At 39.0% G+C, this 144,179-nt stretch overlaps 1 protein-coding gene across 1 annotated transcript; it reads left to right on the forward strand.

Annotated features, from left to right (window-relative positions):
* Positions 1-35,445: 35,445 nt before the first annotated feature.
* On the forward strand, positions 35,446-76,420 carry GRXCR1 (glutaredoxin and cysteine rich domain containing 1). The gene is made up of 5 exons (XM_074155138.1): positions 35,446-35,841; positions 39,033-39,035; positions 65,027-65,266; positions 73,232-73,297; positions 76,241-76,420. Exons 1-5 carry the CDS (start codon positions 35,446-35,448, stop codon positions 76,418-76,420), a joined length of 885 nt encoding a protein of 294 aa, XP_074011239.1.
* The last annotated feature ends 67,759 nt before the right edge of the window (positions 76,421-144,179 follow it).

Below are 144,179 nucleotides of genomic sequence, written 5' to 3' on the forward strand. Positions count from 1 at the left end.
AGCTTAAAATGGAGCTTTAAAACAAAGAGGAATGGTAAATTTTATATACGCATGCATTTAACAGTAAGCTCAGCAACCGTTTGGTTTTAAATCATAGAAGAAAAATCAATTTCCCCCTTACTTTTGAGAGAGTGAGAGCCAGAGGGACTGAGGGTGCCTCACATTAGAAAGAATGCCCAGGCTGTTCCCCTCAGCCCTTCTGCTTGTTCTAGACCATCGGTCAGTGTTTCTCTCTGCTCGAAGCACGTAAGCAGAATTTGGCAGCTAAATGCTACAAGAAATGAAATGGAGCAGTCCCACATGAGATGTGGTCGGAAACAGAGTCAGTTTTTCATCTAGTTTTCTATAACTTTGATGTCACTGACTTTGCAACTTATCTGTATGTTTTTTTCCTGCATATTTCCTAGATTTAGCCACCCCAAGAACTGAGGAAACCAATGCTGCTGTGGAAGAATCATATTGACTACAACATGGCAGGGCCAATGAACAGTATTGAACATTTTAGATCCAGTACACAAATCTCTTGACTCTGTCGCTGGGTGAGATAACAGCTTGTCACTCTGTTCACAGAGGGGCCATATGATGAGAACAAGATGAGCTTCTGCTAAAAGCTGAAGGATGGGGAATCTGGTGATCTCTGGCTCCAACAGGGTCTGAAACGGAGAGGGCTGCCTGATGCAAGCCCAAGGGTGCTTCTCTCTTCCCCTTTGCCCTCTCCCTTCCTCAAAGGCAGATTCTTTCTGTCTCATCCCAGTACTCTCTCCTCCTTCTCTGCCTTGAGACACCAATTTCTCTCAAAATGGTTAGAACCAGCCTCTTTTTCTAGCTGGGAATAGTCTCCCTGAAGCCAAAACAGAGATCTGAACCCTGCTTTACTCAAGCACCGCTACTCCGCTGCAACTTTCAGCATCCAGGTGTTTTTTTTCCATAGTCACACAGATTCAGCCATTTGATCGGCTGCAGCACCCCGCAAGGACCGGGAAAAACAATGGCAAGCAGATTCCTGCTTAGCTAATTGAGCTGTTTCAGTAATGTGGAAAAAGCAGTGCATTCCCTTCCTCCATCAGCTCTGCTCTCTCACACAGCAGAGTATTTTTTTTCCCTGCAATGCTTCCAGTAAAACAGCCCGAGGCGGCGAACCTGGCGTTGAACATTTTAGTCTGAAATATAAACAACCAAAATAGGATCTTTCAGTGGAAGCTGTCAGGCGACTGACAATAGGCAGTATTACCAGCTCTGTCTACCCCTGCATGTATCCAGCCTTCCCGGGCACACTGCGGCACGCTCAGGGGAAAGGAAGAGTTGAACAAGGGGGCTCTAGTATTTCTCCTTAAGTTGCCTACAGCTGTTCAGGTGTTTTCCATTTTATCAGCATCCGTGGCAGAATGTGGCGTAATGGATGCATGAATACTATTAAACAATTAGCCAAGTGTCATTTTTGGGTTTTATATTACCCTCTAGTAAATGTGTAACACTCCTACATTAGTAAGTGATTAGGTATTCTTCTGGATCTCAGACCATAAGTAATTATGTGCTATTTTAAAGGAGCAATGTGACATGCTTAAATAGAGAAGAGAGAAAGTGGAGAAAGACAGACAATTCTCAAGAAGACAAAAAACCCCTCATACCCATGATCTGCACTAGCTTGTACTTAGAAGATACTGAGGTAGCATAATGCACTTAAAATTACAGATGCATCAATACTCGATAGGAAAAAATAATTATCCTTTTAGTTCAAACCAAGAAGAAAACTCTAATGATTTTACTGAAATAAGAATTATTCTGAATGTCTTATACAAGTCTTTCAGAGCTTAATCACAAAAATAGCTCCTTGTCATGGCCAAGCCTTAAGTAAAAGTGGTCTTCTCTACAGACCAAGTAGCAAATAGCCTCTCCCACCTTCTAGCCAAACAAGTACAATTTGTAATCCCTTGCTAGGGGGGAGAAGGTACTCACAGTTAGGAAATGATACTTGTTTGCTGACTCAAGACTGAAGCAGAACTGCCATCTTGACCCCCATCAGCCATTTGAATCCTTGCCATGTTAGAATAATTAGACTAAGTGTACTACTGCCAGTGGCAATAGTAGATGACTAAGTAGTGCATTGCTCTGAGAATGAGTGCTTTTTAACCTTCCCTGTTTGACAGTGGTGGAGAGAGATGGAAGCCAGTTTCATGACAAAATCCACGTGTAATTGAAAAGAATAACACCACCAATAACAACAATAAGAAATACAGCGGGGCTTGTTTTCTGCCACCTCCTCCACCAACTCATCTCTGTTCATCCAGTGGGTTACATGTTCATAAGAACATCCTGCAAAGCTATTGGGACTATCTAGAGGTGATCTGGGAGTCCAGCATCCTTTTCCATTTTTGTAAGGCTGGCTGTCCCCAAAACATCTCTCAGAGAGACCAGGTGGCAACAGAAGCCTCAGGAACTTACCAATTTCATGCAACAGCTGGACTGATGCTGGAATCCTAATGGGAGAATAAGAGCAAGGCTTCCCTCCTGGTGCAGACTATGGGAGATGCTCCTTTGCAGCTGTATCTCTTCACCTTTTCTGGGATGCCTGACCTCTGATAGCTCTACCTTACACACCTGCACAAAGGTAGGGAAAGGTCCCAAACCACTTTCAGCTTACACAGACCAGGTTTAGCTGAAAGAGTCTCAGATAAACTTCAAGGTGGCTGTTTCTTTTAACCTTGACTGGAGGAGGATTATAATTGATCTGTACAATAGAATGAGTCCTAAGATGATTTCAATACGGAGACAATATTTAGCTGGAAATCTAATGTTATTGTTTCAGTACAGCTGGTTGGAAGAAGACTGGCATTTGCCTTGCTGTTCTTGCTGTGTCCCTTCACACCTATGCACTGCTTAAAGTAATTTTTCAAGCAAAACCAATCGAGACTCCTGGAAACTAACCCTTGATGGATGATGTAATTTGAATGATGGATTCCTGTATCTCCTTCTAGAGTAGAGGCACTTAGCTGTTCCACCATCAGATATTTTACAACCAGCAGTAACAATAAAAGAAAGAAAGCAAAGACCTTGAAAACTATTCACATTTTTCCTATTGCTATGGAAACGAAATGTTGGGTGGTTTTTTTTTTTCCACACACATCAGTACGTGCTGTTATGCTTTATTATGGAACTCTGGTAATGCTTGTCTTCTTATAATAGAGAACTTTATGTAACTTATGTAACCTCCCTTGAATTGTTGCAGAAGTGGTAAGTCTAGACTATGACGTTATGCTACACAGTACAATTTTAGCTTGAGATGTTTTGCATACCAGCCTCTGTGGTCACAATGACAGGGGCTTCTCTGCCTGCCTGAGAGAAACTTGGGTGGGCTATTTGAAGACATCAGAAGAACAGCTACAAGTGATGTCTCCAGGCAGACGCTGGCAGTACAAGAAAGAGATCTGAAAGACATCTCACTATATTCAGTGAAAGCCAATGCTACAGGTATCTCCTTAGACTCAGATATCCATTTGGAGATCCCATTGCATGCTGTTAATCTCACTTCTGCGATCTACCATGTAGACGACTTCTATGCTGTGCTGGGGGAGTCTTTTAATTTGTTTCCTAAGTCTCTGCCTCTGCTCTTCTCAGTATCCATACCTAGACCAGCTGTGGAAGCAAAACACCTTTTTCCTTGGAGTATTAAGTAGGCATTATGTCCTGTCACATAGTCTGTGAACAGTCAGATATTTCAGAAAAGCTGAAAATTAATTAACCCGTGCCTTTTCCATGCTGTAAGTGTTGCTTTTGTTGAAGCCCTACAGAGACCATTGTTTTGACAAATACTTGCTACGTGAGGCAGCTCTGACTGTGTCTAGTACCATCCTATAGGCTGGTCAAGCCCAGGTGTATTGGGTATTGGGAAAGGTGCTGGTAGTGTGTGGGCTGCGGGGTGGCCTCTGAGGAGAGTCTGGGGGCTGCCCCATACTGGCCACCCCCCATGACACAGCTGAGCCCGCCGTCCAAGCTGGTGGTGCCTTGATGAAAACATATTTAAGAAATGGGTTATTTTCTGTCAGGGCAGAAAAATACAAACTGAATGATGGGGCCTCCTTTTCTCCTATAAAATAATCAGGAGAAGAGACACATGCGACAACCTCTATTAACCCCAGCCCCTCTTAGGAGAGTTTAGGAATATGCCCTGAGGACCTTCCTTGGGTGCCCAAGCCCAACTACTGGCTGGTGCATTGGATTTGTGAGGCAAAGTTTGGGTAGCAGGGGCGCTACAGAGGTGGCTTCTGTGAGAAGCTGCTAGAAGCTCCCCCCATGTCCAACAGAGCCAATGCCAGCTGGCTCCAAGACAGACCCGCTGCTGTCCAAGGCTGAGCCCATCAGCAATGGTGGCAGCACCTCTGGGATAACATATTTAAGAAGGGGAAAAAAAGCCCTGCACAACTGCAGGCAAAGAGAGGAGTGAGAATATGTGAGGGAAACAACTCTGCAGACACCAAGGTCAGTGAAGAAGGAGAGAGAAGAAGCTCCAGGCACCGGAGCAGAGATTCTCGTGCACCCCATGGTGAAGACCATGGTGAGGCAGGCTGTCCCCCTCCAGCCCATAGAGGTCCATGGTGGAGCACATATCCACCTGCAGCCCGTGGAGGACCCCCTGCAGGAGCAGGTGGATGCCAGAAGGAAGCTGTGACCCTGTGGGAAGCCCATGCTGGAGCAGGATCCTGGCAGGACTTACAGCCCTGTGGAGAGAGAAGCCCATGCTGGAAGAAGTTTGCTGGCCACTTGGGGTACCCACACTGAAGCAGTCTCTTCATGATGAACTGCAGCCCGTGGGAAGAGTTCATATTGGAGTTCATGGAGAACTGTCTCCCATGGGAGGGTCCCCATGCTGGAACAGAGGAAGAGTGTGAAGAGTCCTCCCCCTGTGGAGGAAGGATTGGCAGAAACAGCAAGAGGTTTTGGTGGGCACCTGGCATCCAGCTAGGGTCAACCCACCACAGCTGGTTGGTCAGCTAAATCCTGCTCCCTCACCTGACCAGGAGGAGTTTCCAACCTCATGCTCAGTACTTCCCAGGAGCCTGAAAGCTGCTGGACCAGCTGGAGAGGCCACTGCAACCCCACCTCCCCCTGAGCTAGGTTCTCCCAGGACTTCTGTCATTTGGCTTTCTCTGTAAATGGAAAAGAGTAAGGGAATGTTCAAGATCAGGCTGAATGGATTTGTTCTTGCAGCTGATGTCAATCCAGCTCTCTCCTGGGGCTCATAAACTAGAAACTACTGTTGCAGGCTGGCTGCCTAGAAACAACTATTTTCCACCTCTGTCTCTAGATTCATCTAATCTCTCTGCTGCTCGTGCCAGTCCTGCTGAGTCAGCTCCCTTCTCTGCTGGACCAGCGTCTATATCTCCTGACTTCGCAATTCCTGCATTATCAGTTTATCAAATTTCCAGCACCTTTGAGCATGCAGTAGAGAACCAGGTCAAACCCAGAGACAATACCTTTGTATTGCATATCTGGAAGTGTTTTGCAATGCTGTATAGAGGAAAAACAACCCTAGCACACCACTGCTTTCTGGACTTCATGCAGAAACTGCCATCCCATCCATCTACTGTCAACTGATGCAGGTGCAAGCTAATGCCTGGGTTTTTTTGCTTAAACAGTGAATATACTTGCTGAACTGGTATTTACTGATCATATCAGCTATCACTGAGTCACTGTCGCCTCTTGGGATCTCGCATGCAGCGAGAAGGTTGCATTCCTTTTTCTGCCATGGAAAATGAGGTCTCCAAAACCTTGTCTTCCACAGGGCTCACCCTGCTCACAGCAGAGATGCTTTGCTGACCTGTCTATATCATCCCCACTTCTGTTTACCGTGGGAGTAAGTAATCTTGGAAACTAGCTACCTGCAATCCTACTTGGGAGTGGACTGTCTGCAGGTTTTTAGATACTGGGAAGAAGCCATGACTATTTGTGTCTATCATCTGGGCTAATATGGGTGCTGGGACCATGATTCTGGCTTGGAGACAGCATTAGAAGACATAAACGATAGGGTAGATTTGCCTATATCCAGACAATCATAGAAATAAACACCTAAGATAGTTCATATTTGGGGTGGAATTGCCAAATGCTGGCCAGTTCTGAGGCAGAGTGGGAAAGAGGAATATAGTGCTATGGAGGCATAAGTGTGGCCAGGAGATCTACTGGGGAGGGCTCAATTCAGGCCAGTATTCATCAGCTGAAATTTTAGAGGAGAAGTTGAATGGAAAATAAACACACAGTAAGGCTTTTAAAGAGTTGCCTATATGATGTAAATTTCTGTTTAAATTCCTCTCTTTCTATTTAATGGGGACAAGACTAGGCCATTAAAACCACTGAATAATTTCTAATAATACTTGGTGGCTAATTTTAAAATATTAAAAATCTTTGGTGCTACTGAAGTAGAAAACTTTGAACACTAACCATTTTGCTTTGTCAAAATATTGTAATTTCACTGTCTTTGATTTAAATGTAGTTCCTTAAATCTCAGCTACACATAAGAAGTGAGTCATGAATTTAAATGGCACAGATTAAAGTCTAGCCAAAAATATTCATCATTTTCACAGGAGATATTGATCTCTGTCCTTTATATTGTAGCTATATGTAATACAACTTGCTGTTACTGTCAGTAGGGCACGTTCACATGAAAGGGAAGAGATTCCAGTAAAAATACATCTCTTATTCAATGTCCATGTACCTGCAGAGCATGTATTCTTTTAAAAATATCTGTGACTGCAGCTCCCATATTTTCTGTTATCATTTCTACAAGGGAGACACTTTGTAGTCTTTGCCCAGTACACGTAGCCTGGATGCTTCTGAAAGATGCATTTAAGTAAAACATATCAGGTGTGTGTTAGGTAGGAGCAAGGAAGCAAAAGCTAGTGTTTTTTTTAATCTAAGTGGGAAAATGATAAAGTTACAAACTCTAGCTCTAAACCTAAATACCTGAAATGACATACTTATCTGGACACATATTTTCTACAAATCTTCCTCTTTCATCTCTGTACTGTACAGGCCTTCCACTGACTTCACAGTCATCAGGGTCTCTGCTACCTGGGTAACTGTGTGCTCCATGGCTTTGTTCAGTAATTGCAATAGTTTGCAATATACGTAAATATATGTATGTTCCTGGTATATATATATAAATGTATATGTATGTTCCAGAATCCTGCCATATTTCAGGAGTACAGTGCCAGGATACTGGCTACAGGGAAGGGAGACTGGAGAAGGTTGTAGGGATCCTTCCCAGAAGTCTAATACTTGCATTTGTTTCTTATACGGTGCAGCATGTCTCCTTCTAAGAGCTAGTCTTCAGGCCCTGCATGTGTCCTGGGGACACTGAGGTGCAATAGCTAGGGTTTCAGTTGCACCAGGCTATTAAGCAGACCTTGCAACACAGAAAGAAGTTACTTGCATATTCATTCTTGTACTTCTTTTTTTTTTAAATCTTGTAATGTTGCAGAAATGCTTTTGTATAATTCATTCTCTGTCTTCTTTCCTCTGGTCTGCTTTTGCGTTTGTTGGCATAGTGCTTCTAGACATAAGATTTAATGTCAAGCTCTGACCCATCACTTCCACATTTCATATAGTGAATCACAAGCTTTGTTTCTCTAAATAAATAGGGATTATCCCACTTGGTTTTCTGGGACTTGTCACCCTGTGTGCAAATTATTATGGTTTTGCCACTGACCTGCTGCCATCTTAAGATCTTTAAAGTGTTAAATATTTTTCTCATACAACTGTGATGTTCCCAGAAGAGTCATGTTAGCATATGTGTGTGAGATTTTTGGGATTTAAATTGACTCTCATAATCTTTAATTTCAGTGTTGGGGTTGGATTTGTTTGTTTGTTTGTTTGTTTGTTTTCTCCTTCATCTGGGCCTTTTTCTCCTTAATTTGCCTTATTTCTACTCATAATTTTTTTAGTCTTAATTCAGCCTTCACACACTGATACTCTTCTCTTTCCTGGACCTATTTCACCCTTGATCAGTCTTTTCTATTAGGCAGTTCCTGTCTCCTTGGCCTGAGATGTTATCTGCTAACATGGGAGTCTAAGACAATAACGATTATCATAAAATGGCATAGTTAAAGCTTCTTGGAAAAAGCCACAGCGGTCAGGAAAGGGAAGATAAGGATCTGTATATGTGGAAAGACAGGGAAGACTCACTGCTTCTGAAACAACTGAAACAATGTTGTAACAGGAGGTGAAATCATCTGGAAAACGGCTATAATTCTCACTCTAAAGCAATCTCCTACTAGGTAAAGATATCAAGATGAGCAGCTAAGAAACATATGAGAGAAACCTGCTGCTTTTTTCACTTCAAGACACAAAACACATTCTTGTAGAATATCCAACTGTTTGTTTTCTGTTTACTGTTTTTTTAAAAGTATATTTTCTTTCCTATTGCTCTTTTATGGCTTGTATCTCCCATGCAATAGATACATTTGTACAGTTCTCTCCCACCACTTTTGTAGACAGTGAAGGACAAGTGACAATATCAAAACCAGCCTTGAGATCCAATAGAAGGTGACATTGGATGACCCTCATGGTGACCTGTAAGGAGACTGTCAGGAAGCCACTGAAGCAAGGTAGTTAGCAAAGTGCTCTACGAAGGTGGAAATACTGAAAGTAGGACTAGAGACATGCATAACGCTTATTTGGCCTGAAGCAAAATTGGTGTTTTATGGTGGTGACATTTTATTTTTTTAATAAAAGGAGAGGGAGAGCAGTAGCTTTCAATGAGACTGATAATTCAGGGAAGGAAAAGTAGCTGACTGTAATGCTGAGAGATGCCCTGTGGAATGAATGTAAGGTGAAAAGTGGAACTGGAAAGAGATCTAGTGGAGTGGGTCATTTAGTTAAAACATCAGCTTAACATTTGTTTAACATTTTCAGGTTTCATAGGAGAGAGATTAAAGCACCTTTACTAGCATTGCAAGTGTTGGATGATGTGACCTTACAAAGCCTATCTTGTCCTATGTTATGTCCCCACCCATCTCTATGTTGCTCATGCTGCGTGCTTTAAAAGTACTTTCTTGTGTATGTGCATTCTTATGAAAAATAGGGTGCCTTTACGGAAGACATGTCCTGGCACACCTATGAGCAGAACAGCCATGGTTTAAAAGCAAAGCTATAAGCAGTATCACTGGTATTATTCACTGCTCCAGGACACTTACTTTAGTGAGCAAAAGTTATCTGAGATGCTTTCAAGGTTAGCCATCATGACCACGTGGGCTCATTTTCATGTGTTGCATGAGACCAGTGCCTTTTATAGCCTGAAAGCCAGGATCTTGAGAGCCAGGAGGTGACTGAAGACCCAAGGATAGGTTTTCCTCTTCTTCAGGTAGGATCTAAGCCCTGTTTTTGCAGGTGTCTATCATGGCAGAAAGACGTGAAAGGCAAGGTGAAAAAGTGTATGCAAACCTTGTGTGCCTCTTTGCCAAAGTGTGATATGGACACAACTGAAGCCTCTCCAGTGAAGATGCAACTAGAGGAAGAGCAGCAACAAAGTTGGCAAGTCAGATGAGGAGACTGTTTTCTTGGAAGAAAATCTTGTATATACCTCTTCAGAGTGCTCACTGAGGGGGACAGTGGTTACAGAACTGGTGGGTTATTGTTACGAGTGTCATCTTTTATCTAAATTTGGAACTTTGAATCATCCCTGCCTTCTTTGATTATTGTCATAAAAGACTGTCATTAATTTGGTGGCAGGCAGAAGCTTTGTACATCCAGCTTTACATCACAGGCTTGAAAGAAAGATCATTTCCACAATTATTTTTGAACTCAGTATTCATCTCCAGAACACCCTCCAAACAGTAACAGAAGAAGAAGATCAAATAATTTTGCTCTCAATCATAAAAGTAGTCCAGATGGAGAACTGTCTATCACTTTGAGGTTCCACGTGGAACATCCGCTTTTACTGTGAAGAGCTGCTTTCAAATTTCATGTAGCTGAACGTGCACACATCACTCACCTCTTCACCTTATTTATAACGCTGTTTTCCCCTGAGTAGGGGGGGGACATATGCAGTGGTTTCTGTCTCCCACATCTCACTACAAGAATGAAAGCGAATGAGACACTCCAGAGATCACAACTTTGAAATCAAATCAGAGTTCAGATTCTGTTCAAGGTCACAGTGCAAGTATTTTTCATAACTACATTTCTATTTACATACTTTGCAAACCTAGAAATATATACCAAGAAATGGTATAGCAATCACTGGTTCCATGTGGACATCACCAAGTGACCTCGGTACAAAACTTCAGTTAGTTCAAACCACTGTTGTGCTTTTATTTTTATAGTGGCTAATTCAACAACCTTAGGAAAAAACACTCAGCTGGGAGATGTACAGAACGTCTTAAAGCTATCGTTGCCACATGCTTCAGGCTGCTATTGTTTCTTATGTCCCTCCTCTTATTCTCAGTACATGCCAAATGTATCACTTTTGAACAACTCAAAGGACTTTACCTAGAACTCTACTTTGATTTTGAAAAATAAAACTCGACTTTGGCTTTTACCACTTTTCTGAAAGCAGACTAAGATTGCCTGCTGCCCTGTTAGGCAACTTAGGGTATTACCTTATTAAGAAATGTCAGTCTTGTAATGAAATTATAGCTGGAGGTATGAAAGAAATAGATTTAAGTTAGACATATACGGAAATCCTATTATGTGTATGAGAAGCACGAATCTGCGTTGTGTTAAAAGTGTCATAAATAGACATCTGCAATTTCTGTGAACTGTTCCATTGGACATTAAATGTCACAGGGCACTTTGTACTATAAGGCAGAAGCATTCTATATACAATCCAAATATTTGGTGTTTTTTAATGTCTTGGTATTTTTTTTTCATAAATGAGAAAAAAAGTAATGTAGTAAGAGAATAAATCAGATTGCTTTACACTAATTGTATTCCAAAACATTTTGCATTTTTAGATAACAATTGATGGGGAGTAATTAGCATAATTTCTTCATATTATATAAAACTTCCATGTTTTATGTTTTAAGTCTTCAGAAAGAAGATCTGAAATCTGCATCAAAGATACAAGAAGATGTGACCATATTTGTACTGGAGTTTCAGGTTTCATGTGCAATTTCACACTTGGGCGTAATTTCATGCTCAGGTGATTGATTACCTGCCTGTTTAGGTAGACCCTTTTATTTGCAATTATACAACTTGCACAGAATCTCAGTAAAGGAATGGATGATATGCACTGTTGTATAACTATAGTTTAAAACTCTACATTTATATCTGCCTAAGGCACTGATGTAGTTAGTCATAGCAGTAAGGAAATTCAATGACATAAATTTTTAATCCCTAAATATTTTTTTCCTGTTTCTTTTGAGATTTTATGGGAATTGCAAAAGTAAGGAAAAATATCCCTAGGCCTCCATTATCGGTTATTGCTTGAGCCTGAATATGAGGTTAGAAGGACTTTTGTTCCTCTGACTTGAAGCAGCCCTTTATATGTTTTTAAAAAAGCAGTTTCCAAAAAATGCATTTTTTTCTCTTTAATAAAATACTAAATCAATTTCACTTTGCAAGGTAATAGCCACTCTTTCAATACAGAAATACTTGGGAGGTATAATAGTGCCCCAGTATAAAGAAGAGTGAGTTATAAACTTCTGTTGTAAAGTACCTGGATTCATTTTATAGAGTGTCTTTTTGCTCTTGTACAATAAAGATAATGGAGCCTATTCTCAGTGCATCTGAAATACATTCATTTTCAAACTTATGTGTTTAAGAGGTACTGTATTATTGCCCAGTAAATTTGATTGCAAAAGGAATGAATCATTTTCTCATGTCTGTTACTGACTTTTTTTCTTCTGATTGCAACAATCCTGAATCATTCTTCTAATCTCTGGAGGAGTTAAAAGATTAGAGTAAAGCAATCATGCATCATGTGCTTGAAAACTTGGTTAAGTAAAAACAGCATTGATTTATTTATTTTTGACAGTGTTGTTGATGTGTTTGCCATACTGGGATTTACAACAAATAGACTACTTCTGCAGTTTTAATTAAATGTGACTGGCTTAAAATGTGGAAGTGGTAAACAGGAATTACAAACTGTTGTTTGCTTGAGGATGGGATTTAGTATTTGAATCTTAGAAACACATTTTTGACTTGAAAGTAACATTAAGATTGGCTGTTTTAATACGTAGAATACAAATTAAACACAAAAAGAGACTAATTTATGAACTCACGGAGCAGAACAAATATTGAAGGACATAGTAAAAAATTCTGGTAAACATTATAAACCTGCAGGCTATAAAGGAGTTGCTCATAAAACCAGAGGTGGCCTCTGTACACCAGTTTCCATTCTGCAGTCTGCCAGTGGAACATCAACTATCATACTAACATTCTCAAACAGGAAGATCTACATTAGAAATGATTACATACTTCATAACCTCCACGGTAATGGGCTTTGCTTGCAAGAAGCAGGCATTCATATTTTTGTTAAAACGATAGGGAGACTTTGTGCCGTGGTTGGCTTGCTGCTGAGCATTATGGCACATTCCGTCTTCATTAGCTTACTCGTTAAACACCTTATTTTTGTAGCTGCAGATATATGAAAGTTTTAATTAATTTGTATGCTAGACCTTCCTCCGTGCCTTCTTCACCAATAAGAATCGTACTCTTGTGTGGGTCTACTCAGTGTATCCTCAGGAAGCTCAAGCGTACTTTGGGATATGCATGGGATTTTTGTATTCCTTTTATGCCATTTATGAAACACCTGCTGATGAGAGAAAGGCTTTTTACAGACCGCCAGGTAGACTGCAGCTCACTTGGCTGTCATCAGTAGGGGACTCTTCATGGCCAGGTGACAAGAGTGTGATCTGACTGAAACGCCATGGGGCACGCACAGCTTCTTCGGCTCTGTCACAGTGACTTTATTCTGCCTTCGCTTAATGGAGACATTTAAAAAAAAAACCCTATGGTGTAACCTCTCAAGGGAAAAATGATACATTTTAGCCAGTAAACTGATGTCAAGGGAACTAAACTAGGATTAATCTGGTTTGCATTGAAGACGATGTAATTCAATATTCATTGAACATTGAATGTAATATTCAATACACTAATATTCATTGAATCAGTGGGATGTTTTCCATTGACTGCCATGGATTTGGCTCAGAGCTTTGTTATCTCTTTTTGCTGTATCATTCCACTTGGCTTCAAAACAAGTACAACTCGTTTAATCAAGTAAAACAGAGAAAAGAATTAAAACATTGCTTTATCCATTTTCCCTGGACTTATTTCCTGCCTCTTGGGAAACAGATTGTTTTTCAGTTTAAGGCATTGCTATTGAGGAATACATGGAGTTTGATATTTTCATTCATATTACTAAAACCATGTCACAATTGCTATTTTTTTTGGTGTCAAGATGAAGGAAAATAAGAGAGTTCCACCTTGAGCTATGCCCAGGTATTGCAGATAACCGATAGCCTCCTTAATGCTGTGTGACCACATCTGAAAATTAAAAAAACTGTCTCCAAGTTTATGACGGTGTATAACTAGAGATGGCAAAGTATACACTCAGTGAAAGGGAAGGAAAGAAAGGTACAATGGTTATTGCAATTTTATGCCGGAGAAGTGTGCTGTACAATTTATCATTTCTTCTAGCTGCCATATACATCTTTTTTTTCTTCCACATCAATGGCAACTTTCAGCCTTGATTGTACAAAGACAGATGCAAATGTCATTTGCTTTCTTGCAGTCCATGGGACTCCCCATAATGACCAACTTTATGCTTGTGCTTACAGGTCTGAGCAAGTAGGCACTTGCATTCTACCGAGGTTTTTATTTTCTGCTCTAGATAAAAAGATATTTTTCTGAAAATACATGCAATTCACAGGAGTGAAAAACCATAGCTTTGGGGTGTTCAGTGTCTCCTATGGCAGTGCCTAGTGCGGTGCTGTGGAAGTACAAAAGAGGCAAATATCCTGTTAGAGGAACATTGTCATTAAATCTGAGACTTTTGTTTACAGGTTTACTTTTATTTTATTTTATTTGTATTCCTGTTTTATAGGTTCTGGTTTCTTCATAGGCTCTGTTCAAATTCCTGTATTTTTAATTATTGCTATAATAAAAAATTGAAAACTCATAAAGGAAAGGAAATTGTTGAGGAAATACTTCTATAGTTGTATTACCACATTCACATATTTTTTTTCTTTATGCTCATTGATTTTACATGCTTTATTATTCACAGATTTGGCAATTTAAGTTCTTTTGAATCACTCTAAATGTTCTTGATGCATTTTTTTAAAATTACTTCTTACATTTGCTGCTATTGCCTTTTGTAATGATGAATTTTCTCTAAGAAGTATATTATATAGTCTGACTTACACTTCCTCCATTTTATTCACCCTGGATGTAACCATGAAAGCCTGCTTTTATTATCTCGTATCCCAAGCACATTAAGACCTGGTTACTTAGTTGAATTCTAAACACCCAAGCTACTGCAAAAGTTGCTGTCTCTCATGGCTTTATATGGAGTGTTAGGATACTTGGAGACTCTCAATAAAGCTTTCCTTCTCAAGTTAGATTATGATGTTTTGTCTAGAAAAAAAAGTAAAATTATGACTATAAAACCACCAGAATTCACAAGTCAAAACCAAAATCTTCCCGAGCATTTTAAGTCATAAATTTTAAGTCAGCTTGTCTAAAGGCTCAGCGTTTATCAAAGAGATGGTGGTGCTGCCACTACTTCTCCATGTGTTATCTCCTTGCCTGTAACGTTGCCAGAATTGTTTGTGTGCTCTGGTTCCCCCTGTGGTGCAAGATGTGAGTACTTGGGTCTAAGGAGAACTTTGTCTGCTTGACATAGATAGTGGGGAGAGATACGTACATTCAGTCTTTGAATTAACAGGAATTCTATGTTAACATTTATAGTTTCTTGATTCTATATGTAATCACAACCATATTTATTATGCTGATGTTGCCATTTTCAAATATGCATAGTTTTTTGCAGTATTTACCAATAGAACCTGAACAACTCAGGGATATCTGTTCCCAGAATTAAGTACAATATGCTACCTTATAAATCCTAAAGTTTGAATTATATGCAGCAGGTGTGATGACAGTCCACAAAACATAACACTCTCCAAAAATAAGCTTTCTGTGTCCATTATCTTCGGCTCAGCACTTTCTAGAAAAATCTTCCTCATCACTTTTCTTAATGGAGAGAGCCAACGACATTCTGTCTATTGCCCATCTTCTTTTCCTTATTCTTTCTACTGTTGTACTTACTGCTTCACTTCTATTTTTCAAATAATGCTGCAGTAAGAATGAGTCATTGGCCAAGGACAACTACCACCTAATATTGCAAGAGCAAATAAGGAAAACAAAGGCAGAGAAGAAATTTTCCAATTTGTTTCCTAGCAGTGACACAAATCTTTAATAATGTTTTCATTGATTACACTCTCTTGCTCAGCATTTACGCTAACAGAAAAATTATTACAGTCTGTAATGTGCAGGACTCAAGCACTGATGAATGATTTACTGTGTCTGTCAGCTACTTAATTAGAATTAATTATTCATAGACTTCCCTGATGAAAGACCTCATTATTACAATAATCATATAATGTAGGTTGTCAGTGTTTTCTGAAATACCTTGCCTAATGGGGTTATGGAAATTGCTTGTGATTTTAGTCTAGCAAAAACAAAGATTAGAAAGAAGCTCTGAAATGTGGTCTGCCAGAATTCTATCATCGCTCTACATCAAGGCAATCCAGCAGATTGCACAGCCCAGTGCCTGGCCCAGACCAACCCCTCCAGAGGAGCATGGGGTGAGGACATGCCGTGGTCTGAGTAGGCTGTGAGAGATGCGGTGTATTCCTAGGGAGGCTGTGGCAGGACCTCAGCAAGCATGATGCAGGACTGAAATCTGGGGAGGACATGAGCAGGTGAGTGGCCGTTCTGTCTGCAGGCAGACCTCTGCAGACTGCTGAGGTGCTGGGCTGAAGCCTTTCCAGAAGCTAGTGCTTCTCTAGAGAATGTCAGCTATTGCTAACTGGCATTAACTAGTGCTAACAGATGTTAACTTGTGGGAGGCAGGAGGAGGAGAGCAAGGGTAGCAGGTTCTCTGAGGGAGCTGGAGAGCCAAGGCTGTCCCGTGGAGTGTGAGAACGCCATGAAAGTTCCCGGCGCTGCACACTTTGCTTGCAGATCCACATGAGATGTTGACTTTGTTAGAACACCTCTGCTTTCCAGTCAACTTTAAAGAGCAGACACTTTTAGGGTGGAGTTCCTTCTATTTCATATGAGAAGAAATGGCAGAAACGTGGTAGGACAAAGTTAAGTTTGCTTGAAAGGAGTATTTTCTCTGCCATGTGCTGCCTTTGTCTTCCTCACCTATACAGTAGCATGGTGGCAGCCCCCGATGAGAGGTCAGTGATTAGCAAACGAAATGCACGGCACAGAGAAAACCGAGCTGTAACAGCTACATGGCTGCATATATTGTAGGAATTCCCAGGCCATTAGCTTTAATTAGGCAATTTATTAAAAAGGTATTCTTAACACAACATAGTCAAGGCTTTACTCTCTGATTACAGGGAGGACACTGAATTAGCAAAGGCTGTATAAATGAGGCTTGAGGGCTGTCACTTTGGCAGTGTGCTTAAACCCAAACTGGAGAGAAAATCACCTGTTTACAACTAGAAATGAAACTATTGATATGTCATTGCTTTCTTGCTCATGGTGTAAGTTCTAGTTCCTTATATTTACTTTGTGACCAACAAAAAGCTTTCAGAATTCCTCTTTTGCATTTTTTAGATAGCATTTCCCAATGGCTCTAGCTATGGTACCTGATGTGTCAGAGGAGAAAGAAGCAAACAAGATTAGTTTGTTAGTCAGTGTTTTATCTACACGAGGAAGAGAGAGTGAGAATGAAAGCAGCCTGGGAATGTGGCATCTTCTTACAAAACTGAATTTCTTCCATGAAACTTAAGGTCTAACTCCTTATTTTATGTTGAAGGTCTTTGGGCAACAGTGTGTTTGGTGGGAGATTTCTTCCCAAAATTGGATCTGAACTCTTAGATATTCTAGATCTATTTTTATGCTGCCTGGAAAGACGTCTGAGCCAGGGCAACCAGTGTCTATCCATCTATTCTTGGAAATGAGGCTAAGTTCACCTAACTTAGATCTCGAAAGGAAGATCTCAACCTGTCTAAGCAGTAAATGATCTGAACTACTTTCTGTACTGTGGTTGATGCTGGCTATCAAGTCGAGCTGCTGAAGTATCACACTTAGGCTTATTAGTAGGGGTTCATCTGGGACAAACTTTTAGCGTTCGGCACATACCAATAAATGTCTAGTGAGGAAAAAGCCCCAGCTGACTGCTCTGGTGATCATCAGATGGCTGGCTGTTAGCTTAGTGCTGTTGAGGTTGTAGAGGTAAGAGTTACCTCTCACATGAAAATGCAAGTTGCAGAAATGTGGGGAAGGAGGAAGGAAAGGAGAGGGTTGGGAAAGAAGGGGAAAGGAAGGGAAATGGAGCAATCCCCTTCCCTCCTTCTGCAAAGTACATGAGAGACTTTGTGCAGTTAGTATTGCTCATCTGACAAAAAAGCATTTAAACAATTTTGAACTTTCTGTGAAGTTAGTATAAAACAGCAATGCTTAGAATAGCACACCATTATTATTCTGAAATTGTTTCAAAGCCCCCCTTTTCCTCCCACTCCACACATCACATAGACACAGTTACTGTTATTTTTATGCTTAAGTCCCAGTATATCTGAAAACGAGCAATGAAGTATGCTCATATCATGGAATCAGGAAAAAATACACACATCATTGAATTCTGCTTCAGTTACACAGGTCTGTAACAGATATGAGGAAGCCTGTTCCTCAGCTCTGGGCTGAAACTGGTTCAACTGACGGTAGTAGTAGCCCTTTAGCTTTTTCAGTATTTGAGAATATAGAAATCAATTTAGCAATTTTCTATTGACTTGCTTGCATGAAATTATTGCACTATCATCTTCTTTTCACAGAAGTAAACATAAAGCTATAGATTTTTGTCTGAGCCTGTCAAATAATCATGGTCCTCTTGTAAATGACTAGAAGTGGTTTTTACCCAGGAGTTCTGGCTGTGATGTTGCTGTGTGCCCTGCTGACACAGAGCTGGTGGGAGCCAGATTTTGCTGCCCTCAGGAAATACCCCAAGCTTGTAGTGCCATCCAGTGCATTCTGGTCAGGGGAAGGTGTGAATGACGGAGTAGCCACTTCAGTGTGTTTACTTACTGGGATGCATCCCCTCGTGTGGCAGATTGTGTGTATTGCATCGACACGGGAGAAGAGAGGCTTGGAAAGCTTCAAGACCTTTGCCACTGCTGTGGCAAAATTCAGCAAAAGTAGATGTTATTGGCATATATCTAAAGGAAGGGTCGGCTGCCAGAGGAAGGGAAGAAACTGCTCGATCACTTTCCTGTTTTTTCCGTGAGTTTGAATGGGGATGAGTTCAGCAGAATTAGGCATTGTGGGTTTTTGGTTTTCCCCAGACATTTGAGAATATTCATCTGGGACGGTGCTAATTACAAGTCAAAACAACTCTTAGCTTCCTACAGGAAAAAGTATTCACACTTATGCCAGTGACTCAAATTAATTTCACTTACCATATGAGTCAAATATGAATCATGATGGATAGAAACATAATTCCTGATCGTCTTGTGATTATTTGCTCTTTCTGAAAGCCCTATGTATATGTTTGGCTACTTTTTTTTGGTGTATCAATACATTTTAGCCTGTCATTACATTTTTGAACCACAAACATTTTTCTTTACTGTATATGGTATTATCTTCAATATCTTTGTTCTACAACTGTTCATAACTCACCGATTATACTGCCATAAAAGCATGCTGGGTCTATTGCGAGGGATTGAGGCACAGGTTAGGCCTATGCTAGCTTGGGACTGGGCATTCTAATAATATGGTTATGAAATATTTCAGCCACCACTTTGAATACAAGTGTGTTTACTTGCACTGGATTTCATAATGTGCATTCCTTCTTAGGGAGCTGGGAAAACAATGCAGTCATACCTGTGTTAGGAAAAAAAGGTGGGTCAAAGCTAACATGACTGAAAGGCCTGGGAGGAGGATAAGAGAAGTATAAACATGATGTTTTGTACCGGTGTTTTACAAAATGAATATGGTTGTCACTAAGGGGAGATTTGTCTTGGCATTCTTAATGCCAATGGCACTCTTATTTAACTCTCACTAAATAATGTTCTGTTGGATAAAGTTCACTTTTTCCCCATACAAATTTCAGAATTCAGTTTGCCATTATTAAGGAATCCAGGTTTTACTGGAGCTATTTTACTGACAAATATCTGATTTTAAAATATGCCTGACTAATTAAATTCAGTCTTAATGAAAACACAATATTTACAAATTTTGTACTGTTCCAGGACTGGATGATCACACTGCTGTTTTTCCACAGTGTGACAGTATAATGGTGGCAATCACAGACAGGGAATGGGGTGACTGTATATTTTTATAAAATCATAGATCCATCTTCACCGATTGGGGTGATGTGATCATTTCTTTTAACATCCTCTGTGTATCACAGGCCATTGTATTTCTTCCATCTACTCCTGGACTGAGCCCAGACCCTTGTGTGTTCCTGAAAAGTATCCAACTTGACTTTAGAACATTAATGTGCATTTGGCTTCAGTTTCTCATATTCCATGGTGTCTGAATAGAGTTGGACAGAAACTCAGCAGAGTATTGTCATGTCTAATGACATGATGCTGTGCCTGGTCAGAGATCCCTGGGCTAGTTTTGGGCAAGGTGGCAGGTGTTCGTGATGTAGGGCAGCCCTATGCAGAGGCACTAGCACAAATTCTGGAAACAATTGAGGAGGAGATGACACAGGGAGCAAATAGCCCTTGTCTCTCAGCTGGGCTTGTTTGCACTGCACGGCTGCATCTGCACAACTTTCCACCACTAGCGTGACAAATGCTGGCCAGTATCTTGGCTAGTATCATGTCGCCAGTTTTCTGCTCTAGAGTGTTTTCTCCAGTCTTGAATAATTTCTTTCACTCTTGCCCGCACTGCATGCAAGCACGCACCCAAACATTATTACCATACCCTAACACTGGGTTTATCAATACCAAATCTGCTATCATATATTCATTTTCCAACAATCTAGACGAATTTCTGAATCTACTATTACTCAGAGACGTTTTCCATGTTCACTATTTTTCTGATTCATTTGTTTTGGCTGTTTTGGTTGTATTCATTGTTTCTAGATGTAAAAACCTTCATTTCACTGAGTTGAACTGTGATTTTGAGGTTTGGCTTTTTTCTTCCCCCCTCTGATTTGTTAGCCACTTCTTAATCTTTTTAGAGTGCACTTTATACTGAGTTGTAGTCATATTTTTTCTTGTTGCAGTACATCAGATACTTTACAGAGCTGTCTGGATTGCATCTGTTTAGTTATTTTAAATCAACAAAACTTATGCTCTTAAAAATGCAATTAGATTTGTTTGACAAAACGAATCTATTTCCTATAAAACCATGTTGACTGACATTAGTTAGATTCCCGCAATTTTTAATCTATTAAGTCATGTACCAGCTTCTCCTTGATTTCATCCAGGATTGATGTAATGGAAAATTATACTCTTTTTGAATTCTTTTCTTTTTCTGTTTTGCAAACACTTCTTACCAAGAAACCCATAATAGACAGTGCATTTGTATACAGCAGCTGGGCAGTTAAGAATGCATTAATTAGTATATTAAAGCAGTGGCACTTATTATTTATTATGCCATCAATAGAGAACACAATTAAGTTATTGTAGAGTTGCTATGGTTTCCAAAGGACATACAGTGCAGACTAATTACCTCAAGATGCCAGATGGTGCTGAATAATTCCTGAGCAAATGCCCCATCACCTCTGCCTCTCCTACGTTTGTATAGTAAACAAAACATTGATAAAATGGAGGCTGAGAATGTAGTGATTTCCCTTTATAGGTCTCGGCAGGTTTCTGTTTGCCCTGAGCATATTTACATTCTTGAGACTTTGTTGTTTAATTTTCTCCCATCTGTGCAAATATCCTAATGAATGAACTGCAAACAAGTGTGTAAGTAAACTCTGCTGCTGGACATCTTGACTGCAAAGGCTTCATCTGCACTATACCAGCAATTTTTGTATTGTCTGTCATGGCTATCCTGAGGATATGTTGGATAGAAAGATGCCCGATCCAGTCCACAGGGCAAGTAAGCTCCAAAGGACACTTTAAGCACCATCTATACCCAAGATTTCTCTTTAGCCTAAAACCTCACCACTTTGCGGATCATGGGGACATCCTACAGTGCAGCAATACAAATGAACATCTATCTGGACTTTAAGCCTGACTGATAGGCTGCTCCACATAGCAGCTCACATGCAATCATTAGAATTTAAAAAAGTTGCAAAGCTTAAAGAGAGTGAAGTTTGAGGCCACTCAGTCTTAGAGACAAGGCTTTCTTGTAGATCTGTGCCTGATCATGTGGCTGCTTTCTCTTTCTTCTCTTTTGGTGGCCAATAGGTTAGTTGGGTGTCTGCAAAATCTTCCATTATACAGCCTGAGAGGCAAATAAATAGAGGAACTCCAGGTCTGCACATGTAGCAAGTACCAAACTATCACTTTACATCAGGGAATACAACAAAATGTAAGGCCACAAAGAAAAGTCTTTGGGATAGTGAGTCATAGACACGCGTGCCATAGTCCAAAAATTCTGGCTGTCCCGAGTGTCAATCCACAACCTGCCATGTTGTTAGCATTGATTTCCTCCTAGGTAAAGTCCCCAAATAAATATTGCCCATCGAAAAAAACAGGTTGGATATAAACGTGCCTGAAAAACATTTTTATAATCTAAGAATAAGATTTTAAAAACATAAGCCTACTCACAGTATTTATAAATCCCTCTAATTTCTTTAGAAGATCCTCAGAGTAATTCTAGTAAAACTATATAATTAAATCTTTCTTGTCTCCAAGAGCATTTAAGAGATGTGTTTGATTAAGGTCACTCACTAATGAAATGTTGACAGCTCAGCAGTAGGACTCAGCAGCTGTTTAACAGAACACAGCAACGTGAGGGAAAGACCACCACACCCCAAATTTAACACTGCAGAATTCAATGATGTAGTTGGAATTTGCTCAAAATATTGAAAGGAACATGTAGGCCTAACATACCTACCTTATAAAAAGGGCTATAAGGATTTTTGTGTCTGGTGTGCATATGAATATATGTATTTTTGAGCAGCTTCTAGCCAGCACGATCAACTCCCCTTAACCCAGAGTGACTGAAGCCTTTGCTGCAGCTGCCACCAGTTAGGGAGCATCAAGCACCGTTTTAGCTGGTGCTTGGGACAGGCCTATATAAGAGCTAGGTTCTTTGTGGTGGTGGCATGTGATAGAGCAGTTTCCCTGTGAGCTGTTTGTGTAGCTGGCCCTGTGAGGGCAGAGGCTTTGGCACAGACTGAGCTTCAGGTGGAAGATGCAGTCCTACAACTCCCAGTCTGCAGGAGTGTCTGGGGCCTTTCTCTGATGCCAGGAGAGGTGGCCTGTCCTCTAGGAGCTGTGCCACCAAGTGGAAGAGTTACAGAAGGAAGAGAGCCTTGGAGAAGATGGGATCTTCTCTGAGATGCAGGAGCTTGAATAGCCATGGACCCTAACTGCAGCAGAGAAGCTGGCAGTGTCCACACCTAGTGATGAGAAGAAGGATGGAAACTGGTGACTTCTAGCACCGAGAGGAAGGATTCTGCCCTAAGGGCTTACAAGTACAAAATATGTCCACTACACTCAAAGGTGAAGAGGAGCCAGATGTGCCTTCAAGCAAAGGATCTGGTCCACCTCTGGTCTGTAAGGATGAGTTTGGTCAGAGGAAAGGAGGTGCAAGAATGGTAAAAAGGTGGCTTTGGAAATAGAGTATATTGGGAATAAGATATAAAATCAGGAAAGAAAGACAGAAGGAGGTGAATATTCTGATGGTAGGAGCATCAAAGTCTACAAACACTAGTGAAGCTGACCTGTGGACTGGGATGCTGGCCTGTCTTCTGGGGTGCTGTAAGGAACTCCCTTAGACAACCCATTGAACTTTCTGTATGTCTGAGAGACTTGGTGTGGGGTATGGTAAGGACAGATGGACTTGCAGCCACGTACTAAGTGGTGAGAGGAAGGAAAGGGTGATAGAGCTGTAATTCAACTGGGGTTGTGTGTGCCTCATAACACTTGAGAGATAATAGCTTCATAACTGTATGCAATAATTATGCAAAATGATATAACTAAATCAGTGGTAGTGATAGGCTTACTATTTGATTATATTATTAGGCAATTACTTTCTTAGTAGTGTATTGCTTAATCAGTAAATGCTTAATCATTGTAGTCTCCTACATCAGTAATATTTCAAGCCTGCAGGTATGAGGGTGTTAGACCCATGAAGCAATAATGTCCAAAGGAGAACATAGCTAAACCAGCAAAGATGTAAATATCAACTCTTATTTTGCAATGTTGGACCTTAGGTACAAAAATGTTTGTCTGCCTCATCAGATTGTTTAAGTATTTAAACAAGAAATTAGTTCAATCAATGAGAATTGCAGTCATTCCTTCAGTTCAAGTTCCATTTGAAAAGATCTTTTAATTTCTTATTCCTACATAAATTTTAGTTCTTTCTTGATTCCAGCAATGGAAATAATAATTGAAATACCCAAATCAAATGAAGTACTACACTTTCCTTAAAATACTACCTTCTTAGAAATGCTGCAGACAGATTGCTTTTCTAGGTCAACAAGTTGGAAAAGAAAGCACTGTTAAAGCATCAGCCAGTTCACTTTAGGAATATGTATGTTTCCCAAGATAACACATTCAGCTGTACAGTTAGTTTGAGGATAATACATATAATTCTGGTAAATAAAATGATTTCATTACAGGAGCCAGAGAGGTATGAAATCACTTCTTGCATTACACCATCTATTGATCATGAAACAGCAGATTGCGTAGTTTGATAATTTGTTGGGAAATGACTTGGCTGTAATCTATATTGTTCCAGTCAGAGGAACTATGTATTTCTTATATATAGCTAATAAACCAGGACTTTACTGAACACAAATATTTATATTGCTGAAAGTTTACAAGCTAGACATTCTAAATAACAATTCTATATTACTGTAAAAAGTTGTGTAGAGATTTGACTCCTCCAAGGAAGGATCCAAGAAGGAGGTCAGACATAGAAGGCAGGCAAAGCAGCGAGGCTGAGAGCTGGGACCAAAGCAGACCAAGCAGGGGATCAGAGCAATGGAGAAAATCAAAACCATGACTGCGGAAGCTTTGCTAGATATACAAACATTTCTGCTATGATTACTTAATTTACCATGAATTTTGAATTTGATTAAAAGGCTTTCAGAAAATTATTCATAACAAAATATTTGCTCCTAATGAAATCATTACATATGAAACTAAAGGAAATTATTATGCAAATTAATATCTTTCTCACTCTACTTTGTTTTCTAGTTAGTGCTCTCTGAAAGCTAGAGGAAAATGTTTCAAGTAGGAGAAGTTTGGACAGAGAAAAGAAGGTGCAAGGACAGCAAATTTGAAACTGTACAGGAGCACTAACATACACACAAATAGTTTGTCAAATCAAACAACAAATGCCAAAGAAATTGTGATATACACATGAAATAAATCAATACTTTTTTATTTTTTTAAAGAAAGATCATCAGCATTTTTCATTTACTCTGAGGTAATGTGAGACTCTCCTGACTCCAGCTAACGACAACAAATTCAATTACCGCACACAAAGGAAACCTGCCAGCTCTTAAATCAGTCATCTTGCGTCTGCTGGCCAGTGCAGCCTGATGAAACAAGGGTTACAACTGTGCACCGACATGGAGAAAACAATTTCCTTTTTCTTCCAGAAAGGAACATAACAAGACACATTCAGGCATTTCATTCCAGTGAGCGCGCATGTGTGTACGTCTACTCCAGCTGTAGTCATGGACAACCACAGCTTGGATGGACTTAAACTTTATGTTTGCTCCAGTCAAGTATTTATCAGCATAAGGCAGTAATTTTACATTACATATCTATTTTCAGTAATACAATCATGGTATTCTTGTAAGCTATATCATCACACTATATGCCTACTTTTATATGAACATTTTTTCAGACCTATGAACCATATTACATGATAAGTAATGACCTAAGTAACAGAAATATATGTAATCAAAGGTGTATACATTTCTAATTTTTTTTCGCTACAGTGTTTGCTTAAACTATTCTCTGTATAATTGTGGGCATTATTTACATGAAAATTGACATCCTTGGGTCTCATAAAAATAATCAATCTGCATTACATGGACAAATTATTGTAATACAGAACTCGTAAAAACATGGAAAGGCATTCTATGATAATTTCAACACTTTTTTTGCTACAAATTCAACAAATTAATATTTTTTTAAAAGCAATATTTTAATGTTAACTCTAAGCAAATACAGCGTTAAAGCTGTAGCTAAGTTTCCAAAGCCAAAACCCCCTGCCCTTAGTGTTCCTGACATGAACTTTTTCCTGTTCGCTCATGTGAATGATAACTCAGTTCCCTGCTGGACTCTGTGTTGCCCTCCACTGTCAAGCTGCTTGCAGCAGAGAGCAGAAAAAGCCCCCGCTTGACCCTCTCTCATCTCAGCGTAGCTTTAACCTTGTGGCTTATTGTGTGCTTCTGATATTTTTAAAGGAAAGAAGGACTGAAACAACAAAAATAAAACTTGACATGTGGTGTGGAGTTCATTTTTTTTCATCAAGAAAGACTGGGACAATCATTTAAGCACTAACAGTGGGCCAGTTAGGTCAATGCCATAGGTTACCACACTTGCCGTGTGGTCTGCCTCTGAGCTGCTCAGAAACTCCAGCTCCTATTATGAGATTTAGGTCTGTCCACTAGCAGTGAAGTGCTAAATATTATTGAGGGTCTGGGTAATCGCATAACATATACAGTTACTTTGAAGATGAGAGTACTTGTGCCATTAGCTGCTGGCACCAACCTTCAGAAGTCCTTGTAGCGGGCAACATGGGCTTCCCTCTGAGAAAGGTCTATATTGACCTGGTTTGTAATGAAATATCAAAATGCTATCACTGAAATGCAAGGTAGGACAATTAAGAGCATGTGAACTATAAATGGTGCTGTATCCAGCACCTGTAAAGAAGTTCACCCCTGAGGTTGCTCCATATGTCCATTGCTCCATAGACCTCCATGAGGTCTTCCATAGCGAGGGGTGACGACTTGTGTCCCAGCTGTTCCCACATTAAGCAGATGACTGATGAATACTTTTGCACCTCATTGTGAAGATATTCCACAAAAAGATGGTGCTTGCAGTAATAGGGACCCTTTAAGAACTGCCAGTAGAAATCCAGGTAAGCGGGTGGTTAATGGATTAGCAGACACCAGGTTTGGGGGTCTGTTCTCACTGAAGAGAATAACTTCTGATGTGTGACTTAGTGAGTGCATGTTCTATTAGCCTATAGCTTACACAATATACTGTACTGAGGATGTTCAAGAGAGATGTAATGTGCTCTGTGCACCTTGTTGCATCTCACCCTAAGAGATTAGATTTAGCAATCCTTGCAATTTTGCTGTGAGTGTCACAATAACTGGTGGTTGATCTTTAGCAAAAGAGTGAAAAATGTGGAGGTATCCAAAACCTGACTGGACATGGTCCTGGGCAAATGCACAACTGCTGAAATAAAATGATTGCATGAAAATCTCAGCTTCCGTGAAAAATGAGATTACTTTCCATGCTGTTGCAGGGAAAGGTTTGAAAATATCAAAGGGTGCAATAACGGGATCAAGACCAAAGAGAAAAGAAATATATACATCTTAAAATCATACAATATTAACCCAGCCTGAAGATTTTAGGGGGCCTGACATGAATTTTGAACATTTCAGAAATGTCATTGGTGACTTATATTTCACTGAATTTCACTGAATTTTTAGAGTTGGAAGGGACCATAGAGATCATCTAGTGCAACTCCCCTGCTGAAGCAGGATTGCCCAGAGCATGTTAGAGCATGTTACTAAGGAACTTATATTCATTTGGGTCACTCACTGGGACATCCTTAAATAATCTGATACCGGTGCTAGAGCTAAAACACCAAAATGCTTCACTTATTTAAAAGGAATCTTCACCTGCCCAGCTGATTTAGCGTTCATCTGGGTTTTTGTTGCAGAAAAACAGTAAACAAAGCCTGCTGCAGTAAAGATGAGAATCTGTGCCAAAAAATGTAAGATGCACAAAAAAAATTGTGAGGGAAGTCTCACAAATCATTTGGCCTGGAACAGAAGTGCCAATAGAATGGCAGAAGAGAGATTTTGAGTCCAATAAATGTAAGCCTTTGGAGACCACAATAAAACGTGATTCTAGTGACAGTGCATGTCTATGAAAATTCACTGCAGTATCAGACATCCCAGGTGCCTATTTTATCAGGAATCGTTATGCTGCTCAGTGTTCCAGGAACAGTTCTGGACAATGAAATAGCTTTTGCGTTCAAAGAGGTGACATTTAGTCACCAGGCATTTAGCTGCCGGGCATAAAGGCCACTGCTCGTGAAAGGGGTTTGTTTGAAGGAAGAGAGTACATGTGTGTGTTATTAACTGGAGAATAAGGGTAAACTTTTAAATTAAATATGCTGCAGCTCAGTCAATATCTTGGGCTCAGCATCACTGACAAGGGGTGATGGGAAGGTCTGAGTTTCTGCTGAGCTCCCTTAGCGTTGGGACGGCACTGAGCCTCGCCAAAGATTTGGTTTGGAATCTTGCCTTTGTGAATACATATTTCAGATGTAAGAGTCTAATAAAATGAGAGTGTGCATTTGAATTTGCCTCTGATGAACACGCACCACAGAGGAAATAGTCATTTATATATGAGTGTTCAGCTGAAGGCTGCATCCTTGGGGAGCTGGTGTAATTCAGCAGTCTCCTCAGCTCCGGGGAGAGAAGAAATAAGAAGTAGTAATCGAACAGTTACAGTAAAACTAATCAAACCAAAACAAATCAATACAAGACAAAAAGCTCCTCCAAAAGGTATACTGACGTGCCTCCAAAAGGTATTCTGACCAGAAAAAGATTTTATAAATTAAGCGATTTTGCATTCATGGGAGGAAAACTAAAAAGTGGAACTACCAGGTGGTTGGTAATAACGTTATGGGGCTGGATGCACTGAAAAGCTCTGGTAGGCAGGCTCAGAACGCAGCCCTCGGACATGCCTGCTGGAAGCACAGTGTTGAATACTGTCACTGTTGCTCAGCTGTGACAAATAGAGGTAGAGCTAGAAAGAGAGAGGTACAGAGAGAGAAAGAAATACTTCTCCTGTTTTAAAACAGCTTTAAGATGAATCAGAAAAAAACGTGATTTAGGATGAAAGTCTGTTGGCAAGCCAGTCATTATTTGTAAAGGTTTGACCAGGAAGCCTAGAGAGAAGTTCACATGCAATTTAATATCTACTGGAGGAAAAAAACATTACAATTTTCCTTTCAATTTCTTTGCCACTTTCTTTATGGGGCTCTGAGCAACCTGATCTAGTTGAAGATGTCCCTGCTCATTGCAAGGGAGTTGGACTAGGTGACCTTTAAAGGTCCCTTCCAACCCAAACTAGTCTATGATTCTATGATCCTATGATCCTATTTTGGATCTCAGGTATGAGGAAGCAGACTGATGCTGCACCAAGAGCTCCTGAGGTTTTAAAACCCAGGGACTGTTCTGACATTGAGGATTCCTGTGGAGACACACTGTCTTCCCCTTTCATTTGCAGTCTGGTTAATGAGCCTGTAAATTGAATTAGCTCAGTCTAAGTGCTCAAAACCCAAGCTGAAATGAAGAGAAAACAAGATTAGAATGCTGTATGGAGGCTATACTTGTTTTGCTGCCTTTGATTTCCTGAGGAATGCAATAAGGCTGAAATAATAATAACAAAAGAATATGTGACTGGTGACATATGATTCATTATAATGTACAAAACAATCTATTAAACAGTGTTCAAATATCAGAGTGCTGGGTACTCAGCTGGCAAGTCAGTGTTTCCCGGCCTAAAGAGATTAAGGGTAGCTAAAGAAGGTGGCATCTTATTTTTCATTTTTTTCCCCAGTGCTATGGTATGTGCATATCCTTTTGGACAATGTTTGGCATCTCTTTTTTTAAATAGCAAATGAGTGGCCCAGGGAAGTGACTGCAAATTAGTTGTGAATACCTTGATTTATGATAACAACAGTGCACTGAAGTGTGGGCAAAAAGCTGGACAGTACTGCATTATTTCTTCCAAATGATTTTGAAGCAATCAGAAAGCATTATCTCTCCTCCAAAGCTTTTCTTCCCTCTGTAGATCAAGAAATACTCATTTTTCTGTTAGCAAACAGAAGAGGAAGGGCTCTCTCCTCTGTTGGTGGTGCCCCACTAGACCCTTCTGTGCCTGCCCAGAGCTGCTGTGTGCCGGTCTCACCCAGGGACCAGCTCTGATGGTGTCTGACATCCCTGTTCCAACAGGTGAATCACCAGCTCAGGCTCTGCCATTTGCACTGGCTAAACTCTGAATTTCTGTCAGTGAAAAGCCAGTCATTTCATCCAGCTTGAACAGGGATTCATCAGTCCATCCAGATAAGCATTTGCTGACATTACTTCCCTGCCCATCCTAAGGGTTAGCCTAAATCCAACTGGGTGACGTGATTCCCAATTCGGTGGCTGAGAGGCACAGAGCCTAAATGACTCAATGATTCATCCCTCTTGCAATTATCTCAACCATTAAGCAGACCAATAACTTAATCCCCTGCCCTCTACCTGGTCTTTCTTTGTTCGCTGCTAGCCTCAGTTATGGGTTAATGTCACGTGAAAAAGTCCAACTGGTCTCATCTCTTCTGTGTCTGTGGATGGCTCTTCTGCCTCCAGGTCTCGTAAAGATTTACCTTTGGGAAATCATGGCTATTAAACTCTCCTCAGGAGCAGACAAGACAAAGCTGATATGCTTCTGTAATCCTGAAGGCTGTATGAAATGCTATCCTTTCCATCCAGGATTTAATACATTCGTATATACATAAAAATTTCCTTCACCAAAACTGACATCCTCCCATCTTAAATGAAAAATAGCACAGCAGTCCAGGCATTGGATGACTTTTCTTATCAACTAGTGGCCGTATGGGACATCACTGTGTATGCAGATCATCTTCCTTGTGCAGGAGTCTGTCTACTGTTACATACATGAACAGCAGCTGGAAAAAACCGAACCTCACAAGATTTGAGTCTTTCTTTTCTCAGCAATGATCTGAAGACATGATGAACAAAACATATAAAGATTTATCAAGTTTTGAATAAAAGAAACCCACAGAAAGAATACTAGCAATAACGTTAGCTAGTAATAATGGAACGAAATGAAAGCCCTTTATCTTATTTTCATCACTCTTATTCCCGCGTGTGAAGTGAGAGCTAAGCTGCATTATTATATGTTATTATCTCTAGAGTATCTACTGTCTACAATCACAATAATGATGTGGTTTTCTAAGGAGAAAAAAAATGATAGAAAGAAAACACTGAATATGATTTTCTCCTATGAAAGCCAGAGATGCAAAAAAATATTCTAAATCACTAGTAGTCATATTTTTAGCTCAAAAATATATGTCAAAACTACTACATAGTGGAAAGTTTGAGAGAGGCAGACAAGATCCGTGCATCAAGTCAGATATAGAGTTTTGGTAGACATTTGCATGTTCAGCGACGGAATTTCCATATAGTCTGCAAGCAGTAATTTGTACAAACTCCCACAGAAGAATAAATTTGATCAAAAAAGGACCACTCCCATGTTGTTAGCATTGATTTCCTCCTAGGTAAAGTCCCCAAATAAATATTGCCCATCGAAAAAAACAGGTTGGATATAAACGTGCCTGAAAAACATTTTCATAATCTAAGAATAAGATTTTAAAAACATAAGCCTACTCACAGTATTTATAAATCCCTCTAATTTCTTTAGAAGATCCTCAGAGTAATTCTATCAAAACTATATAGTTAAATCTTTCTTGTCTCCGAGAGCATTTGAGAGATGTGTTTGATTAAGGTCACTCACTAATGAAATGTTGACAGCTCAGCAGTAGGACTCAGCAGCTGTTTAACAGAACACAGCAACGTGAGGGAAAGACCACCACACCCCAAATTTAACACTGCAGAATTCAATGATGTAGTTGGAATTTGCTCAAAATATTGAAAGGAACATGTAGGCCTAACATACCTACCTTATAAAAAGGGCTATAAGGATTTTTGTGTCTGGTGTGCGTATGAATATATGTGTTTATGAGTCAAAAGATGACAGAATTTTGAAAGAATTTGTTTTAAATTTTATTTAGCTGATATGACCCATTTTTCAAGAAAATGGCTGTAAATGTCAAGTTAGTTGACTACCTTTCCAAATACAATGTAGGGCATTTCTCCCTAAAGTGTTTGGAGATGGAGGCTTTCTGCTACCCCTGGCAAAAGGGTAGCAGCAGAAAGATCCCATATGTCCTCTTACCTCCTTGTGCACTTGTGTGCATGGCCTAGATACATGTGTTGATTTCCTCATTCGTTTAACTCATTCTTTATATAAACTGAAGAAACAACACACCCAACTCACTAATGTAAACAGAAATATAGGCACAGAAACCCTGCCATTCTGCCTAACAATTGTTTAACAGAAGTTAAATGAAATCTAAAAATACAATGAGATGGCAGTGTAAAGCACTTGTCATATGAATAATTAGACCTTGTAATAGCAACAGGATGCTTGGTCTGTTCTCATCTGTAGTATTTCTGTTTAGCAGCTGCTGTGCCCGGCAAAAAACTGCCAGATGCAGGAGTTCCCCTGATGGGTACCTGAACATGCTCTGTGTGTCTTCCTGAACTTTACTACAGCTAAAATGTTGTTCTGGACCTGCAGGAAAGTAGACAGATGTTTTGTCAGCTTAGCAAATGGGAATATTCCTTCTCTGAGCAAGTGGGAAATGCACTAAATCTGTCTCAGCTAGAAATGTGTTTAGCATTCACTGTTCAAATAATCTGGTTTTGTAATCTCTAAAGCATAGAGCATGTTGTTCACAAACTTTATTTACTTGTAACAGAATAAACAGACTTTTAGCTTTCCACATGTGCTTTTACAAACCAAAATACCTACTTCCATGCAACAGATGGGAAATCTAGGGCTCTTGAATATCTGGGTCCTGATGAATACTCTCCTAATTGTGCATTAACAATTAGAGATTATAGAATATGATGTTTCTGATTACTACCAGTGTAATAAAGTTAGAGGCGGTTGAAAACAGACTTTGTAGAGTGAAGAAAAAATTAGTATCACAAGACATGTCACTGTGAATTCATGCCATCTGTCTAATGATGAATGACACCAGTGTGAATGGTATCAAGTCAGCCTACAGATTTGCTATATATACTTAGTAACCTGCAAATACATAAGGCAAAATGGCCCCACTTACACTGTGCATCAAAACAGAGAGTATAACGCTTTGTCAGAGAGTAAACTGCTCGATTAAAATTACCACACGTTCAGAAATGAAGGCTGCGTTTGTTGTTTTCAACCTAGTTTATTTCTTTTTTGGACATCTGTTTTCTTCCAAAAGTATCTTTTTCATGATTGAGGTTTCATTTCACTGCTATTTTAATACTACAAATTCTAACAGTTTTTATACCTTGGCCTTTTATTCTCTGATCAATGAGAATGTGATGGGGTCCATTTTTACAGTAGTTCCAAATAGTACACTCTACATTTCTTCAGCAAAATGTAGACAATCTCTGCTACTTTATAGACGTGGCTAGATACTCTTTCAAGCATTTTTCTACTAATGAATGTTACTAATTTGCGATCCTTTCTTGAGGTGAAGCTGGTAAACTCACGGAAATTGAGTGCCTAGGACAGATGCTCTACTTGTATAAGCTGCTGAAATTGAAGTATATTTATGTATATACATATGACAAACTCTGATAGCTAGATGTCACCTACATATTGAAGAAATTATGTCGGGGTTATAAATGAGGCCAGAGTTTTCTTCTATTCTCTTCTGCTCTTTTTTTCCTTCCTGATACAGTTATAGGGGGTCTCACTTGGCATAATGTGATTTCTCCTTTAGCTTAGTTCAAACCTTTCATCTTAAATGTATTAAAGAGTTTGGCTCACCTGACCTAATTCAATCATGTAAAAGGTAAGTATTCAGACTAAGCTCACTAGTTAGATTTTCTCTACTTTCTCTGTCATGGAAGAAAGACGTGATGTGATGAATCTCCCTCTGCAGGCACCTTCCCGCATGTAGTGTGGAAGATTCTCAGATGTCTATCTCAGATCAGATGTTTGTCTTTCAGGCTGCATTGTACAGCATCTGTCCCTCGGGCATCATCCAGTACTAGTATCTTGATTCTGTGTCAAGAAGAAGCATCAGAAGACAACAACTAGCAGAACTATCATCATCTTTGTTCCTTTCAACTTATTAATAAATTTGAAAATGATAAAATGGGAGGAATTTATTGGAAATCGTATTATTTAGCAGCAACATCAAGGTAATGGGTTGGTCCAGTTCCTTGTGAGATGGGACAGAGTCAAAGAAGAGGCAATAGAGATAATATCTTCTTTCCAGGTGTTTCACAGGATGCTTCTCCATTCAGGAGAAATCTCCATAGTGACAACTTTTTTCTCTGTGCGTTTCAATTTTATGCTTGCTGGACCCCCTGGCCTTGAATTAATCAATGGCAGAACATTAGGGCCAAACAGGTGTCCCTGACCATGGCAGGGGGGTTGGAACTAGATGATCTTTAAGGTCCCTTCCAACCCAAACCATTCTATGATTCTATGATTCTATAATACAGTGAATCACCTCATTTTAGAAAGAAGTGTGGCAACCATGAATGCTATGAAATGCCACTAATTGTTTGTGTTTCTGTTTTGTAGATGGAAAATAAGTAATTTTATAGTCACCAAAAATGTGATTTCACTTGGGCTGAAGACCAGTTTTTTTTGCCTTTTGTTCAAAAGAAATTCACACTAACCCCCACCTAATTGCTGAAAGATTTGAGCCTGCATTTCCAAAATCTTGGCCAGAAAGCCTCCTCAGATGCCTGAAGCTCTGCAGCTGCTCATGACCACAGGCATTACAATTCTGGGTTGGCTGAGCATCGAGGGACTCATTTCATGCCTACACCTGTCGGGGGGGTCACAGGCTTCAGGAAGCAATTCAATATTCATGAACCTAGAGAGAAAATGGTGCCATGGAGACTGTGTAGGGAATGTTTGCCAGGATAGGGATGGAGTTCTTTAAGGAATGCCTTGCCCTTTACTTTATATGTAGAAAATGCAGAAATAGCACTGTAAGTAAGGATCATCATGCAAACTCAGAACCAGACTGGGGGTCTAAGGCACTACTACTACATGGTATTGAGTAGATGTAGCCAGAAATCTCAAGTGTGGGTTTTTTTAGATTTTTACATCTAGATCTACAAATTTTTGTAGATTTTTACATCTAGAGCCGGGTGCCTAACACTGCACCAACTGTTTGTGATTTGTTGGGATAGGGGAATTTGCTTCCCCTGTAGTTAAATCCACATTACCCTACTTTTCTTTGTTTGATCCTTGTTGCCCCAATTAATTAGCTTTCTCCTATTCCTTTGTTCAGATTCCCTTGGCCCAGTCCCTTGAAGAATTGACAAAACCAAACAGAGGCAGTGGTTACTGTGCGGTACAAGCTGCAGCTCAGTCTTATTTAATAACACTGTGTTACTCTGTGCAACAAATTGTGACTAATTGCTTCTCCACTGCTCTGCCAGTCAGTGAAAAGGCCAGCATCACAAAACACCAAGTCAGAGCTCCCCGCTGAATCTCTGTAAGCTTATATAAAAAGTAAACTTTGGTGAATGGGGTCTGACTGGTAGGGGAATTAAGGGTTTTGGTGGAATAAACGTGCCCATCATTGACTCCAGTGCTGAATTTTGCCATTTTCCGCTCAGGCATAATGTATATAAACAGTTTTGACTCTGCAGATCTTGTGAAAAATTCTTCCTCTTTGCCTTTCTCAGCAAACAAAAACTGCATTCATATAAAGTCATGTAATTTCCATTATTTGGTTTATCATGCGTGGGCTTCGATTTTTATTTTAATCAAGGAATATAATTTCTCCCTTTCTTGCTTTCTTCCTCGGTGCTAAAAAGTACACACTGGCTTTTTAATATTTAATTGACGAGATCGTTTTACAGGTTTTAGTTTAAAGGTACCCATAGCACAAACGCATCCATTATTAACTGCAGAACGGCAGTGTAGCTTCTTGGGAACCCTCTTTAGTTTAATATGAGAACCCCTGTCAACAGAAAACAGCGCTGATATTGTTGTTAAGTGTGACAAACTGGCAAATGCCATGGCCACCACGTTGGAACAATGCAAACTGCTTATGTCAATGGAAGAGGCGATGTTTAAAAGTGAGATGAAGGCAGAGAGCGAGAGGCTGTCGAGGAAGGTCCGATTCCGCGTCGCGTCCTCGCACAGCGGGAGGGTGCTGAAGGAGGTCTACGCCGACGGGGAGGCTGCTGACTCTCTGGACTCTGAGTACACCAGTAGCTCGGAGACCGACCAGACCAGCCGGCTGAGTGAAGTGGATGGGCAGCAGAATGGGCACGTAGGGTCCGAGTGCGACGAAAACGAGAACGAGCAGGATGACTTGCTCATTTTAGTCAGAGCCACTAAAGAGAAGGGGTTTGGTACAAAGCGAGTCAACATCCTCAGCAAAAACGGCACAGTCAGGGGAGTCAAGCATAAAGTCAGCGCTGGTCAAGCCCTCTTTGACAATTTGGCAAAAGTATTTCAGGTAGGTGATGTGCTCCTGCTGGCTCTAAGCCCCGTGCCGGTCCCTTTTAACTCCCCACATTCTTCTTTCCCATTGTCTAAACATATCTCATTTATGATTTCTCAATATTCTGCCTCATTCCCTTTGCTGTCTGCTTACCGCTGTTGCACAGGAGGGGCTCATTGCTGTTTCTGGTATACTCCAGCTCCCCACTTCAAATTAAATTTGGAATTTTTTCTTTCAAAACTGACCTAAAATTTGCTGACCAGGGATGAGTATGTTGTGCTATCCATGTATGGACCAGGAAAGAAATGTAACAGAGGAATTAACTGGGGCTTTGTTGGAGATCTGTACAGATCCACTGTACAGGGATGTGTCATGTTTCCACTTATATTAGTTCTAATGAGCTTACGATGTTATCTACTGTCCTCTGCATGTAAATATGTATACTTGCAAATTCCACTGTGTTTAATCTGCAAAGTAGATCAAATTAGATGTAGGATGGCAGCAATGGTGGTTTTCCCACATGAAAATTTCAGGGGAATGAAATCTTAGTCAGAGGTCTCTTTTATTAATGTCTGTTTTCCATTTATATTGTAGAAGGAGCAGAACATCTGTATTTGAAACAGTATATGCCACACTGACATCTTAAGCAGAGAAATATGGGCCTCAGAAAAAACAAGACAAAATTTCTAAAATATTTAGTTCATGTATATATGATTTATCCATATAAGCTATTCAAGTCTTTGAATCATTAATATTCAAACAAAAGAGCAACATGTATGCAACAAACTCTTTCTAAAGGTTGTTATAATCCAGAATCATAATGGTCACTTAAATTAACTTATAATTGGCTTCAGAGCATTGTTTTAAAGCATTCGTGGAGTTTTAGTGTGGGGAATTTGATATTAGTAGCACCTGTTGAAATAAAATCTAGCAGTTCTTTCTTACTTTGAAGCTAAGTCATTTCATAATATGTTTAGAAATGGCTATAGATTAACATTCTCTTGCTTCTGAATATGAATTTTTCCTCTATGTTGTACCTAAATTATAACAGTCTTTTTGTCAGTATCAATGTTCCTCTGGAGGATGGATATTTCAAAGATTAATTGTCTGTTCATTTTGGTTCTTTACATCACATAGCACTCAAGTAGCTTTCTTGCTTTCAAGCCACTCACTGAAGAGTTTGTCCTTGAATTCCCTACTCTGATAAAATTTGTAACAGACTCAATTTTTCTGAGTAGATATGAGTTACGAAGTGTTAACTGGGGCATGTCTGAATTCTTCTCCAACCTTTATTCCAAATACTGCTTCATGTTGTTTCGCTACATGGAGAACACCATTTCACCTCTCTAGCCTCATTCCCTCCTAAAACATTCCTTCCGCTGCATCAGTGACACCAAGCTAAAAAATTTGAATCACCTAAATAAATGGACCCTTAGTTAGTGGCCCTGTCACCTTGCTGTTTCTATCTCCAGTTTTAGGCTGGAAGTTCTTCAGGAAAGGTTCATGGACTGAAATCAATGTATGTTGATTGAAATGAAGTTTCTTTTATTCCTAGAAGAGTTACAGCTAGGACAAACACTATTTCCATGAAGTGTTTTGCCAGAAGAAAAGAAGGCTTGAAAGGAGGCATATCCATCTGATAACTTCAGAAAATGATATGTAGTCAAGTCTACCACAGAAATACATAATTAAAACCTGTAAAATAATTAAGATAAGGAACATGTATTTTACAGCAGAAGAAAGTAGAAAAATTAAATTATCAGATGAAAACAAACTTAAAAGTTTTTATACAGCACATAATTTAATTTAAGTACTCTGCTACAGGCATTGTAAAGGCCAAAATAATAGGCAGGTTTTGAAAACGGATGAAGAAAATATATGGGAAACTGAGAAGTTTCTGCTTAGGCAGGTCTAGATGACTGATTTCCACAAATAACTGTATATTCTTACTTTAAGCATCTACTGGATCATAAACTATATTCAATAATACAGAGAACATCATAATTTGATGTTTCTACACAAACGAGTTCCTGTTTCCCCAGAGATAAAGTTTGAAGTCTAGTGAAGAAGAATGACAGTTTGCATATCCTTTATGTTATACTGTGAGGCAATTTTCTGTGCCACGTGATGAACACAGAGGAGAGTAAAGCACAAAGGTTGGCTTTGAGAATGAGTGGTAACTGCTTGATCCCCATGTGAAATATGATCAAAATATGTCCAATTACAAATGAAGTAATGACCTTTAGGGTAAGATTAGAGGACGATTTCTAGTTTTCTGTAAGTATGTTCCAGACAATTAATTGCACAGTAATACCACTTAGAGAAAAAACAGGAGTTCTGCATTTAAAGGTGTGATAAGATAGAAATACGTTTCTGTTAGAAGATATAACTCAAAATCCTTATCTGGGCATTTTTGTAATTTCCTCCTTGATTAGTGGTTGAGTCACCATCCCTGGAGGTATTTAAAAGATGTTTAGATGTGACACTTAGTGATGTGATTTAGTGGTGGACTTGGCAGTGTTGGGCTAATGGTTGGATTCGATGATCTTAATTTTCTTTTCCAACCTAAATGATTTTATGATTCCATATGAGGTCATCTGCAGTTACATGTTTCGCTTCTTTTAGCTAAGCAACAGCAGATGTGTAACAACAGTTGAGATGTATACGAAGTCCCTTATCCCCGAGGAGAGCCCCTTTGATGATTCAGCAGTAGATGACCTCATGATACATTTCTCAGAGTCAGTGTCAAAGCAGGCATTTGTAATCTCAGAATATGAGCATGAACTCTCGACAATCCTAAATCCTGAGCAGTGTCAGTATTCTGATTCTTCAGACGATATCTGCAAACTCCTCTGCTGTCCTATGACCCCAAATCCCCAGATGGTCCCTGTGGTAGAGGACAGATCCTTTAAAACAAATCACTTTCCTCAGGTACTCTAGGGATAAGCAGGGATTCATTAACTGGGCTTTATTAAGTTGTGCAGTCAAGACCTTTGATGTTTTCTTTGAGATACCTGTGCTAAAAGCAATTCTATGTATTTTAATGTTCCATGGAATATTTTGGATTTTGAATATTTTTTCCACGTTTTCTAACTACAGCCTTTCTAGCGAATTGGTTCAGACAGTTCCTTCCCGTAACGGACTCATCGGAAAAATCTCACACCTTCAGGAGTTTTTGGGAATATGAATAGAGTAATTTAATACAGCAAGTATTTCCAGAGGAAAAGGTGGTTTTGGTTGTGGTTGTTGTATGATAGAAGTCTGGCCTGAGAATGTATATTTACTGCTGAGTAGATATGTATCCCATGCTACATCTTCCCACAATCATGCACAAGCAATTCCATCACCAGCACAACCAGCGACTTCCCATTTCCACCCTTCCTTGAGAAGAGAAACCAGGTCCCTCGCATTAGTCTGTCTGATGACTGTCTGTGTCCCCAGATGCGAGCTGCAGCGCTGTGACAGTAAAAAGGTCTCCTATCAGGTCGGCCCTGCGTGGCTGGTGAGGCTTCTGCGAGCCTGATGAGAGCTGGGGCTGGCACAGCTGTGTGGATGGGGTGGGACAGAGCTTCATGGCAGGACATTTTGGGGGCAGGATGATGGAGAAGAGACCAGCTCTATCGATGCTTCAGGGGAGCATGGTTTCCATGACAACCCCTCCATCCTTTCCCTCCCAGGGGCGGATGCCACAGGGAAAGCGTTGACATAGCAACCACATCCCGCCAGGGAAGGCGGGAGGCCAGTCGGTGGCCATCGGTGGGGGGGCAGGGATGGTCACACATGTCTACCCGGCCTCCACGTGGTACCAGAGGGCTGACCTCCTGTAGGGCGGGCAGTACAGTGGTCAAACAGTCCTGATAAATGTGCACTACTCAAAAGCCTGAATGACAGAAAGGATCCGGAGCTCCCAGTCTCCCTGTTTGCGGACCTCCTCAGAATAAATGAAATTATCTCCTGCTGAAACAATAAAACTGATGGTACTGGCACCTCTGGAGCTGGGGATGTGACCTGCTAATTGCATCAGGAACATAAACCCCTTCTCTGCATATCCAAATAATTGTGGTCTTATTTCAGTACATTACTAAAATTTTTGATTTCTAATCCTTAGAATAATGTTAAAATGTGAACGGGTATGAATATTTCCTGTATTTTCCCATAGACAGTAGTAGAGAAATGATTCATGTTTCCTTAAAATAAATGTAATTCCCTTCATGACCAATTTTTATGACTAGGCCATCCCTATGATGGCTTCCAGGTGACACGGAGCAAAAAATCCTTGGGTTGTCATTACTAAGTGTCATTACTACATTACTAAGTAGCGCAATGATCATTTCATGCCAGACTGGGTTTCCATCCCAACATGCGACATAATGGAGCTCAGCCAAAGGTTCTCCCCCTATTTCCACTGTTTTAACGTGAGTCCTTTCCTCCATTTCCACTCTTACATGCTCCACTAGGCTTCAGGCCTGCTCTGAAAGGTCACCTTCCGCTAAATTAGCTACAGAGCTCGTTCTCAGGCAGGGCCCGCTGACGTCTGTTACGAAAGGGCAGGCCTGGCTAGCAAACCTGATTAATGCCTTTGTGAACATTCCGTCAGAAGGGATATGGGTGAAGAGTCAGACACAATGCTCTTGGTCTTTAAGATATTTTCCAGTACGGTGTCTCAGGCAGAGCTAACTTTTAAGGTTGCAAAGTGCAAGTCAATATTCAGCCCGATAAAGAATTACTTATTAATGGTTAGAGAGATGGGAAAGAGTTAAGAATCAGGCAGAAGTTTGTTAAGAGAAGGAGTGCTTCTGGGGTGGTTAGGTTCACTTTCATCTTTCTTTACTTTTAGGTGACCTGGAAAAGTGAATACACAGCAGGACAAGCAGAGCTTACAAACCAGAAGGGCTAGCTAATACAATAGCAAAAATAAAATGGAAGACAACAGCAAAAACAACTGTCTTCCAAAGGAGGCAGATGCTGAAAAGTGCTGTTAAGGAAAGTTTCTGGTGCAATAGTACAAGCAAAGGTTTTAGGGTGAGTGGCACGTTGTATACCACTTCAGACCCTGAGGCATATATCATTATCATCCCTAGAATTCTGGGGAGAAGAAAAAGAGAGAAAGGTCTGCACTTTCACTGCAGGAGTCACAATGTTGTCCTCTTCACTTATTTGGCAGATGATCAGTGCTGACACTCCAGCATTATTGGACTCTTTAAACTCAAAGACCTCTGCTAGGACTAGGCTAAGATTGTGGAAGGTCTCCTGAGCTTTCCTTTCCTAATCTCATCCATAAACACTGCCCTGTGACTCCCAAATGGGCATAGCTTGCAAAAGGAAAAGACATACTGGATTGCTTGTACCTACTAGTAGCAATGTCAGGAAACCTGCTGATATCCTTAAGCCATAGCATTTGCTGTAGTAATGCCACTTACATGGATGGAGGCAAATCCCAGTGAGCGGTAGGTACCTCCTTTGATGTATAAAGTTCCAGTTTATGTTCCTAGTGTTAGCAAGTGTGGAAAACTACTTATTAAACAGTGTTGCACTGAAATCCACTGAAGAATAGGAAAAATTGTAATGACAGAGAGGATCAAGTGATTATGAAAAGTAGGTTTCTGTTTGTTACAGAAAATTCAGCATTAGAAGGACAACTGGATCACCACTGAAATGGGCACAGTGTTACTTCACTGCTTCCTTTGTACCTTCCTAAGTGCTTTGATCTGTGACCACAGTGCACAGGACAGTGATTCAGCTGATTAAGTGACAGTTAAAACAGGTAGTTTCCAGAGCTGGTGCCTGAATAGCCACACTGATTCAAAAAGGAAGATGATTAGGTCTGTACGCTTTTGACTGGAGCCTGGGGTTGGTCATTACTTAGGATATTGGTATTTGTTGTTCTCATGTTCTCATATAAATCATCTGTAAAGCACTGAGCTCAGGCAAGTCTATAATTAGACTGTTCATTATATTTTAGGGTTTGCTGCTATTGGACTTGAAATACATATTTGACATAGACTTGAAATGATCAGTAAACAGACTTTAAACTATCTAAACGTCTGAAAGTGATATATAGCTTTGAGTTCAAAAAGACTTAGCTGTCTCATTTTTTAAAAATTTAGGTAAGGGGTGTCTCGACTTTTCAATACACTCAGCATTGGGAAGCTTAGCAACAAAACCATGGTTACATTTGTCATTTCTTCAAGATTGAACCAACAACTGAATAAAAAAAAATTGCTAGACTTTTATCTGTCTGACCAGCATGTACGGGACATCTGTTCAACCTTCCAGAGCACCACATGGCCTCAAAATTATCCTTGCTCTGATGTGTCTTGATCCTTGCAAAGGATCCATAAATGAGGACACTGTTCTTGAGACACTCATGTGCACTGTATGAGGCTAAGCAGAGGCAAACCCTGGGACAATAAACATTTCTGTTCTGTGTTTACGTATGTTTCTGCTTCAGAGGACATAATAAGCAGATACTTGGCTTCCTGAATCACACCTACATCTGCAGGTGAGTGAAAACTGTTATGACACTGAATTAATATTTCCCCACCGGCTGCAATATTTTTATCTGTTTATCTTAGGTAGAAATGACTACATAAAATGCAAGACAGCTGAGAAAGTTTTTAAGCATTGTGTTGCCAGGCATTAGTGGCATGAATGGTGCAGTTTTGAACACTGTCAGGGTAATCGGTGCACACCAGCCTTCCCTGAGCCAGAGACTGAACTGACACACTTTCCAGCAAGGGTCTGTGAAACACACTGCAGTCTCAAGGATAACCAAGCTCTGGTAGGTGCAAAATGGAAGCAGCAGTGAGGAAAAGATAATTTTGCACTTTATTAGCACCTTCTCTCTTCTGTTGATAGAAGACAACTTCTAAGAACTGACTGGAGCTGAATAGGCTTACCTCAGCTGGGGTATAAGTTCCTGGGGTCCAAGCAGATTGTGAAGCTTGGAGGAAAAAGCAGAGCTGCTGCCCTGGGCTGTGAGGGAGGACAGAATTAAATAGTTCCCTCTGTGAAGTCCACATCATATGGCTACTTTCCCATACATAGTGATTTATTAATAAGCCTCATCCCCTGGCCTTATCTTTTGCATGACAAAGGGCATAGCAAAGAAGCTGTGCTTATACTGCAGCAAATATGTATATACAGAATATGTAATACTGGAGTGAATCAAGACTTTAGGTACAGATTCAAAAAACCTGTAGATTTCTGAAGAAGAACTTAAGACACCAAGCTCCAAAGCTGTGATCCTCCACACCTCTCTTTGGTGCCACTTTGTCTCAAAGGCAGCAAAAGCCTTTCATTAATGAAAATTTGACTAATGATCTGCCTTGGCCATGTGCCTCAGCATCTCAGTATTGACAGGACATGACAGTTACCTCCTACTCATGTCCTGTGGGAACCACAAAATAGGCGTTCCTTTGCCTGTCTCACCTGCAGGATTTGATGCAGTAGGTGTCCTCTGAGCATGCCTATTGGATCAGATCCTACACAAACTGCACATAAGCAGATGCTGCTTTGTTACAAATCGTGTCTGCAGGAGGCAGCGGTGGGAGTTGTACTTTGAATTAGACAGTCACAAGACAGCATGAATAAGTTGCTGGAGCAGGAGTGGAACACAGGCTTGCTGAGTCTCAACTTGCCATCCCAAATACTAGGCTTCAGCATCGTGCTTGACTTCCACTTCTTTCTTTCTTGCTCTTAAGCATTACAGTGATGGCATTTCTTCACCATGGAGTTATCCTAGAAAAGCTTGTAGCCTGTGACTTGCTTGTGAGGGACAAGAGGTAGAGAGGAGACTCAATCGAGGTAGCCAAGACATGAGAGATAGCAAATAACCACGTTCTGCCACCTTGTTTCGTGCTTTCTCTTTAAATGTAAAAATACATTTGTTTTCTTTTTGAAAGAAAGAACCAGTGTACTTGTTCTCAGGGAATCAATGTGAACGCCAAAAGGAAAAAGACGCCTCCTGGTTTTACAAAGTGGAATTCCTAAATCATATTGGCCTCAGGAAATTGTCTGAGCTGAAAACAGATATAAAATGTGAGAGTATGAGGAGGAAATACCATATATGCTTGCCATCCTCTTACTTTTAATTACCTGTCTAGTAGATGACCTGGAATACTAGATGAACGCTGGGTCTGAGTCCATGTACTGGTCTGGGACTCTTACAAATGTTCCTCTGTGGAATTGCTCAATAAGGTCCTTGACCTTTGAATTTACATGAAAAATGCTTCATCTTGTTTTAAACCAACTTGGAAAAAAGTAATGTTATGTAAACACCCTATTGAAAAAATTCTTAGGATGTCAGTGCAGAATTTTTTCTACTTATGTTAACAGTAGATCTTTTTTTCTAAATTGGTGTCTTACAAGAAAGATGAAAAAGATGAACTGATTAGTCTTAATCATTAATTAGTAGCAATAACCCTTCATTTTTTTTTCAAGCTCTGGAGCTCAACTTAGTAACTCAGCAGGGCAACTGTGAGAAAATATCTTTTGAAATATTCTTAAAACTAGGACCATAAAGAAAACTTGGGGCTTTTCCCCTTTCTTTAACATGGTGCAAGAGGCTGCTGGCTAGAGAATTTGCTGTGTCTTCTTGCCCTTGAATATCTGCGTGCCTTTGACACAGCATACACAAAGTCTTTGGAACACATAAAGCTGAAATAAATTGCCTACAAATATGAACCGTCCTACATGCTTAATTACTAGCATAATTATTGGTCATCGACCTCTAATTTTTGTGCACAAATAAATTACTTTGCAACCAAATATATGAGGGTCCTCATTGCACCTGTCCTGGGTGAAGTGTGCTTTTGTTATATTTACAAAAAAGGAAGCAAATATTTAGCTATGCTGGGCTAATTTTTCACAACAGCTGTGCAGTTGTGCAATTGCAAAAATATGGTAATAATGAGGGTAAGACACAGTTCCTTTCAAAAAAAAAAAAAAAAAGTTCAAAAGATTGAGGAATTATCTTTACCCTAGTGGTATGATTTTCCAGGGATGTACTAATGCTTTTGATTTCATGCCATAAAAGGCATTAGCAAAAATACTTTCTAACAAATTAATTACATTACAATTCCATTTAGTTTACAAAGCTCAGAACTGTTTCAGTTCTGAGCTAGGATTTATGAATACTTGCATTAGTATTTGTAAATAAAAGCTAGACAAATATAAATGTACACATGCCATACAGGTATTGTGTTACAATGACCCAGAAAAACTGCATTTTAGCAGTGGACCAAACCCACGTTTCAGGAGTCACCTGCCGCCAAGTTAATTGGTGTATAGGTGTCATTGAGGACTATTTCCTTCCCTAAGGGAGAAGAAATGAAGTCATGCTTTATTTGCAGATGATGCTTGCTAGACGGCTCCAGCCTATCAGCAGCCTGTTCTGACATTTGTCTGCTAGTGCTGACAGTTTGTTACACACTACACCAACGCAGGGGACATGATTAACAGCTTGAAAGAAAGAAACGGTCAAAGAGATACTGCTTTAACCTGTGACTGTAACGTTCAGCAGCATCATGAGTTTGTAGCTTAAGGGCAATAAAATATGCCTCAGATGGGAATTTGCAGCCAGAGAGAAAAGGATATGACTTTCATGCATGAAAACCTTCCTCATTGCTGCAACACCCAGTACTAGGTAGTACAAAGCATGAAACTCTAATCTCACCGAATTTTTCCAAAACTTGCCTGATAAACAGCAGCTAGGACAGCATCCCCAGCCTGTTGATTTTGAAAAGGAGTCGGAAAAGCATAGCTTCCCATCCAAGCAGGCAATCTTGTTGTTTTTCTTGACACAGTAGTTATGTTGTGGAGAGGCTGCCACAGCACAACTCTTTACAGCCTCCATCATGCAAAACAGCAGAAATGGTCGCAGGCGAGCAGCTGCAGTCAGTGAGGTAGAGACTCATTTCACACATGGCAAGAAAGAAGACAGAAAAACCATCATTCATTGCTAGTGTGAATGGTGGGAAGCATTTTAACAACCTCAGTACAATTTTGCTTTGGAACTATATCTAGAGACATAATCCATCAATAATGTCAGAGGAGTATGTCTTCTATACCACAGAAATACCATATACAGACTGGTCCTTTACTCCCAGGACATAACGGGAAAACTTACTGGCCAATATTTGCATAAGTTTATAACGACATGCAACGTTATATCCTGCATTGACAAATCAACCAGTGCCAGTGCAAAGGCAAAGAAAATTTTCTTTACTGCTTGTAGCCTTGTTTGGAACATTGCTGATTACCTGGGAAGTTTCAAAAATAGTAATAACTGACAGCAGTCATAGACTATCATTTAAGAAAAATCTCTTTGCCCATGCAACTTCTGTAAGACAGAAAGTAGCCGGTTTCTAAACCTGCAGCTGAAGTTACAGCTTTTTAAAGAAAATGTGATCTTTTCCTGCCCAGCTGCTCATCTCTTGCTCTTGGTTTAGTACATCCAAAAGCAAAGGACTCTCCCTCCAAGCCCCACAGGCAATTGTGAAGCATGTGATTGCTGTTCAAGTGGAGAATGTCATAAGAGACAGACTGATAGACACAGCGAAAAATGAGACCTTTAAGCATTATTGCTGGATTTCCCTCCACCTATCACAGGTCTTAATCTGCATCTTGAGAACTTTCCTTTCCAGGTGTTGGCTGATGATTTCAACCAGATTCTCAAACATGCACTGGGTAAATCTAATTGTTCTTCCAAATCCTGCCATGATGCAAAAATATAACCATCTATGCAGTCCCTCCATGTCCAAACTTAAGCTGTCATGAAGGTTTAAAAGAGACAGCAGTTTCTAAATGGCTTGTTAAGGAAATTTATTCTGTTCATTTAAATCTGTCTGCAAAGTTTTGCCATGGCAGCTCTGTTTTTTGTATCTGTTGAGTGGTCAGGCCTTTTGAAAACCTATTTATCTGCTTGGTCAGTGAAGTTCTCATGGATCCTCATGTGACGGGGAATAGCCTTGAGCCATGTAGCTCCTTCAACCAGGTAGTTTTATCCTCAGCTGCTCTACCAATTCTCTTTTGAAGTCACAACAGATAAGGGCAAGAGTTGTCAAAAAAGGAGAGACGTCTAGTGAACTTTCTGACCTGTCTTTCATGCTGTCTCGATTCTCATTTTGGCAGAAGGTTATGCAACTGGCTGAAATTTAATCAGTATGGAGTTTCAGCATTTTTTGTAGACATGATATGATATTAGAATAAATGTTGTTACTGAATTGTTTTTTGCTTCAGGAGATTTAATGGTTTCTATGCAAAGGAGCCACTGAAATGTTGCTCCAAAAGAAAAGCAGATAACCGATTTAATCATCTTAGCATCTGTATTTGCAGTCATAATCCTTAGAATATGTTTAACTTTATGACATGATATAGATTCTAGCCCTATTATAAGAATGTTATTATATGAAAAGTCTGATTATAAAAATAAAAATTTCTGCTTTATTTTAAAAATACACATCTCTGGAACAAATCCTGAATCAGACCAGAGCACAAAGCTGCTCACATTGACCTTTCTAAGAAATTACTCCAACCGCAGATGTGTTGTATATGGAATAATTACCTTGGCATCTATTTTGACTAACAGGCTTAGTAGCTAATATAAAGCATACAACCTCCTACATTCTGATTTTCAGGCATTTTACCTATTTGGTTAAAAAAGCCAAAAAAAGCTTACACCTTAGATTTTTTCAGCAACAGAGTCTATAACTCTGTTCCATGGAGATGGATGCTATTTTGCTCACACAGAAGTGGTGGATGAGTCATCTGTCCCCTTTTGTACATCAAGGCTAGCAGGCATGGTATAGGCTATTCTAGGGCAGAGCTGCTTTATGTGTGCTGTCTAGGAGTTGTATCCTCTATGTCTGCATAAAAATCTCGAGAAAAGGAGTGAATATGTGTGAAATGCAGATGGATCTTTAATCTGAAGAAGTGGAGACTGAGTGCATAACTAGTAATTAACTACTCAGGATTTGAAGATGAAGGTACGAAAGTTCTAGGTATTATTAAGTAATGAGGTAGCTGATCCCGTAGTTCCAACTGGGTTAAGTAATATAGCAGGGAAACAACGTCCTTCATCACTCAGCGCTAATACAGAACAAAGTGGTGCTATAACATCAAGAGAACCTTTTCATCACTTCCGTATATTGAGTGGTAAGGCTCCCTCTCATTGAGGAGTAAGGACTGAATCAGCACTTCATCAGCACTTTGTTGCGCTAAGCATAGATCAACTTTGTTCCTTGCCTCCGTCAAAGACTTGTGCAAAATTCATTACCGGTTGCAGAGTTCTTTGTCACTCCATGTGAGACAATGCTCCCTGTCCACCAAAAAAAAGGCTGGAGTTTTCCTTAACTGTGCAGTACAAATGACAACCTAAAGCTTTTACAGAAGCCTGTTTTTATCTCATCCCAGATGAGTAACATTTTCTAGTAGAATTTTCTGGGGCAGCAGAAAAGAAAAAATAAATAATTTGCCAGAGGTTTGGAAATGAAAACTAAGCATACTGGGAGAGTGCTGGTTTCCCAGTTGTGCTCAACACTCGTTGGGAGTTTCAAGATCTCAGTGCATCTGATTACAGCTTCCATTCACAGGAATACAGTAAAGAATAAAATAAATTTTGATGGAAAGCTTGTTATCTGCCAAACATGAAAATTTCATGGTGTATCCCAAATCAAAACCATACATCCTTTAACTCTTTCTTCTGGTTTTATTGCTTAGGAAGGTAAACTGTGAAGAATGGATCATAATTTTAAATTTTCTCTGCTACTGACTCCTGTTCAGACTGGCACCTTATTCCATTTATGCTATTATGTTCTTCAGTTGTTTTCTGAAAGAGCAGAAGTAGTTCTGTTGTATAAGACAGACTGACCCCAGGGTGTAATTAATCCATGATGAAAGGCTGAACCACCTGCCAATGAAAATGCAGTAAATTTTCAACTGAGCTAAGTCTAACTGATAAGAGCTTTCCTGAATACCAACTTTTACTTGCTGATTGTCTTTAACAGTAGGAAAATCACCAGTAGCAGCACTGGTGCAAATAAGAAAGATGTTATGGATTGTGCTGTTCCCTATGATATTCTTGTATATTAAGGTAAGTCTTAGGAAAACAGATCTATTCACTACACAAAGCATAGCCTGGCAAAGAAGGAAGAGCCATGTAATATCACGAGCAGGATCTCACCAGCTAACCATTTTATTCTCCAGTCAGAAATATGATGAATCATATTTTGTAAGAAGCTTAACAGACGAGTTCATTTTCATAGACCACTAATGCCTTTAAATTAACCAAACTGTAATTGACATTTGGGAACTATAAAGGGGATCACTGCATGAGCAAACTGCACCTGGTTATGTTTAAATGCAAAATGACTGAGTCAGAGATCTGAGTATCTATGTATTAATTATTATTATGTTATTAACATCTATCAGTGTCTCTAGCATTTTAAGGATCCACAAGGAATATTTTTGAAAGGATGAGTAAGGTACTGGTGAAAGAGAGGAGAAAAGAGAAAGAGGGAAGGGATGGCAACATTTTTATTTTTTTTAAAAAAAGCTTTATCTGCCTGCCAGAGAACGGTCAACAGGATTTTCCAAAGCTGCTGCCAAGTTAAAAAGAAAGGGGCCAGAGCAGACATAGTAATTTTCATGACAGCCATTTGCTGCTGATCAACACAACTCTGTTTCTCTGCAGTATGAGATGTTCTATTGAGTGAAGCAGCGTGATTACAGACAGATGGGGCCAGTGTGCTCAAACGAGGACTCATTTGGAGCCACGCTGTTTGCTAACTTTTCCACATGATCTGTGACATCAAACACCTTCATCTTTATCTGTCAACCCTCAGCAAGTCCTGCTCTAGTTCACTTCTGGCTAAAGCCATCCTTCCTTACAGAATATTCTCAAATAAGACACAAGCTGCCCAATGATCCCCTGGAGAGGCAACTCAAGATTCAAACATCTTGAACAGTGTGATAAATAAAAATAAATTAAAAATAAAAATAAAAAGCTGCTTATGACAAGAGGAAATAGGATTTGGGCCAAACAACTAACAGTGCTATTTAAGACAAATCTATTGGTTTTTTATTTTAATAATTCAGGGTGGCATCATGGGAAATGGTACATAAGTAAACAGTAGAACTACCACCAAAGTCTGAGCAAGTAGCAGGACAAAACATTCCTGCTCAAGGCAATTAAACGTATCTGAAAAGCCTACTCATATTATTAAAAAGCAAGCCCCAAAGTACCTTAAAATGTGAACTGACAGTAAGAAAAGCAACTATACAAGAAAAAATAACTAGTCGTTTATTCAAGTGTTTCATATATACAACCAAATATCGGCAAGCCTAGATATCTAATGTTTAAAAGTCCTTTTTGGGCAAGTCACCAAACGGTAAGTGTTGGTCAGAACTTTTTCAACTTGACCTACATGCTCTTTTCTTTTATTTCTAGCCCTTCTTCTTGTTTAACTAGAACCAGAAAAGAGAAAGGCCCAGAAAAAATGAATGAAAAAATTGAACAATGTTTTTTAAACTTGAGAAGAAGTTCTATTTTATTGAAGTACAATTCTCATTTTACTCAGTCTGTTTCTCCCTGTTGCTAGTGATAAAGAGATAGAGGTAAAATAAACACTGAACAAATGTCGAATAATAATTTTTTTCCATACACCTACACATAACTTTTATCACCAAGTAGTAACTCAGAGCTGTTAATCAAGGAAATTAAATGGTGTAATCTAGGACAAATCTTCTTCTAATAATACAGGCTGATTCTCAGATTGCCAGGGCTTGCACATTGTTTAGCTTTGTATAATTAATATTAACATTCTTTTCATGACCCATCTGTGATCCATTGTTTCAGTTCTCTGGTTTTCCACACTATGAACAGACATAGCTTTAGGCAGGCAGATGCCATGCAGCTCAAGCCATACATTTTTAATTTACTGATGGCAGCATTTCTTTAGGTGACATGCAGTAGACTTTTTTTTTCCTCTCTTACATTAATTAGTTTCTGTTTGCAAGATACTTTGGTGTAGTAACTGTGACCTTCCAATTTGCCTGTTCTCTAACTTCATGTTGTCTGTGAGTAGACACAGAAAATTGATAGGAATGATAAACTGTGAATCTATCATTTTTATTTTCACATTTTGTTTGACTTCTCAATTTTCCAGACGTATAAAAATAACTATATCTTTCTCACATCAAAAGCATATTGTATAAACTTATACTGCTGTTCTGTGAGCAGTGTCTTCAGAAAACTGTCTCCAGGTAAACAGCTGCAAACAGCAAACAGCTCTTTTCCCTTCCTTTCTCCTTGATACAACACAATCATAAAGCCTCACTGGGATAATTTAAAAGCTATGTCTGCTTAGTTTTGCATAGATCAGACATGCTACTGGAGCCAAAATTAGTCTAATATGCAATGAAAGTTCAGGCCAAAATTTAGACCTAGATGAAAAGACCTCCAGATACATGCAACAACAAAATGTTGTACATTTTTGAAGACATCAAAACTGTATTCAGGCCTGTCACACCACAAGCCATATCTGCCAGAGATAATCTTCTAGCAGAAGTGGGAAGTTTCAGTTTGACCACTGATATTGAATTGAAGCTAGCATGTTTTCTGTGGACTGCCTGTGAATTTCAGTGCAAATTATTTACATATAGTCAAATACCTCAATACTTTAGGAAATGCTTTGTATCTGATGTTTTTAAAGGAATTTTGCTTACATCAAGCAGTGCAGGAGGTGAGACAGAAAACTATGATGGGAGTAAATGGCAAAACAGAAGAGGTTATTATTGGGGGAAGCAAAGGTCCTTCTCTGAGGTGGTGAAGGTAACTTGAAAGTAACTGAAGTGTCTTTGGAGAAACCTCTCCACATAAAGTTAATAGGCTGAAATTATGTAGCATCCTTGCCAAGTTATTCTGTAAAGATATTTGAAAAGAAGAATCTAACCAAGAGCCAGAAGAACTAGTAGAATTCAAGATCATGGCAAATGAGACCGGCCGGATGTAGATAAAGTAATTCATTTACAGAAAATCTCAAGTGGTAGTTACACAAGGACTGTGACTGTGACTATGTGGGATAGGTTGGAGAAGAATAAAATAGGAACACTGATACTGTAGAGGGAATAAAGGAGATAAATCAAAAACTTGTGGAGAAAAACTGATTTTATCCATGGGACGCTGGAGAAAGCTTCCTGCTATATGGATTCACAGAGACATCTTGGAGGGAAATGAAAGAGCTGTGATTGGACATCTTGGAGGGAAATGAAAGAGCTGTGATTGGAATCTTGTTTGAAGCCTGAAAAACTGGTATGATGGCTGTGGAGATGCCCTGCAATGATTTTAAGTACCCTGTATTTTCAGCGTTTGTTAAGATGATTAGGTAAATGTGTTCACTTAGATTCACAGAATTCCTCAACAAACCTACCAGAGAGGGAAGTGATGCTTTGAATTCATCACATTTCAAACATAAACTGCAACGAATACACAGCTTAGAAGGTTTTAACTCAGTTTCTTTCTGGCTTATGGCACTACTTTGCACCAGAGAGACAGAACTCATCTGAAAAGGTGGCATTATATGTGCTCTGGTGCAATGCATGGCAATGATCTTCATTTAGGATAAGATATACATGACACTTTCAGCAAGTAAGACATGTCCAGAAACCTAGAAACTGTGTTCACCACAAATGCTCCTAGGTTTGATTTGGGGAGGTTTATCTGCTTAGTGGTGTGAGTCCTTTGGTGGCCTTCTGTCCCATTTTGGCTGATTTCATTATATGCTTGGCCCTACTGAAAGGTACTGAAGAGGCACCAGCTACTTCTGAGCTGGCACCATGGAAATCTCTAGCTCCCAGCCATTCTTGCAGCCTGGCTGCAGCACAGGCTTGGAATTTTGACCTTACATAAATCTTATGAAAAGATAAGGGCTGCACTTAAATCAGTCCTTCAATAGCTGCCAGAAATGTCAAGTGTGGCAGTGAAGTACTCTGTCTTGGGAAAATAAAGCAGAAAGTGAGAGGCAGGAGAAGAAAGGTTTCTGCATGCTGGCAGTGTTGAGGAAGTACAAATCTCTCCTGGAGGCCTGGGGAAAACTGAGTGATAAAGTTCTGAGAGATTATTTTGACCTGGAAGAGAGATGAAGAGCAATCAGGCTTGCTGGAGGTAAAGGAAAGCTTAATTTCCAATCTGGTCAATTGTCTGAAGTAAAGAGAAAGAAAAAAGGACTACAGAACATGAGTTTTCAATTATGGCTTGAATTCAGAAGGTTTGGCAAAGCCAGATGGATGGGAGAAAATAGCTGTTTTTATGCTGTGCTGCAACACTACCGATTGGTGACCAACATTAAGAATAACCTTTTTGTTTGTTCATTTGATTACAACTTAAAAATACCTGTATTTTAGCCACATCTATGATGAATTTTCTACCTAACTTTCTTTTAGCCAGAAGAACAAACTCTGGTGGAGTTTTCCACCAGAATTTCAATCCTGACTGCAAGAAAATCTGAAGTTTTGCAAAATTTTTGCAGTTTTTACCATTAAATTTTCCAAAATTTGGCTCCTCATCAGTATCTGACTGACACAGCCTACTTCTTAAGATGTGGTATTAAAATTTAATAAGTGTTTCTAATTAACATTTGTTTTATGCTGTCAAAGTCCTGAGAAGCAAATCAGAGAGCTCCTGTAACACTGTAACACAATTTTGCAGAAGTATAGGTTTCAATTTCCTGATCCAGCAGTTACATCAAACAAAGAGAAATTGTTTATATTGCCACTCAGATTGTTCAGCTGAAAACCATTTATCAAACATAGCAGATAATCAAACATTAGTAAAACTAGCTTATAACTCTCCCACTAACACTGTACCTGCAGGAAACAATTGTTTCCCTGGTTGGATGCCAGGTTGCAGCACGCTATAATTAGTCTTTCAACACAGAGTAGGCACAGAGGGGAAATATGGAATAACCCATTGCCAAAGAAAATTCCTTGTTAGGACGGCTGCTGACTGAAGTCTGCGTCATCTGTTCTGTATACGTTAAGCTAGATATTAAGCATTTTCATATTAAACATACTGTAAAACAGCTATGAAAAGTAAAATCTACTTATCAGAAACAGCAGCATTTCCCCACTGAAAAAATTGCGTTTGTTTTGCTGGAAAGAAGTCTTATAGGTCAGAGCTGTTCATTGTCTTGAAAGAGCCATTTTGCAAATACTGTGCTTATGAGTAATTCCAGCACCTTTCCTCTCGTATTGGGAGTCTTGCTGCTCTCAAATGAATCGGTAAGGGAAGAGGAGAGTAATAGATGAACAGGTTGTTTGATGAGCAGCACCAGAGCAACTTTTAACTTTCTTTACTCTCCCCTTTCCTGATCAGTTCATTTCAGGGCTGACATTACAGTTATAGAACTAACAGACAAAAGTACAAGACTGGATTGTGCCGTGGCCCTGCCACTGAAAGCTGAGAAGCAATCAAGTTCTCAGTGAAGATGAAGATCAATATCAGAAAAACCAAGTGCACTTCCCATGTGGTTTGAGGCCACTTTGCTCACCTGACAAGCAAAAGCTGCATTTGGTAAAATGAGAAAGCAGAGAAACTCACATGGAACTTTATCCAAGTGTGCTAAAGAAATTGTGGGCCAAGAGCTAGAAATTCACACTATGAAATTTATTTCCCGTCAACCTCTTAGTGACAAATATTTTCCCTTTACACGGTGTATTCTAGGAAATATTTCAGTTTCATTCACCTCATGTGGTGCACAACTTGTGAATGGCGAAGCATTCTCTCCGGCGTGTTTGCTTTTACAGGGCTGGATCTTGGTTATTGATTTGGACTGGTTAAAAAACTCCAAATGTATCTGTATCATTAGCTAAACTAACTGATATAAAATAATCATCATAGAATAATGCTTTCTGTAGCTTATAATGATTGATATACTCAAAGAAAGTAAAGCAATGGGACAACACCCAAACTCTGATTTTAGGTGCTATTTAATCAAGGAAACATTTGGCTCCAGAGTAATATTTTGAAGGTGAGATCATAATAAGGCTGAAAGATAGTGTATCAGACTTCAACTCTCTGTTTTGGTGTGAGATTCCACAGCACACTTTGCAAATGAAATGGAAAGTTATCATGTGCCTTGCTGAAACTTGGTTTAGATATTTTCTAACTGGTGACTTAAAAATGCACTGGAAGTTTCCTGCTGTAAATGGCAAAGAACTGACTCTGTCTGTCCTAAAAAATAATTGCATATTACTTTTGCATCGTATTTGTGTTGGCTGATGAAAATTTTCTTAAATCAGGTTTCAAAAAAAACCTGTTAAGAAAACTGCACTGTCCTGAATTATGTGTCGGATTTTTCTCATATGGATGGCGTCATAAAGATTTTATTTATACTGGTGATGCAAGTTTGAAAGTTATTGGCAGCCCAAAGATCATACAGGCTAACTGTAAAAAGATTACCCATGGGACAATTTGTTTGGCTCTGATGCTTTATTGCTATTTGTCTTGTGCTTCCTAGCACTGTATTTTTCTTGGTGTCCTTATAAGGCTGACGAGAGGGGAAGAAGATGCTAGCAATTTGAGTCACAGAGATCTCTGCAACAATGAGGTTAAAAGAAAAGTCCATTAAGTAAGAGATATCCATGATTTTGTTCTTATGACCATCACTGGTTTATCTGAGAAAGAATTCTTAACTGCATTTAAGGACAGCATAACAGCTTTTAGGCAGTTATAGTAATAGATACATAAACAGTATTTGATTAGGGGTGTATCATTTGAAGTTTTTTCACAATGCACCAGGATTATGTTTGAGGGCTTTGCGTGGAATTTGATAAAAGGAAACCACATTTTGGCAATTTCACAACATCTGTTGTTTCCAGGACAGTATGTTGTCCATTATTACCCCTTGTTGTAATAATATCTTCCATTACTCTCCATGAATAGATGCAACTGCCTGCTCCAAAAAAAGGGATATGAGAGAGAATACTTTGCTGAGATGTGGTTTGATCCTCTAAATGCTTACATTTTATCATCTATAAAATACATTATTGGGCTCACTATGCAGATAAGGTACCATTTCCTACCATTTCCTTTAAGTCACTATATTTCCTTTGGAAAGAAAAAGAAAGATGAGATCTACTAATTTGATGAGGACTGTAAGATATAGAAGATAGAAGCACTCACCTAGTGTAAACAGCTCAGCTATTACCTATCTTAACCTACGCCCCATGTGCGGGACTACCAAAAGTAGCTTCAGAGATGTGACAGGACAGTCTAGGTGCAACTTGTCTGGCTTCAGGTCTCTTCTGCTGAATACAGGAGTAGTTCAAAGAACTGCTCAATATGAGAGGAGATTGTTGGACACTCCTTTTTTCAGATAACTTCTCATATAGACTGCTGAGGACAAAACTGTTTTCAGTAGCTCTTGCTTCTTCCCCTTCAGACAGTGGGCAGTGTCCTCGTGCAAAGAAACGCTTCTTCTTTCTTAAAAACCTATCTAACATTGCCAAGGGTCTTCCCAGAGATACTTTTTCTGTTCAGCCTGGGGAAGAGGAGGCTGAGGGGAGACCTTATTGCTCTCTACAAGTACCTGAAAGGAGGCTGTAGAGAGGCGGGGGTCGGTCTCTTCTCCCAAGTTACAGATGATAGGACAAGAGGCAATGGCCTCAAGTTACGCCAGGGGAAGTTCAGGTTAGATATTAGGAAATATTTCTTTACTGAAAGGGTTGTCAGGCATTGGAATGGGCTGCCCAGGGAGGTGGTTGAGGCACCATCCCTGGAGGTATTCAAGAGAGGAGTTGACATAGTGCTTGGGAATATGGATTAGTGTTGGGTGGTGTGGTGGTGTGTGTGTGGGTTGCGTGTGTGGTGGTTTTGTTTTTGTTTTTTTGTGTTGTGTGGGTTTTTTTTTTTTTTTTTTTTTTTTTTTTCATTGGTTGGACTAGATGATCTTAAAAGGTCCCTTCCAACCTCTGTGATTCTGTGATTCTGTGATTCTGTGATTCTTGGGGATGTTGAATTGGTAAGTATGAAGAGAGATAAATAAGGAGTGATCAAGCGAAAGAGAGCAACAAGCATTATGTCACAGTGTTGTTTCTTCCTGGGAAAATTGCAGACTAGGTTAGGATTACTCACAGGATTATCTCTTGCTTCTGATTTTCAAAGGTTTAATTTATTCCTATCATATACAGAATGGCGCGAATAAACTTATAAGAAAATATTGATAGACCTTCCAAAGCTTGATAAATAAAAGCCACTTAGGCATGGGCAGATACGGATCTTCTTTCTATTAATTTGAACACTATAATAAACGTCCTGGCTGACTTCTACAGCCTTGATGAACAGGGGCTGCTTTTCCCCCCAGAGTCAGTGCCACACCTGCAGCAGGTACTTTGTCTTTGGAAAGTCTACACAAGTGGAGGCATCAGGGTCTAGCAGAGACCACGAACCCTAGGGAGATAACCTGTTCTCTTATCTGAACTCGGGTCACCAGAGAGCAGGCTACAGCCCGGTTGTATGGGTGTGTGCTGGATGAACGGTAACAAGGAGACTGGGAGGTGAGCCCAGCTGCAGTCTTTGTACCTTCTGAACCTGCTGATAGCTGAAGCATTGCAAAGAGCAGGGAGAGGCAGGGTCATGGCCTGCACTCCTTTGCTGTGGTATTACAAGTATTTTTTCTGCTTTGAAATGAAAACACTTTGACATCCCCTGAACAGCGGTGTGTGCCAGGAGATACGTGGGAAAGCCTGCAGTGACAGAAGAAAAGGTATGATGTTATATTGTATTTAGTGAGGAACAGAAAGGGTCACAACATCCATATGTGTGGTTTTAGAGAAGGAAGCCCTCCTTTTTTTTTTTTTTCTTAGTATTTAGTCAGGTGATTTTAGGATGAAAGGAACAGTATAAATATCCATGCAATATTATTATTACTTTTGCTAATTACACTGACATCCTCAAAATTGATATGCTGTCTGAAAAGGACAAATGAATTGCAAACTATATATACTATACCAATGTCTTACATATAATATCTATTTTATGCTGCAGTTGTTGAACTCTTGAGGATGCCCACCTTAAGGAGGTAAAACTGTGCTATTTTACAATCATCAGTTTGTGGTGAGTGTGTACATAAGAGAGATGACAGTCACCCAGGAGTTAAAAGATCAAAGAATTCAGGTTCTTGCTGGATCACAGCCCTTCTCCGTAACTAGCTCCTCAGAGTTGAAACTGCAATGGGAAAAAATGAGATGGTTCATGCCCTGTGTTGGGGCACTCAATCAGGCAGAGGAGCCTGCACTGCTACACGGTTTTTGGAAATTAATGTATTCCTGCTGTTTGTAGAGGAGGTGAATGCCAGAATACAGACAGACTAAAGGCACACAGGTACTTGTGTTATTTTAAAAGCTGAGAGAAACAGTGACCTGACTCCTTTCTCAGGGGAACCCAAAACTCGTATCTGTATTAGGGAGTGTCCCAGACTCTCTGGCTGCCTTGTTTAGGAGCGCAGCTCTTGATGCCTTTACTTGTAGATTGGTATTGAGAGACCTTTCCAGCTTGCTGATGGTTATAAGGATGGTAACTGGTGATAGCATTTCCCTGTCCCAATGACACAGGGTCACCAACTCCCAAGTCCTACAGTTAAGGTTCCTGTAATTACCAAAACTGGATAAGAAAAAGTGTAGTGTTTTTGAAGCCATGTGTTTAAGAGAAGGTCAGTACATGCTTTGAATTGAGCATAAGACTTGCACTATTGCAAGTCTTTATTCTACTGAGCTCTACTAAGTTTTCTGAATTTAATAACATTCAGGTTCTGAATTTTCCCAAGTATTGATATAGTGCCAGGTCCTTGAAGACAATGCAAACAGGACTACAGCCTTAACATTTTAAAGCTCTTAAGAGTGTGCTTGAATTTAAGTTTCAGTGCTCACTGCTCTTTGCTGTGTGTGAGCTGATGGAGGGTTGGAACTGCAGACAGTGAAATGGGAGGCAATGTGATTTCGTACCGAGAGTGCACACCGTGGCTGGGGACCACTTGCAATTCCTCTTGTGCACCTAAACAGAGCTTACCTGCCAAAGAAAAACATTTTACTTCGGTCAATGGGGTCTGTTTGTTGGAATAGGTCTTCTGGCCAGCAAATCAATTCTTTCTGAAAAACATCATTAAACCTTTAATTTGAAACAGGCAACCAACAATGACACACAGAAGGGACTGGTTCACAACTCCATTAGCATTGTGCTATATCATTGTGATGGCAAATATTATAGCTTTCACTAGAACACAGACTTTCAATCTCCAGCCATCTCATTCAAAGGCTGTTGCACATTTTAATCTGAACAGTGACATGATGAAAAGTATGCTTTCCATTAAAACGTATACGTTTTGGAAAACATGTATGTTCTGATGAAATGTCATGTAGAAAAAAACAGAAACATTTTGGTGCTCTTTACTCTAAAATAAGCTTTTCAGAAAGAATGCATTACTCCCAGTATACATTTTGAAATCCTTTTAAAACTCAAAAGCTAGTAAAAGCTTTTCCGTCTTGCAGAAATGAAATGTTTAAATTGATTATTTTTTCTACAGAATTTCTTCGACAAGAAAGTGGTAACCGTTTTCTTCCCATCTGTTTCTGAAAGGAAAATAAAAACAAAAAGTCCAAACCAGATTGTGGTCAGAAGATCAGTGTTGATCATAATTCTGCTTGCTACTCAGTTATTGAAGCTATTTCAAGCTATAATCTATGCAATACCAACTATGAAGTGAGCAGCTAAATATAAAAATTTGTAGATATGCAAGCATACATAAAGATATAGGTATATGCCCATATATGCATGCATACATACATATATATAATTGTCTCTTGCTCAACATTTTCTTTAGCTCATGGATGTTGCCTTTACTCACTGAAGCATCTCTGGCGCAGGGTTTTTAATGCACTCTAGATTCCTGCCTCAGCCAACTTAGTGGACAGCGGATACTTCTGCCACTCTGACAGTATCTAATTACAAAGCCAAGGGGTGCATATTTCAGTAGCACACCCTGAGATGCTGAAAGATGATATTCTGAGACAGAGAAGGGCATATCAGCCATTGATTTAGGTCACAGAAGCAATTCACTACTGCATGAATAACATTAGCTGACTGTTATATCCAAACATAGCAAAAACCTTTAAAAATCTCATATGTGATAAAGGTTGGCATTAACATTTCAGCTTTTGCCAAAGTACTATACCAGCCCATTAATCTTGGCAGAAAAATATTCTGCTTTTGCTAGAATACAGTTACTCATATAATGCATATAATGCAAAGTATAGAGTGGCTTTGGTGTTTGGTTTTGGGTTTTTTTTTGTATTTGTTACTTTGCCTTTTAAAGGAAACAAGTGTAAATTTGTGGGTGATGCCACGATTGAAATAAATTATATATGGATATGAGTGTAAACAGCTATTCTTTTCACACCAATGAGGTTAAAACACGTTTATGCCTTCAATCCACAGAAAGGATTAAAAAAAAATATCCCATGAATACTTCTGTAGCGTTACTGTCATAGTTTTCATTTGCAACCAAATGAAAATTAGGTTAACACCATGAATATTCCTCTTACTGCTGGGCTTGTCTGTTTACTTGCTTGCAGACAGTTACATACAAAGGTTTTCAGAAAGCAAATATTGCCACTCTTTTAGGAACAATTGTTTTATGCCACAAAGTGCACCAGTGGTCCTTACACCTCAAGTAGAAATGCATTGGCTTGGACCGCTTCCTCTGCTCTGAATTTGGCCAGCTCCTAGCTGTGCCGCAAAAAAAATCCACGTTATGAGTTTTGTTCCAAAGATAAAGAGCCACTCAAAGTCAGCAAGGCAGACATAAAGATGTCATAAAAGGTATTAAAGAAAATCTATAGCCTTGGGAAAGTAATTCATGAAAAATATGCTGAAGAAATAGTCTAGTATTATTATTCAATATTTCATTTTATAAATTTTCCTCACAAGTAGGGGAATATGTGCTCAAACTGGGGGGACTGGTCAGGGCCAGGGTAGCTGTGGGACCAGTATAGAAACACAGGTTCTTTTTGCTGCTGCTTCAGCAGTAGCTGGATCCAGAAGCCAGGGATAAGATACAGTGGGGAAGGCCTGAACCCAGCGACGTCCGTGGGAGTTTTATGGTGTATGTATTTAACTGGCTTTCAGTAGCACCATGGAAACATCTGACTGTTATACAATATTTTCAGAGCTACTGAGAAGTCTGTTATTATTGTCATTGCAGCTGCTATACATAAAAGGTAAATTCTCAAACATATTTTAGGAGTATGGTTCCAAAATATTTCATATTTTCACAGCTTCAGTAATATCCAAAGTTTTTTTTTTAAATACCCCAGAATATTGAAACAACTTGGAGATTCACTATTCTGTAATTTGTTGTTGTACACTTACACTGGGTACAAGGATTTCTTTTCAAAAAGGTTCAGGAAGTCATATTTCAATGACCTTCTCTCTGTTCTACCATTTAATTTGTTTTGTTTCACTGTCTGTCTCTTTTTTTTCGTCATATATTTTCGTGTTTTTATTTCTACATTTAGTTTGTATTACTCTTTGTCAGTATCCTGACATTTTGGTTTTTGGTTATTATCTATTTTTGGTTATTTCTGTCTTTTCAGCCCTTTTTCAGTTCACTGCATCCCTCCATTTTTGTTGCTCATGTGCTTGCTCTATTTAGTCTTCTCTTTTTCATCGGCAATTTCTTCCTCTGTTCTGTGGTCCCTCTTGATGCTACGCTTTCATATTTAGCCTCGTGGGATGACATCCCTCACACTGTTTGCAGAAGACTTGCTCAGTTAATGATTACATTTACTTGCAGCCATGTCAGACGGATGCCAGTGGGATGGCAGAGGGAGAGGTTTCCCCTAGTTGTACACCAAAGTGTAACTAACTCCTCATTTCTGAAAGTCCTGATCAACTTGGTAGAAAAGTCTGGGAAAAGGCTTGAGGCAGGTGCAAAAGAAGAAAGATCTTTTGGTTTCCTCATCTTCAACCATGAACAGGATTGAACTGGTGCAAAAACTGCTTTTTCTCTCTAGATTGAGAAAAAAAGGGCAGCTGTTCCCAACTCACTGGAAGTGGCATCTGCGCCATGAAGTGATGCAGGTCATGCTGCGCCTGGTGCTGCCTACCCGAAGCTCCCAAGCAAAATGGCTCTTCAGGCTGATGCAGTGAGACAGATACTGCCTTTGGGCCCTTTGGGACATGACAGCACTGTGCTGTTAAACTAAAACCTGTAAATGATGCAAAGGATCATTACTAACGCAAATTTATTTTCCTCTGAGACCTTAAGTCCTTTCCTTGGCGGTCTTTCTACATGGATACCTTCTTTGAAGCACATTCTTAGCCCATGAGCATGGGGTTTTCTGAATCTGACAGAAAGCTAAATAGTTTTCATGAGCTTCAGGTTTCAATGAGAATCCTGCTTACAGGAAGCGTGAGAAAGTGGTTAATGTAAGTTGCTCCAAATCCTTTGGTTTGTTCATCTGTCCAGCTTCCACAGCTCAAGTAGTTTTGTCATGCCCATTAACCAGAGAATTACCTTCTCTTTATCTTCAGCTAAAATTTTATGTGCATTTGTGAGTTGTAGGAGATGATTGTAATTTGAAGTTTGCTATGCAAAATTGGAAAAGTTCATTTTCTAAAATGTCTTTCTATTAATTTGTTTACATTACTTGTCATTTATTATGTTTTTGCCACAGTTCCAACCTAGGAAGGAGAAGGAAGGAAGGAAAAGCACAGCGTTCAAACATTATTCTGCTGATTTACTTCAAGAGTGTATTCTAGTCACTAAATATTGCAGGCTGTAGTCATAGAACTGGGTAGCAAAATAGGAATTAGGATAGATTATCATCAAGAAAAAACATGTACATCTCTCTAACTGTCTTGACTCCTATTTTTAATTAACAGTATGGTTCAAGACAGGTGACAGGCAGGTTTTTCCCTGGTATTATAAAGTCCTGCCAAGGACAAGTTCTTTGTGTTCGTAGCACAAAAAATGAGGTGTTTACTAAAATTTCCCTAAAGAATGATTTAGTCAATGCCCTTGATGCTTCTGTGCAGCGCAAACAAGGGTATTTCTTCACTACCACATTAGGAAAAAATAAAGGAATAAACATAAAAGTGACTCTGTGTACACACCTTCCACTTGATATCTTTCCAGATCACTTTACAACTTTCCATTTTTCCGTCTCTTCAGCTGCTTATTTGTATGCTGTAGGGACACCACAGTCCTGATGCTTCGCTAGATAATGACTGTCTGTATCTATGCTGCCAGCCGCTGGTGTCTGGGAACAAACAGCATTAAAGATTAGAGCTATGAAGAAACAAGAATTTCCATCCTGTTGAATAGTTCACCACTTCAAAATGTATTTTCACTCCAAAGAGGAGAAAACAATGAGTATGTGAAATTATCTTTTGAAGGAATTTTTTAAGAAGTCCTTTTGGTTACTTCTGAAAAGGATGAACTACTCTTCCTTCCAGCAACCCATGCATGGGCAGTGTTTATGTATTTATCTTATAAGCAGAGGACAAGCTAATCCTCTCACTTGGAATGTGTGAAAATATGCTGGAGAAGAGTCAATGCTGCAGTAGCAGCATTTCTAGATTTTCAACCCAGGAAACAGGCTGGAGAAAAGTAGCCCACTTTTTATAACATCTGTTCCTAAAATTGAATTTCTGATATCCATTCAAAGAGGAATGAATACCGACCTGTCACAACATGCTTCCTTCCCAGAAAGGGAGACAGACAACTCATAAATTACAAATGTTTGCAATTACACTTCCAATGTTCTGTAAGTGATCTGTAAAACACAAGTGTTTTTCCTGAGACCTCTTCACCGAACACTGCACCTTGTAAACACCTTTTTAAGCGGAATATTCTTTTCACAATGACTATTTTTTTTTTGCCCTTACATAGTAAGATAAATCATGACTTCATTATTTGGCAAAATCTGCAATGGCATCTACCCAACTTTACAATTTTTTCTTTACAGCTTTTACATGACATAGTTCAAAAATTATCTATTTGCCCATCAAGGTTAATTTTCCGTAGATTGCTACAGTGCATTACAGGTATCTTTCCCTACTATATTCTAACTTGTGGTTTTAATCCTGAAATACTGCTGAAGTGATTATCATTTGCGGAATATAGTGGATAATTAAAAAAGCTTGGAAATGCCTTACCACCTTCTAAAAAAAGTTAGGATTTTAGCTTTTTATCTGAACATAGTATCTTTGTTTAAAGCAAGATTCTCAGGCTTTTTGAAAATGTACCGCTCTCTTGGAGAAACTAAGTCCCTGTAGCATTTATCCTCCCTAATTGTTTTCATCCTGGAAAGGAAAGATGCAGCATAAACTTTTAGATACGAAGAAGTGGGGTAAAAAGTAAAATCTGAATTGTAGTATGAAGATTATTACAGCCAAGGTAATTGCCTCCCCTAGCTGCAGTGGGCTTTGAATTGGACACTGAATACACACAAAACATGGGACCTCGTTCAGCTTGGAGATACCTAAAGTATTCTAAGTTAGTGTTGGCTCAGGACGTGATGGAGTTTAGCTTAAGCTCTTGTCCTTTCTTAAAGGAGGCTGCCAACAGCACCTGAGCTAGCAAGTTTTGTCTGAGTACTACCAGGGTGTGTTTGTGCCAACAAACACGAGTCACTGCTATAAGAGAATCAGACATCTCTAAAAACAACAGGGTCAGAGGAGACCTACATTCATGTTACTATTGCCCCTTTGAAGAATTTGTGCTTTAATAGATGAGAGGGGATTAACCCACAGTGTTGTATTTTCCTGCTTGGGGAAGGAGGGATGACTCTGTGTACAGGACAACAACAAATGGGTGATGACTTACTCACATTTGGAAGTCTACCAGGATCTAAAATATATCTGTTTCTTGAAAATGTTGGGCTTGATTCACCATCTCCAAAACTTTCCAAGAAAAGCAGAGTTGCACCTTACTTTGTAAGATGAACTGCTTAAATTGCCTTAAGCTGGTGATTGCAAGAACTTAATTCCTCCTCTTCCATCTTTACATTTGAAAAAAAGTACAGTGTTAGATTGTGTTTTCAAGATGCATATTTTTGCTTAAATATTTAAAATGAAATTGCTCAAAACTTGGAAGTTATTAGCAGTTTATTTAATGTAACTGGAACTTTTTTCTTTTTCCAGGTATCAACAGTGCCAGAATTTGGCCGCATAGTAATTTATACTACCAGCCTTCGTGTGGTGAGAACCACTTTTGAAAGATGCGAACTGGTTAGAAAGATCTTTCAAAATCACAGAGTTAAATTTGAAGAAAAAAACATTGCTCTGAACAGTGATTATGGAAAAGAACTAGATGAAAGATGCAGGAGGGTCTGTGAAGTTCCCTCACTCCCTGTTGTGTTTATCGATGGCCATTATCTTGGGGTAAGTAAAGCCCAAGCCTATGTTTTATTCTGCTGGCTGAAAGAACAGATGAAAATCTTGATGAATGAGAAGCAGGGTTTTTAGAAAATTGTTTGCAATGCTGGAATGATGGGAACAATCAAAGACAGAGATGCCTTTGGGTATGTGAAGCGCAGACCCTCACTGATAAGTTTGATCTGAAGATACAAAAGATAACTGGGGACAGACTATCAAGAGGGAAATAAGATGCAGTAATATATTCTGAGCTATCCTGTGTTTCTTAAAAAATAGCTTATCTTTGTAGTTGAAACCATGAAAATCTAGAGAAATGGATTTTTTTTCCTCATGGGAACCTGCGTCTATGATTGACCCAGGAAGATGAACACACACAGCATAGACCTGTCATTTAGTAATATCTGTGTTGAATATGAAACTAACAGCTTGGGGTATCAGACCTTAAACATTCATTGAGTTTTACATGATTTAGTCTGTATCAGGCACCAGTAATCAACTGAACATTGTTTTAGGTACAAAATTGGTAAATACTTAATTTTAGAAAAGCCTAACAGTAAAAGAGAGAGAAAACCAGCCCAACTCTGCCCTTCTGCAAGACAAACTCCAAATGGAAAACTATAATCCAAATTTGGACTCTGGTACTCTCGGCCTAAAAGCCTGTTGGTATTTGAAATCACCTTTTCATTAAGGCCAGCCTGTACTTTCAGAATGTATTTCTCAGAAACTGAAAAAAATCAGAGTTTAAAAGAAAAAGATTCTGGAAAGTGGCACAAAGAGAACAGCTTGAGAGCTCAGAGAAGGTATTTGTCTTGAGCAGTAAAGAACTAGCAATTAGCAGGAACAGCGAGACTGTGGTTTGTGAAGGCAAACTATATTTAAACACAGCAGGGTTATCGTGTTTGTATCGCTTAACACTTTCATTTTCACAAAAGATTTAAGTAACAAAATGAAATGTAATCAACAATCAGGGCATAATTGATATTGGGCCTGTATAAACACTCAAATACCCTTTGTCCTCATCCCCTTCCTAGCCCTGGGAGTGCTCTGCTCCGGTGGTCTGCTCAAGGCGGGCCCCCTCGAGCACTCCAACAATGCATTTGCTGGCTGGGGGCTTGCCAGACCACTGCAGCAACTGCGGGATCGCCTGTCTGCAGGGTGTCAGCAGACAGGGAATTTTCCTTCCTGGTAGAGAATGCTTTTGTCAAAAACCTGATCTGGAGAGCTCTCCAGCCAGCCAGCGACAGAAGTGCTTCATTCAAACGCAGCTTAAAATTCAACAGGATTCAGACTAAGATTAACTCAACTAATTATCATGTTAAAAATTAAAGTAGCGAGTTATGACCGGTTCCAAGAAAATCTCCATCCGTGTATCATCAATTTCTCAAAAGACTTCAGTTAAAGTACTAAAATGAATTGAATAAATTATTTGCTCAGCTCTAGGTGAAGCCTGGTTACAGTTGTGTTAGTGTGATGGATGGCCCGCTAGTTCACTGACCTTTTTTCTTTTTTTTTTTTTGACAAGATCATGGGAAATTTGTCTTTTAACAGAGGAGCAACAGTATAACAAGCAATACAATCTCATTTAAAGTATTTAACTATTGTATCAGAGGTATAGGAAGGAAGACAGGTGAATTAGGAAGGTAGCTGTCTGCAGGAGAGACAAACCTAGCTGTCCAACTACCTGCTGACAGCTACTCAGTGGGTTTTACCTCCTTTAGGTAAAAAAAAGGAAGAAAGAATTTGGTGTTCTGGTCTACAGACATTTATTACAGCACAGCAACTCCATTCATACCATTCATATTGTTTAACATATGAAAAAAAAAAAGTACTGATTTACAAAAAAGAGAACAAAATGAGACTTGGAGGATGTTTTCTTTCCTCTTTTTTCCTTTTTTTAATTTTTTTTTTATTAAATTGATGAGGAACACTGTGGTTAAATGGAGCAGACTTTAGCTCCAGGAGAGGATTAAAGTTATTTCACGTAACAGTGATAGCATTTGTGGAGAATCTGCTTTGCAGGCAGGAAGTGGTCCAGGCGATGCCTGCCCTGCTCATGGTTATCATGGCCGGCCAGGGCGGTGACAACCACTTGCTCTGCCAATGTTGGTTCCCCCCAACCTGTGCTCACAGAGGAGGTTTCTGCCCTCTGCTGCTCTCCACTAATTATCATCATACTGGGGAACACTGATACTTTGGATCTGTTGCTACAGCATTGCTCTCTAATTGGCTTTAGCTGAGATGAGCCAGGATGGGAAAACCAAGTTCAATGTGAGCAGAGCTAACTCAGGCTGTCCATGGGGTGGTGGGAAGGAAGAGCCCCAGGGTCAACTTGTCACTTGTGCTGGCAAGGGACGTATGTCCATACACTGCGCTTGGTAAATGTGGAAAACCCCCATTATTTTATGGCAGGTTTTATTTCTTTGTCTTAATATGGTTTCATAAAAGAGGTTGGCATTAATTCATTCAGGAAGCGAAGTAAGGAGGGGGGAGCACTTTGCGTATTTGAGAAAGTCTGTCAAGACAGAAGTTACCCCCCGACTATGTCAGTGCCTGGTGGATGTGGCACCTTAAGAAGACAATGAATCAGTGACTTCGAATGCAGTAAATTGGCTCGAGCCTGTGCTGGGCTTGTGTTTCGTTAAAATGCAATTGAGAACTAATTACAGAATTTGGTCTCGTTGGTAACAGTGGACATTTCTATAATGCCTTTTATGATAATTATCTTCTGAAATGCAAATGCAACACAGCAATCCAGAAGCCTGGTGTGCCAGTAAATTAATCATGCAGTATTTTTTTTCTTTTTCTGTCTCTCTTTTTTTAATTTTTGAATATTTATTTCCTAGCAAATCCCTCCCTGAAGGAGATTGCATGTAGCAATACCAAGGAGAATCTATATTGAGCCAGGCACCTTTCAATGAGTCATAAGGAGAAAAAGAACCCAACCCCTAATTAAAATATGAACAGTTCTGAAAGGGGACAAAATTATTCCTAATGAGATAAATGTAACAAAAGCACAGGAACACAGTGTATGTGCATCTAATAGAGTATACGGTATCCAAGCCACTCAGAAGCAGGGATAAGGTTGTTAGAGCACTGCAGGCTGTGTGGATAAATCTTCACAGCCCTGTGGAATTTATCATTGCCTGCACAGGGGGAATGAAACACACCCCTGACTTGGGCAGAAGCAATAGAAAAATCATATTTAGCCCCTCTCAAGCAAAGTCCTGCATGCTGCAGTACAGCAGGATTTTTAATCTTTTTTTTGGTCAGGATTGAATCATTGTATTTCTTGACACACGCTGTCTAAATATCAGTCTTTCAGGAAATTGAAGGTTCTTTCTGCAGCCTGCTCTTTACCAGCTGATCTAATCCCTCCTTTTCACCTGAGGCTGTCTCCATCTGAAATGGAATTATGCCATCTGCTGGGACACCAAAGCAGAATAAAAAATGACTTCCAAAACCCAGAAAGCAACACAGAAAAATAAAAAAAATAAAAAATGGAGCATTCATTTACTCTTTTACAAAGGTACCCAGGACTGTTAGAGGTTTATGTTATGTTACCCACTGCTGGAGTTGGATGCACGTAAAAAAAGGGCAAATAGAATCATCTTTAGTAAAGATGTTAGCTCACTACCTAATTGTTTTAAAATACATTTATTTTATTTTTCTGCTTTAAATATGTGACTGAATTGATTATTCACCTGCCATATAAACCTACTTGAATCTTTTTCAAATATGAGAATTCAATATATTTTTTTCCTGAAGAAACTGCTTCCTATTTAGTTTCCCCAACTGTAATGAATCCATGAGATTTACAGTAAATTATTTTGACTCATTGGTTATGACTATTTCCTAAGAATGATGAGGTTACTTGTGTAATTGAGTTTTAGAAAACATCTGTGTAACATATTTTTTGCTATGCAAGCAGTAACTTCCCTTTTTGCTGCTTTCCAGTGGCCATGTGTGACTGGCAGCTCTCAAATTGCCCCCATGGTTTGTTAAACACATGCTCCTGGTGTTCACAGGGTGGGGTGGCTATGAGTGGCTGTGTGGCAGTGAAATGACGACATAATCGTTGCATCGAGTCATCTCGCATTTTCCCACTTGTTTCCTCCATTTTGCAGTTTAACACTGCAGGAACAATAGGTTTTAATTAATCTGATAGTTCTTTGTATATCAAATCCAACATTTCTGGTGCTGGTACTATACTGAGATGTCAATTTTCTCAGTTTATGGGCAGATTTACAGGCATTTAACCATACTCCATGCGCGTCGGCTGCCAAGGGGCACCTTGCTGTGAGAGGTGTAGAGTTGTAGGCTGAAGAGCATGTGAGCTTTGGGCGAAGACAGCGATATATACAACCTGTCTCCTCGCTAAGACAGTGAAAAACAGAATCACAGAATCACAGAATCTTCACGGTTAGAAGGGACCTTTGAGATCATTGAGTCCAACAAAACCAAAACCAAAACCAAAACCAAAACGGCAAACACCACACCCACCCACAAACAGACACAACCCAACAGTCTCGGGCACTAGAGCATGCCCTGAAGTGCCATGTCTACATGTTTCTTAAATACCTCCAGGGATGGCAACTCCACCACCTCCCTGGGCAGGCTGTTCCAGTGCCTGACCACTCTCTCAGTAAAGTAATTCTTCCTAATATCTAATCTAAACTTCCCCTGCCGCAACTTTAGACCATTTCCTCTGGTCCTGTCATTATTCACTTGGGAGAAGAGGCCAACACCCACCTCTCTACAACCTCCTTTCAGGTAGTTGTAGAGGGCAATGAGGTCTCCCCTCAGCCTCCTCTTCTCCAAACTAAACATGCCCAGTTCCCTCAGCCTCTCCTCATATGACTTGTTCTCTAGACCCCTCACCAGCTTGGTGGCTCTCCTCTGGACACGCTCCAGCAGCTCAATGTCCTTCCTGTAGTGAGAGGCCCAGAACTGAACATGGCACTCGAGGTGAGGCCTCACCAGTGCCGAGTACAGAGGCACCATCACTTCCCTGCTCCTGCTGGCCACGCTATTCCTGATACAGGCCAGGAAACATGGCAGGTCCTCTAAGGGGAAGGTGTGTGATTGCATTCTGCTGCCTTAGCAAGAGGCCTCACCTGTAAACTTAGCAAAAATTTATTTTTAAGGAGCTAACTTGTCTGCACAGCAAACGTGTCCGCAGGAGGGATGTTGCAGTGCTGTGCTAATTTTCTCTGTATATAAGGAAGTGTTTGGAAGAAGAAAGGTTGCTTCCCAAAATCGGCAGGTATTCTAGTACAGCCGGCTGCAGAGCCATATACCTATGTGTAGCCCCTGATGAAGAATTGCATCATGAAAATGGTAATGGGCTACATCCAAGGTAGGTGAGCAATAGGCTGGTTTAGTGACAGGACAGGTTTAACGGACCTTGGATTTGTCCTAGTTCTGCAATTAGTGGGATTGTACCTGAAATACGATGCTAATTTCTGGATGTTCTCAAGAGAAAAATGGAAAAATCTTCTGATGAGTAAAAATGGTCTTGAAAACCTATTGAGTGTTTTAGCCAAGTCTGTGGCATTTCCTTGCCAAAAGAAGGGCAAAGACCTGACCGTAGGCCCTGGGCTCCTCTGCCACGATAGAGAGCTACTGAAGTTAGTAGATAAAATGTTCACAGACTGGTGCTTTGAAATTAACTGGTTAACAAAACTAAAAATTCACTTTTCCCTGCTGCCTCTCTAAACGTTATGGCCACTGTCCCTCGTGCTCCTTATGTGTCTTAGTGGGGGACAGACTCTGTAATGTTTCTCATCCCTTTTGTGGGTAATTGTGGACTGAGTACAATCTAGGAAGAAAAAGCATCACTTTCTGGTCAGAAAGCAGCTATTGGATTTATTTAACAGCTGCTTTAATTAGTCAATTAATTACAGACTCTGTGTGTTAAGATTCACAGATCCGAAGGGAAGGTTAACCTCTGCAAACTATCTTTTATTCAAATTTCACTTGAGGCAGCTGTTAATCAGAAAAGACATGCTGAAAGACTTAAAAACATTGATAGCCATTCAGACGTTTAGTTTTCAATTTTAAAACCATAGTAATGAGGCTTTCAATTTTGAAAGTCACACAGGTGGCCGGCTGAATGTCAAGTGAAATATAAATCCTTTAAAATATGAGTCTATAATGGAAAACCTGTCAGACTTTTTAATTACCCTGCTGCAAAAGCTGGCTGGCGCTATCACACAGCTTCACTGTCACAGGGAGCAGAAGTCACAGGGATGCTTTTGCCAGTTGTTGCCACTGAGAAGAGATCCTTCCCTAAACGAGAGCAAATCGGGGCTTGTCCACCTCAGGGAATTTGCAGTGCTGCGGTTACATCAATAAAGCTACAAATCCTTAATGCCTCGCCTTGGCAAACCCTCGCTTTGTGGCACCAATCACTTCTGTTGCCCGTCCTGTGTGAAAGCAGGGCAAGATTAGAGGGCAAGCGTGAAAGGGGCTGACAGACTGCTAAAAGCTGCTCTGCTGGGGATACAGAGAGCCCCAATGCATATGTTGAAGCTGGTACACTCTGTGCCCATGATCTATAACAGATATCAATGGAAGAGTCAGCACAAGCAAGGCTTGCTGATCTGAGCCTCCTATCATCTTCTGTGACCAAATAACCACAACTAATTACCTTGTAGATACTTTTTTTTTTTAAAAAAAAGAATCTCTTTGAAAGTGTAGCACTGTAATAGTAACATTCACTGCAAAAGTGGCACTCACATCGACTAAAATATTAATATTTTGCTTTTTAACTAAAATGAAAATCATCAAACATAGAGTCAAAAGTGCTTCTTCTTTGTACACTTCTTCGTACACTTCTTCTTTGTAACTGTGGGCAGCTCAAAGTAATGGCACATCCAAGCCATGTACCAGTATCCCACCGCACCTCAGCCATGTGCCAGCATCCCGCCCCATCTCAATCATGTATCAGCATCCCACCACACCTCACCTGTGTACTGGCATCCCACCACATCTCGGCCATGTGCCAGCATCCCACCGCACCTCAGCTGTGTGCCAGAAGCAAACCCAAAAAAGAAATGTAACAGTCTGGGACTGCAAGGAGTAGCAAACTAGGGCAGCACGATAGCATGAACCTGGTCTAGATGTGGCCAATAGCCCCTAGTAGTGGGTAAAGGGCTATGCAGTTCCCTCTGTCTGTGCCTCAGTTTCCTCACATTTTGTTGGTTTCTTGTGATCCACTGATTAAAATATTCAGTGAATTTAGTTACATAAGTGAAGTGTAAGCATTCAAATATTGCCCTCTAATTAGAAGAAAAGGGAAAAAAGTTTTACATCATCTTTGACACTTTAATTTTGTCTGCAATAATCTCTTAGCATTTACTTTCAGGAGGAAAAAAAGGAAAACCACTTCAGTACTGCCTCGGTTCAGATCACAGAAGCCCTCAGAGGCCTAATGTACTCAGACTAAATTATTATTATTCATTGTTGTGTCTGACTTTAATGTTGTTACAGTATTTTCATTACCCTTTTTCTCCTTATGTTATACATTAGGCGTATTATGTCTTAATTCAATGCTCAACTGCCAGAATATTTGAAATACAATTTCCTCCTCTCATTTTGCTACGTTCTCTGATGTGTTGTATATTTATACAATTGTAATTTTTGACACGGCAACTAGACAAATTTTTTATTCTGTCAAGAAGCATACCCTGTAAAATAAAGGGAACACAGTCAGAATTTCCAAGCTGTGTCACCTTTTACAAAAAGGCAATGCGATATGATACCTGATAACAAACTTGAGGCACTGCTATCAGAACTGCAATTAGATTCTTCTCTCCTTCTAGCTTTCCTAAGGTTGACCTAATTACAAACTACTTAATGTGAGTCAAATTTGTCCTCAGCCTGTTTAAATTTTCAAGACCAAATCTTCTAATCATCTCTGGTTTTTCATGCTAAAATGGCTGACCCTTTTCTTCTTCTTCTTACTAATAGGGTGCTGAGAAAATTTTACTAATGAATGAATCTGGGGATCTGCAGGATCTCTTAACCAAAATCGAGGTAATTGTATTTCTGCAAATAAATATAAGGAATGTACATTGAATATTTGTAACTGAGTAGATTTTCTTTTTTCACCAGTTCCTTTTCTTTTGTTGTAAACTGATGATCTCAAATGCCTTTTTTTGTTTTTCTCTTTGAATGAATGATATCCCAGTATCACAGCACATTAACTTTAAGAAAATGTGAATGGTGATAACATCAAACCAAAATGTCCACCTCTGTTTTCTCTTGATTTTGCCGCAGCAGGAAAAGCAAGTCATTTTCCCTTTCCCATAACTTTTGACATCATCTTTGGTATTTAAGCTTTACCAAGCTCTGGGGGAGTCAGGCGTCTTGTGTGGATGCTGCACAGCTTCTCTGTGGGCTGCAGTAAACGCACTGGGAACCTGCACATCTGCATTCTGGCTAGACATAAAGCTGAACATCTACACAACCTGGGCAAATTCTGGAAGTTTCCAATTACACCAATTTGCACAAATTTCAAATTACAGGTTATCATGCCTTTCTCCAGCTCTTAGTTTGCCTTGTCCATTGAAGTTCTGTGGGGTAGGTTTGTCTTTTATTGTGAACAGTTGATGCACGCTCCCTGAGGACACTTGCAGTGTGGGCTGGCTCCCATAGCTTTGCTATAAGCAAAGATCTCTACTGGTCATCACTCTTCTGCTGGTCTTGGGCCATTGGCTGCTCAATGCATTTTCTATTTTCCTTTGGATAGCCTGCAACAACGAACATTTTGGGGAAACCTGTGTCATACTATTAGGGTTATATGGACAGCTGTGTCCTTAGAAAACGAATGTATTAATTATCTTCTTATTGTGAAATCACCCCTAACCAAATTAAGATAACACATAAACTTCAGAAATGTGTAACATCAGCATTAAAAATAGATAATGAGGTTATGATATTTGTAAAAGACACTGATGAAAGAGCAAAAGAAAGCTACATCTAGTTGATTTAACCCCAAGGTTTCTTCCCTGCATTTAGGCAAACTACAGCATATGCTTCCTAACATGCTCTCAGTAACTCTTTGTGTATCATGCATCTTTGAGTTTATCACAAAATGAGTATCTCTTTTGTGAAGGATGTTGGTTTCTTACAGCCAGTCTCCTTCTTGAACTCCTCCAGAAGTTCCAGTCAGGCTGAGCCCAGGGTTTTTCACCTCTGTCTTATTCAAGATGTAGATTTTTATTATCCAGTAAATCGTAGAATCATAGAATGGTTAGAGTTGGAAGGGACCTTAAAGATCATCTAGTTCCAACCCCACTCCCATGGGCAGGGACACCTCCCACTAGAGCAGGTTGCTCAGAGCCCCATCCAGCCTGGTCTTAAACACTGCCGGGGATGGGGCATCCACAACTTTTGGGCCTTTTTATTTTCCAAAAATGGATTTGCTACAATTGCAAGGGGCAGTCAGATTTCTTCATTACTGAAGATGCAGAAAGTAGTTACACAAACTGTCATCTGCTCAGGAGGGAAGTGGACATTGCTCAAGGAACAGAGCTAAAGCAATATTGCATTTGTTTTTTCGTTAGTTCTCTTAACTACATGGAAAAGTAGTTACTTACAAGCCTAACAAGCAATAATGAACGTAAAGATTAAAAATATTATTCTCTTAAAATTTTGAGATTATTTGCAATAATGTCCAATGAAGTAAACCACTATCATAAATTATGAAAGATGTGAGATAAAAAGAATGCAAGTTTTACATTAAATACTTCCAAACATTGTCCCTGGAGAAGCTAATAAGAGTTATTTGCCTAGTGAAGAATAGCAAGTTTATGAGCTTGAGTTTATGAGACAGAAAGAAAAAGTACCTTTTTTGCATGTTCATCTGAGTTGTCAATAGATGAATGCAGTTACTAATGTTTTTTTTTTCAGAAATCTCTTAAGTTTTCTCGATGAAGCTATAAGAAGGACTACATTATCTGTACATATTTTAGTATAATCTGGTCATAATTTGTGACTAATTTTTTTAGTGGTGCATAATTCCTCAGTCTAACATTAGCAGGAATTGTATGGATTTCTGTTCTTCCTTTGTAATTAAATCTGTAAAGTCTTTACTCAACAGTGCAATGTTAAAGCCACATATCTGTGCTGTGGTAAGTACCCAACATGATGCATCTTTCATTTCTCTTATATATAACTGTTATATAACTTTTAAGGCAATCATTAAACAAATTAGCAACATTCTCAGCAAGTGAAACTTAAAAATGTCTTTGAAGTCTCTTTTTGTGATCTCCATTGTCTTTACTCCAATACAAAATACAGTAAAACTATTGTTTTAGTCGGGAATTGGGATAATTGAGGGAGCTCAAGCCTTACTTGCAGCGATTTTCTCCAGGTACAACTGTTGAATATTGATGATCTTCCTTCTTTACATTTAAAGCTTCAGCATTCTATGCTCATAAATTTGAATACACCACTTATTTCCTCAAGCACTACTTGTCAGAAGCTATGAATTGCTTTTTGATATGATCAACTCTAACTGTAACAGGAACAACCTGTTCAGCATGGGCCTGCAAATGCTAAAAGTCATAATATCTTAATGTACAACATCGAAAATATACTGTCAACATAAACTGCCTGGAGTTTAGATTCAATCAATTGCAATAACTCCTAGGATTGATCTAAGTCTAAACTACTTCAGAGTAGTGTATGCAACTTATCCTTTATCTAGCTCTTTTGGCATGTATAAACACAAGTTACTAAGATATAACATCACTGATGAGCCTGCAGTGAGCATCTCTGACCATTACATGTGGATCTGACCAAAGGAAAAGGCAGATGTACCTCTATAGCGGTATATCTTGGAGTGGGGAGGTGGGTATTGCTCAAGATGCGAATCAGAATGTGTATTCTCAGCCTCCCTGGAGCCCCTCATTGTCCTAGAGCATATGGTGGTTGATAACATTTTTTGTCTTTCTCACTTTCTTCTTTGAGCAGAGAGTCCAGCATCCTCACGAGTGCCCCTCTTGCGGGGGCTTTGGTTTCCTACCGTGCTCAGCGTGCCATGGGAGCAAGATGTCTGTGTTTCGGAACTGCTTTACAGACTCATTCAAAGCCCTCAAGTGCACCGCCTGCAATGAGAATGGGCTACAGCGCTGCTTGAGCTGTGCAGGCTAAGAATGGCATCTCCACATGTACAAACTGATTTTATGGTACTGCACCAGTTTGTAATATGATTTTTTTTTTTTTTAAATAATCTGGTTATTCAATTCAGTCAATAAAAATCCATTTGTAGTATACTTACTGGTTTGATCACTGGAGCCATTTAAACTTAGGTCACTGACTGTAAGGTGAACTCTGAAATTTATTTTTCTACATTCTTTATAGACAGATTTGTAGGCTGCAAAACTTACCATATTATCAGCCCTTTGGATGTGAAATCTTCCCTTTTTCTGTGTGAGATCGTCAGCAACAGTATGTATGGCTGCTCCCAGAGTCCCAAGTCTTGCCCTCAAGATTACAGCAGAATGAAGTTTAACCTTCAGACTATTGAGTATCTGCAGTTTACTAGATTAATGAAAAAAAGATTTTGTGATGTGGACTGGCCCAAGAGCATTCCACTTAGCACTGCCCTGAAAAGTCACTATGGCCAAATTCTGGCCTGAATTCCAAGTGGCAATAAAGGAACAGAAACATTTCTTAAAAGTCCCATGAATCAGCCTTTTCTTTTAGTACTGTTTTGCGTTCAGTACTAAATTAATGTTGTTAGACAAAGTTACAAACATTTAACATAGTAGCTGTTGATAACCAGTGTTGTACTATCTCAGAGCTTTATGTTCCTCCATATAGCAGTAGATCCTAACGTGGTCAAGCGAGAACCACCAGATATTGTCATCAACTGCATAGAAAGTCATTGAGGATAAGATTTCTCCTTTTTTCAGCTTAGTTGCTGTTGTGGTTTGATGGCTAGCCTGGTGCGAGTGGTTTGGGGTATCTCTTCTCTCTAGGAGAGCCACTGATCTACGCCCAGACAACTCCAGCACTCTATATACCCTTGTGATTTTTGGTGAGTTTGCACAGCACAAGCACAAGAGGATTAGTCAGTGGTGAGTCTGAATGGACTGTAGGCTCTGCATATTGAATATATTCCAGTTTAGAAGTGCATTAGCATTCATGCACTCCCACAGAGTACTTGTTCTGTACGAGCAATACAGAGGTTTAGCAGCTTCTTGAAATTGGCATTGGCTGGAAAAGTCTTCCATGGTAGGCATTTCATCATGCCCAAACTTCTTTAGCAAATACTAAGCCAAGTCACTTGCTCTTTGCCTCATTCCTTGTAAATCTGTGCTGGCTGGGGTTTGGGTAAGTGCCGTTGGCTTTATTAGAGGCTGCTTACTCTGGTGGAGGACCCAATTTCCCTTCCCTCTTCCCCATACAACCTTGCTGAGTTTGTCTGTGATGGGAAACTCAGCTTTCCTTTCAGTGTTTTGGGCACAGCGTACCTGTGGTATAAAGCAGGGTAGCTACAGCTGCACAAAGCATGGATTGCAAAAAAGCCCCTTCTGATAACATTTTCATTTCCTGATGCCTTATTTCCCTCACCAGAATCGACAGAAAACAACCTTTCCTCCACCTCTGTCCCACTTGCTATATCTAGAGGTGGTAGCTGGTGCTGAAGAGTTGGACAAGTCAGGCTAACGTATCTTTTTGAACATTTGAATCTAAAGGACATATACATAGTGTTCTGGGATTTTTTGGTGGTGGTTTTTTTTGTGTGGTTTTTTTTTGTGTTTTTTTTTTTTTTTGTTTTTGTTTTTTGTTTTTTTTTTTGTTGGTTGGACTTGATGATCTCAAAGGTCCCATCCAACCAAAAATATTCTGTGATTCTGTGATTCTGTGATATTTGATGAGATACTGAATGTGCAGGTTTGAACGTGGTTCCAGGATCCTACTGCTCCTGCAGCCTCTACAGTGAGGCTCAGAGGGAGCGTCTGGATCTTCTGCGTAACATGAGAGAGATTAAATCTTCTACAGAGGCCATCCACAATGCTTAGCAGCACCCCAGCTATAAAACTCTGAATTGCAGATGTGCTTAACTTATTGCTGGGTGGGTTAGAAGCAAAGAAAGAAAGAAAATACGGTTCCCTTCTATTTTATACCATCATGTAACCTCCATTTCTGGCTAATATTGCAGTCCAGACTGGTATGACAGGCAATGAAATGCAGCATAAAGCAGAATACTGATGCTTAGAATGTCATAATTTCTGATGCATGAAAATTTACTTTTTTAATTCTTAATATGCTATGGATCTAGGGGATGACCACATTCACAGTAGTGAATATCACACTTAAGATGGCATAAGCAAATTTGCCCTTGAGGAAACTTACTATTGAAGAAAATGTCAGTGTATTTGTGACACTGTAATCCCACTGTCTTCACCCTTGAAAAGACATTTTGCTCGATGAGATAGTCCATATCACTGTTCTTTCATTACATGGTCAAATTACTATAACTCATCAAAGTAAGTTAAACATTTTCAGTTTTATGGAAATTCCACTGATATGGAATAGGGGTTTGAAGCTGGTTTTCCCATCTTCCAGGCAATCAGAAAATGACTTCTCTTCAGAGTGAGACAAATACACTAAATCCAGTGTATTTCTGAATTTATAATAAAATAAAATTTCTGATTTATCTCCAGGGGCCACACAAGAGACCTAGAGCCTGTCCTAGCCTAGGCACTACTGTTCTAACAGAGGCACTTAACCCCTACAAGCGAAAATGGGGCAAACACTACTTAGTTTTCTTTTTAGAAGGAGAAATGATGAAAGCAAAAGGTCACATTTTGTAGAATCTTTTTTTTCGGAGGGCTTTTATGGAAGACTAGAAGACAATAAAATAAAACACAGTACACATAATGCTCACACATAGAGCATTCTTCAGGCAATATATATTTTTCAAGAAATATATGACAAATTTCCAGTACTAGAAAAGTTCTTTTTTCCTTTGTCATCAGCTGAACTACCAGTTTTTTTTCTCCAGCTATATTTTCCTTGCAGTAGCCTGCATGGAAACAAAAGCAAAACCAAATTTTCTTGCAAGAAGATGTTTTTACTGCATGGTTTGCCATCTTTGCCAGGGTTTTGGGTCTGGCTTCTCAGCTCACTCCAACCATCCTACTAGAAGTACTGAGGTGACAGAATGATAACATTACTAATGCAAACCCAGGGACCAGTTCAGGGATATGACACTTTCTGGTATAAGAGATGTAACAGGCAGCTAGTAACACAACTTTTAAGACAGTCTGAGAACAGACAAGAGATACAGCTCTGTTCTGAATTACACCTGTATTGTATCTTTACTTCCAAGGAGTTAGTAGTGATCTCCTCTGGTATGACAAATAAGACTCATCCAGCTGCATCGTTGTACAGGAAATTTCCATTTCGAAATGCATCAAGCTCTGTTACTCTTGTTTCTGGTCCTTGTTGCTACACTGAGGTTAGGATCCAAAAGGATGTTCTCTGGCTGACAGCTCAGCATATTAACATATATAAGAGCAAGTAACAGAGAGCAAGGTAATCCTTAGGCTGTCTGCTTTGCAAAATAATTATTTTGATCCTGAGAAAGGGAATGGTTTGGAGTTCTCAGTCCTGTAGCTTGCAGCATGCTTTCCAGTGTGCTACATATCCCCCATACTGATATGCTACATTCATCTGGTGGCTCGGTTTTACCAGGATTCACGTCCTAGGACTTGACATGATGCAACTCATTCTCTGATTTTTCTATAAATTTAATTTTTCATTTCCTTTTTTCATGGGCTCTAGCTACTGGTTACTTTAATGAAAAAGAGCTGAGAAGTAGAAACTGAAATGTTGCAGGGAACTGGTTCCCACATCAGGACCATCTGAGGTCTCGCATACTTGAAACTTCATGGATAAACACAGGCTCTCCTGTAGCAAAGGCTCCTACTTAGTGGCAAATAAAGGTATCGTTTCAGGTATAAGCAGCGAAGACTCCATGACTATTGCTCTGGAGACAAATATGATGTTTTGGTATGTAATGACCTGCAGAATACACATGCTTTGGTGACCTCATGACATTTTTGAAAGGAAAAAACTTTTGACCTGACTTTTTGAAATAAAAAGAATGTTAGAACAGAGGGGGAAATGAAGCAGAGTAAGGCAGAAAATACTAGACTGCTATGGGTAGCATTTTCTGATTAATTTTTGGAAAGGGAACAACTGCCTGTTGTGAGGCAGAGAAAGGAGTATATGAGTACTTTCTAAAACAAAATCAAATGCTGATGCAGTAGGGACCAGCAACCAAATTCCCACCTGGCACGAGATCTCTGCGGAAGTCAGATATCTGTTCAACACCTACACACTTTCACTCATGTGAGTTCAGACCCATCCAAGATGAACAAATACTCTGAGAAATTGTGTATGTGACTTTTCAGTGACCAGATGAAAGATGGTGATTACGAGCTTCATTTGAGCTTTCTTTTCTCCCTACTTGCCTGAAGTTTGGCTTCAAGAACAGACCTAAAACCTCTTCTCTTCCAGTTATTAATATTGATCTGATGAATTTTAAGAAAGGGTTGAACATCCTTAAGCATTTGGCATTCCTTTCCAAGTAAAAAGCCATGTCATGCTAAAGAAACTAATCATATATCAAATTTCAACAGGTGATCACACATTGAACTTTCACTTACTTTCATTTTACATAGTCTCAGGATACATTGGGGTATTTCAGAGTAACACATTTCTCACTTGGATTAAGAGCCAAGGGATTATGAATTTTATTTAATCTTACACTATTTAATTAACATTTTTGGTTTTGCTCTGTTGGAGAGTAGCTTACTCTTTTAACACCAATGAGCATTCATTTGCTGTGGGAAAATTCCAGCCATTTTTAATAGAAAATACTGTGTCTGAGAGTTGATTTCCATTAAATCTCTGGTTATTTCCTTGGTGTACTATTTCTAAAGATACATAAAACCAGATAGATGGTCTTGCCTGTCAGTAGCCTACTGTAATAAAATATTTTATATTAATTTGCAATGAGAAGAGTTTCTGTAGGCTATGATGCATAAACAAGGTTTGCCTTTATATCTAAAAAACTATATCAGCCATAGAGCTTATTGAGCTCTGTACCTAATTCTAAAATTTGCTGATCCCGAACACCGACCTCTCAAATCAATGAGAATCATTCTAGTGATTTAAAATCTTGGTAGATTTCGTCTAGCCTATCTTCCCTTTACAAGTGAAATACAGAGTTATGTAACTAATGCTATATAGTGTATAGTATAAAAGTCTCTTTTAAAATAAGAATGTAGCATGTCTTGAAGCCCTCCAAGATGTTAACCCACTGTGAGTTAATTTGCCACACCTGGGAACTCATAATTATGAATGAAAAGAAACTGATAGGTCTTAAAACAAGAGAAGTTAATTCTGCTGTAAGTAAACATGTATTGAAAGAAAAGTGACTACTTTTGACTTCAGTGACGTGAAGAAGTAAGAAATATTCTTAAGAGGTTTGGGTTTTTATTAATGAAAAAAATTAATTTTACTGGACTAAATGTTACAATTTTCATGAGTAAATACATAATGAAAGATACTTCAAGTACTTTTCCTAGCTATTGCATTTGTATTATTACATTAAAATTAATTTTATTCACTGAGCCTGAAATACATCATTTGACCACAAAAGCATTCAACAGGAAACATTTTTGCCCTAAATAATTTAGTAAGGAGAAGAATTTACATTGCTTATCTTACTTTAAATAATTTGGAGATGATAGTAAAAGATATTGTAATCCCAGAATGATTTGAAAAGTAAAAATTATTAGAAATAAATCTTTATGTTTAATCCTATTTTTCTTTCTTCTTGCACTAATTTTCTTAGGGGTGATGAATCAGAAAAGAACATTTACAAATGAGTGAGGGTGACAAACCTTCAAAGCATCATCTAAATCTGAATACTCTCTGAGCTAACTCCCAGTACCAACTCTATACTATTTCTTTTTGGGGCTCTGCCCCTTATTTAGGCCAATATCTGAGACTTTGAAGACCATCAAGACTGTGTCTTACCCCCAAAGTTCATTTCCACATTAATTTTCTCCATCCTGTGACAAGTGGGAATAGCACACAGTAGGACAGAGATGTTGTACTCCAATAAAAAGTCTCCAGACCTGTAGGATGATATATTTAGGTTAAACCTTATGCATCAATAGAGCTGCACTGGAGATGAGTGCTTTATACTGCCTCAGGGGTCTAATCAGAAAGACAGGGCATAAGATCAATACGTCAGTCTGCAAAATTAAAGAAATCAGTAAAAACTTGTCTATTTTTTGGTTTAGTATAAGCACAAAAATAATAAACAGTCATTATCATTACTCATATATTTGATATATTGCAATCATTGCCTTTAGTATTATGGGAAAATTATGCTGCCTCTCATTACAGCTTGATGGTAATAGCTGATGCTGATAAGTTTTCCCTTTCATCATAATCACGGAAAAAAAATTACTAGAATTCTATCAAACAACAGAACTGTACTTTTAAACATAAGTAGAATATTATTGTTATTATTATAGTTATTCCCTCCATCAGTTAAGAACTCAGGAGAACTAAAGCAAGATTAACAGAGAAACATCAGAAAGTTTAGTCTGCAATCCTCTTCCTCAGTGTTTTAGGGAGACCCATTAACACGTTTTCTGTGGGATGCAGAGTCTCACAAGAGAGCTTCTTGCTATTTGATGTCGTATTCTTGCGATACCTCTGGCAGTGCACACAGTGCACCGAGATGACTGGTGCTGCTCTGCCTTTTTCCATGTCCCACATTCTTTTAATAGCTTGGGACATAATAATCCTAAATTTGTCAGTCTTTTCTCATGTTCTCAACCAAATGTTCACATCCTATATCAAAGAAAACTCGACAATAAAATCCTCTCCTCTTTTTATAGCCAGTATATGTGATCTTTCAGGACATATTTCATGAGCAATATGGTTCGTAAAACCCTATAATATTTCTCTGCGTTTATTCTCCACTTCTTTATCAGGTCTATGATGGCAATAAGTCTTTCCTATTGCAGCCTATACTTCTTGCAGAACATCTAATACTCAATAATGCCAAATATGTCATGCCGCACTTTACACTTCCTTCAGCCAACTTGGTATATCTACTTATTGTAGGATTTATAGCCTCAGGGCCTAGCCACAAATCCTATTGTCCTGCCTTGGAGCTTTCCTACCATCTGTCTTTGCTGTACTATAAGTTATGGTCCAGAATACCTTGCTATACCATAACTTGGGTTTAGAATTTGGTCCCAGATTCACTCATTTCGTCTTCTCTCTAACAGTTTATCCTCCCTGCTTAATAGAGGTAGTTTATTCCACCCTGCTCTCCTAAATCCTCATCTGGTGTCAGCCTTTGTCCTTCACTCCTCCTGACAGCCACTTTGAGTGTAACCAATTGTCTTCATCCAATGCACACCAGCAGAGAAACAGCATAAAGCCAAAGTAATCAATATATTTTATATTTTCGGCTTAACTTCATAGTGAGCTTTATTTTCAAGAGTTTTACTATATCCCCAAAACACTTTCTCCCCAACATGACGTTTCATGTTGATAATAATAGTAATAATTACAAACTGATAAAGGACTTCTTGGCTGTGAATCTGAAAGTGTTTCATAAAGAGTGAAGATCAGCACAGCAATTTTGAATGGTAAGTCAGATTTAACATCCCTGTTTTAACATCTGTGTTTGCCTCAGAGGCACTGAGGGAGAGAAAATTAATCTCAATCTCCAGACAAAATCAATCTTTGCTGATGCTCAGATTCACATAGCTGTTATCAGGCAGAAATTGGAATACATTTAAGTCTTCTCCCTCTAAAAAATATTCTTTGAAGTATTTCCCCTGCTTTTTTTTTTTAAGTAAAAAGTTTTCCCAAATGCTTTGTATCTGAAAAACTAGCAATTTCTGATTTTCCTTCTTTCCTTCCTCAGTTAATGTTATTAGATACTTGCAAATAATTGAATTATTAAACGTATCTATAACATATATGTTTTAACTTTTAAAATCTGGTTGTGTATAAAACCCAAATGTCTTGTAAAGTAAATTGAAAATTTGAGGTTTCTGTTGTAAATTTGCTACCTAAGACTGAGCAGGAGAGTCACCATGTCATCACTGGACCTTAGAGACAGACGGCAATAGTGACATGCTGGTAGCAAGTTTGGTAACATTTTATTATCTTTATTAGTATTTGATTCAATGACTTATTCAAATACTATTAGTAATTCCAGCAGTCATTACATTCTGAGTGTTTTTACGTGCTAGCTCAAAAAGATCAGATCATGTCTGCAGACGCAAGGATTTATGTTTCATACTAAGAGAGGTTGTCACAAGCTTTTGGAAAACTTTTTCAGTTCTGAGTATTTGCACTTAGTGACTCTATTTTCTCCTGCAGTTGAAACTGGCTGCAAATACCTTGTTATTTCATGTAGAGATATAAGAATTTTTTAGTGCTGTTTCTATTGTCCAAATACTGGAAAATGTCTTATCTATGAAGGTCCACTATTACCTTAATTGCAAGAGAAAGAGGTAGTGATGACACACGCGTTAGCTGGATATGTCATCTAATTGAAAGAAAAATAACAACCGGCCTTCATGGATGAAATACTTTAAGTGTTTTGGTATTAAATAACATCAACCAAATTAAGATTATTAACTAAACGTATTTTACCTTCCTACTCTTATGCACTTTTGTTGTAGAGCTTAACATGTGTGCAATCTGTTCAGAACGTTTTCTTTCATTGGAAGGGAAATTATGAAAAAACAGAGGTATTATTTACCACAAGTGACATCAGTTATTGGCTGGAAAAACACATAGCTAAAAACAAAACTCAGAATTATGAAGCCCCATTTTCCTTCCTTCGTTTCTGAAGAAAATAATACAAACCCTTGTCCATTGCCCTCAGCAATTTGCCTTGCTAGTCTCACGGTACGCCATGTGGCACTCTTATTTTTATTGCAAAATTCTCAGGGGTGGGCCCAAAGCTGTGTTTGGAAGAACCCTTTCCTGACACAACACTTATGACTTGCTCTAGACTTTACTGGACCAGAGCAGTTCACATTCTTCGTTAGTGCTTTCAGTCCTCCAGGAGACACAGTGGAAGGCTGCAGCACTTCAGCAGAGGTGGAGACTCTCCTCTAAGACGTGGCTTGTCATATGCCTGGCCCATGGTTGTTGTCAGTGTCGCCTTAGTGTAATGAACACCAGTAGTGATGTTCTGCTGTATGGCCTGAAGATACAAGCAACAGAAGCCTGGAGGGAGAGTTTGCAATTTTTACACAACTTGCATCTCATAAATGGAGACTGGTTTTCAACACACAGCTCCTTCTCTATGTCTGAAATAAAAGCAACTGATTTCAGAGCTAAATGTGAGTTGAAACCAATTGATTCAGGTTTATTTAGATATGCATCAGTTAGGCCAGAGGTATCTGGTTTCTGAGGAGTGGAGGCACCATCAGGAGGTGGAGGAGTGGGAAAAGGAAAGGGTGAGATGGTAAAGGTAGTTATCTCTCGGAGGCGGGAGAGAGACAAGTAGCACATACCCCGTTATGGACACAGACAGGAACAAGAGATAATATAAGGTGGGATGAAAAGGGTATTACTTTTGACTTGATAGTTTTGGTGTCCAGCAGAGTTACGAATTTTAAATTACAAGTTTGTCTTCATAAGGTGTTTTACAGATGTTTCTTGAAGAGGAGGATACAACTAAGTCTCCGTTGTACTGGAATTGATTAGTTTCTGGTTTTGTCTCAAAAAGCAAGGAGATAAACTGGAAAACCTGTATTCTTGCAGTGCTTGAATTCAGAAAGCACGGCCCAGGAGACCTATCCTGGATCACATGCCTTCACAGAGGTTGTAGGACAATCCTTCCTACAAGGTCCCATGTGCAGCCACTTACCTCTAGAGATCTCCAATAACATTCCACCTAGTGATGGTCTTAATACCAGTTGTTACACGTGAGAAAGATTATACCAATTCAGCACTTAAATTAGTGAAATTTAGCATGTTAAGCAAAATTTTAACAGGAAAAGAGCGCTTGCCCATAACAAGCAGAAACTGTGTGTTTATTTGACATCTTTAAAATAACTGTAAATAAATATCCCTCCACAAATGCTTATGTTCGCATCAGTCATTTAATTTTAGTTTTTTGCTATATTCAAGGCAAATTTAAAAGAACCAATAAATTATAGTCCTAAAATCATGATGTATCAGAATTTTCCCATATATTTAGCTGGATGCTTTATAGCCTTTCAGTCACTGTGCAAAGCACAGACTCTTTACTGCTTCTCTTCTGCCCATATTTATCTCATCTCAAGGACAAGGGGAATTTGCAAACTGTTTTTTCCTCCAGTGTGTTCTCAGAGGCACAACCTGAGAGTGTTCTGCATAGACCTCACATGTTCCTCTCTGCAGCCCTGGAATGCTCCTTGCTACATTTTACTGTGTCTGGTAACTTCCCAGATTCTCTTTCTATTATGGAAAGTCTTCAGTAATTTCCTTTCTTTTATATAAAAGCACCTTGAGATGTTCACAAAGATCTGGGTTTTCCCCTATTGAAACAAAATAAAAAGAAACAGCTACCTTTCTGGTCTGAGCCAAGGGGGGACAACTTTACACAGACTATTACTCCTTGGATAGGGAATTACATGAAGTTTTGAGTTTATGTTTAATTTGTTGTTTGCTGGACATTTTTGTGTTCTGGAAAGCAACTGCTCATCTCCCTATTCTAAACAGCATCCTTCTGAAGCACACAATGAAAGTTAAATCTTATCCCTTGTCTTCTTGGCTAGTTTCTTTTAGGTCCTTTCTTGGCTAGGTCTTTTAGGTCTAATTTTAGGTAGAAATTCGTCTCTAATTTCTGCTGCATCAGGAATCCAGCTAAGATAATTAAATAAGCAAAATTTGTGTGTCCTGTGTAAAAATTGTATTATGCAACAGTTAAATTCCTAATCATTAGAAATAATGAAAAGGTATTTTGGTACAAATCATTACTGGAATCACATTTTCCTAGTTTAAGTGAGGTGGGATTTTTCCTTTTCTTTAGAATTAATTGATTTTTTTTTAATAGCAGGGAAAATCAACCTGATTAAATCTATCAGAACCTTATAACAAATGCAAATTGCTATCTCAGTCCAAACTCAATGGTCATATCAAATGCACATTGAAACTAATAGCAATCACAAAAATGGTATTTAAGTAGTGCTGATGTGTAGCTTAACTAAAGAAGCCAGATAGATCTTTCATGTGATCTCATGTTGTCTGTAATAAAGAAAGAATGAGTTGACTTGTCCTCTAGCATAACTGTGAATGTCCTGGCTGTGAAATTATTGTGTTCCTATTTTTAATTTTTGTGTGTTCTGTGATATAGGAATCAATCATCATCCAGTACAGAGGAATTCATAATAGCTACACTAAAAGCCATGTCTTTTCTTCTTAATATTACATGATTTAAGCATGTTTTTTTTTTCCTGGGGAGCAAAAGGACTGAGCAGAATAGCCCTACCCCAGAAGTAGTCTGTTAGGCCAACCAGAGTACACAGTGAGACTGTGAGGCTTGTAGTGGGAAAAGAGAGTGATACATAATACTGTAGTTTCTTTTACTTACGCCACGTTGCCTTTTATGATGCTTCTAGCAAGGTTAGGATGTTTAGCACTGTACCTTCTGCTTCAAAGTCTTCTTTGTATTACTGAAGGAGATTCCCTACGGCAATTGAACTCATAAATGAATTTTTAGGATAGATTTTTGAGAGTACTCTTTTCTTTAAAAAAAAGAAAGGATTTGAGACTGCACACAGTAATAGCTGTAGACAGGACAGAGACTGGGCAGAAATGTTGCCTACATGTGTTCAAAGTTATTTGATCTAGAGACGGTCATTTGTGGTTCTATTTTTACCTCATTGGGAAAGGTCATGAAATCCTGAGAAATATTGCTGGAAAATGGCAGACTGCCCATAGTAATCACGCAAAGAGGACATGTCTTCCTGATTGAATGCAATAGAAATTGTGGCACAGTAAAAGGTATGTAGAAGGACTTTTAGAGCAATCCTAAAGAAATTCATATTAGAAACAGAGGAGCAGAAGTGTTATTTAATTCTAGGGAAAGTAGAGATACCTTTGAGAAACAAAGAGCAGCCAAGAGACATCATTGCTTCTCTCTAATCTCACTTAATGATATATCAATATAAATGATGTAAATAAGAGGGAAATTGTTGTAAATGAGAACTGTGGTGAGCAGGACTGAACAGGCAGTGAAAGCACTCTTGTTTTGAATGAGATGTTGATTTCCTTTGGATTTTATGTTCCTGCTGAAAAGTAGATGCTGGTTGTTAATGTGCCTCTCTTACTCCAGGGGTTTACTCACTCTAATTTAAGCTCATGACTTAAGTGTATATCGTATATCACAAGAGATCACTTAGATGAGTTGGCTGAATTTTAATGATGCGGTGCAAGAAATCCTCTTTGTGAGGGTTCCTGGTGAACCAGTGCTATAGCTCAACTGCCAAAGCCATGCAAATATTTTGTAACATCATTTGGCCCTAAATCCATGCATTTTTCTTGGAAGAAAATACTTTCTCTTACCTAACGTCACACGTGGCCATAGTACATAGCACTGACAACAGGCCCTGGCCTATTATGTTACCCAGTATATCAATCTGAAATGTGACACAAGGGAACTATGCAACCTCTGCAATATGACACACATTGGAACCATTGTCTCAGCAACTCATGATCTCTGTGGAAGGTGAATAAAATATTGACAGTCAAAAAACAAAATGCTGATGCTAGACTCAGTTTGGAAGGTACCTTGACAACTTTGGCACACACTTATTATAGACGTGGAAGTCAACAAGGACATTTTAGAACATCCTGGGGAGTTGGTTAGTTTTCCACCCTCAGAGATAACATGACACCAATCAGGAAATGAAGATAAATAATCTCTCCGTTGTTAAATCCTTGAAAAACTGTGAAAGAACCAGGTTTTCAAAGTGAAGTCTGCTTCTTCCCATCTTGAACTGAGGAATAATAATAGTAATAAACAGATCGAATTTTATTACTAGATCAATACAAGAGACTGTATGCTCATGCAAAAAAGGAGAGCATATATAATCTGTCATTAATTCCAAAAGATCAGATTTAATTTTGGAATTTAAATGATCATTTGCAATATAACAGATAAGTTAACAGGCTTGAAAAAAGTGAAAAATAAATAACTAAATAAAAACAAAATACGAAACTCCAAACTCCCAGACCCCAGGCTGCTATTTCCTTCTCACTTCGTTAGCCTCATTTGACAAATCCAGGCCTACTGACAGAGCTGCCGAGTGCCTTTAGCTTGAGCACCTCTTGAAGCACCTCTTGAAGTACCTCCCAGAAGAGGTCCTAAGTGAGGGCGTAAGAGACCTCAAGTGCTTTCCTTTGCTTTCTACTGCTGAACTGAATTGTGATGAAAGTGGGCAAAAGACAGGAAAGAATCTGCTTTTGGCAGGATGGAGCCTAATGTCTCCTTGAGATCTACACCATTCCTTTTAAGTGCCACATGCTTGGTGTTCCTCACTGAGAAACCACACGTTCATGCGATAGGTGGAATTCCAGCCAAAACCTGCTATGTATGGTTTGTGCTCTGAAATTTCACATCACAATGACAACCATTTCTGAAAATATGAAAAACACTGTAATTTCAGCAATTAACTGCAGAAATTAGAAGATCTGCCACCAACAATATATTAGAAAACAGTCATATCACAGCTTTGATGAAAACAATGGAAACAGTATCTGCAGCACAGCAGAGGAAAATGTTCTTCCTAATATCATTGTAAATGAGAACCCAGCACAATAGGTAGAAGTCTGTGTGGGATATGCTGTATATTATCAGTGAACTTTTGTTCTGAAAGCATTTTATTGTCAGCTGTTTTACAAGACGACAGGAGTAATTCAAAACAGTTAGGAAGCTCCTTAATGACCATATTGTTCACATGTTGGGCAGAATTTGTAGTCACACTGAGACAGCTAGTGATACTGTGGACATGCCATTACACAGTGTTATAATACACTTTTGTCGTATTGTTGCCTTCTCTAATAATAAAAAAAAAAGCAAAAGAAGGAAAAAAAACATCCAAGAAGCTGGCTAAACTTGCTGGTTGTTCGGGGTGTTTTCAGCTGTCACAGTTGTTTCTGTCCCAGGCAAAGCAGCTCTGCAAGCTCAGCCTCAAGCTCTCTTTTATCACGATGGCAAAAGTGTCACCGTTTTTCCCAGAGCTGCTCTTGCTTCTTGAGGGCTCAAAGCTAGTGCTGCGTACCGTGATGTAAGAGGGAAAGATCTGCTTATTTGCCTGCTGCTTTCTCCACTGGCAGCACAATTCCCTGTTTCCCTGGTCTGTTGCTCAGAAAGCTTGTGTCACTGATCAAAAATAAATCATAAGAAAAAGGCTCAGTAATATGAGAGAAACAATTTCTGTTTGAATAAGAAGCAGAATCACCATAGTTCCTGAAATCTTCAGGACAGCATAAGGTTAAAAGTGGAGGACAAAGCCTCCAGCTCTGGAACAATGGGTTTATGTTGTCACAAGAATAATTAGTTGCCTGTAGAAAAGGGCTGCTCTTTTTCACGGGAAATACATTGCGCAGAGACAATCCAAACCACACGCCTGGTGGACGAGGGGATGTCTGGTGAGTGTCAGAAGAAGCTGAGGATCTTCATTCACAAGTGGCTACACCACAGAAAGAGAGGCACCCCAGGCAAGATCAAAGGGACAAATAATGAGCAAACACAAAAGGGTGTCACTTATTTTGCTCTAATGTCTCTAAACCATAGCTTAAAAGAATCTTCTTCAAAGAAATTGTCTTCTTCATAAGTCAGTCTTTTCCAACCCAGAAGAACAAACAAAAAGATTGTTGCTGTGGTGTTTTCTCTTCTGACCCATGTAAATTCTACTGCATTTAAGCTAGCAAAAATACATTAAAATGCATTTTTAAATTCTCGTGTTTATCTGGATGATATAAACAGGTTTGAAAAGTTAAGAGTGGATCCATACTGTTTGGAGAACTGTAAATGCAAATGCAAATAATCTCTTCCAAAATGAAACCATGCCTCAGAATATCTTAAGTAGGTCATGGCTGTGTTAATTATACACACATACGTGTGTGTGCATATATATATATAATGTATAGTATTGATATAGCATCTATATGTGTACGCACATATATAAACAATGATGTTTGAACCATGAGCATCCGTATGGGTCTGTTTAATCCTTCCCTTTCATGCTCTGACATGCATCATCGACTATCCATCATGCTCGTACTTAGAGTGCATGTTTTTTAGGGCACTGAATCATCCATTATGCATTTTGTGAAATAAATTTCTTCGGGAAAATGTAATAAATAACAAGAATATTTACAAATAACATTATTTTTATATAGCCTTATCATTTTTTTCTGAGGTCTTCCAGCACCTCTCAGAGTTCAATAAACAAGACTGATCATTATTTAGTAAGACAGAGATCATTTTGGCTCCAGACTTGGCTCTGAAAGAGAACCAAACTAAAATATTATCTTTACAGGGCATTTCTGCATTCTGGCAAGAGATGGGAGATTATAAAGATGTTGATGAGTTCATGTAGGAAGTTTTCAAGGTAGAGCTGTCTCTATATAAAAAAAATTCTTGTCATACAGAGAAAGCATGAAAATATACTGATCACTGATGATATTATGAACTGAAGATGAAAAGATAAAATTAAATGTGCTTGTATGGAATTAAAAAAACATTTGTATTTTTCTCCTGTAACAAAAAATCCTGCTACTGCACTTTTCATTTGGCAGTGATGATAAATTCATATCAGATAAATGTTTTAATAGTAATTACTCAGCTTGGGGTATATAAAGATTTTAGGCTGAGTTATATGCTGGAAAAAAGCTGTTTCAGTTCCTAATTTCAAAATGATGTTGTTTCTTATGTTTGTTTTCTTTCCTTCCTCCATTCCCTAACCCCGCTCTGACTCGGCACAGCACTTCAAATGTGAGATAAAGAGTACTGTAAGGCATACTGGGCTCCTGTAATTCCCACTGAAACACCACTAAGTAAAGAAAAGCTGTCGGTTATAAAACCTGCTGATCCTTAGGGATGACTTGGAGGACATTTTGCCTTTAATAGCTTCATCCCTTGCCAGGCTATAATTCACTTACATTTCTGTCAACAGCCTCATCAACGTATGACTATGACTTTCATGAAAATTACTGTACTATAAAACTTTCTTTACTGTGTGATCTAAATTGATTGATATACAGAAGCAGAAAGACAACAGAACTGTGATACCATATTATTTTGCCCTCTGCTCTCAATAAGTCTGTCAGCTAGGAAATAAAATTATAGGCAGCACCTCTGCAAATGATTTTTAAATGCCTTTTAAAAGACAGTAAGTCAAAGGGCAAGTGACCTTAACCAGCAGGAATCCACAAAGATATTTTAGAAAGACACCTGAACTGAAACGTGTTTGGGATGGGGCCAGGTAGCCCTGAGTGGGAGGGTTCATATGCCAGGGATTGCTTTGAAAAATAAGGTTTTGCAGGCTCTGAGCACTGGATAAGCACCTACAGCCTAACATTTGCTGGGGGACGCTGACACCAATATGACAACTGCAACTGCAATGCAGGAAGAACCAGGTATTTTTGGCTGTGTACATTAGGTTATCTGGATCAGACAGTAAAACACAAAGGAAGACTGAATACATTTTGAGGACGGCTTTGGCCTTAACCTGAAGGCAATGGCATTTTGGTGAAGGAAACCCATGGGGGCAAGACTGAGGTTGCTGTGAGCAAGTTGTGCAAGAGATGTGGAAAGGAAAGCTGCCTTGCCCCAGTACGGAAAGCTCAGCTATCATTGACCAAGTCAGTGTGTGGCCACACTGGGATCAGCTGGTTATGAGGGAATTTAATTGGCTTCGACAAAATTTGGGAAAAGACAGATGTTGCAGGGCTGGCTGTGTTCCTGCAACATGGTTGTCATAGTGTAATTTCCCACTGGTGTGTTTCGCATCCTCGGAAGCCCAATTAACCAGCTAAGCTTTGCTTGCAGCAAGCAGAACTAGGAATACACTGGTTTTCCCTGGAGCAGCTACTTTCTTGTTTACTGCATGCAAGAAAAAATAAAAAGTTGTCTTTTTCAGTTAACTGAACCAGAGAACCAGCACTTTATACTAGTGAGGCTGTGAGGCTATTTTGTATGTTCACAGTGTCTTACATCTCCAGTGCACTCTAATGCTTTCCTTTCAAAATGATACACTCAGTATTTTTTGTCCCTTTTGCTGGGTAGCCCATAGCTTTGTGTCTGGCTGAACCCCTGCCAAACCATTTCCCAAACCCACTGTTTCTTTAGCTGTACAACCCTACTCTTTTCAGGACCTCAGACCTCTCACCTAGGCAATTCTGCTTACTTTTTTTCCCTGGATTCCCCTTATATCTACCAAAACCAGCGGTACTACAGCCAACTCCATATACACAGCTTCCTTTAAATTCTTTAAAGAGTTCACAGAGGTGCTCTGCCCTATGCAGGCCAGTCTGTGTACTCTGCCTCTTCCACGTGGATAGAAATGTGTTGAACACTGCATCTATTAAAGAACAAGTCTGACAGCAGACGATTTAAATTTTTCCTTTTATTGTCAGAGAAACAGTCTCCTAGTTTTCTCCTACCTTTCTCTAAGACAAGCTGTGCAGTTGAATTTCTTGCCAATGGTGGTCTGAAGGAAGGTGGTTGCCCTCATTTGTATCAGCTACATCATATTTAGTCCAGCCATCAGCATTTCTTTTCTGTGTAAGCCTTGTGCATTGCCAAAGATACTGTGAAGATACATCTCATGCAGGTGACTGCAGTGTTTTAGAGTATGCTGTCCATTAACAGAGGATCCATATTGGAAATGAATTTAATGACCCTTAATCTATGGCAACAAGATGTGAAGATCAGCGTTTGAAGACTGATCATCAACACACAGTCAACATCAAGAGTTTCCACTGGAGCTCTGGATGACTTGAAAATATGTATGAATAGCACTGACTGCTCCAAGATGAGTTCTTCGTCTGCAGAATCCAGACATCTCGAGGGAGTGGAATGGTTCCTGGTCTTTGCAGCAATCCTAGAGCAAAACTCCACTGTGAAACAGAAGAAACACACACACAAAAAGTGCACGCACATAAAAATAAATATTATGAGGGAGAGTTGCTAGCTCTCCATAAAATTCACATAATCAGCAAAGAAGACATTTTATTTTTGATGATCCATCTCTATCGGTCGAGGTTTGAGGCTTATTAAACTCCAGACTGAAAGTTTGTTACATATTAATGTATAAAAAGTGGTCTATTATGATAAGCAATGAGAGCTGAAGGCTTACAAATGGGAAACGGGACTTCATTCTAACATGAGATGTGACACTGGTACTGTCTAGATATGTGAATTTTTATCATTGCCAGGTGTTCACAGACATCCCCAAAGATGCAGGAGTATAGCCATATACGTCCTTAGATAAGTTCAGGGGAGAAAAAAACTACTTTTGCAATGCATAAAAGACTCTTCTCTGTGCATTAAAGAGATTGCACAGGTCTTGCCCTGTGCAATTTATGGATATTGAGGGACCTTGCATCATTTTCTTTCACCTAGTTAACACCAAACAGGTTGCAGTTAACAAATGTATATCTCCAGGAGAGACATTTAATCTTGATACAAAGACATGAAACAATTACAAATTCACTATTTCCCTTAGGATTTCCCTATAATGATTAATCATCTTCATTGTTGGAAAAATGTCATGCCAGAAATGTTTGGCATTACTTTCTGCACATATGTTCTTATTATGACTCTACTATATTAAATATCCCTTTAATCCATAATTTATTGCTGTGAAGGCACTTGCAATCAAGCCACCTCTCAAGCACATATAAATGTGCACAATAGAGAAACATAAAAGAAAGCTCAAAGAAAGGTACAAAATGAACAACTAGACCAGAGTGCTTTTACCTGACTAAAATCTTGTTCTACTTAAATAAACAGACAAAACAAACCAGTTACAGCCTGGTAACCTACATATAGCTTGAAGACTATTGAAAACAAGCAGAGGCAAAAGCAAAAGAAATCACTCCTCTTCCCTAACAGATCCTACCTAATACTCTAATCCCTCTCCCAACCCTCTCCCATCCTTCTCTTTTTTTTCTTTCGAATGTGTCCCAGGCTTTTATTTAAAAAAGGTTTTGAGCTTAAATACATTCAACTGCAACTGGTTAGTTCCCAGCTGGAATACTACAGAACCTAAATGCTGATTTAACTCTTTAGGTACTGGCTCACAGTCTGGCAAAGAGAGGTCTCCCCAGAGCCTTCTCTTCTCCAGGCTGAACAACCACAACTCCAACTCTCTCAGCCTGTCCTCATAGGAGAGGTGTTCTATCCCTCTGCTCATTTTTGTGGCCCTCCTCTGGACCAACTCCAACAGGACCATGCCATTCCTGTTCTGGGGACTCCAGAACTAGATGCAGTACTCCAGGTGGGGTCTCATCAGAGCAGAGTAAAGGGGCAAAATCACCTCCCTCAACCTGCTGGCCACAAGTGGTGCAGGAATAAAACTGCTTTCTCACCTCACAGCTTGATCTGGTGCTGATCTGTGGTGCTGGGGGTTATGGCAAGGTGAGTTCATTGGGCCTTTGCAACACCTTGAAGCTCAGAACTCATTTCTGGGGTGAATTCAGTTCCTTTGGTAAAGTGGGATTGTTGTCACCTTTGCAGTCACGGAAGGCAAGACAGAATTTGGACTTCCTATGTGAACCTTAGAAATCTGTAGCTGTAGAAGGAATATTTAAAGCACTTACTATACTGTGTATTTTTTTGGTGTCTGATTGATACCTTTTTTTCCCCTTTAAATTTCCTTTGTCTGTTCCCTTCCCTCCACTGCAGCCTGAGGGACTTGTGTTGTGTTTTCAGGAGAGGCTGTCTTTTCTCCTGTGTGGAATCATGTTCTGTCTTAAATAGGAGATATTCATGAAAGGAAACACCCAAAGGTTACTGAGAAGCTTCAGTACAACCACAGATGCAGCTACCTTGGTATTAGAATTAGCACAATGACTAAGTAAAATATGCTAAGTAACTGTGTAACCGAATGCCCTAGATTTTCCACCAGATTAACAGCTAGGTTGTGACAAGTAGACATGTATTCCCAAAGATGGTGAAGTTAGTATCTGTAAAAGTTTCTCCTAGACTTTGCCTTCACAGAATAGCAAGCATTTCACCAGAATACACTTCAAAAAAAAAAAAAAATTTTTTTTTTGGTCTTACAAACTGATACTTAACACTTGGTTGAGAAGATCAATCAGAGGAAAAAGTTCCCCATCACCCCTTGTGGGACAAAACCTTCACAGCTAATAGAAAAGACACTGAGCACGGATACTGATAATTAGAAGCCTGAGCAAGTACAGCAGGAGATAATAAGCCAACCTGCTACATGCAGGGTGTGTTTAATATTAATAGCCTCTGTGAGTCCGCACATGCACCAGTGGATGATGCTGGAACAAAGCACTTCTTGTATCCTTAGCAAGGGTAAAGCTTTGGGAACCTGCTTCAAAAGAGCCTGTTGTTAAGAGTGCATTGCTCAGAAGTAGTACAAAACTTTTTGTTATTCAGCTTTTGTGTATGTGCTGTTTTCTTTGGCTTTGTGGTTGTCACATTATTTTTTTTTTATAGTCCTTAACCCCTTTTGATCTTTCTCGCTGCCCTTGGAGGCAGCAGCCAGACAGGACTTGGGTAGAAGACACCCATAGCAAGGGCTAGGACTGATTTGCATCTTCCAATAACCTCCTGGTCTGAACACTGCCTGTTCTCCCACACCTGAAATAGATCTTGGGGCCTTCTGTTAATGCTAAACTTGACAGAAAGACCAGCACAAATTTTGTTTAATTAACAATTGCATGTAAAAACAATTTGTTGGTTGGGTTGTTTTATTTTACCTGACCAAGGTATCTTCCAGTTGATGCATGCTATGCTTTAGAGGCACTTAGACATCTTACTTTGGGATTTGATTTATTCTCTTTTTCAGTCTGTCCTCTTAAAGTTTAGTAATGGAGAAACAACCATTGTTTAACATATCTGTAAACTGTCAGGATTTATCAGTCAGAAAAATACTTGCCTTGGCTCTGGTGTTCTAGCTCTTGAATTGGCTTTGGTGTCAGATGAGTTAGTAGCTATGTACCAACCTGAGGTTTCCTGAGAAGGAATTCTATCTTGTCTGTTCTGATTACTTTGTATTTTCTTTATTTTCTTGTTGGTTTTGTTGGTTTGGTTTTTTTTTTTTTTAATTTTCTTGTTAGAAGCTGTAAAAAAAGAGGTTTCAGTAATTTCTATGCAAAATTTCCATCTTAATTGTGCTTCAGGACATTTTCTTTGGTGGGGGTAGGAGGTAAAAAATTGTCAGTTACTTTTCCTTAATGATAGATTTAAAAATATTTCATGAGTAACAAAGAAATATTCATTTTGACATAAAATCTATTTTACACAAAAAGACACGATCTTCTGAATTAAAAGTTCAGTTCAGCATTTCTTAATTGCCCCTACATGATCTTCTTACCTTTAGAGCTATCAGAACATAAAGGTTATATTTGTGATGAAGATCTTCTAAATCTGTTAAAAAAATACACACTGATGATAGGAGTGTTGAAATAAATAGAGGTCAGCATAATTAAGAAATACTTAGAAAGACTAGTGATTCATTTTTGTAATGAATCTATTTATTCTTACTATGAAGGATAATACATTTTGTATTGTGGATTGTGAGAAAACGTTAAAATACATGTTTTTATTGAGTCAGTTTTGACAAAGGGTCTTTCATTGCAATCTTATTTGCGTTCAATACTCATCTCTTGGTATCAACTGGGTGTTGCAAGTAAATCTCTTGCTAACCGTGGTATTTGAGGAGAGCTCTGCAGAAGTAGTTTCAGCAGATGGAGCTAGTGTGCTTCCAATCTCTGACAGCTCTGCCTACCGTGAAAAAAGATGAGCACAGAAGTATACAGGACTGTGGTTAGGGATACGTCAGGGTCAGTGGTGAAGATTTTCTTTTGGCTTAGTGGAAAAGTAGCAAACATAAGTGGGAATTAAGTATCCTTTGCAAAGCACTGGTGGATAGGAGGAGTGCAGCTGTGTGGTTCAGATACTGGTGATGTACCATTAACATGGAAAAGAACCTGAGAAGCATATTAAATATTGCAGTTTTCTCCAAAGTTTTTATGATATCTTGCTATTTTGTACTATTACTCTCACACAGTAACGCGCTATGCTCATAAAGTGTCATTAACATGTGGCCAATTGTTTAGGTCTTATGGAACGTGTTGGTCACACTGGACTACAGTAAGCAAGGACATGCCTCCGTGGAGCTGCAGCCAATTAATGCAAGCCTGCACTAACCTGAAAAATGTAATTCAATTGACAAGGCCCTTCTGTGACAAGAACCTTGTATAGCCATTGATATTTACTGACATTTTAAAGTGTGAAGATGCTAACAGCACTTAGGTCAAAAGCTTGGGAGAAAAGGACTGGTTCTTGGACATAATACACAGGCCCCATTTTGAAGTATGTAGAGCTATGTGACTGCCTCTGCCACTGCTTCCTGTGCAGAAGACCATGAGCCACAATGAGGAACATATGTGAGGGAGACAAAGAGACCTTGTACCTACACCAGCAGATCTGTCCTTACCATGCAATCGTGCTGGGTTCGCTGGGTTCAGTTCTGAGGTTCAGTGGTTATCCTTCAATGTACAAATACAGAAGGTGGGAGCTTCTTACAAAACCCTGCTTCAATACAGTACTGGAGACTAACAGGAGACAAAAGAAAATTCTCAGAGCTGTTAGCCAATTTTTGCAGGGGTCCTGTCTTGGGTAGACCACCTGAGTGACTTGGGATTCAATTTGCATATCCATACGTGCAGGCAGGGAAAGAAGGCAAGAAAGAAGAATAATTCAGGAAACTTTCCCATCTGCACACAAAACGGCAGGATTTTCTGTATGTGACATTAACTTTCTAATAGCAAGATGTGTAGATGTTGGTGGCAGCGAATGGCTGGACTCTGTCCTCATGGGGGACAAGGATTCACCCTGTTCACACTCCTGACAACTTTATTTCAGTGCGCTGAGAAGTGGAGAGTTATGTGCTAATTCAGAAGTTTATATGCGGTTCCGGTGCTATCAGGTTGTACCTTCTCTGCAGTTCTTCAGTTCTTACATTGTGATTTAGTGTAACACATTATAAGAGCAGTGTGTGAAAGTTTCAAAGCCATCATTGGTCATTGTTACAGCAGCATAACACTGACAAGCAACTGATGGAAAGAGAGGTTTTATTGCTATACTGTTCTCTCCTTCTTGCCCATTTAGGTCTTCAGCTTCTGTACTTTAGTGACTCCGTACACTACTGAATTCTTGAAAAAAATTTCAGTGGGTATAAAGTGAGACATTACTTTGTTATCTGCATGTCTTATACTGAAAGAACAATTTTACTTCACTGTAAATTGCCTACTACAGCAACAAACTAAGCCATGATTTTGCATCTGCATATATAAAATTGTTGTTCTGGTTTTTAATTCACATTGTTTTGATTTCATGATCTAATTTGAATTTAGTTGACTCGTGCAAACTGTCATCTGTTGTCAGTATTTCAAGACTTTGTTCCATAAGTCTGTAAGATCTTGCCAATCCTGTATCCTTACTGGGGGTTACTGCTCTCAAATACCAGGAATGTAATATAAAAACACAGGCAAAAGATTTCAGCATATATTAGAATCTCCTCTGGGTTTTCATATGGCTGATATTAGTGACGTATAGCATATATCTATCACTAATTATACTTGAAATGTAATTTCCCCTAAAGGAGAGAACACTACAAATTGTTGGTTAATTTTCCTTGTTATAATGAGTTCAGCTGAATAATAACAATAAATCTTGACTGGAAACCCAGAGATTTGGCATTTGTCCTGGGTCTTTGATAGAATTTCTGAATGACTAGTGCTTGTATCAGTTATGGTCTCAGTCTCTAAAACAGTACTTGTGCTCATCTGTCCAACACCTGAAGAACTTTCTGTCAGGTTCTTGGCAGGAAACAGATAGAAAAGCTATAAATCTATTGCAAAGACAAGTAGAGATGCTGTCTTTCTGAATGCCAGATAAGGTCTGACTAACTACAGAAGAGATCTGGGATGGCAAAGAAATCTCACCCTCTTGACAGTGTTGGTAAAGCACTCATCAAGGACTGGAGTACTGAAGGAGGCACATGAAGGGAAAGAGCTTCTATATTGCATCACCTAGGGTTAAAGAATTTGTCAGTTAATAATTATTGAACAGAATTTAGAACACTGTGCAACAACATTTTCCTTTGAATTATCCCTGCACACAAGTTCATGAACAATCATGCTGATGAAGGAGATCTTAAATAGTTCTGTAAAATAACAGGAAAGAGAGTCACAATAACTGGAGAAGTCTTTCTAAAACCAGTATGTTGGAGGAGAAAAAAAAACAGGGAGAGAGAGGTTTAGTTGTTGAAATCGTTTTGGTTCTTCCTTAATAAGGAAACTACTCTTAACTTCTTCAGGTGCTCCAAGAGTTTTGAATGACAAAGGCTGGTTGTTACAATGTGAAAGGATCCTTTTCTGTTCTGACTATTCCACGATCTAGCATAGTGGGATTTTAGTGTTAAGTAGCTTTGTTAATCTAAGCAATTATTAATAATGGAACTGAGAGATCAGTCTGTAGCAAGATAAATCTCCTTAGCCAAAAAAAAATCTGAATTCTATGGACTATTTCTTTTGAAGTTAGCTGAAAACTTTTCTGCAGTAATTTTTAAACCTTTTCTCCCTCAGTGTGGGTGCTTTCTTTTTTTTTTTTCCTTTGCATACACTAGATTTCTTATCATTTTCCCTTTATCTTCACTGATGTGAAAACAGGCAGGAGAAATGCTTTTTAACTCTTTCCTTTTGTACATAACACAACAACTATGTGTGGAACAGATGGAAAGTGTCCTATGTAATATATTTCATCTGGATTCTTGCATCTGGATGACTATTCATGGAGTCCATGTCTTGTTTAAAACTCAGGAGTTTTGTAAATGTCATAGGAGTTTGAGTCTTTTCTGCTTTTTTTTTTTTTTTTTCCTGGGATTAATTTTCAGTTGCATCCTATTTTGCCTGGAGATTTATTTGGATTAACCCACACACCACTTTTTTCTTAGTTCAAGGCCTACCAAAATGCAACTCGCAAGACCTGTGACCCATTAAGCCTTTATATGTGGTCAAAATGACTTTTTTTTTTTTGTCTACCCTAAATGGAATCAAATAATAGAATCACAGAAAGCTTGGGGATGGAATGGACCTCTGGAGGCCAACTGGTCCAACCCCCTCTTTCAAGCAGGGTCACCAGGAGCAGGCTGCCCAGCATGGTGTCCAGATGATTTTTGAATCTCTCCAAGGGTGGAAATTCTACGACCACCCTGGGCAACCTGTGCCAACGCTCATTCACCCTCATAGTGAAAAAGTATTTCCTAATTTCCTATTTCAGAGGGAACCTCCTGTGTTTTGGTTTGTGCCTATTGTCTCATGTCTTGTCACCGAGCACCACTGATAGAAGCCAGCCTCCATCCTCTTTGCACCCTCCCTTCAGGTATTTATATACATTGGTAAGATCCCCCTTTCACCTTCTCTTTGCTAAGCTTAACAGTGGTATTTTTGAAGTACATGCTTGAAAGTAAGGCAACATACATGCTGTTAAATAAGCCAGAGCCAAGGGAAAGGTTTTGACCATTACACTATGATCACACGCACTGTTTAGCTGTTAACATGGTTCATAAATTTCTTATGGCTTACTACATCCTCCAGACAAAGCCTGGGCAAGGCTTCAGACACTTCGCACCAAGGACTGTTCCCCAAAAGGCAGGATGGATGAGACTACACCAGGTGTGGCTCCCTCCTCTCTCTGCAGTCCCCCAGGTCTGTGTCAGGAGGCTTTGTACCCTCAGACATCCCTCAGGTACTGCTCTAGGGCTATTGCACATACCTTCAGTCTCATATTGTGAAAGCTCCTCTTTAGTTATAGAGACCGATGTAACATACAGAAACTCAACATCCTTCCCCCTCGGGTCAGTTTTACAGGACAGAGATGGAAACTTATAGGACTGCCCAGGTAGGCAGGGAGTGCAGAAAATAAAAAGCCTCTTATATAGAAATTCAGGGCCATCCTTGCTGCCTTATGTTTTGGGAAGTCAACCTTACAAAAATTTCACACTGGCTAGAAGGTATCAGCAATAATGTTGAAAAGTGTGTTCAACAGGAGACAAGAAAGCATGTTAAACTTTCCACAGTGCAGAAGAGTGTACTAGTGACAGGAATGCCGTTTTCATCTGTGGAGTGACAGAAAAAGTCTCAGAGGCCCTTGTTGCTCTTTAGAGTCTCAAAGACAGCATTGATTAAAAAAATAACTATTCTGAGTGCCACACTATTGATGAAAACAACACATGGAAAGCTCATCTCTCACTTGTGTTGCAACAGATGGTGCCTTCTTTATGATGTGGGGAGAAGGGAGTGCTGCAGCACTTAACGAACAAAAAAAGTTGTAGAGTCAGGAGATGAAGACACTGTTTTATTCATTAGCAAACTCTTATTACACGCCTCCTTAAAATGGAGCATGCCATAAACATTGGTGTTAAATGTATGAAAGTCTCCATACCCAAAAGTCTAGTCCTCTGTAGAAGACCACGAGGCTGAATTTAGAGCTGACGTGCATTCACAGCCATTCAGTGGTGATTACTAACACAGACCTAAAGCACATTTGGGTTGGTTTGTTTTGTTTTGTGGGAGGACATAGATTTTTTTCTTCTCAAGAGGAATAAGGCTAAAGATATCTGTGAGGTACTGTTTGGGACTGCATGAGCCTTTTCAGCTTTTTTCATGTCTCAGTGAAGTGAATCAAAAGCTGTGCAGTGGCAGAAATTCCCATCTGCCCTAATTGACTCTATGAAATCTTTGAAGGGAAATCTCAAAGAACTGCAGAAACATCAGAAGCATAGTGACACTGCCAGGCTGCGGCAAAGGAGGAACTAGTGGAGAAATACCTTTTTCCTTCAGGATATGAGAACCAGCCACGGTCTTTATCCAAGTCCTTAGAGATCCCAGAGCTCTTCCAGGAGCACTTTCTGCATCTACATGTAGGCATTTGTTCCTTTCTCCTGTGACCCAAGAAATGCTCGAGAAGATGTGCAGGTGCATCTCTTTGACCTGAACTGGACTATGAAAACAAAGATAATATAATACAACTGATGTGTGGCTGTTTCCTACAAAAACTTAAATTATGAGCCTTCCTAGTAATTGCTGGCACTCCTACAAGATTATACTTTCTCTTCAAAGCATACCCAAATGTGAGCAAATATTCTTAAATACAGATATTAAGGAATCTTCTTTGTGATCATGGCAGACCAATGACCACTTTGGATCAGTCCTCTTCATTATATCAAGTTTTAAGCTCATGTTGCCGCTAATAATCACCAATAAAAATCTGCTGTGTAAGTCCCAGTCAACCATACATTGAATAATGACACTGAATTCCCCATATGGAAGCTGTGTGTATGTATCATACTACATCTATGAAATTTTCTGAAGTCTTGTATTGTAGGTGGGATATTTTTCTATGACTCAGAGCCTGATAGCCATTCAATAGATCTCTTCTAAATAAACATGAGGGAGGAATACTGAAACAGATGCTTCCAGAGTAACAGTCAGATTTTATATATTACCAGTTCTGAATCCGTCCTCTTTTTTGAGTGTCCCAGATAAGAAAACAACAACAACAACAACAACAAAAACAACCACAAACCCTGAATGAGATTAACAGAGAGTGAGAAATCATCAGGAATTCACCTCATCTTCCTCTGGAATCTATTTCTCACAGCAGTGATTCTACAGTCAATTAGCCATGCTAAGGACAAAGTAGTGTGTATCAAAATAGGAAAAACCTGTCAGAATTTCCCTAACAACATCCTGGAGGTAACCCCATGAGTTACTGGGTCTCCAGAAAGACTCTATGGCTTTTACTAAGGACAAAAATTAATGACTCCTACAAAAGAGCACCACTTCTAGACGTAAATGAATGCAGCTGGTCCTACAAAACTATAGTACATGTTATTCAGTACTACTGGCACTTTAATGATTAATTATCTCCAAGCAGAAAATTGTACCAATAACTTCTTGTTTCATAATAGGATCTGATATCGATTAACTGAATAATCTCTGAATTTACTAGATTGTATTAGAAAACTTTGTTTCAATCCTCACTTTAATTACTAATGCTGATATGGAGTGCAGGACTTTCTGAAAACTCCTATTTCAAATATGGAGAGCTGTCTACAGAGCATTTTTTCCCAGCTCTTGCCAGTGTCTCTCCTCCATCTGCATGTGGAGAGAAGGCCTTTGCTTGAGAAAAATTTTCCCTTTATTTTTCTGAGATAATATATTAAGGAAGAAACTTGTCCTTTCTCTTCCATCATTCAGTGCTGCTCTTTCTTTACATGTCATTTCCCTCTTCTTCTGTCAATAGGGACCGACACTCTTCTGGCTAGCTTCTTATCTGGAGTTCAAGGAGCTTTTTAGCTTGCCTGCTGCAGTTTCAGTTGGCTCAGTTGGAATAAATCCATCTTTCTTTCACCTTTTCAGAACTGCTGGCTTCATGGTTTATTTCCTTTAGCCAGCAGAGCTGTTGTGGTGGACTGCTGTCCATGCCTTCTGCTGTTTTGTTTTTTTTTGTTGTGGCTGTTTTCAGTTTGACAGTACAGTCTGGGGGCAGGGGATTGTATGGTAACTGTTTGCATTTCTAAAAATGTCTTTCCGCCTGGCTGTTTCATTTTGCTTTACAGTTAGGGAAGATATAAACCAGATAGATAGTTCTGAATTTTGCAGATTCTGCAAACTTCAGCCTCCTTAATAGCAAAGAAAATTCACTGTCTGTAAATGCAGCCTCTGGAAGGCTGTTCCAGGCAAGCTGAAATGTGCAGGTCGGGGAGAGCAGGTACCATTTTATGTCTGAGACATCTTTTTATCATGACAGAACACAAGTTTTTCCTTATACATACACAGGAGAAAAATGTGTGTGTGTATGTAGATATTATATTTGCATACCATGTACATGTAGATATGTGCTTTTCTAGTTTACTCAGGCATTTTACCCACTGAATCAAGACTAGATCCCTTTGTCAGTTTGATAGACAGACAGCTAGATGGTTTGGGGTTAAGGATTCAAGAAATTCACCACTTGTGTTTGCTCTGTAAAGAGCATAATGAATCTTGGTTTTGCCTCCACCCTGGAAAATACTAAAAGCAACAACTCTAAGTCAAATATATCCAGTAGTCCTTCATGAAAAATAAACTAACAATGGAACAAGTCCAAATTGTGATGTTAGTTTTGGCTCTAGGAAATGGCTTTACAGGAGTTTATAACAAGTATATATATATATCTGAAGAATGAGTCCTCAGAATGTATTTCTTTAGGTATTACGACCCTAAGGAGTTTCTTTGAAAGACAGTTTATTTTTTATTTTCAGTTTGTTCTTTTTTGTGTGTGTTTTGTTGTTCTTTTGGTTTTTGTTTGTTTTTTTTTTTTTTTTCTTTCAGAAATGGCATGTCTTCTTTCTTGTCTTGTCATCCTAAAATGCTGATGGTTTTTGAAGCCTGATTTTTTCTCAAAAGTGGGAAAAGCAAGCGGGTAGCACTTGAAACTGCAGTATGCGGTACCTGTTGTTTTGTGCGAACGTGGCTGCAGGGCCAAGAGCATCTTTGGACTGAAGAGACAACTAATTAAAGTACACAGCAAGTTCCAGCTCCCCTGCCTTAGAGTTATGTACCTTTAGAGTAAACAGTGTATTTGCTAAATGCAACCTGTTACTGCTTTACTGAAGTTTGTGACATACTGAAGCAAAAGCTAGAGGGTAAGTGGAATGAATTAGCACCTGTTTGGTCCTTGGATGTCATGAGTTTACATGCTTTTGGAGAATAACATGGAATAATGTCCCTGCAGGATTTTTGCCTGAGTACCTGTTGTGCTGGCAAATTAAAGGAGCTGAGCTCCAGGTTTCTAAGGGCTACTCCTGTTTCACACAGTCCTTATTGGGAAATTTGCAATCATCTATCTTATGTGTCTCAGCTTTGGTCCAAAAAAACGTTGTGAGACGGTGGAATAAAGTCAGAGGTCCATCTGAGCAAAGGGGTGATTCGTGATCTAATGTCAAATATTCACATCTGTCACTGAATCAAGTGTCTTATAAGGAGAAGGTGTGCTGTCCTACTTGAACATTTATTCTTTCTGACGCAAATAGAAAAATTCAGTAATCAAATGAAAAAAAAAGAAAATCCCGAAACCAAACAAAAACACCAAACAAAGATACCTAGAAAAGTCAAGTTCAAATATATTGAACAGCTGCACTGTTTTTCATGTTTCTATAAAATAACAGTATACCCTGTTTCACACATCGACACCCACCCCACCTCCATGGGGCCAGGTAGATGCTAATATGTAGTGCTAGAGTGGGGACAGACGGGTGCCACTTTGTTCCGGCCAGTTGTGTGACCCAGGGAGATTGTGCCAGCAGCACATTTTGCCCAAGGAGACATGCAGAGGAAAGAGCAGGGCTGGTTGCCTTAGACCCTCTTCAGCACATCCCAAGTGAGTGCCCTAAGATGCAGTGAGTCTTCCCTTTCAGACTCCGGTAACTCCAAGGCCAGAGACGGTGATGCTCAACATTAAGGACTAAAACTTTCAGCGCAGTCAATGAAAAATTGTTATGTTATCTGACATGTCATGCTTGCAAAACGATGCAAGTCCGAAATACTTGAAAGGGCTTTATTTCATATTTATTTAATAAATATTCACAAGAAAGAAACATTGTTATTAACTTATGATATTCTTTAGATCCATTTTTTCAGTCCTCTAAGTTATAGCTTCAACCACCTTGACTCTACCTAATTTTCTATAGTTGCACAAAGTAACAATGCAGCTGAAAAAAAACCCAACACACAGCTTTAGAGTAAAAGCTCTAAAATACTTTAAAACCAATATTTTAAAATTTTTTCGTATTGAGTCAGATGACAAATCTTTACTTGATAACTGCTACTTTTTGGGTCTCAGATTTCTCTTTTAAATCTCATTAAGTATTATCAGATTCTTGAAAGATTCAGTATCTTGCTTCTCAATCCTTTCTGTGATTAAGGAGATTACCAGCTCCTTCACAAGTCAAAACCAAGTTCTTCCCTTTAATGGTAATTAATACCTGACTAATTTCTTTCTCTCATCTGTTTTCTTTGCTAATCTCAAAACTGGTATTTTGGCATTTACATAATCTCTATATGGAGACTCATATAGAGACTTTTAAGAACCTGTATACAGACATTCAAATGCTTTGAAAATTAAGGTAAGAGATAGGAATCTGGAGAATATTAATCACATTTGAATATTGGGTGTCAAAACTCATAAGAAGTGATGTAAATCAACAGCTTTCTCTCTGGCTGAAACCAGGATGGGGCTGTCTACAGCCGCAGAGTGGTGATGAGGTGCTCTCCCCTGTTACAACCCATGGTCCATGAGGTGCTTGGGCCACAGGGTCCTTAAATCCTACAGTTTCCCTGTTGAAAATACAGACCTTCACTGCCTCTCATCTTAGCTCAGTTCTCAATAATGGCATCAGTAACCCCTCCACATTGATTGGTGTCACCTACTAATCCCTATCCCAGTCTCTTGCATGATTTTGAATCTCAAGCATTCAGGCTAATTCATGAGCGTTCATAAACCAGGCTAATAATATATCAGAATAATTAAATAAAGAAAAATAAAAAAGAGAGGGTTTGAAATACCAAGTTTGGGAGCCCTCTATTTCATTTCAGTACTGATGTATTTGGGATTCATGTTTTATCCCCAGAATGAAGAAGATTTTCTTCATCTTTAATGTAAACTGAGATCATAAGTAATACCACAATCTTGACATCTGGGAGGAATACCTACGCTGAGGCTTTCTGAAGAGGTGGATATATTGGAGTTAATGTGATAGGCGTAGAGCAGAAGAAACGGTTATGCAGCTCCCCGAATACTATTTTTGTTGGAAGGGGCTGCTGTTTTTTTGGTTCTTGCCTTAAATGTGGTAGAAAGGTTGGAATAAAGTAGCAGGGTAAAAGCAGGTAATAGAAATAAATTAAGTTATTTAATGTTTTACACCTCTGCATTAGAGTTTCCTGTAGGGCTTATCACTATAATGTCTAAGCGTTCCCTCAGTAATTTAGATCTGGTCTGTGGAGGCGTTAATGCACTTCAGTAGAATCATCTGCTCTTCTTCTTTTCCCAGTAGACAGCCAGTGCTCAGGTTCCCCCCTCTCTTCATTTTTCTTCCTTGCTAAGTCTTTCTCATGCTGTTTATAGCGGGAAAGCTTTCTTGGAGAATATAATTTTACATGCATTCTGATGGTGGTCAGAAAATTCATAGAATTATATAATCATAGAATGGTTTGGGTTGGAAGTGACCCTCAAGATCACCTAGTTCCACCCCCCCACACCATGGGCAGGGACATCTCTCACTAGACCAGGTTGCTCAAAGCCACGTCCAACCTGGCCTTGAACCCTTCCAGGGATGGGACATCCACAACTTCCCTGGGCAACCTGTTCCAGTGCTTCACCACCCTCACAGTAAAGAATTTCTTCCTACTGTCTAATCTAAATCTCATCTCTTTCAGTTTAAAACCATTATCCCTTGTCCTATCACTACACTCTCTGATAAAGAGTCACAGATTCACACAGAATCACAGAATGATATGGGGTTGGAAGGGACCTCTGGAGATCTAGTCCAACCCCCCTGCCAAAGCAGGGTCACCTAGAGCAGGTTGCACAGGAACACGTCCAGGCAGGTTTTGAATGTCTCCAGAGATGGAGACTCCACCACCTCTCTGAGCAGCCTGTTCCAGTGCCCTGCCACCCTCAAAGTAAAGAAGTTCTTCCTCATGTTTAGATGGAACTTTCTATGTTTAAGTTTGTGCCCATTACCTCTTGTCCTGTCACTGGGCACCACTGAAAAAAGACTGGCCCCATCCTCTTGACACCCACCCTTTAAGTATTTATAAGCATTGATCAGATCCCCCCTCAGTCTTGTCTTCTCCAGACTAAAAAGACCCAAGTCCCTCAGTCTTTCCTCATAAAAGAGATGTTCTAGTCCCCTAATCATCTTCGTAGCTCTTTGCTGTACTGTCTCCAGCACTTCCTGTTTCCTGTAGGCCCCCTTTAGGTACAGAAAGGATGCCATAAGGTCTCCCCGGAGCCTTCTCTTCTCCAGGTTGAACAATCCCAACTCTCTCAGCTGAAAACCGATCACATTACTCCCCTTGGTAACTTGGAATGTGTTCTCTTTCTGGCCTTCATGCGCTTCGTCCTTTGTGAACTGCCTAGCTGCAGCATAGCTAGACATGGCCAGAGATGCATTCATTTGGGGTCCCAGGTGACTTCTAAGTGTAGTAATTACATTCTTGAAAAAGTAACGAAAACACCCTGGAACTGAGAGAAATGGAGCACAAGCGTTGTGTATTTTCAGTCACAACACTGCTGAGGAGGCAGCACTCGGCAGCCAGTGGAAGCCTCTCAAATCTCTGGAGCAGTGACTTTCTGTAAAACCGTGTGGAATAATGCGAGATAAGGCTAATGCTGCCAGACCTACCTCACCCAGTTATTTCATTTGCTTTAATACAAACCACGTGTATGGAGTACAAAGACTTTGCATCAGAACTGTGCTATTTTAGTACCTAGAAAGGCTGCAATAGGAGGCTCAGTGCCTAATTGCCATTGAAGTGCAATGCTCTTGAAGATCTCATGATGCATCTGTCTATCTCTCCTAATCCCTAATTATTTCTATGTATCCCCTTATTAAAAGGCTATGGTTTCTCAGTAGTGCATTTTTCTGCTTATTCCAATATGGCAGTCTTTAGTCTAGTCTTTCAAGATTACTGTCCAGGAATGACATTTCCTGTAGTTAGTACTGTTCCTAAACAGTAATAGTATTTGCAGAATATTGTTTGGAAGACATGTACACATGCATTTCTTTCTTCAGCATGTTTACATACTTGTTACAATGATACATATTATTTGGGTGTACCTGTATTGCACTGTATCTGTCTATATTAGTTTCACTAAGACTCACTTTTTCAATAAGGTGTATGAAAAACTGCCAATGGGTATGTGGTAATATATATTTTCCCATTACGGGAAGATGTTTAAAATGTAGATGTATTTGATTGCACTCCTTCTGCCTTTTATGCCAACTTTCTTCTTAGGTCAAAAGTTCTCAACCTTTGACAAACTGAGACCTTAAGTTGAAACCATACTATCTGTAATACATATTCCTCTCAACTGTAATGAAACTGAAGGAGTTTATATCTTTTTGGAATTTGCTTTTGGTTTGCTAGGATAAAACCCTATGACTGAGACCACTTGCTTTCAATTAGGAGCAACTCTGAGCAAGTGTTATATGTGTACATGTGTTCATAGAACTTCTAATGCAATGGATGTTCATCTCTGGACAGCAGAAATACTTACAGTTGGAAAATGTGTCCATGTAAAGAATACACAATACTGTTATTGTGTATATATTGTGTATTTATAATATATTGTGTATTATCTGCTAGAGTTTCTTCCTACATAGTCTTTCTTTCCATTTTTCTATTTCAAGGGCATTGTATTTGGGAGGTTTTTTTTTATTCTTCCTGAATCTAACAGAAATGCTGAAACCAAAGGCAGTGTTTGGGTTTTGTGAGCTGTCAAACCATTTTTCTGACTCTTTCCTTAGGTCATTTATTCTTGATACTTCTGTCTTCTCTTCAAGATGTGCAAAGCGAGACTCATTTAATGAAAAACATTAACTGGACAATTCATAAAAACAATTGTTGAGGGGATGGTATAAGAGCTTGGCTGGCCTGGAGAGACTTTAATACAGCTCAGGACCATTTCAGAAGAAAGGTAGGTGTAATTTCTTGATCTGACAGACATCATCAGCTTAATGTCTCTAGGTTTTGTTTTAAGGAGCGTAATTATTGACAAATCTAAAGAACAACATGCCTGTAATACCCTGACCATATTCTGCCACTGATCTGGGATAAAAGACTTGAAAATTCAGTATGACGTTTAGTGCTCTGATTGATGTGGGTTCCAGTCTAATCCTGCCACCAGACCTGAAATCTGGGATCTTCAGCTCAACCCAGAGCTGTGAAAACTTTAGAGTGATTTTTTTTTTGTTTGTTTGTTTGTTTGTTTTTGTTTTTTTTCTTTCCAGAAGCTGGTAGTGGAAGATGAAACAGTTGAAAACAACCCTGTTTGAATAGGATCTGGGCAGCTCCAGTACTTACCTTCATGAGCTCTTCTGAAATCTGATTTTCTGCTCTGCAAACAATACATGAGAATAATAGATATCGTTTAAAAATTGCTTTATAGCAAGATTCTGTATTTCTGGGACATGTGCTGGCTGATACCTGTACCAGAAATCTTCGTATATGGAAAGCAGAAACCACTGGAGTTGCTGGAGAATAAAACTTTTCAGCTGTATTTAGTTTTTGCAAGAAGATACTAGGGATAAACTATGGACATTTGTTGCTGTGCTAAGCAACACAGTAAGTCTGAGTAGCTCAATTTCAGTCCACTAGAGGTCTGTGAAATCATTTCCCAGGAATGTTTTTAATCTTGTTTTGAAGCAACCTTGCTGAGTCTGATACAGTCAAAATAAAATAAACTTTTGATCCAGTTCCTATTGTTCTCAGACAAAAGACTACAGCCATACAGAGATCTATTTAATAGACATGGCTTTGTAGCAGGGCTGACTAGAAAACAGTTCTAGCTGATTCTTTATTCTTGAATCAGCACAGGGAATTGCTCTAACTACTGATTGACTAATATTTTAGGTAAAAAAATTGGCTTTCCTTACAAATGGTCATTTTTTTCTAATAGGAAGAGAGTACCATGTGGTGCAGGGAGTTCATTAGCATGAAATACCCACCCCATGGTGGTTCTTCATAGTGCTAAATTTACTTAAGTGGAAAAGGAGCCAAGATCTGTAGCCTCACAAGGCTAATGAGGCCTTCCAGAGCACTGGAAGGACACAGGTGGTTATCTATTAGCATCTAGCTCAGACTGTTTGATATGCTTTCAAATCGCTTGCTAAGCCTCAAAGCTTAAGGTTCCAAATATATCTGTGGTAGTAGTTTTATTATTTTTATTTTTTGTGCTATGCTAACTCATTTCCTTTACTTTCTATCCTAATTACAGTTAGATTAGAGTTTATTTTATCCTTAATTTTATGCTGCATGTGTAGTTAGTTCAACTTGGCACATAAAACCAGCTGAAATAATGTTCTAAAAGGCATTAGTAAATTTGTGATTTTCATAATAAAACTAGTGCCTGGTGTTAGCATTCAAGAGTAGGAGCACAGCATTACAAATCATAAGATAATTGTGGCTATTCAGAAAGATCCAGGTAGGCTCCATACATCCTAATCTTTAATCCCAGTTGCTGCAGTTCAAAGAGAGTGATTGTTGAGAGCATAAGCTGTAGTAAAAATGATGGTATTCAAAATTGCCTGAATTAATTTGAATGTATTATTTTCATCTCTGCTCAGGATTCAATACGTCACTTGGTTTCAGTTAAATTCTTTGTATTTGGTTCATATTCAGTATGTGGTTCATTTGTGCATCACTAAAGAGTGCTACTGCACAATGATTTTATGTGCCTTGAAAAATAATTAATGTAAAGCTGAATATCATTGATAAATGGAGGCTACTTATCAGTATTTAGCATATAAGGAACTATGAACGGGAATAATGCAATTTGTCTGAAGCAATTAGTTGTCTAAATTAGAGATAAAGGATCGAGGATAAGACGTTTAAAGAACCAAACAGAATAAATATATTGAGTGTTCAAAAGTACAAACATGACACTTTCAAGTTGGTAGTGCCTTGTAAAATGATGGATGTCTTTGTACTTTCTATGGACAAACACAGAGTGCACAGTTGTTAAATGATGCCTAGGTGTGATATGCATAATCACCTCGGAAAGTAGATAGGAAAGGCTGCAATACATTTGATTCTTGAAACGTACTCATTGTGGCGTGTTCCCACTAAAATGAGTGGAGACCACTGGCATAATAAAGTGATGGAGAGCCAAATCCTTCACTTGAAGAGATAGAAAATAGTTAGCATGCTAAACAGCTTACAGCAATGCTATTTTTGTCATCTGAAATACATTGTACTTCCTGCTGGAGTAGGGTGCACTTCAGCTGCCAGGAGTCTGAGACACTGGGCTTTTTGGAGGACTGTAGGATAAAGTCTGACCAGCGACTAATGCTGGGCTCTGTGGTCTCGCCTGGATGCAAGTAACAGCAAATATCAAACGGGGCAGCAAACTATGCCAAGTATCTTTGGGCATTAATGGCATTTAAACTATATTTTCCTTTTTCCTTCTCTCCCATGTTTCCAAAGGTGATCCAACGCAGACGTAACATCATCTGCATATTGATCCATCAGTCCCCTGGAAGCCAAGCTTATCATCACTTGTACCGTAAACCAGAAAGATAAATTTTTTTATGGCTCTTTTTCTTCACAGAGCAGGAGAGAAGAAAATCCCAAGAAAGACTGGGTGTTTAGACGTTTGTAAGAAAACTCACATCCTATTTAGTGAGTGTTCCACAAGAGACAGAGAAGACAAGCAGCTTTGTGGGGATATTCAAATATCTAGGGGCTCTCTTCCTAAAAGAAACTCCAAGGTTACCAATAAAGAGCTCCTGCAGAGCAGGAAGTCTCTTACTGGGCTTTAAGATATATCAAGAGTTGCAGTACTTGGCTAACAAAGTAAACATGGCCTTTATATGAATAAAAGATGCTGGTTTGTTACAGAGCTTGAGAAGCAAGTACAAGGGAATGACCCTGCTCCAAGGGGCAGAATCAATTACAAAACAAGAACCTTCACTGAAACAAGAATCCAACACATTTTCCTCATTTCTGTGAAACACAGGATGGTGTACCCATCATCACTTCCATCATGAGTAGGCTGTGGTATGGTAATTAATTGAAAGTACCTTTGAAATAATTATTTATGTATAATTTTTACAACAAAATATAGAAGCTATTGGTATGACTTTCTAAATTTATTTTATGGGCAATTTCACAGCCTTTCTCTCCTGTTGAGAATTTGATAATTGATATTGATTGTCTCTAAAGTGAGTGCAGGAATGTGTGTAATGGTATTGCTATGGTCTATTTGCTTTACATGCATTGTAGCTGAGAAAATAAATAGGAGTCCTCATGTTAACAATTATGTCACAGAGAAGATCACTTTTGCATTTCTGGATCATGGGAATATATTACTAAGCAGAGATGAATCCTCAGTGCAACATATAATGTGTCTACTCTTACTTGAATGTCTGCTTTCAGACCCAGATTGCAAGATGGAGCAAGCTTGGACAGAGCTATACTAATCTGTGATTCTGAAAGGTGGAAAACCAAACTGTAATGCACCTGGCACTGTCTTTAGAGGAAATCTTGACCCCCTTTTGTAACAGTAAATAAACACGCTGTATTTAGTGTAGATCTACTGTATTGCGTGCTATAAGCGTGTTTTGGCTGACTGCTACATCTACCAGCCCAGTGAAATGGAAGAGAATCTGAGTGAAGAGTTATTTTCTTCTGTCCTGCAAAGTACAGGATGTGAAGGTCAGCAAAAGCTTAGGGATAACTTCATGGCACTCTTTTCACTTGTGCAGTGTGGAGATTTAATGTCAACGAGCAGAAAGAAAGAGCAGATACACCTGCATCCAGCAGCACACTAGGGCTTGTATGTGGAAGTTACAGCGTTTTTTAGCTGAATGCTGGTTTCGTGGGAATATGGGCAGGTCAGAGTCCTGAATTCACACTGCCTGTGTGCCAAAGTAGATGGGACTTGCACCCAGAGCAGGAGCATGTTCCTATCATATTGCATATGAAAATTCAGCGCATTAGCTACAGCTAATCTGTTTTGTGTAAGTTACACTGCTTGCTCCTGATTGTATTAGAAGGCGGAAAACTGAGAATAAAAGATTTTGAAGATTTTTTCCAACGTTTTCTTAGATGGTGTTATTAACATTTGCATCTCTGATAAGTTTGATTGATTTTTTTTTTAAATTTTAGAGGACTGAAAGCATTTCCACAAGGAATTATGCAGCATTGTCAGAGTCCAATACTCTCTGACCAGGTTTTTTTAGATATTCCATACATGGAGGGTGTAATGTTTAATATCAAATTTACTTATCTGAAGATATTTGTTGTTGTACATGATTTCTGATTTAGTAGAGTGATAGAAAATATACTGAAAACACAATACAAATGTAAGTTACACTTATCAGTATATAGCAATTGTAATACACAGTTCAATCACCATAATAATGTGATTCCCACTACTGGTCTCTATAACGTGCTCAATACTGGGCATCCCCAATCACCAGGAAGGAATATGCTGATTGAGGCCAGCTCAAGCCCGTTGCTCTCTTCAAATTACCTGTGCTACTTGTCTAGTTTTTATACTCTGTGTTGGGCTGAGCCTCTTATTCACTCCCATGTCCCTATGCTGGTCTGGCTAACTCAGGGAGACATTCACACTCTTTTAGTAATGCAGGGAGAAACACTTATACCGCCAAATCATCCACTCAACTGCTGACAGTTGTTTAGCTAAAACAAAGGCCACCCCCCCCCCGCCCCCGGTCCCCTTGGTGTTGAGATTGTCAGCTTCTTTGCAGCAGCTGTGGTCAGTCACAGCCTGCATATTCCCTGTGCTTCACACATCACCCTTGCCCATCTCTGAGCTTTCTTCCATCGTAGGGCTTTATTGCTCAGTCGCATGTATGTGAAGCAATACTTTTTGTGTCTTCTTCCAAATACTAAAATCACATGGTACATTTTAAAATGTGTACCAGGTGCCAAAGTGTACCGAAGATAGTAGTGCAATTCTCCAGGTTCTTTAAAGTACCCTTGGCTTTTCTATACCCATCTCTTTTTAGAGGATGAACATGGGCAGTGTTCTAATTGAATGTCTCAACATATTTCTGTTTATATTGATACAGGGTTCCCAATAGTCTACCTCTAGTTGTGCCCTCGAAGAAACACCTATTTAACAAAGGCATGTAGCAGCTCACTACTGTAATGATCCCTCAAGAGGAATTTAATTTTTAATTAAGTGAAGCAATGTGTTTACTCTTGCTATATAGCTGATTAATCAGGGCTTTGTTAGCTGTATAGAGGAAAGAGGCTAAATTAAATACACCTTTAATGAGATGATAGGGAATTGACCTTTGCTGTCACCTGGAGGGCAATATATAATCACAACCATTGAGGGGATTGTTCTGAGAGGTTAGATAATATCCGTTAAAAGGCATCTTAAGTAGTGGCAGATTGGTGGTAGGAAAATTAACCCACATGACTGAATGAGTTTCATGGAAATTGTTGAAGCTACCTCTAGATTATTAATGACCAAATCTGATAAAGAATCTAGTGTAGCACAGTTTACCTCTTCAGAAATATTAAATGATCTTCAGGTCCCCCATTGTTAAAGTCCTTCGTAAAATATATGGTTTATCAAAAGATCACTGTTATTTTCCTGAATATCTTAGTCAGGAATTTGGGCAATGAAGGAAGGTGTCTTAGTAGAAATAGCATTATGAGTTTTCTAGTAAAATTTCACTGCAGTGAAGTCAGTAGCAAAACTATCCATTATTTCTGCAGGACAGAAATTTCATGCAAGATCTTTGTACTCCATCCCTACTGCAGTATGATCTTTGTCAGTGCTTAATTTGAGCAGATAACAACCATTATTTTATCAGTAAGGCCTATTTACTGGAGCATACATGTCTTGGCAAGTAAAAGGCTAGGCAATGTATTGACTCTGTCAGTGTGTTGGTTATTCAAACACAGGACGTATCTTGGCACATCATTCCTGTGGCGGCAATGAAATTATAATCTGACGTGAGTTTTTGACCCCCTTTATCTCTGAAAAAATTACTTTGTGGGAATGCTATTATATATTATACTTTAATGAGGGATCATAATTTATGATATGAGGTTGTATTTCTAAAAACACAGTAAAAGGATTCAGCTGCTAGGAAACAGAAAACTATGAACTTAATTCATTGAGAGAAAATTGTATCTATGTTTTTATTTCTTGAAGAAAGTATTGCATAAAAACAATATTAATAGATTCTTCCTCTACCATGCAATCAGTAGAAAGAATATTACTTCAGCCTTTACGTTATCTTTTTCCTCTCTGGCAATTTTGATTAAATGGGTATGTGGTCCCTGTTCTCAGGACACCAACGGGAATTAACCTCAGTGATTTTTTTCAGGTGACTCTGCCCTCATTTATGCCTTAGGCACCACTCCGGGGATACAACTAGAAGGTAATTATCTAGACACTAGGGAAGGGAAGTTAATGAATTGGAAAGCAGTATTGAAATGTAGCCTTTACTAACTAACATACACATTTACCAGCTCTATGAAATAATGTCCTTGGAAAGACCACTGCAATAACAGCAGAGTTTTAAAGGGAAGACCTTTAGATATTTCTTTAGCTCTTTTATATATGCAATTGCATATTGACCTACAGATGTGGACTTAGGAAATCACACAAAGTGACATTCCAGAGCAACCATTCAATATGCCTTGTAGGGCTGAATTGATTTTAAGATGGATCTTATTTGGTTTATGAAAGAGTTTATGTATTTGATAACTGGTGATTGGACTGGACCGGATCAGTCTCATGTTGCTTTGACTCTCTATGGTGCCTTGAGGGTGATCACCAAGGCTTTCAGGTTTCTGTATCTTTCAAGCAAATTTCTCATGACTTTTTCACAGTAATTTTTTTTCTTCCTGAAGAAAGAGAATAAAGGATTTTTCAAAGCTGCAACAGCTACTTAGAGGGAGAATAGGAGAATACAAGATAGCTTTCTGCCTGACACCCATAGCTAAGTTGCTCTGCTCTGTTTTCTGCTAAGAAATGCATCTGGCATACTGGACAGAGGTGGAGATGAATGACTCACACTTTGCATACATGATGTATGAAGAAGCCATGATTCTCCTTAGGAATACCAAAAGATGCAAATCATGCATGTATGCAGCTGCAGAAGGTGATCTCGCATAAAACTGCCTCTGTAGCCCTGTCTCACCGTCCCTGATGTATAGGGAAGTGGATGATACTTCTCTGTTGCTTCCTCTTTCAGGCATTACATGCCCAGAGGCTGTGCCAGAATGCACTCAACTAGTGAAGCCTTTCTGGTCTATATCTATGCTCAGAAATGAGTGTCTTGTTCTTTCCTGCTGGAAGAAGAGGAGGACCTAATTCCTAAGTAAGATATCTCCCTTTCTCCTGTTGGAGGAAGCTGTGGTGGACTTGGCTTTCCTTGGTACCAGCACATAGCCGTATGTGTTCTGTCACCAGTTTGCCCTTGTAAGTGTCTAATTTGTGAGCTGGGTATCTTGAGATGCCAAGGCCAGGCTGTTTGCCAAGTTCCATTTGAGGTCTCTTTCCCACATGGCTAATTACAACGGGTGTGTTCATCTTCCATCTGGCATGAGGTTTGAATCTCACTGTTGCAACTTCAGGATGTTCCAGCATAGGTGGTGAGATAAAAGGCTCTGCTGTGAGGGCTCAGAGCTGTTTGTCTGTTCTGGACCTACTTGTTCACCTGCAGGTGTTAACACACCTGGAGTCTCTGTGCTTAACCCTGGAGAGGTGCTTTTTTACATCCGCGACCACCTCAATGCATGAGTTTTACTCCAGTGCTTCTGACTTGTTCTGCATTGGTCTGGGATGATAAGGTCTGTCTTCTATATGGAAGAAGACATAATCTTCCCTTCCATTCAGTAAAAGAGGGTGGCTGTATTGTTGATTTGTCTTAGATAGTAACTCTGGGAACGTAAGCTTCTGGGAAAAGAGAGGCTTTTTTGTGTGCTTTATTTCTTCCTCTCTTATCCTCAACAAACACAGGCATAATTTGATCTAAAGAAAAGCCACACTGTGAGCAATTACATATTTTTGAGCCATTATTACACTATCATAATGGGTGCAACTCATGGACAAGGCGAATTTCTGAGTTTGAGTTAGTGACTGCATCCTGCCAACAGATTTGTTCATACTCTGGGAGCTGCTTTTCCACTTTAGTTCCTTCTGTTCACAGATTTTCATAAATAACAACTTAGGATGTGATTTATTTCTCCTAAGTATTGTCTCTACGATATCAATTAAATAAATACACATTAAGCATAATGATAATTGGCTGATGTTCCTTGGGGTTCACTCCCTGGCCTTCTGTTCTGCGCAGTTCACATAATCCATATCTGTAGATGATGATGATGACGAACAATCAGGGTTGTAGAAGAAGAATATTTTGCTTACCATCAACATTTTTCAGCCTCTATTAGTGACAGTGTTTTGCTGAACTGAAAAACTGAATGTCCATAAACCACCTGCGCTTTAGGGGAGATTGGATTTAGCATTTGAAATAGTTAGCTGAGTAACTACTGTCAAGAACTTAAAGTACTTGGCCTTTGATTGACACATTTTGTAGTAAAGACACTGTCATTCCCATAGCAGAAGGTAAATACTTATTTCTCTTTTTGTTTCTAAAACAAACAATAGAAGAAAATGAAATAAGAACTTCTTCCTAGGCTTTTCAATCAATGTTTATAGAAAAATGTATCTTTTCACATTTCTTATTATCAAGATCTAACAACAGAAATTCTAATTAGTGTTATGGATGGCTTATATCTTCTATTCTTTTAAACAAATCTATATTTTACACATTTCTAATTAAAATGCAATAATAGTTTGAGAAGTTACTCCTAAAGTGGCTGGGAAGGGACAATTACAAATATTGTTTTTATTTTATTTCCTGGCCTCTTAATGAATTCTGTATAAATTGTATCAGGAAAAATTAATTTTTAAACTATCCAACTATGCAAATTTAATCAGATATGGAAGTCAACAGGGGAACATTTTACAATTTTCAACATATTATCTGGAGTAATTTTTTTAAGGAGATTTTGTGAGTAAATCCATTGATGTTGCATGAGTCAGAAAATAATCCATATCTCTTTTACATTTGCGTGCTATTTTTATTTTACCTGTTGTGATTAAAAAAGGATAAAATATTATTTTTTTTCCCCACAAATTCATAGAGGTTAAAAGTACAGTTCACAAAAGCATGAAAATGTGCTTTACAGCAAACAAATTCCTGTGTTTGGCAGGCTGTACCTTTGTGTGCTTGTTCTAGTATAGCTGTTTGCCTTTTTTTGCAACGAGTGACAATGTTGGCTCATGTTCCCCTTGTAATCCATTATAAACTGCATATCTTTTCTGCAGAACTGCTGCCTAGGCAATTGTTCCTCATCCTGTGTCATGCAATTGATTATTCTTGGCTCTATATGTTCACTTTTCCCTGCTTGAACTATATTACTTTTTTCAGTCTGCTTCCCTATTTGTCAAGACGGTATTGAATTCTGTTGCTGCCCTCCAACATAGTAGTGGTATATTCCAGGGTGATATCACCTGCTGATTTAGTGGGAATAATCTCACTTCCACCATTCAGATCTTTAATAAATATATTAACTAATAACAATATATCAATTAAGATCAAATAAAGAACCCTGCAAAACCACAGTTAATATTTCTTTCCATTTTGATCACGAACCAGTGATACTCACTGTCTGCTAACAGTTTTCCAGCAGGTTTTGCAACGTATAATAGTTTTTCTGTGAGAGTTTTGTCTGGACCAAGCTCCCCTAGCCTGTTTGTAAGAATGCCATGTGAGAAAATGTCAAAATCTTACTAGTTTTGGGAAAGAGAGGAGATTGACTACTGGGAAAAGGGTTCTGAGAAAACTTACCACGTTACTGGGAAAATTGATTTGACGTGTTTTATCTTTGTCAGTTCCATCTGTGCTCTTCTTCCTCTCTTTGTCCTCTTCACGACTCTTTCAGCTGGTTTGTCTGACCATTCCTGAACTGAGGTGACACTGGTTGGTGGTTCCTCAGCTCCCACCCTACACCTATGTGTGTACATAAGTCTGTGTCATCTGGTACTTATCCGCTTCAAGCTCTGCAAAATAACTGCTAATGGATTTGAAACTGGCTGACTCTATTCTTTAATTTTATACTGTGAAACTCTTCAGGTTTAGCCATTCAAAAACAACTACGCCATATAAATATCCTGTAGCTACCCTAATTTTTTTCCTCCCTACTACTACTTTTTCCCCCCTACCCAAGAAAAGAACAATACATGGAAATGCATATACACTTAGAGCAAAAGAAGACCAGACATTCCATATGTTGCATTTCTATTGCTCTGTGAAAGTTGAGGCCTTTACTATTACTAGGCTATTAATAATTTAAGATAATTTCTAGATATAAAACATGAGGCAAAATGGCTGTGAAATGATGAGCTCTGCTGTGAAATTGTTTCATTTCACACTCAGGAATGCATTCATCTTATCACGACAAGAGGGCAGCACTGCTGAGCTGAAATATTGTTTTAGGGTTGATAAGGTTCAGCCTTATCCTATTAATCCATTTCCAGTTATCTTGTAGATAGAAGGTATTACACAGCAGCCTCAAAGATGGATGGAAAGCAATATTATTGTCACACACTTACCAAGAAAAAACTGCAAAAAGGCTTTGAATATGTAAAGGACTGTAGAAATATTAAGGGTTATCTCTGTAATCTCAGCATAGGATCTGTGTAAAGTGATGGTGTTTGAGGGGCTAATAGGATACAGTCTTTCATGATCACTGAGAGTCTAGTACCTAACTTTCATCTTCTTTGAAAGATGATTTCAGGGTCAGGACTTTTATTGGGACCATCAGGATTATTTCTGCAAAAACTTGGGTATTTTTAGAGCATTGCTATCCAATCTCAGAGACTTTTTAGACAATGTCAAAGAAGACATTTGCAATGCTGATATATATTAACCACTTCAGGAATATTTTATGAAGATATCAAGATTTTATTAAGGCCAGGACCATCCATTTCCTTTGAAATATGAAACATTTGCAATTGTCATCATATAAATGTGTCCTATTAGTCCATTGTTTATGCTATAAAACAACAGATTTTGAGGTTTGCTTTTCCCCCAGAAAATTCCCAGAAACACAGAGACTTTCTGTTTGCTGCCTTGACTGTGTTCTTAGCCTTTTTTCCAAAGGAAAGTTGCTTATAGAGCCATGGTATCAGTCTGCCTCTGCATCATTTAGTCTGCTGGACAACTTAAGACCCTGGGAAAGAGGACTGGAGGGTCTGGGGGTTCATGTCTCACATCCTAAAAGTTCATCTCAGACATCTGGGTGCTGGCAGGTGCCGGGTGACGTTGCAGGAAGGAGGAGGTGGCTGGCAGGCTGGTAGGACACCTACAGCCCTAGGATATGCAGGCTTTTGGCTAGCCAAGGAGTGAGACAGGTAGGGGGTGTGGGTGGGAGCTGAGAACAGCAGTGGTGGTAGTGAGATCTGTCCACCTGTGGATGGTAAAGCTATAGGTTTTGCTACCTCTTCTACCCTCTCACAGGTCTAGTTGTTAGAATAGTATTTTACCATCTTTAATCCCTTTAGAAGACTAAAATGTTGGGTTTTGCCCTAGCAGATGTTTAATCTTCTAGTTATTCATATATATGCATTAAAATAGATATCTCTGTGATGTTACAAGTTTCTCTTAAAAGAAAAAGCACCATTTTTGTTTTATGAAGAAAAGAATAATTTCAGTGTTGCCTTTTTTTTTTTTTTTTTAACCCTTTTACCCTCTTTTGGTCCCAGCTGTTTATTAATCTAAAGGAATATGGGGATCATCTTCTCCATATTACTGATGTGCTGATTCTGGTGTGTCTAGAGGCAACATTTGAGTGACATAATTGAAGCTGGTGCTGAGACTGTTTTAATTACATTAATTTTAATTATATACAGTACATTTTAATTACATAGACTGAGACAGAGGGGCTCCCATCTATTAAGATCTTCTGCAATGCATTTGCATAATGGGACCCTATTTCTGTGAACAGTGTTACACTTCTTGATGGCTTCATTATTGCTGGAAGGTCAATTTTTAAAAAAATTTCATTTACATTTGTGTTTTTAGCAAGCACTTTTGAAAGCCACCTGACAGCCTTCATTCCCCTGTGCTGAAAAGATGCATTTTAAACCAAATATTAAAATCTGAGGAGAAGTTAAAGAAGCTTCTTGTTTGTGTGCCTGTTGTGGCACAGTTCCTGTGCCAGGGCTTCCAAGGACTCAACTGGGAACCAATTTAAGAGTTTTTATAACATTTGGGGAGCACTCGTGTGTAACAGATGAATAATGGCCTACCTGGTGAATAATGCCCTACCTCTCTGTTCACCACAAAAGCTGCATGGCTATGGTCAGATGTGTGTTGACAAGGGACATATATTTACCAGTAAATATAGATTTCCCAAAGGGGGCTTTTATCTCTGCTACCCTTCCTAGGCCCCATTTTTATGTCTCTGCTGGGGCCCAGGCCACACATACCTTCTTGTGTACAAAGCAGTAGCTTCCCTTGAGTCCCTGAAAGGGTCTCAATCCGTGGCCATGTCCCGTGCCATCCTCTCCCTTTGGCACCCAACCCATGCAGGGTAATTAATTTCCCTTCATACGAGCATTATGGTGAGCCTCTGGCACAGGGCTGGCTCAATTCTCCCCTTAACCCCGAGGCTACTGGTAACCTCAAATACTAGACTCAAAATCATGGGTCTAAACAACATGAGTGGTGCTGTTTCATCAGCCATATTGTGACATTATTTGGTTACAGTGACCTTGTCCCTTTGCATTTTATGGTGTCCTTTGAATATAGATAGTGCCTTTAATTTTTGAAAATGCTAACAGGAACAGAGTCCTCTGTGATTTACTTCTACTGTCTTTAAGTGTTTCCTAAACACTAGTCACTGTGATACTAAATTAATTCATTGAGCCTAACCTCAACACCTTTTCTCTCACAGAGAATTATTTCTTCACTTGAAATGCCTTTCTTATGGGACTTTGGGGATTTTTCTTTTTCATTTTCTTTTCGAGTCATGAGACACAATAGTAGATAAAACAAGGAACAAATTACAATTTTTTGGGGAATAGCAACCCCTAAACTAAATGAATGTCTAACTCTGGGAGGTTATTTTTGGATGCTTCAAATTAGCAGTCTAGAATTTGCACCATAAGTACACATCCAAATATACCTGAGTGATTCAGTAATTTATGATTGGTCTTTGAAAAGGAATGCAGCACGTGATGAGGTTGGGGCACAATCAGATGGACTAATCCATCTAATCTGATTAACTACCCCATACATCATGCCATTTTCTATTTTCTCATTTCAAGTGGACATTTCCTCCTCACCGTTCAGATGACTGCTTCCTTCATTTATCTTTGACCTAAATCATTCCGCACAACGGGGTAAGGCAGTAGTCACACAGGTGAACTGGCATGTGTAGGGGGAAGGAGGCACAATTTTCAGTATAGGGATAGTGATATGCAGCTGGAGACAGTAACGATTAACCTTGAATCAGAAATAGCTAGGGTAGTTTAGCCTGTAAATTCTCAGAATACTAAACTGCTTTCATTAGCACACCACATTATGAGAGCTGATCAGATATTTTCTAGTGCATTTTATCGACAGTAAACGATTCATGGAAAAATCAATTTGTCTCTCTGGAAAATCTCGATTTTGGTACTTCCTAATATTTAAGAATTAATTAAATATTTAATAAATTCAATATTTATTTTAATTAATTCAGTATTTAATAAGAAAACATATGCTGGGTCTGGTCCCATCTGAAGCAAAATGAATCTTTTCACTGAAACGAAATAAAATATTTAAATTCAAATTGGTTTAAGAAAATATTCATAGGCATTTTCTTTACTTCATTGCTGACTTAGTTTTAGGTTGGGTCCCCTTCTCCCTTATCAGCCACACTCCCTGAAGCACTACATTCTGCATTGCATTTTTGCTCTGACCAGACTATGCATTGTGAATCATAAGAATCACACTACTACCGATGCATCTCAGGAGAGGCAATTTCACCATATAGCCTGGCCCAGACAGAAAACAGACCTTGTAAGACACCCATACAAAGGTGTCCTCATATTGGAAACACAGCTAATGCTTCCCTTGTTTAGAAAACTTGCTTGTAGAAATCCTGAATTGAATTTAATTTTCAAACTTCCACCCTGTAAAATGTATTTGTATTCCAAAACGCTGTCATAATTTGGGAGAGTCAAGCTGTTGATGTGACACAGCTTTCTTTGCAATAGAGTCAGTCATAAATCATCAGAATATGTCATAAAAATTTTGTGTTTGTTAGTTATTCCTTTGGATGTAATACTGAACAACTCCTCCAGGAGTGAACAGTTCCAACATCATTATTAGGGCTTTTTTAATCTTTTTGTTGTGATCATTAATTAATACTAGTAACACTAAATTTCATCTTCTATTTTCATCATTTAGCCATTCAATACCATACTTTAATTTTCGATGACTTGCATACATTAGTGTGGTGGGTTGGCCCTGGCTAGAAGCCAAGCTCCCACCCAGCTGCTCACTCACTCCTCCCCTCTTAACAGGGAGAACAGCACGGGGAGAGAAAATAGGAAAAAAACAGGAGCAAGATAAAGACAGGGGAATCCTTTACCAATTATCATAATGGGTAAGAAAAGGACTTGATTTGGAGAGTTAGCTTAATTTATTGCCAATTGAAAAAAACACAATTGATTACTGATTTGGGTAGTGGGAAGCAAAAAGACAAACATCTCTCCTCCCCCTTCCCCAGGCTCCTCTCCTTCCCCCTTGCTGTCCCTGCAGGTCACATCCAGCCCCTTCAGTGAAGTAAGGAGTGGTGTAGGGTGGTGGTCCATGAGGACACGTTGGTTCCTCTCTGTTGCTCCTTCCTCCTCACGCTTTGCTTCTGCTCCAGTGTGGGTTCTCCATGGACTGCAGAGAATACCTGCTCCACCATTCAAGGCATGACCCCATGCTCCCACTTCATGTACTGTAAGGATATTTCACATGTGTATTTAGCTGGACGCGTGCACTTTCATAGCCTGTACAGCACTAACTCTCATGCATTCCACACCAGAAAATTGTGCCGGATCACCTGGCAAAATTTAGTACAATTATCAAAGAGAGTATAGATTTTGTAAAGAATTAAACCATTAGACTGTCTTGTGACTTAGCTGTTGGATCTGTAGAGATATAAGACCATGTAATATATACGCTACAAGAAAATGCTCTATAACATCCTTCATGCATGTTGTCTGGAATGCAGTGTTGCAACTCTGTTTTAAAACCTCTAGATTCTTCTTTGCTCAGTATTTTTGAGTGCTTCACAAATGATATGAAGTCAAAAGAAATCTTTCTTTCCCTGTCAACAGGTCTTGATCACTGGTCAAGACCAGGATTTGGTTCAGGTTGTGGAAAGTAGATGATACAACACGAAAAATGTGTGCGAGAGCTCACACAGCAGAAAGGATACATAGGAACAAAGTGAAAACTTGTAAGGAGGATGAGGCAGGATAGATGGACTGAGAGACACAGGGCACAGAAAAAATTGAAAATCAGAAATAGAATGAGTCAGGGGCAAGAAGAATGAAATAATTTTATTGAAGGGGAGAGACTCCTTGTCCTCATCTGAGGAGATTCAAATTCAAATAAAAGCATGACAGAAATGAGGTTTTTCAGATGAGTCCATCATTTCAGAAGACTGGGGAAGTGGACCTTCCCACCTTCAAGGGGTGCCAGAAGCCCTAACAGTACATTTGTCCCTCCCGCCAGCCAAAATTGGTGGGCCAGAGCACATGATGTTACATACCATCTTACAAAAGGGAAGTTAAACTTTGTTGTTACCTTATTTTCTTAATATTTGAATTGCTTCCACAATTATACTATTGTCTTAAAGGAAGACAATACTGCTCATGCCTTTACTGTTTTCCTCAAGAGGGATAAGGACTTTGAAACAACTGTTCATACCAGCGCAAGGGCTAATCACGCTAATGCTCCACACTGCTTGCCTCTTGCTGAATACCTATTTCTACAACATTTCCACCAAATTATATCTACATATTCCTCTGTCAGGGTCTGGAAATCAATTCTAACTTGATTTCAGGATGTCAGTCATGGGTTGTACTCTGACAGTATTTAATCTGCTGTTCTCTTCAGGATGATTTGTCATCTCAGAAATAGTCGGAAACATTTCGTTTTCACCTTGACTTCTGTTTTTTTTTCTTCTTCCATATATATATTGTACTCTTCAGGCCTGTATTACAGCCTGAACAGAAAGTAAACACCATGAGTTAGCTCATTTTACAGCACTGTGAATTTGATTTTTTCTTTGTTGTTTTGCATTTGCTTATACCATTTATAAGACTGATAGCTCTGATCAGTGAAGTGCTCTGAACTCTGAGCAATCAAATCTGCAACTTTCATTTTACAATCTCAATTAGAACTCAGTATTACCAATCAATTAAAGAATAAATAGAGATGTGCTGACTCATTTGGAAAATTAATGGTGTTGGCAGTGAAGGAGAGTGGACAGAGCAGGTGTTTGATGTCTGCCCTTGAGTAACTAAACTACTAAAGCTGGGATTGGATTCGAGACCAGGTATAATGTCTGAAACAAAAACATTTTCTGGTACACTGGTTCACATCAGTCATATTCTACCACTCACTTGGTTTCAAGCCACAGTGCCATAACAATATTTTTCCAGGTGGGGAATGCCTGAGCTGATTATTTTGGAAAACAACTTGCCTAAGGATATTTTCTCATTGCTTGCATGCAAGGAGGAACATTACGTATGATTTATGTCATAAAAAAGATACTTACCCAGGCATAAATGGATATAAAAAAAGGGAACAGTTCTCTTCAGAAATATTTTTCTCTTTCTCAAATATCAAGTAGTGATGTGTTTCTGACAGCAGGCCAAATTCTCAGGCCATGCTTTGATTAGTTCTATTGGAAATCAGCTCAGTAAGATTTGACAAGACCTAGGCAGTAAATGACTGTTTTTCCCATGACATAAAAAATTAAAAAAGCAACAACAAATAAACAAAACAACAAAACAAAAAACACCTTCCCCCTGCCCCAACAGTTGTGAACTGGGCTATGAGATTTTTTCATATATTTTCCAAAAGAAGTAGGAATCGGAAACATTTCTCTGCACTCCCAGAGAGCCTGAAGGTGAAGACAGTCCTCAGGTCATAGCAGACCTGAAATGAAGTTCCAGATGCAGCAGTTATTTTGGTTATTCATACAAAGTGGCACATCTCTAGCGTTATACAACACTTGCAGCCCGGCGATAAGGATGTTTACCTGTCACGTCCTAGGAAGTGTCCACAGCTGCTCTCTCTCTCTCTGGTCCAGGACAGCTTTTCAGCAGCTGAAAGCCCTCAGATGTGGGGGATTTGGGAAGATCCCCTCCGTGCAGCCAAGCCACTGCTGGGTACTGACCCGCCTGGGCCATGAGAGAGGGAGGCTCAAGTCCGGTCGCTAATTCAGGCAAAGCTGGCAGTGACCATGTGCTCCCCACATTTTGGAGGTGCCTGCTCTCTAGGTATTGCTGTGGCACTCAGGGACATGGTTTAGTGGTGGACTTGGTAGTTAGGTTAATGGTTGGACTCAACGGTCTTAAAGGTCTTTTCCAGCCTAAGTGATTCTGTGATTCTATTTTTGGGTGCCTCACTCTCAGTTTATTGTGGAGAAGAGCAAGGTGTCCTAAAAGAAGAGTTGGAAAAACTGGTGCTACAAAGAGATCGGTTTCCAAGATATTACACTGCCTGATGAAATGCCACACTGTCAGAAAACTCTCAAATGGACATAGTTGTTATCATTGGAGTATGGGACCCAAACCACAGTACAATTAATGTAATTTAAATGCCTTTATAGCTTAAATCCATTCCTAGGCAAGTACAAAATTTTGGAAATGGAAACATTTATCAAAGGTTTTGGTGGGGATATTTGCTGAGACACGTCTGCAGGTACCTCCTATATCAGTACAGTAGCAAGGACTCATTATGCGGATACACTAGGGAGCAGCATCCTATAGATACACTGAGGGGGTGATGTTCTCCCTCCAAAAAACATGGGAGCTCCTGGGCAGTGACACTAAATTCCTGCAAACTGCATGATGCAATGAGTAACCAGCACTGCTCTGAAGGGAGCAAGGAGAAAGAAATGCTCATAAATCCCTTGCTGAAGCACTGCTGCACTGTTCTGCTATATCTGGAGTCCTTTGCACAAGCTGAAGTGAGGACAAGATTTGCCTTTTAGCACATCCTGGTGGCTTGCGCACGGGGAAATAATACAGAAGTGGAAAGAGGAACAGATAAAGTGCATAGATGTACTTTAAAGAACTTTGAGTTTATTTACCACAGATACCCAGAATGAAATAATGGAAGTAGCCTTGGAGAGAAAACAGTCTGTGAGGTGACAGCAAAGAACATAAGAGACCATAACAAATACAGTACAGTTGTACATGCTCGTTGCAACTCCTTTCTCCCTCTGATATCCCAGTGCTCTACAAATATTTTTTATGACTCAGTATAATCATACTTTTTAATAAAAGGGTGGTTATGTCTCCTAGCAGCTAATACTAGAGATGTTGAGAAACATCAGTAGCTTAATTTCATTTTATTTTGTTAACTTTTCTAAAGTGAACGATACTGGCACCTATTAGCAAATCTCTCCAGGGGGATCACATACTTAAGCCTATGCATCCTAACTGGAAGATATAGTTTTTAACGCCCCCTAGACTTGATGTGTGTGGTGCAGACATCCAGATATGGAGGATCCCTTCCCCAAAAGAAATAGACATTTTCTAAAAATTCCAGTTTAGAACCAGAACTATCCATTAGGAAATGGCAACATGTTGCCCTTTCATATTGATTTCCATAGGTGATACAATGGGCTCCATCCTTGGTGAACCATCAAAGTACCTTACCAATGCTCCAATGATGATGCCACATGAGAAATGTAGTCTGATTGAAAGGTCTGATCAATACAAGAAAAGAAGAAATGTGAGTGCTTAAGCATTATCTGTGATGAAATACTACAGCAGCATTTTCCACTACAAATCTTGGTGGTATGGATTACTTTTCTAGGCATTGAAAAACATATTTTCCTCAGCAAAAACACATTTTCCTGTCAAATTTGAGTTTCAAACAAATAAATATCATCAGCTGTAGCTGCAAGTCATCACTGTTTGGCAGAACTCCTTGCTGGTTGCCTGATAACTCTGCATATCTGTATTACTCTCATTCCAAAAAAGAACTAAATGTTTCATTTGGGCAGAGACTTCCAACAAAAAAAAAGGTTAATCAAATATAGGGGAACAGATTGCAGGAAAACAGAATGAATGCATCAGCCACACATGACTAAATTCTGCATTAGAGTTTGCTAGGACTACTGACAGCACTGTCCCCATTCTCGTGCAGCTGTAACTCAGGAGACACTGGCTGTTAGTACTTCAGTGCCACAGATGCTTGTATAAAACCCTCATTAAATTTAGGGTGTTTAAGGTAACCTTTTGGTGTATCAAAAGGCCTCCTAATGGGTTTCAAAGGGATGCTGAGCTTATTGTATTTTAAAAAAACCACCTCAGAAAGGGAAGTAAGTTATGAACATGTCATCTGAAAATTATGGGACTTTCTTGCTCATGAAATAAAGAAACCTTGTTTCCACATACCGAATTTAAAACAAGACATCAGTCTACAGTGCCTTGGGTCTAGCCTGTGAATAAAAGAAAATAATTTCCCTCAGTGCATATATTTAATAAACCAAACCGTATAAACAGAATTGCTAATAGAGATCCCCAGGCCTGAAGAAATCACAAGCAATGAGCTGAACACAGAACACTGTTTGAAAATGACTTTTTATCCTTGAAAAATGTTAGGTGAAGAACACCAGCATCATTCACCATTTGTCAGCAGTTCTAAACAACATGGGGATAAGAAGAGCTGCCTTCTGAACTCCTGCCTGTATGGCTTCCCGGGCATCCTGCAGTCTCCTGCCGCTGCCATCACCCACACAGCTTTGCTCAGCTCACACAACTTCAGGGTTTTATTCTAGTGCATCAAATTCACTTTTTTCCATTGTTAGCATTGCAGAAATAAACTAGGTGCTCCCTCAGGATATCGTGCATGCTGAGTTACTAAAAATCTGTAACATATTTACACATACAAGCCCCCAAAACCCTTTTGTTTGTGTGTTTTGGTTTTTTTTTCTTTTCAAGTGCCAATACTGTGCAATCCAGCTTGTGGGTTCCTGGGGTAGGACTGTATATTTTAGCTCTCCCACGTCTCTTTTTTCCTGCCAAAGATAGCCTTTTCCAGTCAGGTAGCTCATTTATTTTCTTAGCCAAATGTAAACATCTAACTTACCAGGCAAAAAGTACTGCGGCTCAGGACTGAAAAAGGTGGTTAAACCAGACCTACCCCACAAACAGCATGGATGCCATCTGATGGGGAAACACGCCATTGAGCTTCTGACACCTTCTCCTTCGCATAAGATACTATTTACTCTTTTTCTGTTATGGTGTTCTGATCACAACTAATTGCTCGGAGGAGGGAGAGCAGCAAGGTACCTGACTGCAGCCCTGCTCACACTATGGCTGTGTTTACCCTGTCACATTAATGCAGGGGCAGGGGGACACTGGTTTTGGATGGTTTTTGTTGGTTTGGTTGTGGGTTTTTTTTAAACAATTTATTAGCATTCATTTTTTTAATATATGAATCTGCTTTTAGTTGGCCTTTATCTCTGAAAGGATGCGAAGAGAAGGGACAAATGTGATTACCTGTCAGAGTACAAGGCCTGTCCTCAGTGAGATTAAGGAACTACAGGTTTTCCACATGTTCATGGGCATTTGTTAGTAGAAAGAGCCTGTTTATGAAACTGAGTTGCCTGATCTTTTGGTCATAAGAGTAACACAGGTGGTGCTGATCCTCCCCTCCCTGTCCGAAAGTCCCTACTGAGCCCTGTACCAGCAGATGCTTATATGAGCATTTAAATGAGATGCTTAAATCAGCTAGTGAGACAATTATTATAAGGCTGTAATGCCTTAACGGGAATTGTACCAGGCTCTAAAGAACAGCCGTCATTGCTAGTTCCACACTGTAAGCCATATGCCGAAACTGTACAGCTGGACTTTTTACAGATGTCCAACCCTTGTTCTGTGAGCAAGAGGAAATACAATTATTATGATACAAGGACAATAACAAGGTTAAAATGTAGTTACAATCCTAAAGGGATGTGAAAAAACAAATCTTAAAGACTGGATACGCATTTATAATCACTTCTGCCTTTGCTTGTGTTATAAAATACTTTAAAGAGGGGCTGAGACATCATTCTGTTTTAATATGTGATGGGCAAGAACGACCCATTCTTTGCCTTTTTTCTTGCATCTTGGCTAAAATTTCTTAGAAGGAAGCAGTGAAGATATTACATGTATTAACATAAACTAAAGCAAGGATTTAAAACCAGAAAGCCTATAATGTCTTTGGAAAAGTTTTTGCCCGCATCTTCTGTCTTAGTCTGAAGGCAGTTGAAGGTACTGCTCAAAGGGGGAGATGCTTCTCAGGATACATGAGCAGACTCTTAATATGCTAACAATATTAAGAATTTTAATACAAATTGTTATTGTTCTTAATGTTAATAAGAATATTAACAATATTAAGGGTTTCTGCAATTTTCATGTGATTATATCCATGTCTCGCAATATCAAATTTACCCAGAACTAGATGTTGCACAGCAACGAAGGGAATAAGATCCAGAGCTTTTTAAAGCAGGTAAAGTAGTTAAGGGATTCCTGGATATCTTTAAAAAGATTCCTCACTGTCACTTTGCATTTGATAGGGCTTTGAATACTATGGATAAGCAAGTTATCTTAGGGGTGCTCCTTATATTTATGTATAGAAGCAGGTAGCAGTCTGTCACTTTGTATAGCATTTAAAAGTAAAAGGTACAACACTGACCCTGATGCAGGGATATCTTTTTATTTATAGAGAAGGTTACTGAAATCCCACTGTTTTCATCATGACTTAGTCACTATTCTTAAATTGATCATAAGCCCAAGCCATGAATTTAAGCATTGAAATCAGATGATCAAGCAATCTATTTTTAACATCTTAAAATTAAGAAATTCTGAAGTTGTAGACAAATTAGAAAAATTAAAATATTATAGAAAGGAAAGGAGTCTCACTAAGTTTTGAATAACAAGCGTATCTGATAAATTATAATAGTGTGGTTGCAGATGGTTCAGAAAGCTCCGACTGTGGTCAAATAAGGTAAATTGTTCATGGATACAATTTTTGAGATTTATGTTTAATTAATTTTCTTGGAATGAAAGAAAAATCTTCTTTCATTTATTAACTGTTAATTCACAGATTATTTTTTTTTCATTCATGTTTGTCAAACACATACCCTGGCTACATTATGTTGGCTTCTCATTTCTGATTACATCTCTCATGTGATGATCTTTATATTATCATTTTATTGAAATCCTATGTCACTTCTTTTTTCTGATTATGAAGTAGACATTTTTTACAAAAGAAAGGTTTTTTTTCTGCTCTACTGTAGACAATTTAAAAAAACCCATTTTGCTCTTCTCAATTTGAGCTGCTGTTAAAGAGGTCTATCAATAAAGCAGTTTCTCAGTGATTCCTGTTGGCTTATTATTGCAGATGGTCTGTGCTCTGTTAGTATTTCAATCTGGTTTCATCTATTCAAACACTGTGAAATGCCAAAATGAAACTTATAGTTCAGCTTTTCTACTCCCAAAACTCAAACATGTTATTGATTCTTTTACAGTTAGATATCTATCACAGTTATCCAAATGATGTAATATACTCAAAGAAACCATCAGTCAGTCACTCAAGTGATTCAAGAAAAGTTTTCAACTGCCCAAGGCAAGAGGTCCTGCATGGACTGTACGCAGAAGGTCCTACTCCTGCACCTTTCACCTTCTATTTCAACTTTTCTGTTTTTCCTGCAATATCACTTGCTCACAGGGAAAAGCTGCACTCATTTCTTCCAGGTTTTTGTGGATTCCCTTCAAACGGAGAGAACTATGGTTCCAGACTGACAAAGCTGTAGTTTGTTATTGACACCATATGAGTATGTAATAAAGGAATGGTACTAATTTCCTGACTTCAGTTAACCAGGAGATGAACGTTACATGGTGCCATTCACCATTACTTGTAAAATCAGTGTCCTTTTGTTCCACTCCATACAGCTGGAGGTAGTGACACTTGCCGCCTGTCTGCATATTATTCTGGACTTCCAAACAAGGTGTTTTGGCATGCTTTGAAGCACTGTTGAAGAAAAATTAGTATTGCTCAGCTGTGTTTTTTTCTGCCTTTTAAAAAAACCCCAAACCATAGGAATAACTTACAATACCTGCAATAACACCTAGCAATATGATAACATCCAGAAATAATTATTACAGAAAAATCACTTTAAAAAACTGGGGCATGTGGTTTGAAATTCTGTATTCCATAGTATTTCCAATAATGTTTATATTTCCAGAGAAATTGTCTTAATAAAATTTTCTCCAGTCCCTAGCTACATATACCTATCATAAAATCCTAGGGCTGCTACGGTGTTCTTAGGGCTGTTTCTCAGCATTTTAGTGATCTCTGGAGAAAGAAGATCCACGTGTGCTAGCTAATCAGATGATGGTTATGAGCCCTCAATGCAGTACAGCTGTGAGAAAGGCAAATGTTATCCTAGAATGTATCAGCTGAGATACCTCAGCAGAAATAGGGGGATATTAAAGTATCCTCCACTGGTGCAAACCTCATTTACTGCAAGAGATTTTAGTTGCTTACAGTCAGTAAAGGGCAGAGTGAACTTTCAACAGCCACAGAAACTATGAGGTGATCCTTATTATGTAAAGAAAATATACAGAGCTGTCCCTTAGTCCATCGAAAACACAACCAGAAGGGGATTACTTCCTTTACATAACGGGGAGAAGTAAACACCAGGGAGGGACCAAGAACTATTTGATTTATCAGACTTTTCTGCATTAGACAAAATGTTTTAAACTAATGTAAATATGTAAATTTAAAGATGGATGTAAGTGAGCTTTTGGAACAGCTCTCCAGCAGGAGCAGAGACAGGGGTCCAGTCCCTCAAAATCAGATATTGGTTCTGTCAGAAACTGATCCAGTTCTTTCTAAGAAGCCTTTTTGCTTTTCTGTCTATTCTTATAAGCTGTCAAGGTCTTCCAGCTTTTTCTAAGTGAAGTAGTATTTGTTGACAACACCTAAACATGTATGGTTGTGGGTTTCCCCCCCCGCCCTGCAAAGAAGCTAACACCATTCTCCATAGCATTAAGCAGATTGCCCCGAACTGATTACTGAGCCATTCCACTACTGACCTTCCTGCCTGACATCTTCCAGCACTGGCGCCTGATGTTTCCCCTTTCATCAGGTGCTTAACTACCTTATAGCTCTCCTCTTAAACTTCAAATTAACCAGTCTTTTCCAATATGGGTTTATATCAGATCAGGTATGCTCAAATTTTCTATCTAGTTAATGTAATGGGACTATAATCAAACCCAGGCAAAAGACATTTATTGTTTTACCTCTGCCTAGAGAATTTGTGGTGTGGAAGAAGCATGTCAGGTCAGTGCTGGGAGGGTTAACAAGCCAAGGAACTAGCTCTGAGGTGAAGCATGATGGTTTGACCCCTGCTCAGACACGAAGATTGAATCTGATAACTCAAGACAGATTTTGTAGTCTACTTCACATCAAAAAATAGATACAAGCTATAAAAATCTTTTGCAATGCATGAAAAAATCTTGAGGTTCAGATAGATTTCAAAATTGTTTCTATACCTAAATTATATCAGAGGGCTGGAATTGTCCAGAATTTTTTTCCTATGGTATTTGTAATCTGGTTCAAACGTTCATCATGAGAACCTAAGGAATAGTTGGTATCATTTCAGGGACATGAGAAGAACCCTTTTAAAGGAAGGAATTTTCTGCTTCCAGGAAGATGCAGAGATGCATTAAATTTCTATTCTTTAATTATGCTTACTATCTACATAACCATTAGCAGGCTGGTTATTTACTGCTGAGCAGATACCTAAATGAGGAAATTAAACAACAGGAGGATCCTTATGTTTCATTAATGATTGATCATTTAACCTCTATGATATCATGGGCTGGTAAATCACCCAGTGTTCTGAACTTTTTGCTACAATACAGTACATTTTACATTTGCTCAGGAAAACGGCTCTTTTAACAGTGTTTGGTGTAACATGAAAGGAGAAGTATAAAGAATGAAAGAGTGGAAAGTTCATAAACTTACTTGCATGCATTTCATTTGATCCATGTTACGATCTAAATAAGGAGAAGTTTAGAAGGAAGATTTACCTCTTTTCACAGACAATAAGATAAAAGATAGTTGTGGAAAAAATATACCATTTTAGAACAGTCTTTAACTACAGCATGTTAAATTGCATCCATTCTTTTCAGGTGACAGTAGTTTAACATTTGACAATGAAGCTCAGATCTATATCCCTGCTCTAATACGTCCCTGACCAACACGCTTCCAAGAATACTGTGGCCTAAATGAAAAAAGTAAGTACAGATCAAAGACCAAAGGAAGAAAAAAAAATAAAGAAAAACCAAAAGCAGAAACAAAGCACATACAAGGAAAGGATAAAAGGAATAATAAACAATTTCTGTGGATAAAAAAATTAAGAAATCAAATTAATATAAATAATCCACTGTTGTAATTTACTTTCTGTGCATTCAAGAAAACAATAAGTGTATCTGTTCACTTTGAAGTACAAGATTAACTACCATTGCTTGGCATTTTAATAATTACAGTTCTTCTCTTCTAGTCTTCCTGGTGTACTATTGGAATAAGAATGTTCTTTCAAAGCTGAAAAAAACCATACCAATTGTGAACCATCAACTTAACAATCATAATTTTGTCTAAAATATTTTTCTCTCCTCCACACCACTCATAACATTACCAGTCTATTATTTCACTTTGTTCACTTATGCAATTGACTGGACAATCTAATGCCATCAATTTCTCTCCTACTTATGTGGTCTGTCAGTCAATAGTCTGTCTTGTTTGCTAGGATTTTTCACAGAACTGTAGGACTGAGGAAAATGTCTAAAACTAAAATAATAATAACAGAAAAATAGGCAGTAGTATTAAAAAATGAAGCCCCTCAAAATACTTCAGACTCATTTTCTTAAATTGACTGTATTTTAGTTTGGTATCCTCCCCTTTAAAATGTAGTATATCTGTGTTCAGTTTCTCTATTGAGTGTTAAATTCTGAGTATAACATCCATCAGCATAAATAAGTGGCTAGATACTATTTTTTTTTTAAAGGTTATTCATATCTGTAAGAGAAATAAGGCCTGTAAACATCTTGTACTTTATTCTCACAAACCTAAGCTATTATTCTGATGTTAGATAAAGAGAAGCCATGACTTGGAGTGGTTTTACACAGCCTGGAGAAAGACAGAATAAATAGTGTTGTGTTTGGTGAGGCTGCAGCGGTTCCTAATGCTGTGGGACAGAAATAGGTAAGATTCTTAGACAAATTATCCCTACTTAAATTATGTATTAGCACTTTAATTATGTAAATACACTAGTTAACAGTCCCCGATTAGCAACATTTACATAGCAGATATCCCATTTCGCAATAAAAACAAATGAATCCATAGATTTACCCACTGCAACCCATGTAGCCACCTCCTTTCAGGCATTTTACAGCTAAAGGGAAGGAAGACTCAGCCTAGAATCAGAGTTGGTCGTTTATCCTGGCTTGTTAGAGGCTTTGATTCAGCGTCATCCCCCATCTGTAAACACATGCCAAAAAAAATGTGCAGTGACAGTGAGGTGGCAGAACATGGTCTGGCTGCTGGGTTTCATTTGTGCTGCAAGTCACATAGTGGAGTCCAAATATAGCATATATGGCATATGCATACGCATATATACATACACACGCATATATATCTAGCGTATATAATATATGCGAATCACATAGTGGAATCCATATATAGCATAAGGGTGATCAACAGCAGCTGTGAAGGTACATCAGCACTGACTTTAGTATGTGCAAAACACATGACCAGGACACAAACTGCACGGCTCTCAGATACGTCAGCTGGTCACTGCAGTGAGATAGAGCTAACATTGCTGCTGCTATTACTTGGGCTGGCTGAATTTAGCTGTTTCATTATTTCTCATGACACAATGTAGTAATCACAGCTTTATCCAGGCACCTAGCTATAACCTAGGTGTAGGGCATACTTGAGGAAATAAGGTGTTTAAGTTTTCAAGGAAACACATCATCAGGAATGAAACTGTTTTGGGCAATACATTCGTGTTATCCACAGGGTCTTGAAGTGATCCATGTCTACTGCGTTTTCCATTAAGTATCTGTGATTCTATAAAAATCAACTCAAAGAAAATGATTGTGAGAAAGTTTATTACATGAAGATTCTTCTCCTAATTACATCCCTCCATTACCTTCTCACTTCAACAGCCTTTTAGATTTTTTGTTGTGTAAGAACCATTGTACACAGACCCCTATTGAGTCTTTCGTCTGAAAGGTATCAATTCTTGATGCTCCTCTCTGCTTACTGTCAAGGCTGCCTTAGGGACTGCAGCGAACACAGGTCTTTGGCTCATCATCCAGCATGAGGTATAGCATTCACCTACTTCCAAACCCCACAGGTATTTTAAGAAAACAGGACTATGAGCCATCCAGCTCCTTCTCTTCACCCATGAACCTGAAAGAGTTATCCTTCCCCAGGGAGCTCATGAGCAGCTGAGGTGTGAGCAATGAGCTTCTGCTCCTAAGCCTTCAAAGCACAGGAATATTGCACCTTGTCCTACACCTAGTAAGTATCAGCAATAACTGCTGGTAATAACTTGCTCCGCGTATCATTTTTTAGAGCGGAATTTCATACACTCAAACCACTGACAGGTGGGTTCACCCCCCCATCCCTGCTTCACAATGAAAATTAACTCAATTTCTATAGCTAATTAAGTGCAGCAGCATCTTCAACTTCTAATTTATCCTGCTGACAAACCCACCACTCTGGAGGGTACTCACTAGGCATATACCACCTCTTTGAAAGCACAGCCTCTAACCTCTTCCGGGCACACTAAAACGTTATTATGGTGGTGTGCCTATGCTGTCACAGTGTTTTCCATGGTAAAAGCAAAATAATAAAAAAAAAAAAAATAGGGAAAGAAAAAGAAATGGGGTAAAAAAGAAATGTCAAGACTTGTAATGCAAACCATTTGAAATTCTCAAGCTTCCTCAGTGCTTTTTTCTTTCATATTAAATAGAAGGAAAAAATAAGGAAGTACTTGATATTTGTTCCATGCCAAATTGCTTCTGAAGTGGACAGACCAGACTGAATGAAGCCCAGTTCTCTGTCTGGGGAAGTCTTCCAGTATTCACTTTCCAGCCTTCTTCCCACTACTCTTCTGAAGACAGGCATGACTCCCCAAATGGAAGATACTCAGCCGGTTGCCCAGGATCAACATCACCTCAGGCCTATGAGAGCTCATGGGAGACTTGTTCCTTCTCTCCCCACCCAGCAAATTTGAGGTGTGTTTTGCTGTTGAGGAGCACAATCACTGCCTCTTGATTCCACTGAAAAAAGGTCAGGTGTTATTGCAACAAAGTGGCAATTGATTTAAAATACATCTCTGTGGAGCCTGGAAAACATGCTCCTTTTCTGTCCAAGCTAGCACTGTACTTTTGTCAAATGCAGATTGATGTTTTACTTCAGCCCTTGCAAATCTTGCTGAAAGTTTTGATTTACAAGTTCAAACTTTCTTCTGCAAGTACAATTCTCTGTGCAGCATCAGACACTCAGACAACGCCATGGAAAGAAAAAATTACACAGGAAAAGTACTACCAGACTGTTTTATAGTACATACGTGCTAAATATTTTCTGGAAACTTCAAAATGAAAAACAATTACTTTGTGCCAATAAAGCAATTATAATGAGGAGTCAACATGAATGTTTTGCAACAGTGAATCCTGTACCATTGATAAAGTGTTTTGTTTTCCATTTGAATGCAAAACTCCCCAGTCTGCACATAAAATGCATAATTTCATCCCAGAATGACACATGCAGTTTCCATGACTGCATATGTCTAATGAGTACATTTCTAATTTGCATAAATTCATGGAGTTCCTGAGTGAGGTAACATCATTGCTTACATTCTTCATGCAGAGCTGTCAACAGTCCTGGTTTGAAAAATAAGTCTTTCCTCTCAAATAAGCTTTCTTGTTCATAAACACCATGAAAAAGAACTCTGAAATGGTGTCTTTAGATGCGTTATTTTAACAAGCAAATTAAAATCCCATGATACTTGAACTCCTTTGCTGTCATTGCTGCTAAGACTACAACATAAGTGTTTTTTATTGACCTTTCTTTTTCCCCCCTCAAGGTAGTTCATTTTTCATGCTAGTCCGAAAAAGTGAAAAACAAACAAGTAGCAAGTAGTCAGCAAGGACACACAAACCTCAACTAAATAAAAGTCAGGTTTTTTCTCCCCAAACTCACGATACATGAAATAAATTTAAAAAAAAAAAAAAAATCACTTTGTAGTATTGTAAGACTATTTGGTGTTCTGACCTCTGCTCTTTTCTATCTTATTGTTTATCATGGTGTCCTATTATTTTACCTATGCAGCAGGAGGAAATGTATTTAAAGGTCTTTAAAATACCAGTATGGGTGGTGGTTTTTTTGGGGTTTTTTTTGTATCTAGGCTCTCAAGTGTTCATTAAAAATTATTCACTCTAAAGTAGCAAAATGCATGTTGCAAAAAGAAACCCTTGAAAGAAAATAATATAAAATAATATATCTCCAGATACCACCTGAACTGAGAATTAAGACTTTGTACCAAAATAATTTTGTTTACTTTGAGTTTCACAGTTTAAGACTTGTCAGTGTACTTCCATTCCACACTTAACTTAAGACATTAAATAATTCCTTGGAGAAACTCCACCCAAATTTCTGGGCAACCTGTAAAACATACACTGGAATCTGTCAAATATTCCTCTGCAAAACCATGCTCATTCAGCATTTAAATCACAATTTCAGGAAGAGATGGCAAAACTGCTTCTTTATCCAAATAGATTGAGGAAACATCCCATAATTCCTCCATCTACTCCAAAGTGAGCCCATAATCACACACATCACCTTCTAATTTCCATTCCTAGAAGAAAAGCTGAGAATCACCAGGTTCCTCAGCGGCACACATCAGCTAGAGGTCCTTCACAGTCCTTGCTGCTTTGAAAGTCATCGCACAGTCTGTGCTCTCTCCTCTTCCCAAATCCTCCATGAATGGCCTACTCTTTGTTACATCAAAACTGACTGCTGTTTTGTCCGCTGTTCATTTTAATTCTTCCACCTCCCCACACCCCCCTCATTTGGCAGTTCGCTCCTGGAAATTCTACTCTAGACGCTACTTCCTTATCATGGTGAAATAAATATGCTTCACCTCTTGTATTGTAGAAGCAGAAATCAGTTAGGAACTTTTTTTAACAAAAGTTCTGTACAGAGAACATATTCTACCCCTATGCATCCTTCAAGTTGTCACACAAACAAACAACTTTGTAGATAAAGTTTTTCTAATTTAGCTGTAAACTTGTACCTTTTTAGCATGTGTTGCATTATTCTGAAAAAAACCTACTCCACTCTTGTCACCAAGAGGCAGGTGATGTTATTACAATGTCAACATCCATAAAGACTTCAAAGAATCACCTGTGACAACTTTTAAACTGAATTTACTTTCTCTTTTCCTACCTAGACTGCTCTTTCAAAGGTTATTGGTAACTGTGTCCTGTGTCTCCTGCAGCCAGTCTAGAAAGCTTGAGGGAAACAAGCCTTCTTTTTCTCTGATCGTTCTCAGCAGACCATTATAAAAGCAAATAAATTGTTGTGGGTCAGAGATCTTAGAGATTTCCATTTATTCAACACAGAACAAGTTTGGAGGCAGATAGTTCTACTTTGACTAGATAAGCAAGCAGAAAATAGCAATTGATACTAGAGTTAACCAGGAAAAACAAGAACAAACAGAACTTCAGAAACAAAACTGGAAGTTTTAATTATATCCAACATGTGCTTTGGATGCATTATGATTTGATACAATGATCTGTTCACATACTCCTTGAATTGACTCTTTAATAAATGTTTTGTGATCAGATATTCTTACATGGGATTGAGTCTTGAGTGTTTTTAAGTGCTCTCACAGCAGTGCTGAAAGCCAAGATTGTAAAATCAGACTTGGTTCTGTAATTCTGCTAGACCACAACTCCTGATGTAACCTCTGCCCATAATATAGATTGAGAGCTTCACTTGAAAGCAAGAAACTGTCAAAATTTATTCGTAAAGCAGAGTATTACTTTTTAATTGAAGTTTTTATTCTAGCATTGCAAAAATTAGTACATTGACTTTTAAGTATTGTATTTGGTTGACAGTGATGTTTTTTTATCAGAGTTGGGTTGATGGTTGTACTAGATGATCTTAAAGGTCCCTTCCAACCTAGACAATTCTATGATTCTGTGATTCTATAAGTAGAGTCCCTGAAACATATATGCAAATCCTTGACCAACCAGCAACAAACCTAATACTGCAGTATTAACCATAGGCAGATAAATATACCATAATTTATGGTAACTTTACCTTATATCACTCTGCTTTATGATCTATCTGCAGATTTAGCTAATCTGTCACAATCAGCAAGACTCTAGCTTTGTTTCAAAGTATTACAAAAGTACTATTGTATTACATAATGCATAAGTTGCATCACAGAAACACTTTGTTAAATGATCTTGGTCTTGGCTAGTATGAATCAGAAATAAAGCTTAGTGACAGCTCATAGAGGTATTTTGGGATTTATACAAGAGAAAAAAAAATTCTTTTCTGTCCCCAACTAATACAACAAACAGAACTTCCATCATTTTCATAGACAAAATATTCTGCAGACTTCATAATCCACATACCTCAGTCATTTCACAGAGTAGAAGATGTCCAGAACGTTAAAAGACTGAAAACACTAGAAACTTTCACCCCAAGAAATTACCACTAAATAACCCCCCCCTTTAAAGATATTCCCCAATAGTCTATATTTAAGATGGTGCAGGTACTCTGAAGGCACTATAGCAAGGAAAATTCATGTGTCTGTAGCAAAACTAGCCTTAAACAGATCTTACTAACTGCCTGTAGAAGCAAAAACACTTTAGAGAGACAGAAAAGTGGCTGAACAGCCCAGATATTTATGATGTTAAGCAAGTTCAGATAGACTTACCAGAAGTGTAACAACAGCAACATAGCTGAGTATAACTCTGAAATAACTTTCCAGCATTACTCTCATCATGGTATTCGGGTTAGCAGTTAATCAGTAGCAATTTCACACCAGTCAAGCAAAGAAAAACCCCTGAATCAACCCAACTAGAGTGGTTAATTTCTGAGAAAGCAGCTGGCTGCATCTGCTGAGGGATTTATAGCCTACAGCCCTGTGTGTGGTTCAGTGGGATTTGTTAGGAGCCGAAGCAATGAAGCATTTGCCAAAGGCACAGGATCACACAGGTGTACCAGTTCTTCCACCTGGATTAATGGCAAAAACTCTGCCACATGGGAACACTTCATCCCACAGGAAAAAACTCTTAATAGCCTTAATAATTTGAAATGGATATCATTACTACTGTGCCTTGCCTCTACAGCTATAGTAGAGAGAGCTGCTCAAAGGGAAAGTT

Source organism: Numenius arquata, chromosome 10 (genome assembly GCF_964106895.1).
Source record: "Numenius arquata chromosome 10, bNumArq3.hap1.1, whole genome shotgun sequence".
Taxonomy (NCBI): Eukaryota; Metazoa; Chordata; class Aves; order Charadriiformes; family Scolopacidae; genus Numenius; species Numenius arquata.

What these genes read in the sequence shown, in the direction of transcription:
- GRXCR1 (XM_074155138.1), top strand. Translation starts at nt 35,446, where the DNA reads ATGTTTAAAAGTGAGATGAAGGCAGAGAGCGAGAGGCTGTCGAGGAAG. An exon ending in TCGATGGCCATTATCTTGGG is followed by an intron (nt 65,267 to 73,231) that starts GTAAGTAAAGCC and finishes TCTTACTAATAG; the next exon opens with GGTGCTGAGAAAATTTTACT. An exon ending in ATCTCTTAACCAAAATCGAG is followed by an intron (nt 73,298 to 76,240) that starts GTAATTGTATTT and finishes TTCTTTGAGCAG; the next exon opens with AGAGTCCAGCATCCTCACGA.